Source organism: Desmodus rotundus, chromosome 1 (genome assembly GCF_022682495.2).
Source record: "Desmodus rotundus isolate HL8 chromosome 1, HLdesRot8A.1, whole genome shotgun sequence".
NCBI classification, from domain to species: Eukaryota; Metazoa; Chordata; class Mammalia; order Chiroptera; family Phyllostomidae; genus Desmodus; species Desmodus rotundus.
Window position 1 is genome coordinate 180079464 of NC_071387.1, and position 144179 is coordinate 180223642.

The window sequence follows — 144179 nt, forward strand, 5'->3', positions numbered from 1 at the left end:
ACTGTCAATGTATCTCTCCACTGCACACTGATGTTTCTCTCCTTCCCTTTCTTCCTTCTTGCCCTTCTCTCTAAAAATAAGTAAATAAAATCTTTTTAAAAACTGATAGAATTATATATTTATGTTTTATTTTGGGATTTGAAGGTGTTCTATGATGATAAAGATATTTTCCCTACTTCAAAAGCAATATTTATTATAAAAATAATCAAAGTACTTACAAAAACAATGTGAAATTACTACAATTTTCCTCTACATATCTATTTCCTTAAAATGGTATTATAAGAGTAATACATTTATAGTTTTTCATTAAACAAAGGGACATTTTCCTATGTTTAAATTATTTTAATGGCCTTAAGATTTATATCCTATACTTTAATAAATAATTAGCTTGTTTCTATTTTTTCTCTTTTATATAAACAACAAGGTGAATATATTTGTAGTCATAGCTTTGAACACATGCTTAACGGCCTCCTCAGAAACATTCCTGGAAAGAAAAATTGTTGGGACAACAGTATTTGTATTTTTTATTAAATCTGACATACATAGCCAGATTGTCCTCCATGAAGGGTGCCCTAAATTATACATCTAACCACAGAAAATAAGGGTTCCCCAATTTTCTTTCAACTTCATCAGTGATGGGAAATATACCCTCTACAAGCTCTGATGGTTTTATGGGAGAAACATAAAAATGAAGTGTCATTTTATTTAAAACATTAGCACATTTTTTTTTCATGAGGTAGTTAGCCGTTTGGATGTCATCGTTTAGTTGTGTGTTTATGTCATTTATCCCTTTCTTTTTAGTTATGGGTGATGACCAATGTAAGAAAATGTTTCATGTTACAGTGATTAACCATTTCTTTTTCTTCTGAATATCTCTGATGTATCCCTTCTAAGTGAATGCATGGACTTTTAGTGATACCCATGACAGAGAGGTTGACATTTTTCTGTGGCAATAAACAGCTACAATAACTTCATATAACAACTGTCAACAGTCATGGAATAGTAACCAATGCAGTGCTATATACTATTCGAGAAAAGTGAAATACAAAGTCGGACTCCACATTCAGTCTAGCTTTCTCCATGATGGCACCTTCCAAACTCTCAGTGTGAGCAGACAGAGCCCAAGCAGAGTGTGCCAGTGTCACATGACAGGGGACGTAGATGGGACATGCTAAGGGGACTGTGCTTTGTGGAGTCAGGCTCACAGAAATGACAAAATGGAGAAGGATTTCAAAAACTCTGTTTAAGAATTCTGCTTGGGTCTTTGGCTGAGTCAAAAACTTCACTGTACAGGTAAAATTTCAGAAGAGCTGGCAGAAGATAGCCGACGGGTGCCTGAGAGCTGAACAGTGATCTCAGCCCCCAAAATTCATTAGAATGTGCCTAGCCAGGGTAGAAACCTCATGTTGCTGACATTCAACAAAAGCAACGACTCAGGAGTTCAGCACCACGTTATAAGCAACTCTAAGTATTGTAGCATTCCTTCAGAGTAAAGAAAAGTTGGAAGAGGCCCACTATAATGAAGTCTGAAACGAAGTTTTGGTGGGATCAAGGTGACCTGCTGCTAGTCTAACTGAGGACAAAAACAAAATCATTTGGGGAAACAACAAACAAAATAAAGTTGGACATTTATACTACTCCATCCATGGATTTTTGCACACATGCAGAAATCATTAGTCAAAGGAGCAGAAAAAGCATTTGATCATAAAGAGGCAAAATAACCACTAGAAGCAGACCCAAGGTAAACCAGATATTTCAGTAAACAGATGAGGACTTCCAAACAACTATAATTAACAGATTACAATTATAGAGGAAATGTGGAAATGAATAAAAATATGAGAAGTATCAAAAGGAATTAAAATAAAATGAATCACATGGGCATTTTAGAATTGTCAAATACAGTATCTTAAATTAAAAGAAGCTCACTAGATAGGGTTAGCAGTATACTGAACACAGAGGAAAATAGAATTAATAAACTCAAAGATAGGTCAGCATTAAATATCCCAGATGAAACACTAAGAGATGAAAAAACAAAAATAAAACAGCATATGAGTGATAGACACCATAGGCAAATGGTTTACTATGCATATAAACAGATTATGTGTATATGGGATTTGAAGAGCTAATGCTAAAACTCACATGGAAATGAAAAGAAAAAGAATAATGCAGAAACTCTTAAAAATAAGAGAAAAATGTGCTCCACTGGATATCAGGAGTTATTCTGAGGGTATCATATTTCAGAGGGTGTGACACTGGTATGCCAGGACAGACAAAAGAAATGGAACAGATGGGAGCTTAGAAGCAGATGGATATATGCAGGCTCAGCTGATGTACAACAAAATGTCACTGTAGAATAATGGAGAAATTGGAATCTTTTATTAATAACACAAGAAGCCTTTGGGAAAAAATATCCAATGTTGTTTTCTCTTTTCCAGGCATCACAATTCTTGTTATCTCAACTATCATTGTTTCTGTCAGTTATTTACTTATGAGTATCTTTTTTGAAATATCTTTGAAAATATGGCATCTAGAACCTTCCAGGGTCAAAGTGGTGTAGAAGGTTTGCTTTTTTATCTTAAAAAGTATACTCTTTCATATTACAAACTTAGCTATGTGGGCCTCTTAGCATCTCCCTGGCCTGTGCTCATGGGCTTCTTTGTATGTCTGCAGGAGGGTGTTCCCCACAGACATCCCTCATTAGCAAACTAGTGACGGAAAATTTTCAAACTTGTTCCACATTTAATACCAGGCATAATTTCATTTAGCAAAGATGTCTCTTTGTATAAGACCAGATTAAATCTTCTCATTTCCTGTTTTCTGTTTCCCTGATTAACTGTTATTTTTCTTCCATTGACTCATTCAATGCTTTCCTTAGGTCTTACATCATACATATTTGTGCCTTTTATTACTGTGAACGAAATCCGTTTCTGAGTCAGCTTTTTTATAGCCTATTTCCTTAATATCCAACAATTGGGTCATATGTAATATATCATTTTTTATCAACTAGTCGTATTAAGTGTTTGCAATATGACAAGTATCGTGTGGTATTCAAAAAAAAGACTCCGCTCCACATTGATAGTTCATCTAGCAAGTCTTTTCCCAACAGTTCTGTGATATGCCACTTACACTGAATACATACTAGTTTTGCTGCAAACATCCAGCACACTTCTCATAATCAAATATCTGCCTTCCACTATGAGTAGTCTTTGTGAGAGGGTCATGAACAGAAAGGGGGCCGGGTGTGTTATTTCCCTATGTTGATGACAGTCACCAAGCTCGTGATGGTACTCACATGATCTGAGCTCAGCCAATTAGATCCCTTCCTGAGATTTTTCCCCATGAGCCAGCAATGCAAGAACTGAAGGAAGAGCTGGGAATTATTCATCAAATGAACAAAGATGGCCCAGCATTTCCTGCTATGAGGTTGTGGCTATGGTTTCTGCATTCCAGTCCCATGGAACAGTAATGAAATATCTGAGCTAACTTCCCAATATCTTCACTCTGTTTATTTTGGATAATCAATCTCTGCTGCTGGCAAACAAGAAACCTGAAGTGATCAATCCCAAGTGGCCCTCTTTGAGGCAGTCAGTCAGAAACCTATGATCTAGCGCTTACCTGCAGTCCACTCATTTATAGCCTGTCATCTTAGGGCAAGGGTATTCTGAGCTTACTTTCCAATAACTTCTTAAAAATCAATACTTACATGGCTTTTTTGTGAACTGTTGCAGATCACAGAAATTAGGTTTGTCTTAATTTATTTGGCATTGATTAACCAATTGACTGGTTGTATATATTAACAACATATAATTTAAGAAATATAGAGTAACTAATATATCATCGTACATAATTTTGCCACGTTTTCATTAAACTAGCCACTGTGTAATCTTAGTGTATATTATTATTCTTGTTTTGAAACTGGGCCAATATTTGGTGTCTCTACTGATCTAGTCCTTTTCCATTTTCCATACTTACACACATATTTCAGGAAAATCTATGATTGCAATTGTGCCTTTGAAACAAAGAAGAAATAATGCAAACAAACAAAAACTATGTACAGCTCATTTTCCTATAAATCATCTTGGAATTGCTAATAAATTCCATTTAATTTTTAAAGATTTTTTTTTGTTGTTCTGCCAGTTCTAACTTGAACACTGTAAGTTTTCCTTGAAAGAGCGGACTTTCGAGTGGAAGCGGGTTGTGTAGGAGTTCTCAGCTGCCTTCTGTTTGTCAGGCAGTGGCTCTCCTTTTCCTTTCTTTGTTCTGCTGATGACAAATACATGTTTTTTTCAGACTCCCTTCTGCTAATATTAGCATTTTCTGATGAAAGGACCTAATTCTCAGATTGTAACCACCCTTCAAACCAAGAAAACCTTTTAAAATACAAACTATTGCTAAAAACCTAGCAATGTGTTCCATACTCAGCATTGTTGTGCTGGGTTTATCATGTATGCCAATAGAATCCTTTGGATTAGGAACAGATCTTGCCTTCCTCAGTGAAAGAAAGGAAACGGAAACACAGGGCTGCGTCCCTGGCTGACCACACCTGCTCTTAGTCTTTTAAATGCTAGAATGGAAACAGGCTTGGAGATGTGTGTTGTTCTATTTTATTTTCCCACTAAATCAAATTGTATGAGTAAATGGTTTTCTTGCTCTGAATTTCATAGTTTAGCAATCTTTAGTACCACAATTATTTTTTAAGAGTGTCAACATACATGCTCTTATTTATTTGTTAAATAATAGAGGCAATTTTAGCTCATTAAAAAGTGTTATGTTTGGAAAGCCACAGTATTTCAATCTATTGGTATATTTCTGGTGCTCTGAATCAATAATTGGATAAATGTACATAGTAAGCCTACAAATGTTAAGTTTCCCAAATGGCTTTATTTTCAGAGAATTGTTACAGCAAGCCAGAATCCAACCCCAACATTTTGATTTCTTTTATCAACAACCAGTTAAATAATCCTTTCTGCCTTTGGATTTTACATCTAGTATCCTCCCCAGTGAAACTGAAAGAAATATTTACATCCCTTTGAGATTTTATGAGGTGTGACCTGTGCTGCAGAAAAGCTAACCTATAGCAGAATTGTCAGAAAAATTATCTTACCTACAGTCACAATGGTGATTGAAATATAGCTACATAGCCTTGACACTTGAAACACTTCAGTCCCAACTATATCTCAACAGTAATTTCCTCAGGCAGTGCTTTAAAATAAATCAAAATAAAAACATATAAGAGAGAAAGATACCTCTATACATAGGTAATGCTTTTATGTGGGGCTTTCTAGTAGCTGCTATCTTAAATATCTACAAAAGTGGAAAAAGATATCCCACTAGCCAAATCATTAAGTCGTCCTTAACAAGTAATTGAATTACATCTATGGAATTGAAAGGCCCTGGATTCCACAGGGATAATCTGTACCTCTCTTCCAATGACGAGTGCCATTTTTCTTTGGGGCCTTCTAACTTATGTGATTCTCACCTTCACCTTTTTTGAGACACCGTATTTTTTTGTTGCTTCTTTGGGTTTTTTTTTTTTTTTTGACAACTTTTGCTTTACTGAAGTTTTAAAATCTGGATCATGACATAACTGAGCAACATGTGACATTGTCATACCTCAGTGGGGTGGGAAGAAGACTGCTCCTATCTCACGGGAAGGACAGGTAAGCTGGAGACAGGGTCTGCAGTGGGGCCGGGGGGCAGTGTGACATCTACCTTTGTAGAGTTCACTCCACAGTTGCTACAATGCTTATTATAGGGGTTGCCTGACTTCCATAGAAGATGTATTCTCAAAAGTCCTGTAGAGAAGGTTGCAGTTAAGGGACAAATTTACAGAGGCACCGGCCATTCTGTCTGTACCTGGTAGGATCAAGCAGAAAGTGGAGAATACCTTGTCTTTTAGAATAAGCTCCAAGAGGAGGCATGAGGTGTGAGTGGGAGAAGGGAGTGGTGAACACAAAACACACAGGTGGAGTCAGAATGCTCATGGAATTAGAACCTTGAACAAAGGATAAAGAAAAAGTCTAGAGTTTTGTTCCCAAAATTCAACTTGTAGATGCATAATTTAAAGTGAGAATCATTGAATGATGTATTTTGAGATATCGGTATTCCTTTAAGTGCTGTCTAAAGTTATAACTGATGATAGCCCTCTCTGGTCCCCAGGTTGTGGCACAGTTTCCCTCTAAATCTTTGGCCATCGTTTTATCGACATCTATTTGAGGGCCCCCTTGATGTGAAAAAACAAAGAGGTAACAAGAGTAGAGAATAAATGGAGATTTGGAGTAGGGAGAAAAAGAGAAGAAAGGCAAGACGAGTACTGGAAGGGTTAGCTTCACTATAGGGGTCCAGGGCTCTACAAATAATCATTCACCCAGGTGGGGTGACCATTGGACTGACACGCTCCCCAGCTCCCACAAAGTAAAGTCCCTAAGCATGCAAATGCCTGGCAGGAGGTATGCTTTGGAGGGAACCATGGAAAGAAAGCTGGTGAAGCATTATGGGGCAGAGACAAAAGTGAAATAGAGGATTCATTAAGGTCAGAAACCACAAAAAATCTATACAAATTTTACGGCAGAAAATATATTTTCCATTAGACAGAGAATGGGGAGTTTGACTCAGTCAGATGGGACTCCCTGGGAAAAATGTTTTTTCTACTGATATTGGGATTAGAGAACTTTTATGGGAAAATTTTAATTTAGAATTAAAATGAAAGTGAAATATAAGAACATATAGACACAGATGATTGAGGAAAATATTTTATTATATAAAATTTAGTAAAATATTTGAACCCTTATGTAATCAAATGACTTGCAAGGTTTCTAAAAGTGATTGACAAATTATTTGGATAGTAAATATTCTATCTTATACTTACTGACAAACATTTTCATACCATTTAAGTACATTAAAGTTACTATGTTAACTCTTCAAAAAAAAATTCTGGAAAATAGTCAAACTTACTTCCAAATTTAAGATGAAAAAAGAAAACACAGTATATGTGATGATCAAAACCATATCTCAAATTTAATGTAGCAACAATAAAGAATTCTTTATTTCTTTAATATGTAATTAAATATATATCTACCAGACTCACTACCTTAGGTGAGAGACTGACATAGCCTGAAATCCCAATTATGCTTTAAAACACATTAGAGTCTCATTTATTCACCATGGTGGTGAAGAGTTTTTGTTCATCAAACATTCTGTTACTTAAATAGAGAGGCACCACATATGTTATGAAAGGACCAGTGATTTTTTTAAAAAAGAGTTATAGCACATGAAAACATACCTAATAAGAAAAACTGCATTTATAATAAATTCAGTTTCTAACTTTCCCTGTTACACAATTTATCTCCGCATCTTGATAAAATGACTTTGAAACTCCAATTTAGAATCATAAAATGTCATTGTAGATGAATAGAAGTAAGGGATTGTGTGCGTGTGTGTGTCTCTCTGTCTGGCTAGAGTGAAAACACAAATCTATCTCTAATTTTCAGAAGTCATTCAGCCGGGGAGATAATTAACAATGCCATATTCACTCTCCACATGCGATACAAAGCAGGAATCAATATACTGAAGAAACTTTCATAAGTTTCTTTATAAATATTTTTTTCACAGGTATCTTAAATAAATTGAGAAGCAGATTAAGAAAATTATATTACTTTGTACAACCTTTCTTGAGTTTAATAAGAAAATCAACCCGACATTTGCAGCAAGGTTTATTGATGCTTATAAAGTGATTTTGTATTTTTTCTACTACAAGGTGATTATTTTTATTAACCTCTTTTATAATCTCCCTATTTAGAGGAGTAAGATAGCAACCTGAGTTCTACAACTGATAGAGTCATACAATTCCTTTTAATCAGCTTTAATAGGGTCACCTGTAAGTTTTGTAAAAGTGCGATGAGATGCAGAATATAATGTAAAACAAGCACATAATGGCACACGGACTGAATTCATTTAAAGAGTACTTTGCGTATACCCATCAAACCTAGAGTTTCTGCTATATTGCAGGGAATTTTATTATTTCTAAGTGATATTTTAATGACATTTTCCATTTCTAAAGAAAATCAGAGGCGTTTGCTTCAAAATAAAAGTGAAAGTAAAACATGCTATTAGAACCAAATCTTTTAACCAAGTAAAATGGAAATAAATCCTTGGGTGAAAAAAATATCACAGAAAGGTGACATTTAGTTATCCCTGGATCTTGCAGTTTCGATGCTCAGGGTCACAGTAACACCGGTCCTCAGGCAGTGCCAATGCGTGTTTGCACACTGCCTTCCATCAAAGGTTCCATGTGCTGCTTACAAAATCCAACTCACGCCTCTGTGAGACAAGAGCCTGCTCTTACCATGACACCTCTCTTGCTGACAGTGGTGGGGCATGGAGGTTAAGTGCCTTTCCTGCGGCCGCTTTAGTGAGCCATGGTACTTAGGGGAGTGGCAGCAACCTTGTTTCTGGCACTGATGGTTAAGCATGTGGCCTGGTTCCCTGACCATCGTTTCTGACTGTTCTACCCATTAACTCACAGTCAGTTTGGTAGTGGGTGAATACATAAACAAAGGCTGCGTTCTCAAGTGACGTCTTTTAAAATATGTGAGAAGTTCACCACAGTTATGCACATGATTCTATGTGTGATTCTGTATGTTTTGATAGCATTTTACATAACTTATGTATTTTCAGAAAAATAAATGCAATTAACTATAATTAACACTCAAGCACTACGCAATTCACTAGTATTTCTGGTTTTGCAATGTTCTCAGATACTTGAGGACCCAGGAAGCAAAGCTGGCTCTCAGGGCTGGTTTATCCTTGAATGGTAGATGCCACCCCTGACAGACAACAGCCTGACCCTGACATTGAATCAGGCATGAAAACCACCTATTTGATTGGAGAATTATTCTATAACTCCTGAAAGACTAATTTGAAAATATTGTTCATTTGATATTCTTATTAATCATCAAAAATAATGGAATAAGTGAAATGGGTTCGACAGCAACTATCTATCACAATCATGGTTCCTGGTACAATTATGTGAATTCTGATTTATTTTAAATCTGTTTTAACTCACTGTGCATATGTTTTATGTAGAGAGTTTCAGTTATTTTTTGGAGCTGTATGTATGATACACAATGTAAATAAATAAGCATCCTGGAATTTAATTTATAAAAAATAAAATTAGAAAAAACATACTTAGTATATTACAACTATAAAGATTTGAACAACATGGTAGTAATGGTTACATAAATCAGTTTTATATTTGTACTGTGGAATGTTATATTGATACTACACAGGTATTGAAAGGAGAGCTTTACATAGTTTTAATATCATGGTAATAAGATCACAATATAATATTATATAAAATATATCTACATATATTGTGATTTAAAATCTATTTTTGAAAACATATTTTATGTAGAAAGAGATAGAGAAAAATATATCTTCAAATATTTGTACTTTCTGGGCAAGACTTAGGAAAAATAATATTTTTCTCATAATTATTATGTATTTCTAAATTTTCAACAATGAACATTTATAATAAAAAGAACTAATGTTCTAAGTTGAAGCCTGTGACATTAGTTTGATTTTTGTTTACTTGTAACTAATGGAACTACATGAGGGAGTTGTTGAGAGCTCCTTGCTTGCTACTGTGGCATCCTTCTAAACTCAGGTATTTTGTTGTTGTTTCTGGGGCTATTGTAAAATAGAGAGAAATTTCAGTATCTTTGCTGGGATAGTCACATGGTCCAACTGATTGGAGATTAATGATTTTTCTGGAGATTAATGCTTTTTCAGTTTAAAACAATATTTATATAACTTTTGTTAAGACCAATTATGCTTATAGAGCTTCTGGTACTCATGAGAATAAAATGTCCTTATTTAAACCTTTATTGAGATAAAATTGGCAAATAACATTGTGTAAGTTTAAGAGTACATGTGATGATTTTATACACATATATAGCTGTCTTTGTTAAATTCAGTCAATGATTTTGAAAATTATGAACATGTTATCACATCAAAAAGGGTTGCAATGGCTAGATCACTCACTTTGGGTAGAGGGATGGCTACAGTCACATAATTGATCACTGGCTGTAGAGAACATGCAGACACATTCTAATTCTGCAAATATTTATTGAGGAGATATAAAGGGGAGTATGGCACAGTATGCATATCTTTAATGAGGTTTTCCTGTGGTGGGTGTATTGTTGGTGTTTCAGGGAGAGGCGGATAGCACCCACAAGTTGAGTACATTGAGGACTGTTTAGCACATGACTGTGTGTGAAGCTGTGGGTGGTATTCAGGGAACCAGAGAAGATATGATGGTGGGAGAAGCATCAAAGAAGGAATCATTGCCTCTCAGAATAACCTGGTGAGAACAGTGTGAGGAAGGCCAGCTATTGGACATCTTCAGTGGAACATAGAGGCCAGCCCACAGGGCAGGAGCTGGGAATAGACACCCCGACTTGACTCTCCTAATTTCTCCCATGATCCTCCCACTGGCCTGATCCAACCAAAAGCCTGCAAGCAGGTAGAAAATGGGGCAGAGTGTATTGGAAAAGACAAATGAAGATATCCAGCCCAACAAGAATATGATTTAGGACAAGCTAACTTTGTCAAATAAATATCTCAGTCACTAATGCAAAAATGTTCCTTCCTCAAGATATAACCCAGGGAAGCTCAGCTGGAGGGAAAGTGAACAGTGGCTATTCCATATCTTATGGCTCCATTACTCTTAGGCCTTAAGGTCTTCATCCTCTGTATGTGTCCAGAAGAAAATGGAGAGAAGGTGGGAGATTCTGTGAGAGTTATGTGTGTGCTGAGCTGGCAGCAGTACACATCCCATCTACCCACATTCCGTGGATTGCTGTTCATGGTCACACCTTGCAGCTAGAAGAAGAGACATGAGCTTTGTGTCCAGAAAGCAGAAAACTAAGTTTCTAGACCATCTACCACAGTAGGGGTGGGGAAGACTGTGGCAAAGTCATAAATACCTATACTACAAACAGAGATATCATTGTATGCCGTATGAGGAGACTAAGCAAAGTCATAGAGCTGGAGCAATCACATTTTTTTTGGGGGGGATGGTTAGGAAAGGCATGAGAACTGAGATAAATCTTAATAGAATGTAAGAGAGTCATCAGGGAAAACAACAAAGCTCTGACTTAAACTAGTGCCCCTTAAATTCATTTGATCCCACACCTCCAATGGAAAAAACAAATATATATAAAGTGTTTGGAAAAGTGCCTTAATAGACAGGCTAAATGTGACATGAGGCAGCATGAGGACTATTCATGTGGCCGAGTAGGGTTGACAAGGTGGAGGAAGGCATGGTTCTGGCAATGGAGACTGGGATGTGGGAAGTGATGTCCATGTGATCGAGCCTCTGTTCTCACTGGGACTGATTGGGGTGGGTCTGAGGGAAGAGGGGAGAGGTCAAGGGCACTGACATTCATCTTGAGTGACTGCTGAGTAGTATAAATTTATCCAACATGGAGTCAAGGAGACCACTGCTAAACATGATAACATAGTTGGTTCTGGGCTCCATCATGTTCTATCAGGAGAAAGGATTTTCTGAATGCACTCCCTGTACTGAAGGCCAAATCCACATCCTCCTAAGACTGTTCCTCACAGGATGACTAATACCCTAGAGATCTACTTTGACTGGCCAAAGCAATGCTACTCTAAGTTTGCAGAACCTGGAAAAGTCAAGTGTGGTCCCATGGTGTGTGCATTCTTCAGAGCTGTGGAATCTAGTCTAAAATAATATTCATGTTTCCTGTCCATATCCCATTAGCTGAGTAAGGTTGAGTATAAGAAAGTTGGGGAGGGACACAACATACCCATTCTTGTTATATTTAAGCAAAATAAAAGGGCAGATATGCCTTTTCTAAAAAAGATTTTATTTATTTATTTTTAGACAGAGTTGGAGGGAGGGAGAAAGGGAGAGAAATATCAATGTGTGGTTGTCTCTCACACGCCCCCTATTGGGGACCTGGCCCGCAACCCAGGCATGTGCCCTGACTGGGAATCGAATCTGAAAAACTTTGGTTCACAGGCCAGCATTCCACCCACTGAGCCACACCAGCCAGGGCTCAGATATGTCTTTCTAATGAAACCATAGCAAATGCTGCAAAATCATCATTTGATTAATGTGTTGTTACAAAAGCAGAGCAGCTCCCCTAGGTAAGTAGAGAGCTGCACACACATCTGGGGAGCTTACCTCAACAATGGCCACATGAACTGCAGGAGAGGTAGTGATGTTACTTCCTTTCAGATGGTACAGAGCCCTATAAAATTGGGTTATAACAGTTTAAACTAAATGGTTTACTTCTTAGAGCCTCATGTGGGACCAAATTAGTATTCTGTGTTCATGTTGGGCATGGAGAAGATTTGAAGATTTTCATGTCTGAAACCTCACGATCAAGGGCAAAACCTTTTCTAGCATTGGAGTCTATATGGAAAAGAAGCTTCACATGGTTTCCTCACTGAGTTTTACTGTAATGCCATGGGAAAAAGATCTTAAGTCCTCTTTATTTCATTAAAGCACATTGACTTTTTGATACTTTTTAAAATTAAAATTAAAATGTCTTAAAATTCAAGCTGTCATTAGACTATATGTTTATTTGGATGAAATGATATCTTTCCAGTAGGACAAAAATTTTTCAAAATATTCACCCTCTTCATATATTGGATAAAGTTGTAGTCATCTTGGAATAATACACTTCACTCAAAATTAGCGTCTGGCATGTTTAGGTGAATGGAAGTCTGGACTACGACTATTAGCCAAGCTAAAGTCAAAAAGTTGTCCTAATCCTTCCTACATGGTTTTGTCCAAGAAAGCACCACACTAGGATCACTGTTATGTCTCTTCTGGGCTCTCCAGGGTTCAGATGTCTCCCAAGGGCCAACATCTAAAATGTGATGAACTTCATTCCAATAGTTTGTGGTGGAGAAGGCACTTTCCCCCCAACTGAAAGTTTGCTGTCCTAAGAGCAGACCTTCTGAAGGCTTTCTGGGCACACTTTTTGGGGTTGTCTTCAATGAACTGTGAATTTGAGGCCTCAATATCATGATTGAATCTTTACAAAGGTCTTTCCTCATGTGAAAACACTTAGCACAGAGCTGTGCATATATCTACAGTGACTTGAATCTGAATTTGAGCTGAACCAGTCTATATTTGAATTAAATGGAACAAATAGTATGTATTTGTTACCGACAGCATAAATATTACAGTATGAAATATTTCCTATTGTGTCTCTTTCCAAGCACTGGGAGGCAGCTGGGTTCTTGGAAGGACTTCAAAACTATGATGTACCAGAGATTACTGAGTAATTTAGCATTAAACAACATAACAAAATGCTTAACTAATTTATTTGAACTTTTCCCTTGCTGTTGAATATATAAGCATCATAAGTATGAACAAATATTTGTTAAAGATTCAAACTTTTTCCATTTGTTACTTTGACAGTAGCATAAAAGGTATTACTATCTTTTTCCAAGAAATTTTATTCTAATAAATTAGAGGAAAAAAAACTAAGTATTCAACAGAAGAAACACAGAACAACAAAGATAACTTTCCATAATTTGGGACTGAAGTGTCATCTGACTTTAAGTTATAACATGAATATTGGGGAGGAAGAAGGATCCACATTTTAGAGCTAAAAAGGTCCACTAATATACTTTTCTAGACTTAATAGTACAAAACTAAAAATACATAGTTTAAATAGTATTTCAATAGTTATTAATATTGTATATTTATAAATTATAACAAAATTAAAATATGTAAAATCTAGATAATCTGCCAAAACATAATTTTAGTGCTCCTGTCATAGAACTGAGGTCTTATGATAATAAAGTAACCCAAAGTCTAAGGGAAGAACAGTGCTTCTGCAAATATATTTTATCTGAATAAAAGAGGAACAAAAAATTAGATTTGTATTTTAGAAAGAGCATTGGTGTGTCCAGGTCACTGGCCTGGATTAAGGTTGGGGCAGATCTATGCAAATGAATGTAGAACAGTGTCCCTAGTTCAGGTTAAGCTTAGAATAGGTAGTGAGATGGTACTTTTGGGGTCCATGTTTTGGAATTGGGGGGAAGGAAGCTGTACTGGGTAGGGAGAGAGGCTGAGTTGCTATGTAGTCAGTAAAAATTTGTGGGGACTCTGAAGATGGAACAGTCTTTAAAATTTTTTCCTTGTTAAGGGTAGAAAGCCAGGTTTTCATGACCAAGGCAACCCCAAGTGGAACTGCCCTTCCAGCTGGGTTGGGACATTTCTCCTCCTTACACACTTTCCGGATATGCTGACCCAAAGTTACTTCTATGAACTAAATGTGTGTATCCCTCTAAATTCATGTTAAATCCTAACCCTCATGTGATGGTGTTTTGGAGGTGGAGCTTTGGGGGTGATTAGATCATGAGGGCATAGCCCTCATGAATGAGATTCATGTCATCATAAAAGAGACCCCAGAGCACTCTCTTCCTCCTTCTGCTATACAAGGACACAGCCAGAAGACAGTGTCTATGAACCAGGAAGTGGATCCTCACCAGACAATGGAATCTGTTGGCACCTCAGTCTTGGATTTTTAGCCTCCAGAATTGTGAGAAATAAATTTTTGTTGTTTATAAGCCACCTTGTGTCTGATTTTTTTGATTCTGAACCCTGAATGGACTAAGACAGTTACATGTGGTCTGAGAGAGGCTCTTGTTCAGGAAGGAAATGATGCTCTGGTAAAACACACTCTTAGTCTAAAACGAAGCATTTGCTACATTAGAGCCATACCGAGATGCACAAGTGTATTATGAGCTTGACTGATGCTCTTGTGATATCAGAGAAGGACGTGTCGAGTATTGGCCTCTCGTGTATGTTATTGACCCCTTTGAATTTTACTACTTACACTAAACCAACAAAGTTTCTTTCTCAGGGTGATTTGCATAACCCCAGTTGTCTGTCATCTTTCTCAGGTGACATTTCTACCTCATCAGGGAACTGAACCTGGAGGTGGCACAGGAACTTCCAAGCCCTTGCCATCTGAGAAAGAAAAGTGAGCAAGAAAGACAACGTGTAATTCTTTTAAAACAATTTCAGACATACAAAAGTTATTTCTGGCTGGAAATGGTCCACTCACATTGCTCAATGGACCAGCTTTGAATTTAGAGAGAAGAATCTTCTCTTTTTTCCTGGTTTGTACTTTTCTGAATGGCTTGTTTGTGTATTAAAAGTGATTTTAAAATCATAAAATTGTGAGAAAGAATCGAGCTTATGATAATTCAAAAGTCCACCACAGTGTGTTTCTGGAGATGTCACACGTGTAACACCTGCAACCTCGGTGAATTATTCCATCTTTCAAAAGTTGCTGGTCATCAGCTGCTATGTGTACCAGCTCAAACAAACCCACAGGGCCTGAGAGCACACAGGCTTTCCTGATGGGCTGAAAGTCAGTTCCAGATTTGGGGCAAACAGGAGGGAAAAGTGAATTTCACACCTTACTTGTTATCCTTGTGTACGTTTTTAGAATGAAATAATCCGTAGGAGTGGTTTTGTCTTCAGCTTGGTCAGGGAACATGATTAACTGAGCAGCTATTTTGTGTCAGACACTGTTTTCAACCTTGGAGGCCCTGAGCAAGTCATCAGGATAATACAAAATAGAAGTGGGGGAGACAGTTAGAGAAAGGAGGCAGCAATTAAAGGAAACTGAACCATTTCAGTTGATTCTTGTCATTCATGGCAGTTTGCACTATCAAGTTGCTGTGAACCCTGAATTGGTGAGTGCTGAGCTGCTGCTCCCAGGAAACACAGGGTTGGGTTCCTGAGAGCCTCTGGCAACAACATTGTTGTCAACCAGTCAATACATAGCCTTGTTTTATGTGTGTTTCTGCTTGAAGGTACCTCACTTGATATATCTTGTTGGTTCACTCACACAAAAATGTTAATCACTCTGCACTAAACAGAAAGCAGAAATGAGACTCGTTTGCAGCACAAGAGCTGACTCAAGAGGGCAGAGTATCACCTCCATCCACCTTGGCTGGAAACAGGCATGTTGGGAAGATCAGGGTTTCCCTGCTCAGCTCAAGTCTGCAAATGGCCACCTGATGTGGCAGACACTGATGTGGGAGAATCTGCGCATAAATGAGGATGGGCCATGTTATGGGAATCCAGAACAGGCTGTGCGGCAACCAAGATCCATTCTCTGATGACTGCTTTGGAGTCATTGGAGACCACGGTAAAACACTGGCAACATCCACTTCATTTGTCTTGAAGTTTGGGTTATTTTTTGTCACTTTGGTTTTTTTTCTTTTTTGTATTTTTTTTATTGTTGTTCAAGTACAGTTGTCTCCATTTTCTTGCCACCACTTTTCCCCAGCCCACCAACCCCCACCTCCTACCCTCAATCCTTCCCCTCCTTGACTTTGTCCATGAGTCCTTTATACATGATCTTGATGACCCCCTTTCCCCTGTTTTTGCTCTCTGCCCTCCCCTCTAATTACTGTCAGTTTTTTCTTTATTTCAATGTCTTTATATTTTGCTTGTTTGTTTTATTAATTAGGTTCCACTTATAGGTGAAATCATATGGTATCTGTCTTTCAACACCTGGCTTATTTCACTTAGCACAATGCTCTCCAGATCCATCCATGCTCTCAGGAAGGGTAGGAGCTCCTTATTTCTTTCTGCTGCATAGTATTCCATTGTGTAAATGTACCATAGTATTTTGATTTATACCTAAACCAAAATTTCAACCTAAGTGTCCATCAGTAAATGAAATTTTGGTTTAAATCAAACATTCTGTGTGTGGTTGTACTGGGAAGCCTGTGCCACCATTTTATGGGGAGTTTGTCACATGGTGGCTATGTAAATAGTCAGGACCTAGATCAGAAAGGAAGGGAGGGCTGCTGGGCTGGCCCAGGTGGCTCCTGTTCTGAGCCCAAGCAACGCCCAAGGGAAGACCCTGCAGTTGCTGAAACAAGAAGCATTAGAACTGCAAGAAGCTTCGGACTTTGTCTCTCTCACCTCTCGAGTTTCTAAAGAAAAACACTGAGGGTAAAGAGAAGATGCACTGGTTTTCAGAGCCGGGAACAGAACTGTTGGTCAGGTGGGCTAGAGTTTTTATAGCAAAGGGCTGTAGTGAGGGCAGGCTGACCGGGTCTTTCAGTGTTGTCTCATGCATCTCATCATTCATGCTTCACTTACGATAATGTCCCAATTCATGTTTGTTATTTAAACAATATTTATAATTCCAAGAGTCCCCAAAGCAGTGTATTCTTTTCTGAATTCATCTACATAGGATTTATTAGATATAAACTTTATTTTTACATTCCATCAGAAGAAAACCAATGAGATTTCTTCCCTATCCATTAACTCATCATTTTTTTTTTTGGTTTCAATTGAATTTTATATCTTATCTTTTCAAACCAAAGTAATTGTAAAATTACCACCCTTTAAATTGGTTAATAGAAATGGTTACATTGTGTAACTTCATGAAACGTTGACAGTAATTACTTTGACAATATCAAACATGAACTGAGCATTAAAAATTCTTCTTTAATTTTTTCCATATTAAACTAAAATTCACATCATGGAAAAACTGTGCCAAAAGAAACATTGCAGCAAACTCAGAATTAGTTTCCATTTTTTTTTAATTTTTACACAGGCAGAGTTATGCAATAATTATGAGGACAGGAAAACATAGAAAACCTGCATTTAAAAATGTATGAATATATTTGACAAATACTCATTAAGCACTTAGCACCTTTGATGATATATGATGTGTTAACCATTTTTTTCTGAATATTCACACCCTAAATGAAGAAAGACTTGTAAACCATATGTCTACCCAATACAATTAACCAATAAAATTGTATTTTAACCAGCATATGTTTTAATGAAAAGAAAAATAATTATTATGGGAACACCAACAAGATCAACTGTACATTGTGATAGTGGAAAGTTTGTTACTTTAATTTTGGCTGAGGGCATAGACTCTTCTATGAATTTCGTGTTGTTAAAAGTGTCCATCACCCATAACCACGTATGGGAAAAGGACCCAGGAAGAGGCACTAGCAGAACCACCATCACGTTGGTGTTGAGGTCTTCTTTTTCTAACGGCAGGCACAGCTTGCCTGCTGCCTTCTCCACCATGGCTGCACGTGCAGAAGAATGACCTTCCTGAATGCAGGGTCCAGAAAGATGCTGAGACAGGATAGTGGGAACCCCAGTGTGACTGAGGAAGAGAAGGAATAATGGGAGCAGCTCCGAAGATTTGGGAGAATGGCCCCACTCCTGTCCCTCTATCCCAGCACTGTTTGTTCTCGGAGTCATGCAGCAGGTCCCTCCTGTCCCCAGGTACCATGCATATAACCTCTGAAAGTACTCCATACCTCCAGCTGCAAGGCACCTGGAGGTGCCATGGTGGAACCTCACAGGTGGCTGCTGGTGTCTACAGCAGGGGGACAGAGTGGGGCGTGCAGGGAGGTGCAGAATGTGGGCTTGCCTTCAATAAGGTTAGGCTACAGAATCTCTTTTTCTTTCCAGAACTCTCCAAAGTGAGTCCAAGGAGAGGTGGGGGACTAAATTTCATGATCTCATGATTATGTGAAAATAGTGGCTATAGTGATGGATAATTTTTCCTTCCAAGTATTACTTCACAGGCAGACATTTATATTCTTAACAACTGAACTGTGTCCCCTCAAAAGATACGCTGAAGATATAACCCCTTGCACTTGTGAACATGACCTTATTTGGAAACAGTAGATGTAATCAAGTTAAAATAAGGCTATTAGAAGGGGACCTAATCCAACATGAGTGGTGTCCTTATAAGAAGAGGGAATTCTGGACACGGGGATACATGCAGAGAGAGGGTGGTGTGCTAACAGAAACAGAGAATGGGTGCTGCAGCCACAAACCAGGAACACCTGGTGCCACCAGAAGCTGGAAGAGGCAAAGTAAGGTCCTTCTTTAGAGACTTTCTAGGGAGTGTGGCCCTGCTAATAGCTTTATTTCAACCTTCTAACCTCTCAAACTGTGAAAGAATAAATTTCTGTTGTTTTAAGCCATTCATTTTGTGATTATTTGTAAGGGCAGCCCTAGGAATCTTAAACACCCACCATCCTTTACATGGGAGAAATTAGATTTGTGCAAAGGCAAGTAACATTCTGAGGGGAGAGACCTGAAATATGCTGTGACAGCCACTTACCATGAGTTTCAGCCCATGTGGGATGGTTTCCTGTGGGTCTCTTTTCCAACAGCCGCACTAAAAGCACTCAATTTGTGACAATGTGTACTCCAGATGCACCCAGAAAAATGATTTTAGTAGTAATGAATTGGTTGTTTTTAAAGTGGGAAACAGTGAGATTATTTAGTTTTATGATATTAATTGATAGAAATTAGGTGTTACTGGATTTGGTTCTTTGAAACTTATGTGTACTGAAGTCTTTCTCTTTGGCTGTATACACCATTCACAATTTCTCATGCTTGTATTCATTTCCACCATTGGGATGGATTAACAGGCCTTACTCCCACTGAGTACCTCATTTTTCAAACATTTTCCTTTATACTCAGACAGAATTGCTTACACGTCAGTTCTTTGGACTTTGCAACGTGTATGGAAACAATCTCAGTAGACTGGGAACTTGGATTATGGCAGACACATAAAATGACACAGATTGGAACAAGCCACCTTGGTCCCTATTGAAATTCCCCTGAAGGAATGCTCCCTGGGAATCCGTTTCCTCGGCTACTCAGTCATCTGTGCTGTAAGACTCTCAGCTCTTTAGGAACCTGAGCAGACATTGTAGCTGAGATGACGGCTCGCTGTTCCTGCATTGTCTCCTGTGCTGGGATGTGGAGCACTTTCCCAAGCAAAGTGTGAGGCAATGCCAAGTATTTGCGTCCCCTGCAGCTTCTGACAATGGGGACAGTGGCGGCTTGCTCATAGAAATGGAGGGCTCTTCCTAGTTAGTGCACCACACAATGTATCCAAAAGGAGGGCTTTAGGATAATAAATGGTTGGTGGCTCGCACTCCCAGTGCATTTGCTGGGGCACTGGCTGTACATAGATCACCCTGTCGGAGCCCGACCGTGAGCTCCGTGAGAGTCTGGCCTGGCAGAAACCCCTCCATGAACATGAACCTATGAAGGTCCCTTTGTAAATCAGAACAACTTGCTTCGGGAATTTCAAATGGACAGGGAGCATTTAACTAGTGTGTTTGGTGTCTTGATATGCAGAAGAGAGGAAAACTTCAAAAGGAGGTGCATTTTTCCCCTGTCATCCCTGAAACAGAACTTTGAACTTGTGGACCTATGTGTGATATGACCATAATGGCTTTTGATGGTGGTGTTGAGGTAAAGCATAAAATGAATGCTTTCACAAAATTCATTTGATACATTCACATCAAATGAATGCAAAAATTCTAAGGAATGATTCTGAATTAAGAAATGTTTCAAGTTGCATGCCCCAAATGGGTTAATTCCTATCTAATTAATATCTGAAGTTCCTATCTAGCTGAGTTTTTAGATAGGGTAATGTTTAATGGGTTTCCATGCAAGTTCAATGAAAGCCAGTCTTCATTTTTCTATCTCTCTCTGCCAGAACCAAGTGCCTTCAAACCCAGAGCACAAATGAAGCGGCAAGGGGAAGCTGGCACTTCCAATGAAGGAGATGATGAACCCAATCTGGGACACATTGTGCTTCAGAGGAGCTGAGCAACCCAGTGAATGACTTTCTCCAGGGAATGCAAGGTCCACTCCCAAGCAAGAGCCGGAGTCTGCACTTAATTCAGGCCAATAGAAAGCACAGGGAAATGCAATTAAGATGAAATCACTGACTCCGTCCATCTCTGTGATTTCCCATATTAGCTGATTGTGTTCACATTGAAAGGTTTCTCTCCATTCACATCAGTAATTCTCCTCCCTTCCTAAATCATTCAGTGTCCTTAGGATTTTTTTGTTCTTAAAGGCCTTCATTGCTATTTTTTACTTTTGCAACACAGCATTAAGAGCAAGCTTCAAAGTGACAGTGTGTCTTCTTTACTACCTGTTCCATGAACTTTCACATCTTCAACAGTGCTGGTTTGGGGTGAAGTTTTATTCCAAAGGGAAAGCTTAAATGATGAACATCATTGTTTCCCTCCATAGCCTTAGTTTTTTGTTTGTTTGTTTTTTCTGGCATCCTGGGAGAAAGGCAAAGTGATGTGTCATGTTCAGCCTGGATCTTAGGTATATTTACCAAGACTTGTTTGGGATCCACAAGACAGCAATCCCAATCCCCCCTGCCTATCCTTTAAAACACACAGCTCTTTTGAGGAAAACAAAAAGACATGGCCATCTCTCTTACTGATTTTTTTTATTCAATAATTTAAAATTATCCCATTTGATGAGAATGGAGAGAAAACAGCAGTATATTCCTACTTGTATCATTCATTTTATAGGTCTATCTACTAAATGTGAATGTGAAGGCATAAGAAACCCATAGGAATGTGAAATCATTTTACAGTTGGTGGCCAAACGATGCCGTCTGTGCTACTGAGATTTAATTAAATGGTGGAAAGAATTGAGGGTTGATCTTGGGGCAAACATCATCATGTCCTCTGGAGGCCATACATCAGTGAGGGTCCTGTGAGGAGGTGGGGACCACATAGAGATTTGAACAGGGAAAGTTTAGCATCAAGAATTATTAGTTATGCTAGAGTATTGGCATCTTGAGGGATTGGCTAGAAATGTGGTCAATTTTGTAACGAAAGGTGGATATGAACAATAATTAATGTGTCTTACCTCTGTGCTTTGTGCCAGGCACTGGGTTAACATGCAAATAGATTGTCAGTGCTCATTAATAAAGCATGGACTCCCTTGTCACACCCATGAAGCACCCACAGACACACCTTAAACTGCTGAATTGAAGTGGTTGGGGTTTTTAGCTGCTGAGAGATGACGCTGGGATTCTGTCACAAGGGGATGGCTCTGAAGACAGAATGATGAGCACTGTGCCCTCTTCCTTGTTACTGTGTGAATGTCAAGTAATGCCAGTGGTGATTCTCAAATGATTCTGAAATGACCTTTTCTAGAGTGAATACAAGTAGATTACTTCCTTTACTCATGAAAATTTACAAATGATAAAATGTATAGTTTTCAACAGTCTTCCTCAAAGTGTTGTCTATGGAGTATCTGCATCAAAATTACTTAAGAACCCTGTTAAAAATCCAATATTTAGGGCTTCATGTATTGAATCAGACTCTCAGGAGTGGGAACTAATGTTTTAACAGATATTGTGTCCCTCTTATCACACTGAAGTTTTATGGTCACTGCCTTAAGTAAAGAAATTGCAAAGAAAATATGGTTTAAAATGCAAAGTAATGTCTTTATATAGAACCATAATCCTTTTTATGGGCTCTTTCATTATGCAGTTAAAACAATTAAATTAGCTTAATGTTGTTTTTGCTACTCAACATCAAATAGTACATAAATATTGAAGTCAATTCAGCATTCATAGAGGTGAGTTGAAATTACGGCAACTGAACACTTCTGGAATGAAATAATTTCATGAAACTTCCCAAACATTAAGCACCTTTAAGGGCCAGGTTCCAAAGGACAGAATTTGGTGTATTATCAGAGCTATAGGTGTTAGAATGACATAATGTAGTTTGCAAGGGGGCTTTGCCACACTCAGCTTTTCCTGGACTAATTAGTAAACCTGCACACCTGCATGTACATTCCACCTCCTCTAACAAGGGCTGGCACCAACTCTTACCAGCCGGGCTGTGCTGGTGTTGGTTCTACTTCTTTCTGGGGGTCCCACCTGGTCCTATTTGACTGACCTTGAAAGGCACACAGTTACTCACCTGGGCCGAGGACGATTAGTGGGTTTTGTGTATTTCCTAAGGACCTAAATTTATAGTTACTAGCTGTGGGACTAATTCTATACAGGTTATTTATTATAGATTACTGTTTAGAAAAGATCAAGTTCTATGATTGTCTTATTAGCTCTGCATATATTAGCTCCTGATAATCAGTTTACATGGATGTTGGCCATTGCCATCAATCAAACCACTTCTGACCCTAAACGTGCAATAGATTTATATCATGAGAAAGTAACTGTGCAACTTTGACCCCAACTTAGCCTTGGGCCACACCTCCTGGTAACTCTCCCAGGAGAACTTTCAGTAAATTGATTAGCATGTATGTATGGAGTCAGCCTGGTGAATGACAGTGAAAACTATATCAGAAAGTCTCCACGGTCATACAGTTGCTTTCTTTTATGTAATCAGTTCACATAATTAAATAACACATTTAATAAAATATTTACTCAGAGTTTGACCTCACAACTCCATGGAAGCATAAGAACCCCTTTCATTCTTCCGTGTGATCCAAGTTTAACAAATAAACAAATTTTTTCTTTTCTGTGTTCTATCTATAAACCTATCTTTCAATTATATGTCAACTTTCCAAAAGTCAATTTCATTTCAGTTGATACACATATATTTTTACATTTCAAGTTGTTTTCACTACCTATCCCTGGCCTTGGCATTTGTAAGTCTAGTTAATGTTTTCCAACAGAGATGGAGAACCACACAATTCATGAGCAAAAAAAGAAAAAAAGTCAACCAACTCTTGATCTCTGCGGGTTCCAAAATTGATTGCCATAAATCAGTGTCATTTGACAACTGTAAAAGTCATGAAAAGGAAGTGTTTTCAGGGTAGAAATAATAACCTTTGACCTTTCTTCTCTGAGTAGTTTAATAATGAAAGGTTAAGGGGTGGAAAGATTGAGCAAAAAGGAATAAGGACTCACGGGCATGGACAATGGTGTGGTGACTGCAGGGGGCAGAGAGGTATAAGGGGGAATACACGGTAATTGAAAAATACACTAAAAAATAAATAAAAAGTCTAAAGAGTTAAGTTAGGTTCCACAGCAAAATTATGAGAATGGCACTTATTGTTTACGACAATAGTATCATCATTTACTTAGTATTCTTCAAGGAATTTTAGGAGCAGTTACTGAATTTTTAAAATATAATCATTGTTTCTGATTTAATTCAGAAGCACTGAAGCCATTCGTCTGTGGTTTAGATTTATTTTCTCAACAAACCACGCTTTGACTTTATCCTTGATATTAGAAATGTGAGTCACTGCCACGTACCTGAAAATTCTTGACTTTCTGTTTCTGTAGAACACGCAGTTGATGGACTTGTTATTGTTAAGCTTTGGGTGTCTCTGGAGCTAGACGACATCTGAATTTTGGATCTAGGTTTGAAGTATATCCAAAGCCTTTTTAGTTACATCAGATAAAATTCACCTGTACAATTTCAAACCTCACCATCCTTCAAGGGACTGAACATAATGTTATGTTTCTTTACAGTGGTTTATGCTTATTAAATATTAAAACCAAACATTACCACTATAAAAAGACTTTTATAGCCATGGGCATTTTTCCTGGTAATAAAATTTTACTTAGTTTTATTATTCCTTCTGTAGGGCATATCTGGGATCTCAGAGAAACTACTGAACTAGAAACATAAGTAATATGCAATGGCTAGAAAGGGACCAAGCTGTACAAGACTAATAAAGAAAAACTAAGAGCAGTATGAAATTTGATTTGAGCATGAATTACCTATGGAAAAAATCTTCATGTAAATACAGGTTCAATGCCATGTGTTATTTCAAAAAGACCACCATGTGCTCAGTCACCAATGTGTTAAACCTCATCCAAATGTCTCTATTATGAAATAGAAGGCAATAGCCCAAGCTTCCTACTGAGTGAAGGTACATGCAACACTTCCCTCCCCCGCCACGGGTCATAATATAACTTTATGGCTTTAGATATTTGGCATCCATTTTATCTGGGATCTTATAAGCATGACGATGTTCTTTGGAAAGGTGTATTCATGATCAAAGATTACATTTTGAACAATGAGAACTCTAGTACGCTATGGTGGTTGGAAGTGGTTGACAGAGATGACAAAGCAGGGGACTGCCTGTAAGAACCTATAAATCCTACATAGAATTGACACAACTTCAATATTCCCGAGGCCTCTGGAAGAGTGTCATGGCCACAGAAACGTCTCAGCAAAGCATTTGAATTCCAAGTGGCATGCATTATTAAATATCAACTGCCAAGTAAACTTAACTTTTACCTGTACTTAGTGAGAGGAGAGGCTGTGGGAAAGTTCAGTCATGTGGGTAAAATGCTTTTCCTCCAACTGAAAGGTAGGATGGCTCTGGTGGGTGGGGGTGAACCAGGCAGCACAACTCAAATGTAGTACGATTTTCATTTGAGAGTGTTTCTGAGGTGTGCAGCTGGAGAGGGATGGATGTCTGTCATCCACTGGCACAGAGAGTTCAGGGCCACACTCAGGGCTTTGTCACTCCCTTGGGGAGGAGGTGCCCAGGCAGGGGTAGGGAGTGTGCATGGATAAGAGGATTGCAGGACATAACACTGGTTTAAAAACTTTGTGAAGATGGTTTTAGAGAAGGGTTCAGCGAGGAAGAAGGACAGGAAAGTTGTGGATGCTGAAAGAAGCCATTCGATGTGAATTTCAGAAGTGTGTCCTGGTCCAGCTGCCAATGAAATGATGTCTGGGTGGGCGGCAGCCACGATAACAAAATGAAACTGCTGTGTCTTTCAATAAAAGCATGTGGAAGCAGAAGGTTCACCACCTCTGGATGAAATGACGATTAGTTCTTTGATGGCTGAAGAGCTGCCCTGTGTAAGTGGGTTTTATTCATGAGAACTATTCCTTAGGAGTCAGCTAGCTGACCAGCAGTGCTGAGCTAATGCAAGTCATATGTTTACCTGAAGTAGACCAGACTCAGAAATTCCCAGATTTTACCAACAACTTTGTAGACATTTCCCCCCTTGCAGATATGTTATTGGGTTGGAGAGCATAACAGGCAACAAAACATTAGAGTGACGTGGGAAGGCAGCTTGGCCAGTGTAGTGGGCTGAATGGTAGTCCCCAAAAGGATATACATATATTAGGATATATATATATGTCCTAATGCCAGGTACCTGTACATTTACCTATTTAAAACAAGGGTCTTTGCAGATGAAATTTATTTAAAGATCTTTGATGAGGGAAGGCATCCTTGGTTATTTTGTGGGCACTAACTCCAATGACCAGTATCCTTAAAGAAGAGAAGACAGAGAGGAGGAGACTATGTGAAAATGGAGGCAGAGATCAGAGTGAAGCAGCCACAGGCCAAAAAAATGACAGGAGCCCCAGGATGGGAGAGGCAAGGAAGGATCTTCCCCAAAACTCTGGAGAGAATGCAGCCCAGGCAACACCTTGATTTTAGCCTCGTGGCCTTCAGAAGTGCAAGAGAATACATATCTGTTGTCAGAAACCAGCGGTGTATGGCAATTTGTTCACAGATGCCACAGGAAACTGACTCACCCAGAATCACCAAACTGATGGAAGAACTCTGCGTGTGGACTAGCAGGAAGGCAGCCAGGGAAGGGACCATCTGAGGAGGCCTCTGCCCAGGGCGTTGCCTGAGTGTACTCTCTTTCCTCCTATCTTCACCAATTCACAGTCAAAGAGATGCTGAAGCAGGTATCAGAACAGCTATAATCAATCAAAACTTCTTCTTTTTTAAATATAGATTGCATGTTTGATTAAATAATTGATCTTCAATATATTAATTTGTTTCCTATTTTGCAAGTTTCATAATGTGACATAAGTTGTATTTGAACCCTTCAAAGAAAAATTGTTTTTAATTCAGGTAATTATCCAATTTCCAGTAACTAAAAATCAATTTAAAAAGATAGAATTTTTCTTCGTTATCTAACTTATGGCTATAAGATTCATAATACAAAAAATGAAAAATAGCCCTAATACTTAAACTTTAAAAGAAAGATATCTTTGTTGTTATCAGGAGATAATTGCCAAGAACCTGGCTCAGTGACGAAAAGCACACAGAGGTATTTATTGAATGAATGAGTGAGTGAGTGAACACACAATGGTATATTTGAAATTTTAATATTGTCTTTACTACTGGGTAACTGAACAGCATTTCTCTAAGACCCACATTTTCATGGTGTCAAAAGTGATAGCTTTTTATTTTAAAATTACATCATTAAAATGAATTTCTTCACTATCAGATAAGCCACAATTTTTTTTTTTCTGGAAACCTGTCCATTTGTCACTGTTCTATTGGGTGACTTTGTTCATATACTTACAGGTTCTCTTCTGCTCCCTCCTCCTCACCTACTCACTGACAGAAATGTGATCGGAAATTCTTTTCCAGAGTGTCTTTTCACTTTCTCATTTGGTATTATTTGCTTTTCAATTTGAATGTTTCTACTGTAATCACAGAGTATTTTAATAGTTATTTCCAATTAAAAATCAGTATTTCACAGAATTTACAATACTGACAGATGACATTGAACTACCTTATTTCTGAATTTATGATGCTTTGTGCTGACTCTATTCATGAGTGAACTAAAGGAGCCTTTATACGCAGACATATGCACACCCACGAAGCATTGGAATGAGCCTCTTGGTAGTGTCAGCCTGTCTGGGCTGAAAGAAAGTCTGGGGCCAGCTCTGTATTCACAGAGCAGACCTGCTACCGGGAGCCTGGGTGATGCCAACAGGACAGGGCAAGGATGCAGGAGCCCAGCTTAGAAAGCTGAAACAGAGGAAAGCCAGTGGAGTTTTCTTTATGCAAAGTGCTCAGGGCCAGCAGAAAGAAACCCAGCAGGCCCATGATGCTCCGAGTTGCCTGAGTGCCAGGAAAAGCTCCTTTCTCAGTCCCTACAATTGTTCCGGTTCAGCATGGCAGCCCTAGCCAGACATAATTAGGCTTTTTCTTGACAAATTGTTCATGCCAAAGCTTGACAGGTTGGGAACCAAAATGGCACTGTGGCATTTTTTAGAGTCTGAACCAGACAAGATGTTTTGGAAAATCAAAGTGAATACAATAGAACACTCAAAGTGAGATCAAAGTTCACATCATGTTTGGCCAAAGAAATTAAATACATTTTTTCGGTCATTGCATCACAGATGTACTATAATTTTCAGTATACTACATGGAAAATATCCGTAGAAGAATTGTGGAGTCTCAGTTTATACAACCTAAAAACAATTTAATGTGAAGAAGAGATCTCAATCAGGAGAGGGCTTCAGACACACTATGCTACACACCTTGTTTCCAACGTTGACCACACATCTCCAAAGATCATCTTCATGGGCTTATAGCTACTCAGTATGCTGTCTAGGATCTGTATCCTGAGGCCGTTATGTAACTTTTTATCCTAGAAATTGGGGTGAGGGTTGGAAGACTTGTCAAAGGCTCAGAATGGAACATGAAGGAAAAAAAATCCCACAGAGAATGATGCTGAAGTTCATTTTTGAGGGAATGTCGGGGCCATTCCATGTGATGGAAATGCTTGAAGGCAGGGACAAGTTGGAGGTGGGCAATAGGATCCTGAAAATCCACTGGAAAGGCACTGCGAAGCCTAGGGTCATCAAACCTCAATTACTTGCTGCATGTTGCTTATTTTCTATTAGTTTCCTTGTATGTGTTACTTATGCAGTTACATGAAAATATATATAGTTAGTATGTCAGGCTTTAGTGAAGAGCATAAAATATAAGGATCTGTGTCTTTCCTGTCTCTCCCACAGCTTACTGCTCTAGCTTCCTAGCCTTGCCTTCTAGCCCAACCTCTTATATCAGAAAACTGGGGAAGCAAAAAGAAACCTTTTCACACTACAGACAATGAGGGCTATTTTGTCATATCATGTAATATTATATAATATGAGAGACTGAACTTCTACTCATTTTGAGTCACAAATGCAAAATACTAATCCACTTCTTAAATTTTGAAAAATTGATACCATGTTGCATCCGCCATAACACAAATCTTCTGAGAAGATAGCAGTGAGCTGTGGTTACTCAGACCTGTACCAAATGACCACTGAGCCTCTTCCTTTCTGGGGAACTATGTCTCTGCTAGTTAGTTTCTCTGGACCTTGGTTTCCTCCACTGTAACACATCTATATTTCAATACAAAAAAATGCCTTAGGAAGAAATGTGCTTTCCTATGATTTATACCATTAAGAATAAAAGAATCTTGCATAAATGACTGCAGTGGCTAATTATAACAGAGAGAATGGGTTTGCTTCCTACATAATTATTTCTAAACCTGGGTTGACTTTTCTCCTTGTGTTTTTATACAGATTTGATTTCGCTATATATTTATTTTGGAAATTATTTTACTGCTAAATTGTAGATTTAGAAATTTTGAAAAATGCGGATAAGTACTAGCATCTTTGGAGTTTGATAAAATTGTGCTAAAAGTAAAAAGCCTGACAATAAATGTGCTCTGTTGGCTTATAATGCCTGTTCCCTCTTAATCTCAGCCTATGTGACTAAATCCTTTCCCTTCTTTGTGTAAAGCTCTCATATGATGTGACACTATAGTCTGCATTAGGTACCAAGGCAGGACAGATCCCAGTACATACAGCTTGTTGTGACATTTTTAAAGGGATCCATCCGTAAGCATATTCATGGGGAGCTTTGGTTCTTGACTACTGGTCCTAGAGGATATGCCTGGGCAAACCAGGATCTATTGCAGCAGCACTCCACAGAGGAGTCAGGCCACCGGACCCTCCCCCCAGGCACTGAACAGGCAGCCTGATACTCTTGGGACAGCCCAGGTAAACCTTCTATGGAAGCCTGCTGTTGGGACGCCTGGGAGCAGCCTGACTGGTCCCGAATGGACTTATCTTTCAGAGGGCCTGTGGCTGGGACAGGACTGTCCAACCCCACCCCCTGTCAGCTTGCTGATGTTCTTTGCTTCTGTCAAAGTACATTTACGGCTGTGAGTAAGAACCCCAAATCCTAGTAGTTTCTCACATCCCAGGACAGGGTGTTGGGGTAGAGGAGGCCCTGTTTTTCAGGGGACATACATGCATGGCTCCTCCACCTTCTTGCCTACATGCCACACCACCCGAATCATCACTTTATAGGCTAATTCATACTATAAAGTCCCAAGTGGTGAGTTTCTTCATTACCTTCTACATATATCCATAGGTGAGTTTATTTAACCCACATAAGCCATGGATGAGTGAAAATGAACACTAGTTACACGGGAAGCTCCTCTATAAATATCTTCATGGGGAAATTTGTATCTCTCACACTTTGGCTGAAATGACAACAGTTAAACTCTTTTGTTGTTGTTGTTGTTGTTTATTTATAGTATGTATCTCAGTCAGAGGAGAGAACCTATCTGATCCAAAATGAGCTGGTGTCCCTAGCTTTAAATGAAATGTGTCCAAATAAAGATCAGCTGCATTACTGGCTTGTACTCAAGACCGAATAAAAGAAAACAAGCTCTAAATGAGGTTGTTTCATTGATTTCACACGTGTTAATTACATTAATACTGTATATTATAATAGAATAGAGTTTCATCTTCAATGATTCTATTAATAAGATAAATACAACAAAACATCATATCCTTTTGTTTTTGTTAGCCTTTTTTTTTCCAGGTAGAAAAACGTGGTCTGATATGCATGAAGGTTTATTTTGTTAACAAACACCTGTGAGGACCCCTCAGGATGCCCAGAGAACTTGGTCTCTGCGTTGACAACACTTTTTGAAGTTCCCCCCTGAGGAGTGTGCTGCCCACGCCCCTTCCCGGTGGCTGGTGAGAGCTGCTTTTAGATGCAGGAAATGATGGGAGCCAGAAAGCAGCCCAGCCGTGTGTCCTGTGGGCCTCCTCGCTCACAGCCTGGGGGCAAGCAACTTTCCTACCTTGAGAAAGCAAGTTTTGCTGTCAGCGCTTTTCAGAGAAAATGCATTTCTGTTTTAAGTTGCAAAGAGGGAAATCTGTAAGAAAGAAGAAAGCAGGAGCTGGAGATGTGCCTGTGTAAGAGTTTGTGAGCACAGCTCTGAAAGAGTCATTAGATCTCCAGCTTTAGAGTCCGTGACAAACATCACCGATTTAAAACAGGTGACACTGCATGCCTTCCAATGATGGGCAATGCTTTGCTCAATGGTGTTATCCTTCCCTTTCCTAAATGGCTGTGAACACATTTTAAGATGCTCCTCTTTCTGTTGACTTTTGGCCAGGGGAAGCCTCGAAGCTCTGAGAGAAAAGGTAGGAATGAGAGGTCAATTCCTGGGACCCAATGGAGAAAAAAAGTAAATAAATAAAAAGATAAGCCAAACTCTATTTGTGGAGATTATAAAAAGGACAGTATGCTTCTTTTTAAAAGGCAACTCAGACGAGTGAAAAAGACATGCAGGGAAAGGAAACAGCACTCACTTGGTAGACAGGACCGACAGGGGGTCTGACTGGAAACGGTAGCCTTGCTGCACTCTTCGGAAGAGACACAATCACTGCCAATGGCAGGCTGTGCTCCAAGCTTCAGTTTTCCACTACAGCTCTCCAAGTTTATCTTGCATGCACTAGGGAGATTTTAATTCGGCATCATAACTCAGAGAGCTAAGGCTACCTGGGAAAGATTAGACAGGAAAAGCCTCTTCCTTCTGATTATAGCCATTTCCCTGCCCTATTGCTGAGCCTTTTCACTTAGGAGTTAACCATTCCTTCTGTTATGGCCTTTCATGTTTCCTCATCTCAGTATTTTGCAGAACTTTACTGGCACTGGCCTTCCTAGTAGGGTAGGCTGCCTAGAATACGAACTTTATATTTCTTTCCTTCCCTTTCATTCACTAGGTTAACTTGTTAAACTCAGCACAAAGGTGTAGCCTGCATCTAAAGTACTGCTCCTTGGACAAAGTGTGTATGTTCAAACAGGGTCTCTGGTGCCTTTATCAGAGGGTGTGGGTAGTTGGAACCTCTAACCTGTGGTTGGTCTGTGTGAGTTGTTCTTGTGGATGTCTTAATATCACATAGTCGATTCCTCTCCTGCTCTGGCCATTGAGGAAAAGGGAATAGGGAATTTGTGCTGGTTAGTTGTCCTGGGGGTTGAACATATTTGAGACCTGATACTACGAGGGGGTGAGACTCTTCAGCTATGGTCGTCAGTAATGAAAGATCCATTTAAAAGATACCTGTGATCCCTGAAGTGAGGTGACCACTGAAGGCAAGGACTAAGACACCAACTGGCCATATCAAAGAATAACATGACAGGCATGAAGACATGGGAAGTGGGCTGACTATGTAGGTTGAGCTGGGAGCTTAAAAAAGAAGTCCTGAGGACCCAAAATTCTCTATCTGTGCATATGGTTCACATGTTCTCATGCTGCTTCAAGGCTGAGTAATCCAAAAGCTCAAAGTTTGAACCTGTGTGTTGACAAATAATAAGGCTAGTTGAAGTCACAGCCTCATCCAGGGATCTGGTATGGAAGTTGGGACTTTGACCAAATAGGAAGGGGGACCCTGAGCATTGGAGTGGGAACATATGAGAAGATTCAGTGACTGAGATTATGATTAATCCTAAACCTCTGGTTCAGTTTCTACCCTGCAAATTATAATTAATTGTAAGTATCAGAACCCACTGCAGCCATCTTAATCAGAAAACAACATTTATTTATTACTTTTAGGTATCGTACAGATTCTGGGGAGCCTAGCATGCTCACTGGCTCTGCAAAAAATTTGCAGAAACAATGCTGGCCATCAGGCCCTGGACCCCCCCCAACCCCCAGTGCTACTCTCTAAAGGGTTAACATCCATCCCTGCCTCCTCCCCAGGGGTAGGTGTCTCTGGGTCTACTCCCTCATAGGACTCCCTTCCAAACTGTAGCCCCTGTGGGACATCTAACTGGAAATCCTCTGTCATAAGCAGCATCCCAGTTACAGCAGAGTTTGGGAAAGCTAGCTCTCACCTGAACTTGGGGAGGTGAATGCATAATGTAAGAAAATCCCCAAATTTAAGATGCTTGCTCAACAACTACTGGGAAGCCATTAAAAAAGGCAGATGTCCACCAGAGCAGTGCTTTTGCCATTTTGGTTAGCTGCACCTACCTGACTAGGTTTGGCTTGATTTAGGAAGACCTGACTTTCATCCTTCATAATCAGTATCAGTGACTCAGTAGACAGATGTGTGAGGTGCATCTTAGTGTCCAGAGGGATGGTCTGGACTGGTGCTCAACTAAAGACTTGATGTTCCCAAAGGATGCACACAGCATGGGCATGGAGACAGGTTACTAGGAACCTGGTGATGGAGAAAGTGTGTCCCAGGCAGGAAGGCTGAACTGCAGTGAGAGATGCTGGCATTGGTGACTTGTGCTTCATTTCCATTCAAACACTGTAACTGTCTTGTGAAGTAAGCAGAGCCAGACATTTCAGAGTCCCCTTCCAAAACCCTCCTCAGCACCCTGCATGGCTCTGAACATGATGTGATCACTCCTAGTGGGACCAGGGATCACTAGGATGTAGGCTCAGGAGACAAATAACTTTCCCCATTAAAGTGAGCCTGAGAAGTAGGGATGTTTAACTTGCCAGTAAATCATGGCTGTCATCACACCCTAAGCCTTGTAAAGCGAGCCACACGAGTTATGCCTGCTCCCAAATAAACACTCATGTTGACCCACACCTGGTATATACACATTTCATTGAAATGCACTGTTACTTAGAACTGAGTAGACTAAAACTTAGTGTAAATAGGTCACTGGATAAAAACTTCATGTCCACGAAATCATGAAGACTAACACACATTAAAATATAGACTTCTACATAAATTCAGTTTTGTAATATGTGTCTTCATGACAAGTATGCCATTTTGAATGGATTATATTTTTCTTTTTTGCTGATGATCTTCAGAATATGGACACAATTATTTTGAGTTTTTGAAAAAATACTATATAAAGAAGATACAGGAACAGATATTTTTGAACTTCTACCATGTAACATTTAAGAATGTTGCATGAATACTAATAGAACCCATTCTATTTCCACAATATTTTGAAAGAACTATGATTAGGGACTGCTAAAACATTCATTTTTCTTTGTAGAAGGTAGCCAGTTCCTATTTTTGATGGGCGTATCTTTCTTTCCTCCTTCCTTCCCTCCCTTTCTTCCATGTGCGATACTTACTCTGGCAAAGCAGAGTATAACACGTATTGAGTATGTATAAGATTGTGAATAAGTTCTACTCTCTGTCTCCAAGGAACATGTTCTAATTGGAGAGAAAGATAATGTGATGAGAACTGTGGTAGCTGTAAAATAAACTGTTGGACAGTCAATAGCCATGACTCAATAACCCACTAGAATCTTATTAAACCATGGTGAGGCTGGGGTAGGGGAAGCGGTGAGTGTGTGGCTGGAAACCTGGTTTCCCAATTGCCCTATGAAGTTCCTGCAGGAGTAGCTTTGGTTTCCCCCCACTCTCTCTCTCCCTCACACACACACACACACACACACCACCACCACCACCACCACCACAACCACCACCACCATCACACCATCACAGCAGCAGGCCTGCAGCCCAGTTCCATCTTGCTGGGCAGGGCTTCCTGTCTGAGACCTGGGCCAGCAGCTCACTTTCAGTGCATGTGCATTCTTTACAGTCACTGCTGAAATCTTTACCACCTACAGTCCACTTCCTTGTTGACTTTCTGTGAAATTTTTTGTAACAAATTATTTTCATACCTAAAAGTCATTTTTTTCCCCAGAGCATCTTCTCAACCTGCAGGCAGATGGTTGGAAGGAAAGAAAGGGAGATACAGACTTTGACTTTGGCTCCTAGAAATCTGTGATCTCTGTGCTTCTCAGTGGAAATTCTTTTGGAAAGTGGATTGGGGACACCAGCACAATAACAGGAACCTGAAGATAGATCGACCTTAGCAATGGCACCTCCCAGCCGTGTCCCACACACAAGGGCAGTCTAGATGTTGTACTTCCCAAAGGAAGTTCTCTGGCACATGTATGGAGGCACCCCTTTGACTGAGTCCCGACTGGGCAGAAGGACAACCACCCTTTCATTTTGAACATTTTATAACGAACTGGGTCAACTACATGTGTATGCTTTTTTACTTTGATCACATCAAGGAATGGTAAAACCTCACTTTATCATGTCAAGTGATAAAGCACTTCAAAGTGAAGAGTAAAAGTGACTGAACCAATTGTGGGCCCATAGCTCCAAGGCCGTAGATTTTAATTCTGATTTGGTCATGGGACAATTTATGCTTAAATTTGGACTTTAGTCTAAATACAACTCAGTAGTCACTATAAGATTAACATTTAAAGTGTTGGGATAGCCTCTTTCAGCTATTAATATTGTTTGTAGATACACATATATTGAAAAAAAATATCCTTCAACAATAGAAAGAAACAAAGAAAATCTCTTAAAAGTTTAGAACTACTTAAAAAGATCCAGCAACTTAATTTACAACCTCATAGGGTATAAACATAATTAGTATAGCTAATTGAACAGTCAGTAATGCATATTTTATAAATAAGACTTTTTTTCATGCACTTACTCTTCAGCACTCAGATAATCAAAGAAACATTTTGAATAACCACTTCAATATTCAAGGCACCTCTGCTATTTTGCTAAGAATCCTCTTTCCTCTCAGAAAGGAGGTAACCTGCCTGCCGCCCCCCTAAGCAGGGTCAGCACGCATCACCAGAATCGCCAAGCTCTGTGAGCACAGCCACTGTGAACGGCAGTGGATGCAAACAGACTTGAGGGGATGCCATGATTATTTGCTGGCACCTGGAAAGAAAGCACTTCATCTGGATACATTTTTCATATACATAGTGCTTATTTTGTATCATATTTAATGAAATAGTATGCCCTTGTATGACTTCTTAAGCTGAATATACAGAGTACAGTTTTATATTTCCTCATAATACCACTAAACTACTTACATGTCAGTTATCTCAGTGATTTGAGACCCTGTCTAGATTCCAGACACAGACAGAGCATGATCAACTCATATCAATGACCCGCCCCCTTGGGTTTTTTTGTTTGTTTGGCTTGTTTTGCTTATTCTTATGCTGCCTTCTTACCTTTTCTGCCTTCTCCATCACTCTTGGCAGGGATTCTGCAGCTTCACCATGCCTTTTTGGTGCTGCTTTTAATGTGCTCTTTCTGACCTCCGGTTCACTGGAAACGAGCTCGTCGAGTTTGTTTAAATTGCGTATATAAACCTTACATAGATGCAGCCACTTGGAAAAACAGTCTGACAATTTCGCAAAAGTTAAGCATTAGGGTTTCCATATGACCCAACACTTTCACCCCTAGGTATCCACCCAAGAGACATGAAAAAGTACGTCCATGCAGAAACTTGTATGGGAAGGATCATAGCAGCACTATCTGTGATAGCAAAATTTGGAAACAAACCAAATGCCCATCACCTGGTGGACGGATAAATAAAATGCATGTGGTATAGCCTTACAACAGAGAAGTGTTCAGCCGCAATAAGGAATGAAGGTCTGATGCACACTACAACAGGGATGAACCTGGAAAACACTAAACTAGGTGAAAGAGGCCAGTCACAAGTGACCACATACTGTCTGATTCAATGTATATACCATGTCTGGAATGGGGAGAGCCAGAGACAGAAAGAAGACTAGTGGTGGCAGGGGTAATGGCAGGGTAGGTGAGTGAGAAACACGACACTGTTTCTTTTGTGCAGTGGTAGCAATGTTCTAAAACTGGCCCCAATGATGACTACAAAGCCCTGTGAATGCTCTAGGAGCCGTTACATTGTATACTTTAAAAGAATGGGGTGTGTGTCATGTGAATTATATCTCAAACTGTTTCCCAAACAAAAGAGTGGGCGCGCGTGGGCCAGGGCCTGGGTACTGCTGCTGTGGAGGGAGTGGCCCGGACTGCTTCTCCACGGACTTTCTTACTTTAATTTCTGGATCCTGCACATTTTCTGGAGAGTAAGTTCTGCCACTTCTGAAGGTTACTGATTTTTATGCAAAGAGTTCTTCAGTGTTTGGGGACTCATATGTTAGCTTAGTCAATGGGACATCTTGACACTAATGAATAAAGTAGTGTCAAGATTACAAGTCAAGGGGGAATGTGTTTGAAGGGACAAGAAAAAGGAATATTTTGGGGGGCAGCTGAGACTGATGGGGGAGGGGGAAGTTTTGTGGGACTGGGGTGAGGAGGCTTCAGGGGTGTGGAGGGGAAGGTGAGGGGAAAGAGGGCAGTGGCCAAGGAGATTCCTGACCAGCGTTGCCCGTGTGTCACGGCCCTGCTTTTACATGGCTGCCCCAAGAGCTCATCATGACCCTCACTGTTCCAGAGTGGGGACAGTGCTCCCGCTTCCTGCCCTCAACTTTCCCATGCCCTCAGGGGCATATGGCAGGCAGGTGGGGGTGCTTGGAGTGTCTGAGACTGAAGGATTGAGGCCTGGAGTCATGCTGCGTGGTTTCAAACCTGAGTTCTCATAAAACAAGGAAAACTGGTTACATGTTCTGCTAATCCCACTGAGATGCATTTAACTACTAAAGAAAGACATATTTCACTGAACATAAAAGCAATCCCCTGGCTGGTGAACCCAGTCACAGGGAAGGGCAGATGTCCTGGTCACTGGTGGCCGGTGGTCCCAGCACCGCACATGGAGGTGCTGAAATCAGTTATGAAACCTGTGTCTCAGGATGACTCTGGCCTCTGCTCACATGAGTGGGATCCTGGAACTTTGGCCCAACATTAACTGAGAACAGACACAGCCAGACTAATGGGAGGTCAGAAACAGAAAGTGTTCAAGTTCACGTACTTTTCCTTCTGGCTCTGAGAGGAAGCAGATTGCAAACTACATAAAAAGCAAGTTGAAAAAATGATAAATGTCTTATGCAATCAACTGGCTCACTACATTTGTCACTTTTTTGAGATAAACAGCAAGGTTATTGAGTTAAAATGTCCAGAAGTACATCTGCTCTTGTCCAAGGGGCCTGGCCATTCCCTCATCATGCAGCCCCATGGTGGTGCACATGCCCTGGAGCCTGGGACCAGGCTCTGTCATTTGTCCTATAATTTTTTTTAAAGATTTTATTTATTTATTTTTAGACAGAGGGGAAGGGAGGGAGAAAGAGAGGGAGAAAAACATCAATGTGTGGTTGCCTCTTATGCGTCCCGCACTGGCGAACCTGGCCTGCAACCCAGGCATGTGCGTTGACTGGGAATTGAACCAGTGACTCTTTGGTTTGCAGGCCAGCACTCAATCCACGGAGCCACATCAGCCAGAGCAGTCCTATAATTTTTACATGACGATGAGTTTACAGCCAGCAGGTGTTCACTTAAAGCAGCAGTACCAGGCAGCAAAATAAAGCCTCTGTGGCTTTCCTTCCAGAGAAGGAGAATTGAAATTTTAAAAAGTTTCTCTATAAATGTGAAGATAGAGATGGAGATGAAGATGGGAATGAAGATGGAGACCAATGTGACAGAAGAGGAGAAGGAGGCAGAGTAGGAGGTGGTAGAGGAGGAGGGAGAGGAGAGAAGAGGCACCATGACGAAGAGAATCCTAACAGTATGATGATGTTAAAACACAATCAACATTTAAAAAACCAAAACAAGAGGCAGCATCTCCAGGTATGTAAGTGCAGTACTGGGACCGCTTGGCTCCTTTCCTGCCTCCTTTGGCAGTTTCTTAGCCTGCTGTAGATTGAAGAAAATAGGAATAAGCATCTTTCGACCACAAACAGATGTGCTTGATAAAGAAAATGTCAGCAAAAATACTAAAGCAATGTGTCACAGCAGCTTTCTGACAGATAGAGGGAAAAGGTAAAAAATGTTCTATCATGTCCGACAAGGTGTTCTTTTTGAGATTTAAAGATCACTGTGCAACTTTAAACATGTTTGTCACTTTGGCTCTGACTGGAGCTATCTGGGGCTTCAGAAGAACTTTATCAGCTGGCGGAGGGGGGGGAAAGAAGGCAGCCCATTCCCATTTATCTCAGCTCGGTTCCCTTCAAAGCCAACAAATAAATTACAGTGTACATTTGATACAAATTGATTTCTTAACTCAAATAACAATGTTGTCCTCCCGGTCGGGCCATGTGTCACTCATTCGCGAGCCTGAGTGAAAGCCTCAATCTGTCTGTGTGACAGAAATAGGCCTGACGCTGCGCACCCAGGAATACTAATCACCCGGGCAGGCCGCCTTTGTGGGCCAGCCCTGATAAGGGGAATCAGCCCTCCCTGTCACCCGCGCCAGGGCCCCATCCACATTGGTCCCAGCAGGCTCCATGGGCCTTGGAGTTGCCATCCTATTTCAGGTAGGAAAATAAGATCTGGCCACTATGGCTTTGGCGCTGCTGGCAGGGATGAGGAGCCAGAGCTGAAGTGAAAAGAAGCCCATTGAATATCTCCAGCTGATCTTATCAGCTGCGGGGGAAATGAGATATTGGCAGGGACTGTGGAGATTCTCAAAGCTGAGCAGGTTCATAAGGTTGGGAGTTAGGCCACAAGCTAATTGGATTTGCCCCGGCTTGATAAACAGTGGCGGGCCCACTGCCGGCAAAAGAGATACAGGGTGGCTTTTGCTTTGTTTAAATTGAAGTCGGGGGCGGGGGTGAAATACACCGACCCTTTTGAGTCTTCCTGAAATGTCATCCCACCGAGCCTGGAGTCACCCTCTGCTACAGAAGTGGCTGGCTTCTGATTTTCATCAAGGAGTGTTTAACCTTGCTGCCCCGGCAGTAGACGCACATCGCCATTGCAGAGCCCAGAGATGTAGCTGGAGCTGGGGTGACTGCATCTTCAGTCCCTGCGTCTCAGCAGATCTTCTGACCTGACCCTTCTGTGGTGTTCTCCTAGTGGGCACTAGGAAGACCTGCTTCCTTTTTACCAGCAAAGAGACAAGCATCCACATGCCACGTGCGTATCCTCACAGATAACACAGGGAGCATTTTTAAATTCATTTTCACATTCACAGAACAGTTCTCAGCTTTAGAGCTATATGAGACTGTAATGGAATTTCACCCCTCTCCCCATAATCTCTGTGTCCTGAGGACACTTATGGTTTTTAATAGTGACCTATATTTAGCATTGACCTGGGGCTAGAAAATGTAGAGACCTTAGAATGTTGAGATGACAGTTGGTATAATCACTGATAATGTTATCCAAGATATATTATTTCAATTGAGTTTAACATATTGAAATTTCAAGGTGAGTTTTGATTAAATATAAATGAAAAAAACTTCGCATTGCATTCTATAACCTTTTGAGATTCTTTTGCAACCACTGAACAAGGTCAGATTGGTCCTTTCCTGTTTCTAACAAGACCAGAAACCAAATTTTACCCCACTCATGAGTAGCACTTGTGAATGCCTAACTTCCCCCTCCCACCCCACCCTCCCCAGATCCAAAGCACTGGGGACTGGACCTGGCCTGTACCTGAGGCTGGAACCCATTCCGAAATGAAGGGTTCGCTGTCCAGGAAGACTCAGTGCTGAAACCTTTAAAAACCTTATTCATACCCTGGATTGGGAAGACACATTTGAGCCTTGCCTCCTGTCTTCTTGTTGGCTGACCTCGCAATGAAAGCTTTTCCTTTTCTCAACAGTCAGTGATTCAAAATCTTTAATCTAACAATTCAGCTCATTCAGTTTTTCGTGTGATAATGCACTGTTCCCAGGAGAGAAGCAGCACATTATCAAATACCCAGGAGACAACTGTATGATTTTTTCCAATAACTTTTGCTGGGTTGTTTGAAAATACTTGCATTATAGATGTTCAACTCTTAGCCAATTAATACAAAAATTAACAAAGTTATATAAGATTTTCCCAGTGGGTACATCAGAGAACATTTATGATTAAAATCATATTTAGTGGGTTTTTATTTTTTCCTTCAGCAAAATTTACCAAGGGACAGTTGAAATCAGAGTGCTGGATTGGAGTTTTGGAGGAGAAAAAAAAGTAGTGAATATTTGCCATGAAAGGGCATGCAATTTAACTTATTTCTATGTATAATATTGGGGACCAGTAGAGCCTAATGCCACACTCTTCCTTCTCATGGATGATACCACATCAATTAAATACTTATGAGAATTAGTCCTTAAAATAGCTGCTCTGCTTATCGAAAAGTGGACTTGGAGGATGCTGTCCCAACTCCAAGGTGCAGTGAACCATGTATCTCCTCCCCTGCACCCACAAGGTCCCTGTCAGGGTAGCAAAAGAGTGGCTGCCTTCTCCTGGCCCCACTGGGAGGCAGCTGGCTGTGGAGTAGGGGGTGACATCAAGCCAGTTCCCAAATGAGTCATGGGTCATGAATAAACAGGGACAATAATCAATTTCTTCCCCAAATAAGTCAGTCCAATCTCTAGGGAAAGGGCCAAGAGCTTGGAGGGCAGGAAAGTCTGTGTGGCCCCTCTGGATGGAAGGGGGAGGGGGGTCATGGGTGAGGGACCTGAGTCTGTCCAACGCATACTGATGTCGAAAGATTCCTACATAGTGATGAATGTTCCCGTTTCCAGAAACCTGACTAAATTTCCCAAAGTTAAGTGAGTTATACTTCTTTTTCCCTTTTGAGATATTAACTACCTCAATTTATTTATCCCAAAATATGTATTGTGTGCCTAGCATGTGCCTTGGGATACATCAATGAACAAAAAAAAAGAGAGACCTGAGGTTCATGGAGCTTGCCTCATTGACAAGGGACACAATAGACATCAACTATAAACTGAATTTAAATGTAAATAAAACAATGTGCTTGCAGGCAACAAGTACCAATTGTTAAAATAATTAGAACAGAGTCAGGAACATGTGAAGTCTGGGATGGATCCTGTTGTTTTCAGTAGTGTGGTCGGGTTGGGGACCATGGAGAAGGTGCCACTGGAGTGGAGACTCAGAGGAACGTGCTGGCAGTGCTCACACCGAGAGAAGTGCTCCAGGAGAGGATACAGCTCAGGGGCCTGAGAGCCTGGAGTGCTAAAGAACAAGCAAGGAGGCCCATGTGGCCAGAGCTGAGTGAATGAGGCTGAAGCAGGAGACAGAGAGACATAGCAGGGAGTCCTGGAGGATCTGGCAGAACAGCCAGGACCTTTTCTAGGAACTTTCTCTCATAGCAATATAGAAGCCATGGATCTAAATCATTTCTCTTGCTCATGGATCAAAGACTGATAATTCCTAAAACCCTGAGGAGAAACCCATGTTGCCACAGCACACATGTTGCTAGAAGCACCTGATGCATATTAATTCATTTGATCATGATGGCCGTATGAGGGAGGATGAATCTCATTTTCCAGATGTGGAAACAAAACAGAGACTCAGAGAGGTTAAGAGAGTTGCCCAAGGTCACACAGCAACAAGTGGTGTGGCTGGAATTTAAATGCTGGCAGAGACTGCATGGCCACCACTGCTTCCTGCTTCAGGTGGTCCTGAAGACCCTGCGCAGACCTACTCAGAGGAGGCTTCCTCCTACTGGTTGTGCTGCATTTATGCACAAGGATGGATTGAACACTAGAGCATTGCTTTAAGGTTTAGTGGGTTTTATACACAAAAACAGATCTTGGTGGAAAACTGGTGTGTGTGTGTGTGTGTGTGTGTGCACATGCATGCATGCTCACGTCTTTAAGGGCATTTGTCTAATTGCCTACTAGAGACTTTTTGTCCCCAAAGTAATCACAGTGCCCAATGTTCTGCTTACTCCGGGTGTCTGCTGCAGAAATGGAAAATATTAAATCAAGTCTTGCTCTCTGGAAAAAAAAAAAAAGAATGTCTGCTGAATAAAATGCAATTTTATAAAAAGTGTTCTGAAGCAGAAAAGACCACATTCTCTCAGGATAAATAAAGAAAAGAAAACAATTTTAAACCAAACTTTGCTTCAAATTAAAATGCAGGTTTATTTTTAAAGAAAGAAAAATCACCCCTCACCGTAACTGTGTGTCTGGGACACAAACCTCTGATATAAAATTGACTCTGCCTTAAAATATTTTATGTACAATGATTTTTTCCTTTAACGTTTTGAGAGTTTTATTATCTTTGGATGCATATCAACACATTGTAGATGCAAAAGGGAGCAGCCTGGGGATACCAGAGAGAAATTTCAATAACATAATTACAGTGTCAGAGCGAATCAACTGGTCCTTCCTCTTGAATTACACTCAGTTGCAAAGAGACTTTCTAAGAATTTAGTGAAATCTGTCTTAGTCTGCTCAGGTTGCCATACAAAATACTTCAGACTGGGGGCTGAGACAACAGAAATCTGTTTCCTCATAATTCTGGAGGCTGGAAGTCTGAAATCAAGATCCAGCAGTTTTGTTTCCTGGTGAGAACTCTCTTCCTGGCTTGTAGAGGGCTGACTTCTCACTGTGTCTATATGGGGGAGAGGTGGGGGGAGAGAGAGAGAGAGAGAGAGGGAGGGAGGAGATTGAGAGGTTTGGTTTCTTTACTTATCAGGACCCTAATCCTATCCAATCAGGGGCCTATCTCAACAACCTCATTTAACTTTAATTATTTTCTTACTACAAATAGAGTAACATTGTATTTGTAGGACTTTAATGGATAACTTCCTTGGGGACACACTTCAATCCATACTAGTGTACATGGCATTGGTACTGGGTGCATTTATCCATCATGAAGGCTGGGACCATTTCCAGAGAGGGTGTTGTTTCTGGGGAAGGCATTTGGAAAAGTACAATCTGCACTCTATTTCACAATGGGATTTAAATCATTCAGAACAATAGGACATGGCCATGAGACTTTGGGAAACCTCCATGAAGGCCATTATAAAGAAAGAGTGCTCAACTTTGAGATCATTCACTTTAAGAGCTTTATCACCCCTCAGTCCACCAACCAATTGAGTAAACACACTTAAAATCCCACTTTGGGAGTGCAGACTGGTGCAGCCACTGTGGAAAACAGTATGGAATTTCCTCAGAAAACTAAAAATGGAACTGCCTTTTGATCCAGCAATTCTACTTCTGGGATTATATCCTAAGAACCCTGAAACACCAATCCAAAAGAACCTAGGCACCCCAATGTTCATAGTAGCACAATTTACAATAGCCAAGTGCTGGAAGCAACCTAAGTGCCCATCAGTAAATGAGAGGATCAAAAAACTATGGTACATTTACACAATGGAATACTGTGCAGCAGAGAGAAAGAAGGAGCTCCTACCCTTTGTGGCATCATGGATAGAACTGGATAGCATTATGCTAAGTGAAATTAGCTAGGCAGTGAGGGACAAATTCCATATGATCTCACCTTTAACTGCAACCTAAACAACAAAATAACAAAACAAAGAAAATATAACCAGAGACATTGAAATTAAGAACAATCTAACAATAACCAGAGGGGAGGAGAGAGGGAACAATGGAGGGAAGGGTTTTCAGGAACAACTATAAAGGACACGTGGACTAAACCAAGGAGGAGGGTGGAATCAGGGGAGGGAGGTGGGTTGAGGGAGTGGTGGAGAAAAATGCAGACAACTGTAATTGAACAACAATTAAATAAATAAATAAATAAATAAATAATAAATAAAATAAAATAAAATCCCACTTTGGAATCTGCCAAGATGGGCTTGGGCCACCCAACCTTCCCCTGACCATGGAAAGCTCATCTCACTGAGGTTTTAATTTCCTTTGAGTAATCCATTAACCATTATTGGACTCTTTAAAAGATTTTCCTTACAGTATTGGTTTGTTTCTTCCTTATATTTTATGTTGTTATTTGAATTTAACCTATTTCAGCAATATTGCAACCAAATATCCATAATAGCATCTGTAATAGATTTTTTAGATGTAAGAATATACTAACCACAGAACCATGTGCTCTTTAAAAGCCCTTTGCCTCCATGTGCAGTCCTCACTTAACCCCCATGAGGTCAGGGTCCTCGCTGTCATTTACTAGTGGGGTCACTAAGATAGATACCTTGGAAGCTAGTGACTGGAATGAAGCCACTCACAAGTCGGGGTGGGGCTGGCGTTGGGTGTTTGAGATCTAATTTAGTAATAAACTGATATCGGGATGAAATACAGCATTTTATTCCCAGGTGGCACTGGAGATCAAATTCTAGCAGCTCGTGTTTTCAATATATGTACAAAATGACTGTGTTCTTAAGAAAAAATGTAAAGAATATGGTATTTTTACTCTTTAAAAAATCACTGTCATTAATGGTGTTCTATGAATGCAACATGTCCTCCAAGTCGTGAAAAAGATGTTTTCCACCCGTAGAAGATATTTCTCAAAGATTGATTTGTGGTCATATTACCTTGGTGCTTAGAATGAAGCAATATATAACTTGTCAATCAACACACTAAGGTTTATCCTGTGTGAAATAACATTTATGTCCCCCCTTGAAAAAGAGACACACAAGCTATAACAATGTTTCAAGTTAAATAATTAAAATAATTTGTTTTAAAATGTATAAAGGATCAGAGGTCTAGCCAGATATTATTCTGATAATACAGCCAAATCTTATCTGTGTAAGTAGAATAAAGTAATTGGGCTGATGACAGAGTCGCTTCCTACTAGCTATCCAATTGCTGAGGAGTGTCAATCAATAGGAAAGTCGGCCCCCATTCCATCTTGGCTGGACAGGAGCTGGAAATAGAGAAGCACGGTAAGAGCTAAACACAGTCATGTTCTGCTTTTCAGGATCTGTTTTAGACACCCCTGGATCCCTCTTATCAATCCCTGTGATGGGCAAAGCATCTGAGAATAGAGCTGGCTGTCTAGTCCTAGATCAAGAGTGGTGAGCAGCATCCTCTCCCTCAGAACAAAGATGGACTTCACAGGACATCCAGTCTGAGGCCTGGTCAGGTATCCACAAGAAGGACGCCGACCTCTGGTGTTTCCCACACACAATCATGCACAGACCCCCCCCCCCCCCCCGCATCTCCTCGGGCAGGAGTTAGTAACGCAAGGTGCAAGTCCCATGGCTGTGTCCTGCAGTGCAGTTTACAGAGGATATTCATGACACCTGCCACTGCAGCTCTGGATGTGCCAAGACTTCTTTGGGAAATGAGGATCATTCCTAAGTTATTGGCCCAGATACCACCTTCAATGCTTGTTTTTGTCACCATAGCAGCCTGCTCCATCTTGGGCAGTCTCCTGAGCACAGAAGTCTTAGATCTGTGTGTAGAGGTGTGGGGCTTGGCTTGTCCATCAATGCTTCTCAACAAGAAGAGATTGGAAGACATAGAACACTATGTTTGTGATAGTCAACAATATGGAACATCTGCTCATAAAGACCAACTGGTTCTAATCAACATACTGACACTTATAGAAAGACTCAGAAGTAATGTCAGCTTCTGAGACAGGACCAGGGGGAGGGCTTCCAGGAGGAACCCGCTATGAGAAGAGCTTCAGTGGTAAGGTGGGTTTTCCATTACTCTAGGATCAAGTCCCAGCGTGGCAACCTGGCCCCCATTCTTTATGGTCCTTACCTTTGTACCCTCCTTTCTGGTTAATGTCCTGCTGACTCTGTACTTTGGACATAACGTTTTGGTAATTCAACAAATATTTCTTGAACACCAGCTATGTGCCAGGCACTGCTCTCAGCTGTCTGGTCACTGTGCTTTCTCTCTCTCCCTCTTATGCTGCTGTTCCCCCTGTCTGATTGCTCTCTTCCCCTTTCTAGCTTATCCTTCCAAAACTTACTAGCTAACAAAACAATTTATTGCTTTTCAACTGGGTGGTTTTTTGGATTCAAAACATGCTGGCATGGGTCATTTATGAAGTTCCTTCAGCTGGGACCTGGGCAGCACCTGGCACATCAAGTTAGTCCATCATTTTCTGTTGCCTCCTTCTCCATGGCCTCTAATATCTCATTAGTTTACCCTGGACATCTTCACAAACTCCACAGTGTCACCTATGCCACATGATCTTGGGCAAAGGAAGTCACAAGATAAGGCCACAGTAGGGAAGTTTCTTTCACTTTTAATGTGAGGGGTTGGTGGCTCTTGTATTCAGAGATGGAAGGTTGGTGGGTGTTTGAAGGCAGATCATAGAATTCATTTTTATCTCACTTAGGATTGTGTTCTTAACAGCTACAGAAGACTTATTCACACAGCAAGTGCTTAATTAATATTAACTAACTAAATAATAAAACTTGTACAAGACTTGTCCCTGGAGGGGCTTTAGGGAGCACTGCATGGCCACATGGCAGTTGTGTTTCAGGAGTGCAATGACTTGAATATTTGTCTCCTCTGAAATTAATATGTTGAAATTCTAAACCCGAATGTTATAGTATGAGGAGGTGGGGCCTTTGAGAAGTGATCAAGTCATGAGGATGGAGCTCTCATTAATTGTATTCATGCCCTTACAGAAGGAGACAAAAGAGATGGCCCATCCTCTTTTTGCCACATGAGGACACACGATAAGGCAACATTGAAGAGGCCTTTACCATAAACAGGCCATGCTGTCACCTGTACCTTGGACTTCAGCCTTCAGAACTCTGAGGAAATAAATGTATATTGTTTATAAGCCTCCTTTCCTGCCCAGTGTGTGGTAATTTGTCACAGCAGCCCAAACAGAATAAAACAAGGATGACCCTGCCTTGGGAGGGAAGTCCATAGGGAACCCGCAGATTTCTTCACATTCTAATATTCCAACATTCACTGAGGTTTTGATGTCATCACAACAGCCATTGAATGCAAATACGGAGGGAGACATTTTCTGAGTCCATTGTTAGTCTATGTTGAACTTCACTTTGAAGAATATTTCCTTCCAGTAAAATCCAGGATATCTCACCATCTTAAAGTCAGCAAATTGGCAACTTTAATTTCACCTATGACTTTAATTTTTCTGTGTCATGTTACCTAACATTCATATTTTTTAATAAGGGTATAATGGACGTATTTTACCTACCACATGTGGTTTGTCAAAAATTGCTGCTGCCTCTTGACTTGTCTGTGTCTCTGTGTAGATGTGCTGTATCCAGTACAGTAGCCACCAATGCAGTAGCCATTAGTCACCAATTTAAATTACTTAAAATATAATAGAATCAAAAATTCAGTTTCTCCATTGCACCAGGAAGATTACAAGTGCTCAGTGGCCACCTGGTTGGTGGCCACCATGTTGGACAACGTGGGGATATAGCATTTGGATGATCACATACACTTCTGTTGGACAACACTGGAGACTGTTTACCCCTGAACACAGGGCAGTGTGTGGTTGACCTGTAGGTGCTTAATGCTCAGAATGCACCAGCATCAAACTGGCAACCAGTCAATATGTACTGAATGAATGGGTGAATGAATGAATGATTCCTGAAATACTAAAGCAGAAGGGAGTGTGTAAACTTTGGCCTCTCCTTTCCAGTCAACAAGCAAATATACAGTCATTTGCAATGAACTGAATGCAATAACTTAATGTATAGGGGGAAAGGGAATGAGAATTCATTGGTAAATTATTTTAACTCGGAGACAACTGCCTTTAGCTACAGACTGAAGAAGGCGGTTAATGATCCAAATGTCCAAAGCAGCTAGAGATAGGCAAGAATTTCCATTTGTCAATTGCTAATGGGCTATTAGTTGACTTATTATTTTTTTCTGAAAATTAGATTTTATTCTACATCTAAATAAAGTTTTTTCTCTCTTGTATGCTGGAAACTGTGCCATGTCTCTCCTTCACAGCACTTGGAGACATGTGTGTGCCTTCTGTGTGTGTTGGTGGTAGGGGAAGGTGAGACAGGTAAACTTAAGCCTAAAGGACTTAAGAAGTCCACTCTTCCAGGCATAGTAAATGTGTCTGCCCCAAAATGAGTTTCATCATCGGGAACCTGACCTCATGCTAACTCATGGTACATGGGTGACTTCAGACAGGCACCTGAAGCCCCACTGGTGGCACTTAGCTAGGCAGCCAGGCCAGCCCCCAGCTTCAGCTGCTTGTGAGGAAACAGAACAGAGTGGCACAGGAAGTGAGAGGAGACGCTGCAGACAGGAGAGCTGTGGGGCAGGGGGTGACCTGGAAGGCTGTTGTGTGCAGGCAGAGGGAGGGTTTGGGCACGTGGGAGCAAACTGGGATGCCTTATTCCCAAGATAACCACCTTCTATATCAATATAGCACCTCTTGCCCTTCTATCTAATTCTGAGAATAGAAGAAATATATATTTGGTCTTTTCTCCCTGTCCCAGGCACAGAGCTCCTAAAACTTTTGTAAATTTGTAAGTGATAGTACTAGGGACATCCTTTTTAATTTTTTCTTGTTCCCTAATAAACTGGCTCTAGTTGGGCTGCTTGATGGGAGCTGGTCACCAGAAGGACAAATCTAACATTAGAAGGTTGGAATTTTAATCCCCACCCCCCACTTCTCTAGAGAAGGGAGATGGCTGGAAATAGAATTAATAATTGATTATGACTATGTAAGAAATCCTCCATATTATTCCAGTAATAATAATTATTCCAGTAACAGCCTCCTTTTTATTCCAGCACATTTGGCCTTTCTCTTGTTTTCAGAGAATGTGAATTAGGGTAAATACCTTATATGTCCAAAAATGCAAACATTCAGGCATTGTTTTAACCATTAGTTTCTCAGTACATAATATTTTGTTATAGTCTTCAGAAAGTATTATATCCTTTTGCTGAAAATTTTTCTTTTATCAACTTTTGAGAAGAAAAAGTCAAGTGTGCACAGGCAGATTATCCCCATTTGTTCAGGCAAAACAAACCACGTGTTTTCTCACCGACAAGGAGGGTGTTTGCAGCTGCCTTAGCAAACACTATGGCCAAGAGAAACAAAGCAGGGTCTCGTAGGGAATAAAATTAATTATTTCTGTTTGCTACATATACAATATTTTATGCATTAAGTACACCATTAATATATACAAACACTCAATGTTGTACGGTATCTTATTAAATTCACTTATCTTGCCCTTTCCCTGTATTATTACATTACAGAATAAAAAGCACTACTAACTTATCTTGTGTCAGATAATTGCATTTCTTTTTTTGTTTTTTTCTCTTTCTCTGCTTAGAAGTGTAGTACACTCACAGAATATCAAAGAATATAATTCATATTCCTATTCAACTAAAATTAATAGAGTACATATAATGTACCAGACATGGCATCGGGAGCCTTCATATATATTACCTCATCTAGAAGGAAAGTACTATAAAACTCCAGTTTTGCACCAAAGCATGGAGATGTGAGACAGCTGCCTTCATGTGACACAGAGAAAAGGACTGAAACCCATGTTCCACAGAATTCCTGACCACAGCATGAAGATGTTGTCCTACACCTAATACATCTCCTTCAGAGATGGGAATTTAAAAACAATACAGAAAATGTTATTCCTTACAACTTGACAACAACAAACAATTCAGTTAAAAAATAGCCAAAAGACGTGATCTGACATGTCTCCAGAGAAGCCATACAAATGGCCAATAAGGACATGAAAAGATACTCGACATCACTAATCATTAGGGGCTGCAAGTCAGAACCACAATAAGATATCACTCCATGTCCATTAGAATGGCTATGATTAAAATAAACAAATAAATAAATAACAAGTGTTGGTGAGGATGTGAAGAAATTAGAACCCTTGTACATTGCTCATGGGCACGTGAAATAGTGAATGAAGCTGCTGTGGGAACGTTATAGTATTTCCTAAAGTACTAAACATAGAATTACCATGTAATCTAGTAATTTTACTCCTGGTCAAGGAGTAGATATCAGTGATAGGAACAGACACTTGCACACCGTGTGTATAGTGGGGTTATTCACAATCACCAGAATGTGGAAACAACACAGGTGTCCGTCAACAGATGAATGGATAAACACAATGTGATATAGACATATAAACAGAATAGCATTCAGCCTTGTAAAGGGAAGGAATTGTAATACAGCTACTACATGGATGAATCTTGAAAACTGTGCTAAGAGAAGTAAGTTGGTCACAAAAGGACATAGGTGTGATTCCACTTATATAAGACACCTTGAGCAGTCATAAAGATAGAAAGCAGAATGGTGTTTCCCAGGTGCTGGGGGAGGGGATGGGGAGTGGTTTAATGCGTAGTGTTTCAGTTGGGGAACTCTGGAGGTGCACGGTGGTGAATGTATTTAGTGCCACAAAATGTACACTTAAAGATGGTTAAAATGGCTAATTGTACATTATGTATATTTACAGCAATAAAAAACACTTATGTAAAAAATACCACTGGCAAAGTTTAGGGGGAAAATCTGGATTAGAAAGAGCATAATATAATAAAAAATGATGGAAAACATCTTTCAGACTTACAGATCTCCTGCAAACCAATGTAAAAAATAAAACTGTGAATTATTTAGCGGTGTATTTAAATGACAGCTTAAAGAGTGTGAGTAAATATCAATGCTATGTATAAAGATTTTAATGGCAGCAACTGCTAATCCATCCCTTGGGACAGAACTTGCACCATCTCCGTGATCATAACCATGTAATGGGCTGCCTCTCCTGGGGGATGCCTTCCTGAGTTTTCTCTATTGGGAGACATTATCTATCTCAGATTCTGAGTACACTTTCAGTTTACTTTTCTCCTCTTCACTCTCCAGGCTCTTGATTAATTCTTTCCTTCATGCCGTGAGCCACCAGGTTTGAGAGCCTGAAATGTGGCAGGCCTGCACAGGTTCATCTTCTCCACCCTAGACTAGAGTTATGGGTCTGTGACACCAAGAAGACAAATGACGATTTCTCCCTTTCCTGCTGATCTAAACATGGCCTCCATACATAAAGGCCCTACCAAACAGAGCGGAGAGCAAGAGTCATAGAATGCTTAGAAGAACAGGATGGCCCAAAATGCTGAATTGTTGGCCCAAACACATTTTCCCTTCATTGCATTCAATCTGGATGGAGTCAGCGATGATACTCACAGGCAAGTCATAGCTGAAGTCACTGTACTGCAACTGAGAGACACACAGACTTTAAGGTGAAGTTATTCCCTTAAGAGTACATCTCCATTGACTAATTTTTAAATGAAAATAAGCACCTTTGTAACTTGAATTTTGTTCCCTTCTCAAATGTCTATTTTTATTATTAAAATTATTTATTTATTTTTAGAGAGAGAAGAAAGGAAAGGAGGGGGAAAGAGAGAGGTTGGGAGAGAATGAGAAACACTGATTTGTTGTTCCACTTATTTACACATTCATTGACTGATTCTAGTATGTGCCCTGACTGGAGATTAAACCCATTAACCTTGGCATATTGGGATGATGCTCTAACCAACTGAGCTACCTGTCCAAGGCCTCAAATGTGGTGTCAATACCTCAAATGTGGTATTTAGTATGATGTCAACAGAGACATAGACATTGACTAAAAAGAAAGACTTATGCTGTTAGTTTTAAAGATATAAAGTAAATGAGGCATACCCCAGGTGGTATTTCTGAAATTGTGGTGAAAAATGTCAACCAATGGGCCAAGATTAAGGCTGAAGCAAATCACATGGCAAGGGCAAGAAAAAGCTATATTCTCACTGGTCCATGTCAAGACCTTGTTTGAAAAATTTGGACATTTGACTCAGTGCTATTTATTAAAAGGAATTTCACTTACCTACTGGTGTATGCACACTCTTGTTTATAAATTATTAGGAAATTTTAGATGTTTTTGTTGCAGATGGTATGCAAATTCAGAGGCTAACTGTTGATATCATTGGCCTTTTCCTTAGCATTTCTCTGAGCATGAACATGTACTATTATTTTTTGGGAGAGAATCTGACCTGCACTGCCATATCTTTATCCTTCAGTTCTGGTTATCAGAAGAGAGAGCCACCATCCTTCTGCATGGTATCTGTCAGTCACCAGTCTTGCCAGTATCCCTTCAGTCTTGTTTGAGTTGGGCTTAGATTTCATCTCCAAGCATTAGAAATGCACATCTTTTATTTACTATCACAAGCTATCAGCTCTGTAATCTCACATTAAAAGTAAGAGAAGATGGGAGAGTAGATTATGCCCAGAAATGGTGAAGTAGGGGTATTTGGCGATCTTTCAAATACCTGTGGCAGGGACCTGTGAGAGGCAAGGTGAGCTTGGGAATGGTATGACAGCCAGTTCTGGAGTGCTGATGAGCAGATGGCAGCCAGGTATGAAAGGATGGGAAACAAGCAAAAAGTATAAAACAGAGGATGGAGAAGGAATGCACATATATGTGGGATTGGTCTCGACTTTAAACCTGGTCCCTCTCTAATTGAGGGGATCTGGAGGGTGAGCAGAAAGCACACAGGTGTCTTTCACTCAAGTTGATTCTTCTTCAATAAGAAATAAGCATTTTTTAAATCTTTTTGTTAATGTTCCAACAAGAAAGAACAAACATGGGGATGCAGGGAAGGGAAAGGGATCGATCCAACTTAACTTTCCATTTTGCCCACATCTACACATAGAAAACAATTTAAGAGCCAATAAAGAATATTTGTTAGCTATCATATATTTGATAATTCCAGTAAAATACTATTTTAGAGAATACAGAATTATTGGATCAATTTAAACTCATAGTATAATATTTTTTTCCCCAGAATTTTCCAAACAAGTGCACCTTACTTTGGGCTGAATTGATGTAAAACAGAAAACTCTGTGCATAGGAGCAAAATATAGCAAGTCTAATTCACACTTGAGAATTTGACATTTTGCTGGTTATTTTCTTCCATCTCTTTGGGCATAAAAAGAGCTGTATGTTTAGTGATGAGTAAAATAATGAAGTAAGTTGGGAGCCCATAGTTCTTTTTAACAACAATTTCAGTCTAGGAAATGGGTTGAGGTATCTTAAAATGGTCCAGTGGTGTCCCCTGAAGGGTTGTTCTTGATGACTCCAGTTAGCAGAGCCTGCAGTACAGGAATATCTGGAGTCTGCTCTAGTTCATCCTCATCCAAAATAATTTAGAGAACACAGGATCTGTTCACATTAGATATCCACATTGACATACCCATTAGGATGGCCAAACTCTGGAATCCTGACAACATCAAATTCAGGCACAGATGTGGAGCAACAGGAACTCTTGTTCATTGCTGGTGAGAATGGAAAGTGATACAGCCACTTTGGAAGACAGTTGGCAAATTAAACATATTTTTAGATATGATTCAGCAACTGTGTTTCTTGGTTTTACCCAAATTCATCGAAAAATTATGTCCACACGAAACCTTGAGTATGTTTATAGCAGTTTAATTTATATTTGCCCAAACTTAAAACAACTGGTATAAACTTTAATAGATAAATAACTTGGTACATTCAGGCAATAGAATATTATTCTGCGCTATAAAGAAATGAGCTATCAGACCATGAAAAGACATGGAGGAACCTTAAATACATATTACTAAGTGGAAGAAGCCATTTTTAAAAGGCTACATACTGTATATTGCCAACTATGTGACATCCTGCAGAAGGAGAAACTATGGAGAGAGCAAAACTCAGTTGTTGCCAGGGGTTGAGGTGGAGAGGAATAAACAGGAGGAGCACAGAAGATTTTTAGGAAGTGATACTGCCCTGTATGGCACCATAATGGTGGACCAATTTTCCCAAATTCATAGAAACTACAACACCAAGAGTGAACCTTAATATAAAGCCTAGACTTTGGTTGATGATGATGAGTCAACACAAGTTCACTGATTGCAACAAATGTACCACCTGCTGGGGCTGTTGATAGAGGGGGAGGCAGAGTATGTAAGGAAACTCTGTACTTTACACTTGGTTTTTCTGTGTGCATAAAATTGCTCTTAAAAAATAGAAGATTTGTACATCATACACAAAAATAAAATTAAGGTGAATGGAAGATTTAAATATAAGTCATGACACCATAAAAGTCCTAGAGGACAACATGACCATAGGCAGGAAAATCTTAGATATTCCACGCAGCAATATTTTCACCAATATGTCCCCTAGAGCAAGGAACATAAAGGAAAGAATAAACAAATGGGATTTCATCATAAATAAAAAGCTTCTGCATAGCTAAAGAAAACAGCATTAAAATGAAAAGTGAACCTACCATATGAGAAAAAATATTTGCCAATGATACCTTAGACAAGGGTTTGTTTTTCAAAATATATAAAGAACTCACATGACTCCCCTCCAGGAAGACAAACAACCCAATTAAAAAATGGGCAAAGGACTTGAACAGACACTTCTCCAAGGAGGATATACAGAGGGCCCAGGAACATATGAAAAGATCACCATCACTAGCCATCAGAGAGATGCAAATTAAAACCACAATGAGGTGCCATCTCATACCGGTGAGAATGGCCATCATAAACAAATCAACAGCAAGTGTTGGAGAGGATGTGGAGAAAAGGGAACCCTAGTACATTGTTGGTGGGAATGCAGACTGGTGAGATCACTGTGGAAAACAGTATGGAATTCCCTCAGAAAACTAAAAATGGAACTGCCATTTGACCCAGCAATTCCACTGCTGGGATTATATCCTAAGAACCCTGAAACACCAATCCAAAAGAACCTGTGCACCCCAATGTTCATAGCAGCACAATTTACAATAGCCAAGTGCTAGAAGCAGCCTAAATTCCTGTCAGTAAATAAGTGGATTAAAAAACTATGGTATATTTACACGGTAAATGTGTAGATGGTATACTATGCAGCAGAGAGAAAGAAGGAGCTCCTACCCTTTGCGACAGCATGGATGGAACTGGAGAACATTACGCTAAGTGAAATAAGCCTGGTGGTGAAAGACAAATGGCATGTGATCTCACCTATAAGTGGAACCTAATCAACAAAATGAAACAAACAAACAAGCAAAATATAACCAGAGACATTGAAATTAAGAACAAATTGACAGTAACCAGAGGAGAGGTCAGAAGGGACAATGAGGGGAAAAAAAGGAAGGGTTTTCAGGAACAACTATAAAGGTCATGTGGACAAAACCAAGGGCGGTTGGGATAAGTGAGGGAGATGGGGATGAGGGGGTGGGGGGAGTAGTGGGGAGAAAATGGAGACAACTGTACTTGAACAACAATAAAAAAACTAGAATATTTGAATAGACACTTTAGCAAAATAAATAAGAATGGCTAATAAGCCCATAAAGTGCTCAACATTATTAGTCATGAAAACATAAGTTAAACTACAATGAGATACCTCTACCCATCTATTAAAATGTCTAAAAACGTGGAGAAAAATGGACAGTAGCAAGTGCTAGCAAACACATAAATCAACTGTGACTCTCATAGGCTCCTGGTGGAAATGTAAGATGGGGTAATCAGCTTGGGAAACAGTTGGACAGTTTACTAAAAAGTTAAACATACACTTACTATGCAACCCAGTCATTCCTCTCCTAGATATTTACCAAGAGAATTGAAACATACATCCACACAAACACTTGGACACAAATGTTTGTAGCAGCTTTATTCATAAGAGCCAAAATGTGCAAACAATCCTAATGTCCATGAACTGGGGAACAGATAAACAGAGCTTGTTCTGTGCATACAGTGTAATAGCACTCAGCTAGGAAAAGAAGCAGGAAAGCTGTGGTTATACACACAGACACACAATATGGTAAATCTCAAAAGCATGATGCTAAGTGAAAGAAACCAGACACAAAATGCTACCGAGTGTGTAATTCCCTATGTGACATTCTGGAAAAGGCAAACCTGTAGAGACACAAATCAGATCAGTGGCTGCCAGGAGCTGGGGATGGGGGCAGGAATGCCTATACAGGGAATAAGGGGACACTTGGGGTTTGATGGAAATGTTTTGTGTCGTGATTGTGCTGGCAATTGCCTAGCTGTCAACATTTGTCAAAACTCAGGGAACTCACTCTTCAAGAGGTGATTTTTACTGTATATAAATTATAATTCAATAAATCTTATTTAAACATTCATACCAAATTAAAAGAAAATTCTCCCCTAATTAGGTTTTATTTTTACCACTTCTTTCTGGCATAAGACAAAATACCATTTGTTGTGTAGAGCTAAGGGAAGAAGGGGGACAGACCTGTGTCAGGGACTGCAGCAGGTATTCCCCGACTGGAACGCTGTCCAGGTGAGGCAGCTGACGATTTGGTGATGGTCTCCAGCTGGCAACAAGACTCAGGCTATTGGTCTGTTAACGCCATTTATGGGGGGCCCACAGAGAAGAGCCAAGAGGAAATGAAAATTAAGAAAACTGTTATCTCTGAGAACTGAACTGCCAACTGACATAACAAGAGATACCTTGCGAAGGGCATGGGCTCTGTGTGAGTGCTGAGTTGGCTACTCAAATTGACAAATACACATTGTTGTGCCGATCAGAGCCTGGTGTGGGGCTAGCCTACAGGTGTGTGTCACATGGAAACTTCTCGTTTTGTTCAAGTCAAAAGCCATTCCTTACCCACTCCAGTTCTTCCCATGGCCCTTGTGTGTGCCTTAAGTGGAAAGTTGATTTGTTAATAAAAATTAGTTTCCATTTGGAATATTGCAAGTTATTTTAATACAGAATGGTTAAGTGACATTCAGTTCAATTTTCCTGTACATATTCTTGACAAATGGCTCTTCACTTATATTTGACTTTTGAAAATATGGTACTGGAAGAGATGGTAGAAGTATGTTTAATTTAACACTGAAATGTCAAAATGGCTGCATATTGCCTATTTTGTTTTTAAAATTCTAAAACCTAGATATGTTTCAGTACTTTCTACTTGTGTGAGATGAAGAATTCTAATCCAGTGTAAAATAACACCCTAAGTTTTTCATTTGATGAAGACTTCACTTTCTCCTTCTTGAAGTCCTCTGTGGCCCTATGTACCACATCCCCTTCCACGTACATGTGTGTGCAGGTGCACACCCCCCAATTCTTCATTATTGTACATATATTGTCTTTTTTAGACCCTCAAATTTCTAATACTGTCGTCTATGGTAATATTAGACTATAGTTACTACTTAGACCATAGTTTCGAGTTACTACTGAAGCCCGTTCAAGGAAACGTCAGAGTCTGTTACCCATTATCAATCAATAAAATGAGTTATTTGGCTCACACTATAAAAATCTCGTGAAGGCAAGAGAAAACATTGTGGCATTTGCGGCGGAGCCCATGTGGCGGCACTGCACCCCATCACGCAGAAACGCAGAAACAGCATTTATGAGCCCACTCGTGTGAAGCTGCAGTAGGCAGATTCATGAAATTCACCAAGATTTGGATTAAATTCAAACCATTCTATACAGCTCTACTTTTGATTAAGGCTGTGTGTGCAGTGAAAACCTCCCATTTGAATAGAGCCTGGGTCTTTAAGAACTTTGAATGCACAAATCTAAATTGAGCTCTGAGCTTGATCCGGAAATGTACAGTGGGCCAATTTACATTCAGTATTAAAGGTGGGGGTAAGGGAGATAAAACTCCATCCTTTTAGAATTATAGCTTTGGATCAGAGTTTATTAATATTGGGATCAACACAGAGACGACTCACTCCATTTGCACTTATTAAATTACGAGACTTAAAGTCCTTAAACGGAGTACGTCAGCAAAACAACTGAAACCAGCAAAGGAGGAAAATTTTTTCATGTTTATACACTCACATACTATCTCTGAAAAGAAAAAGCTTACCAGGTGACACAGAGTGGCCTTTCGGAGTACCAGAAATGAATGTTTCTCGTTTTTAAAAAAGAGTACCCAAGGACACATTTTATCATAATGCTTTTAAAATGAAACTATTTTTGATCTGACTGTGCTAACCTAGTCTTTTTCCTTTACATAAAATTCTACATTTCTGTCTGCCACTGTTCTCTTTTTTCTTGATTATCAGCAGATGTAGAGGGAACATCCTAAGCCTTGGAGGTTATTTGAATATCGTTACAAGATTCTCACCTTATTCTCCAGGAGTCACAGGATGAGGCTATACAGTCCACAGTGAAGCACAGGCAACATTCAGGGGCTGAGCAATTTATGCAACAAACCACCTCAAGGAGCTTGGTTGTCAGTCCCACTTGCTGCCAAGTCCGCACACACCATGCTGGCTTGGAAGTCCTATGGAGGACCTGGGCTGCATGGTGTCCCTGAAAAAGGGCCTGGCTCCAGGTTGATAATTATATGGACAATGAGGACAGACAGGTAGATAGGACGTTTTACTATCAAAAGTTGGCAAAACATTACAATTTATAACTCTTTTCTGTGAAGACATGTTCAATTAAACTGTAACAAGATTCTGCACTCCTGAGCCACTGTGAGAGATCTCCAGGGCATATGTATCTGCCTCTTTCTAAGTTTCCAGGTGTGAGGCCTTGTCTCCTGCCTGAATCCCACTACCTGCCTCAAGGTGAGAAGACAGGGAGTCCCCATATGTAGCTGGATTACATGTAGATCCAGGCAAGTCCACAGAAATGTAGGAACTTGGAGAACTAGAGACTGCTAAACTCAACCCCAAAATACAGTAAAGAGTTAAGTGAAATAAGTTAGACACCATATGATTTCACTTACACATGGAATCACAAAATAAAATAAGTGAACAACCAAAACAGAAACACAATTATATATAGAACAAAGAGATGGTCACTGATGGGAAGGGCATTGGGGAGACGGGTGAAAGAGGAACTAAGAGGTACGAACCATGAGTTATAAAACCAGTCATAGCATGTAAAGTACAGCATAGGGCATACAGCCAGCAGTGTTGTAGTAACACTGTAGGATGCAAGTGTATACTAGACCGATAGGGGGATCACTTTATGAGTTACATAAAAGTCTAACCACCATGTTGTACATCTGAAACTGATATGATGTTGAATGTCAACTGTAATTGAAAAATAAAATTAAAAAATACAGTTAAAGCAAAGCAACTGATTCATTAAAAAGCAATTATTTGGTGATAGAATATTGTTTTATAATTGTGACCTGGAAACTTCAGAATAACCAGCAGGCCCTTATAAGTTTAATCATTAGTGGACAATTTTTTTTCAGGCTTATTACCTTATGCATAACGCACAATGTTAAAACAATTTTCTTACCATCCACAAAAATATGTATTCAGAATACACTGGTGGGAGACAGTCCATATCTGGAATTTGTAGCATGGCTGGAGACAGAGATTCCATTGGACCCTATTTTGTGAGGAGTGGAGTCATGGTAAGTAGTGATTTCTGCCAGTACTTGAATCCCCACAAAGGACTTATTTTTCTCCTTTTTTATAGATGCTGTTGATAATGCTCAGAGAGGTCAATGTACCCCCTGGGTGGCTGAGTTAGAAAACCATCAGCTCTTGACCCTGCACATCCAGGGACAGTTATTATAGATACAAATGTAAACGTAGCTCACTAACACATCACCTGTGAGTCAGCACAGAAGCCAGGGACTTAGCACACAATCCAAGAGAAAATGGAGATCAGCCCTTAGGCCAGTCTATGAAATTCCTTGGAACCTATGTTGTAAGCAGACTACATGGACTACTTCTAAAATCCACTAAATGGAAGAAGAATTTCTGAATTACAAAGATTTATGAAAAGAAAGTAGCTTGAAAAGCAGAGTGCTATAATGGGTTTTCCCATCTGAGAGCTGGCTTCTTCAGCTAATCATGTGATTTTGATTATTACGTAAATTTGCTTACACATCGGTTTCCCCATTTGACAACTGAGCAGACTTTACTCAAAAATTCTGAGCACCCTTGAAAATTTGTTTTCCTGGTAAGTCACCATATTCCAACACTCAGCTCTCTCCAAGTGACATGATCATGATGGTTTATTGCAGTTGTGATACCTCAACTTCATGTCTCCACACATTGTTTTTGTCCATTTTCACAACAATGTCCACAGTCCTGTAAAGACATTAATTGCTTATTCATGTTCTCATGAGCGAATGGGGCGCTTTCCAGAGGCCACAGGACAGGGATAGCCTAGCTGATGCAATACCAAAGCAGAGTAATAATCTAGCTGTCTTCTTTTAGACCAGATATGAAGATTTGCAAAAATATAAAACCAGGCTACTCACTACATTTTTTGTTTGGAAAATACAGGTGTTTTCAGAAAAATAGTTTGTATGTAAATATGCCGTAGTTTTGTTTTAAAATTAATGAATAGATAATAATTTTTTCAATTTTAATTTTAATATGATAACATAAATTAAGCCCACATAAACAAGAGCTATTTGATATGGTCAAGAACTTTAAAAAATATAAAGGGTTCCTGAGACCAAAAATTAAAATTAAAAATAATTAATTATTTTATTAAAAATAAAACAATGAATCCACATCATTTTATTATTAACCTAACCGAAATGAACATGGGATGAAGCAAATCAAATGAAATAAGTAACATGACATACCTTATTGATGTCTAATCCTTGGATTGTCCATTGTGAAGATTTTATATTGTTGAATACATTAGGTGTTTGTTTTGGGTAAGTATGCATTTGTTATTTGTGCATTATAGCTAGATATTTTTACAATTGAATAACTAAACTATCCAGTAGTCATTTTAATTGGTTAATATATGACTACATATCAAAATGTTCTTTTTTGATGTATAAATATGTGAATTTTAAACTTCACTAAGAAAGGATGATAAATCAAATTTGATTAAAAGGTGAGAATGTTTAGGGTAAAATGAAACAAAGAACAAAACTTTAGAAATGTCTCATTTCCTTAAAAAGAAGAACCAGTGCATAGAGGGAGTGTGACGGCGAGGAAGAGAGTGGAACAGAAATGCAGATAGCCATGACAGGAGAACTGTCTGAGTAAGGGAGGAGGGCAGAGTGACAAAGAGAGACTCATAAGGAACCAAGACCAAGGCTCTGGAGTCCCAGTCCAGCTATCCCTCTGTGACCAGCTCTGGATGGCGCCTCTGTGCATTTCCAATACATTTCAGTCCTAACCTACATAATTTCTTTTAAGAGCATAAGAGTCTCAGACCAAGAACTATGATGCCTGCTGTGTTCTCATAATTTACACAGTGTCTTTAGTGCACACCTGAATATAAAGTTGTTGACTTGAGAAAAAAAGAAGAAAAGGAGGCATAGGGAAAAGAAAAAAAAAAGGAGGAGGTAGAGAGAAGGAAGGAGGAGAGGCAAGGAGGCAAGAGGAAGGGAAGGAGGGGATTTTGGAAATGAAAAGGAAAGAACAAATGCCCTGACTTGCTAACAGACCTGGGATGAGAATTCTGCCCTTACAGAATGAAAAGGTAAGAAGAGAAAATAGGACACTAGATCAACTTCTTGACAGTTGGATATTTTTTAGCCCATTTGTATTTAGACTACAAGTAATTTTACGCCAGGTAGTTTTCACGAATATTTTCCTAACAAAAGCAGTTCTTAGAATGCTTGGTGGAAGCTTCACAATTGTTCAAGAGTTGACTCTATAGTTGGTAGAAAAGACTGGCCATTCTCTGCTCCTTTTTGTCTTGTGGTTTGAAGACTTCCCCATGTCACTGCCAAAAGGCCAGGAAGCCTCTCAAGTGTGGTCATACCTTCTTTTGGGGGCCAGGAATGCCACCCCTGTTGTGAAGTGCCATAGGGGAACTGTCTTAAGTGTGATATGATTAAAAGTAGTGTGGGCCTTGGGGTAGCTTCTTTAAGAGACAGGTTTTGTGGAAATTCTCTGGTTGCAGGTGAATGGTACAGATCCCCAGTGGGGTTGCATTTAGATAGGAGAGGCCCAAAGGAGAAGGAGCTGTCCTCTGAGGGTTGTGGAGTCCAGGTGAATAAAGGATACAGGGGAGAAAAGCCTGATGTCTGCTCACCCTTTATCCCCAGACCACTTACACTCTCACCTGGTTCCTACCTGAACCTCACTCTCCCTTCATGCAGACCTTGTCTGGACTCTTTTCTCACTCTTTCCTCAATTCCCCTGCCCTTGTTCATCCCAGTGTTTATAGGGCATTTGATCTATAAGAGATCTCTGCCACTACAGTGTGGGAGACATAGACAAGGCCCTGGCCCACCCTCAATTTAATCCTCAGCCTGAGGATTAAACACCATGGTCCCCTTCTCTAACCCTGACACATATCTGGATCAAAGATACCTGTGGGCCCCAAGACCAGAAAAGCCCAGGATTGAGACTCAGGACAGTAGGGAGACTGTAATAGTCTAGAGTGCTCTGGTTCTCCAGGACCTGGCTGGTGGAGAGCCTCAGAAACGTGGGTAATTAATTGTCAGGAATGGATTATTAAGGTCTCTGTGGAGCTGCTGGTACCTCTATGACTCTTACCTGCTCGAGCTCTACTTGTTCACCTTGCAAGTGACCACCCACCAGCCTGGACACCCTCCTAGCATGGGCATGGTCTTCCTTGGGCTGCATGATCCCCAGGATTGACACCAGCAGAAAGTGACAGAGAAGAGTCATGGAATCGGAAAAATTGAAAGGAATGAGATAAGGAACAATGAAGCACCCCTCTCCAGAGATTGTGCCAAGTGCATAGGGGACATCCATGGAGAGGTTAGATTGAGAATTGAGACTAAAAGGAAAGGAGTGCTAGGAGGAAAATGGGAAAAAGAGAAATAATTAGATCAAATGGGCAGAGAAATGCCCAATGGAGAACAAGAGATAGGCAGGTAGCTGGAGGTCCAGGTGTCATTGTGAAGAACTGTTCTGGCTTGGGGCCAAAGCCTGGGTCTGGACATTACAAAGAGCCACCAAGTGTCCCTGTGGAAGCAGACAGCACACAAAACATTAGCAGCAGAACTTTGTGGGTACAAGCCAGGAGACACTGACATTTGAACCTGGGCTTTGTATACACCATCCGGCTTCCTGATCACAGACTGCAGCCTGAGGTTCTCTCACTGTAGAGGTTAGTCTTTCATTTAAACAGCTGTGGGGGTTCTGACTGATGATGGTCCACCATGGAAGGTCCAGAGGGCCCCAGACATAGGGGAGAGAAGTATGAAGCCAGGATGAGTGTCCAGATCTCAGGTGAAGAGCTGCACCCCTGTAGACCTCAGGCGAAACTGATCGGTGGGGATAGAAGAAGACTTCTCTCAAAGTTTGTCTGTGTGGGTGAGAATGTTTGAATGTGAGTGAGCTACTGTGAATTCATGTATGTGAGTGCACGGGTACGGATTATGTGAGTGCATTTGTGGAAACATAAACATGTGTGGGTGCATGAGTGTGCATGTACATGTATTGTGTGTGAGAATGTGGAAGAGTGTGAATGAGCAGGTGTGTATCTTCAGGTCCCTCTTGCTCTTTTCCACAGCTCTCTCTTAGTTGTACTTGAAGGGGTCTGAAATCAGTAGGTTACTATAATTACATACCCTGACTATTTCTCATTAAGTTTTGATGAATACTTGTCACATTCAGGATATTTTGTCTAAAATTGCTTACATTTGGACCCCAAGTGGTCTCTGGACATTTAATTTAAAATAACTAGGCAGTATCCCTTTATTAAACATTTGACATAGGCAAGGAAGGGGAAATACCAAGCTCTGACCACTCCAGCTTGTCACAGATGGGGCTGGTTGCTTCTTGGGTCTGTGGTCAAGAAGGCTGGCACCTGGGTGGAGTCCCATCCATGTGGCACTTGGAGTTGGTGGTGACCCTCAGCTGGGGACATACAGGCTTAAGCAGCTCAAGGGCTGTAGTTCAGCATGCGGCTGCCTCTGTACACATCCTCATCTCTACTGGATCAACAGCTTCAGGAGTTTTGTGTAAAATAAGCTGATGGCTTGTGGCTAGTGTTCTCCATTTGGGTTAATGTGGTTCCTCAAAACGTTGACCCAATAGAGCACAAAACCACAGTGTACAAAACATTGTTTGTGGAGACCCAAGTCCAGCCCAGAAGCTGATGTTCTGTGTTGGGAGAGCTGGTGGTGGTGATGGAGAATGCTAACCATCTGGTGGGAGCAATTTCATTGCCAAAAATTAACATCTGTTTCTTGAACATGAACATATAGTGACGAGAAATGTAATAAGATTCATGTTTTTTAAGTAGATTAATTTTGTAATATTTGCTTTACACCCCCCTGCATTTAATATTCAGATTTAGACTTGAGAATTGTCTTATAAAATAAATCATACAACTCTGCCTATCATTGCTAGGTGACATGTTGCCTGGCCAAAAACCCATATATTCACTCCAGCATTCTGAAGTCAATCATCCCATTGTAGAAGCATTGTGTTCCCCATTTGCCATGCTTAAGGTTGTGTGTTGCCCTCCAATATCTGCCTTGAGGTTGGTACTCTCAGTTAGGACAAGCATCTTTTACTGTGGATTGTGGATTCAAGGTTTCTATTAAAATATCTTTAAGGTGAAGAACAGGTAGCTGAAATTATTGTATTTATTGGTAACTCTAAAAATTGTAAAATTATTCACCCTTTGTATTATTCTGCTAGGGCAGTTATAAAAAAAATACCACAGAGTTTGTGGTTTAAACAACAGGCAACTTATTTTTTTCACAGCTCCAGATGCTGGAAATTCAAGATCAAGGGGTTTGTAGGGTTGGTTTCCCCTGAGGCCTCTTTTCTTGGCTTGTAGTTGGCCACCTTCTCCCTGTGATCTCACATGATCTCTTCTCTGGGTGTTGTTTTGTCCTAATATCCTCTTCTTATGAGGACATCAGTCATATTGAATTACGGCTTGCTCTAGAGACCTCATTTTACCTAAATCACCTTTTTAAACATTGTATCTCCAAACTCAGTAACATTAAAAGGTCCCGTGGGTTCAGACATCAACATATGAATTAGGTGACACAATTCAGCCCACAACATCTTCCTGGAAGAGTAAAACAGAGATTCTGATCTCGGGAGGACTACTACAGAAGGTGTTCCTGGGTACTTACACTTGACTGACTTTTAGTTCTACTGAAAGCCATCTGCCAGGGTTAGTGGAACAAATCATACTGTCATATCAACTTGACATCCCCATGTATAACTTATTTAATAGTGCTGGCCTAGTAATCACAATAGAATACTGTAAAGACATTCGCTGTACTTTTTTTTTTTCCATAGGACACCCAATATAGGTGGAAGACAATAGTTGCAACCGTATTATTAACATATAAGCTGTCATTTTAATAACATCATTTTGAAACTTTCTTCCTGTGTTTCAGTTTTCAGCCTAGTAACAGCTACTAATGAAGCTTGGATCAAATTGAATACTGGGAATTAATGAGTTCTAAATCAAACAACTCAACAGGCATTAACTTGATATCCTGCTTTTTCAAAGTTTGTAGTTAAAGCATCTTTTGTGTTTGGTAGCAAAGATGTCCCTAAAAACATGTGTATCCATATCTATGACTTCAACTGGCATCTGTCTGATGGGTCGGTCGGACGAAGGGCAGGTCCATGAGAATGAGCATTGTAAAGGCTTTTGTGTGGCCCTTCTTTACTAAAAATAGCAATTTCACCGTAAGGACTTTCATTTCAAGGTTTCTTAAAATGAAAAGTAGTTATGCTCTTTTCTCAGTTTCTGTGGAGGGGAGACAGACAAATAAAGAAAATATGTTTCCAAAGGACAACTGGTCAAGTTTAAATGTTAAACTCTGGATTTTATGTGTTTTTGGTAAAAAATGAGGCCACATGTGAGATCTCACTAATTAAGGCTTAGGAGTTTCATAATAAAATGAAATGCTGTGTCTTTGCAGATCAGACACAGGGAGACCTTTTGGAAAGTGTGCAGCATGGACCAGAGGCCCCCGCCGCCAGGGCTGCCATCTTTGTTCATCCCCTCAAAATCTATGGAAGAATAAACATGACTCCAAATTCTTTTTTTAATAATTGTTCCCACGTGACAAACACAAATAACATAAATATTCTAATGTGAATACATTTGGCTTGGGTCTTCTTTTTATTTGTTTGGCCTGCAAATGAAAGCCTGCTTTTCTGTGGAATGGAAACAGCTCATTGCCTTAGGCAAGGAGTGCTTGTGGAGTACAGTTGTCTGGTAGCAAAATGTGGGAGAGGCATTTGCTTCCCTCAAACACGCATGCTATAAGCTGAGCTTATAAATTAAACTACAAAGCTGAAATGTATTCAGTGCTGAAGGTGTATTATAAATGCGGTCCATTTGTTACTGATTTTTGTCCCTTCTGCTCCTCAAATGTTTGGTTTTATCATCAGCAAGTCCTGGCATTATACAACTCGGAGCTGTGGGTGGGAAGCTAATTGTCATCTTCTCACGTCTCATCCCCATTTTCACCTTCACCCTCCCATCCTTAAATGCATGTAAATGGATTCCATATATTTTTTAAAAGGATGCTGTACAAATGAAAGGAACTAGAAAAAAATTTTTAAATAGCCCTGTAGTAGTCATTTGAGGTATTTACAGTTGGAGAGAAGGCTGCTTCCTGTCACCGTCTGAATGTATAAACTTAACTTGATCACCTTTGAAGAATTTATGAATCATGCTTAATAATCAGCTTTAGGCACTTCTGAGGGAAGAATCACATTTTGAAGCTACAAAGGTCCCCTAAATAGCTCATGGGAAATGACCCTGCATCCCATTAAATGTAAAAATTCACCACCGTAGGACTGGATGTCAGAGCTAAACCACTTCAGCCTCCACTCACTTCAAAATGTCAGGGAGCCCTTGACTTAAACACTCCATTAATCTGCAAGAACCAGACCAGACAGCTCCTTCTCAGCAAAGGAACAAATAATGTGTTTTATAAAAAACTTTTTCTTTGCACTTAAAAAAAAAGATTCGCTTTTTTCCCTCTTTCCCACATATTCATTATTTTCTGTCTTTAAAAAGGCTTTTATCTGACTTTGATCTCTTCCATATGCCTGTGGCAAACCCCAGCATCTCCTTTCCATTTTACAAATCGGCCCAGGTACAGGCTTTATCTGACTCACGCCAGCTTACTATTTTCCTATTTAAATGGTTGATGCAGAATCAAAGTCAAATGTGAAGGTCAGGAAAATGGTTTTTGGAGCATCGTGATCTAAGACACAAAGAGGGCTTATTTGATGGAAGAAACAGCAGTGCAGGAGGTCTGGGCAGATAGGAACCCCTGTACCCCAACAAATAAGGAGTCAAGCCTATTGTCAACATTCACAACCTGAGTTTGGAGTGATCTTATCCTTGGCTCTCGTTGACTTTAAGTATTATAAATAGTAATACATAATTATTCTATTTATAATATATTATGTACAATTCTTATTGATAATACTATGAATGTATTTGCTACTTATTATTATTAAGTTCTAATAATCATTCAAGTAATTTGAAAATGAACCTGGTCCCACAGAGTCTACAAAATATGTATCTTATTTGGAAAGCACTATAGAATCTCTGCAGTTCCCATAGCTATAACTGCCACTTTATAATCTTATTTCCACAGAAAACATTTATTACTTTGTTCTGAGGATTTCATTGTTCAAAATTTAGGTAAAATGAAAATGAGGCAAGTGTCAAAATGGTATTTATTACTCAGTTGGGGTGTTTATATTTTACATTTACCAAAACTATGCATCTCAAAACTCAGGAGTGTCAGGTGTATCTTTGATGCCGAGTTTGCATTTGAAAATTTCCCATAAAGTTCTCAGTTCTTCTCAAACTTTCTGTCATAATGAGTCTATGCCATCTTCCTCAGGTGCAGGTGGAGTTTTTGCTGTCTTGGGAACCACTCATACTTTCAGAGCTGCTGGTCCATTCCAAAAGTTCCTTTTCCAAAAGTTCCTTTCAGAATTTGCTAAGAGGGTAGATGTTTGGATAAGCATTCTTACCACTACCACCATTACCACAACCACAAAAAATTAAAACAAACAGCAACAAGCAAACAAGGGGCATAGAAAACTTGGGGGACAAGGGGCATAGAAAACTTGGGGACGTGATGGAGATATATTTCCCCCATGGAGATGGTGTCCAGGTACATGGATGTGTCTAAACTCATCAACTGATACACATGAAATGTGTGCAATTCTCTTTCTATCAATGATTCCATGATTAAGCTGTTAAAAAAGAGAGATTAGCTTTGAGGGACCATAGTGCAGGCAGCCAGGGTATATTATTGGGGAGAGATGTCTGGTGAGGACTCTGGGCTGGGTGGGTGTTGGGGATTTTGTAAGCCCATCACACAAGAGAAACCTGATCAAGTGCTTTCAGCAAAGGGCTTTGTCTAACCAGCAACCTCTCATCTATCTCTCTACAGATGCTGTAAAAATCCATCTTCAATGAAGCTACCCTCAGCAAACTAGCTAGGTCCTGGGTTGTGTTGTTGGGGTAGCCATCAGCTACCAGAGGCTGGCAGCCATGGAGATGCAGGATCCATTCAGGGTCCCAGCGCCAGCTGCTCGGAGTGGTTGGCCTCAGATAGAGTCCCTTATGTGAGGAGCAGAGAGAAAGCAGACCCACATGGGGATGGTCTCCAGGTTCTCCAGGCTTTCTCACTGACCCACACATGGGATTTCTATGACCCCCAAAGAAAGGATGGCCTCTCTCTGTGAGCACCACTGCCTTGTTAGCTCTCTTGCATTTCGAGGAGCAGTGATCTTTGCCTAAATCAGACATGTATGAAAGGAGGCTGCTGGTCTGCCCACTTGATGTTGAGGGTCCTGAGGCCAGTGCTGGGCCACAGAAGATCTGGAGATAAGGCCACCTGTCATCTGAGCATTGTCTTTCCTGCCACCTCCTCTCTCCACACAGACATGATTGGGAGGGTGGGGTTGGACACCTACACAGGAGCTGCAGGTATCAGAAGTTGTGTTTTCATTAGACAGCGAGTCAAACACAACCATGCAAAGGCTTTTAAAGCAGATGGTGTGTGGGGCTAAGGGGTGGAGGGATTGGACAAAAAGTAAACAGGACTCATGGACATGGACAGCAGTGTGGTGATGGCTTGGGTGAGGAAGGTACAAGGGGACTAAATGATAATGGAAAAAACACAATAAAAATGAAAAAATTTAAATCTATCTCTGTTTTTTAAATTTATTTTTATTAAATTTATTGGAGTGATATTAGTTAAGATTATACAGGTTTCAAATGTACATTTCTATAATACATGATCTATATATTGCTTTGCATGGCCACCACCCACATTCATATCATCTTCTGTCTCCATCTTCTGTCTGTAATTGGCCCTTTTACCTTTTACTATCCCCTTCCTTTCCCTCTGGTAACTACCATACTATTGTCTGTGTCTATCAGTTTCCATTTTATATCCCACATATGAATGAAATCATGTGGTTCTTAGCTTTTTCTAACTGACTTATTTCACTTAGCATAATATTCTCAAGGTCCATCCATGTTGTTGCCAATAGCTGTATTTCATCTTTTCTTATGGCTGAGAAGTGTTCCATTGTATATATGCACCACATCTTCTTTATCCAATCATCTATCAAAGTGCACTGGTTGGTTGCATGTCTTGGCTATTGTGAATAATGCTGCAATAAGCATAGAGGTACATGTATCTTTATGAATAAATGTTTCCAATTTTTTCATGTAGATACCAGAAATAGAGATTGCTGGGTTATGGTAACTCTATTCATAACTTTTTGTGGAAACTCCATACTGTTTTCCATAGTGGCTATACCCGTTTACATTCCCACCAGCAGTGAATGAGAATTCCTTTTCTTGCCACAACCTCTCCAACACTTTTATTACCTATCTAGTTGATAATAATCATTCTAACAGGTATGAGGTGGTATCTCATTATAATTTTGATTTGCATTTCTTTAAAATCTAGTGAAGTTAAGCATCTTGAAAATCTGAAAATGTATCATAGACAAGAGGAGCTTAAGGAGACATGATAACTAAATATAATGTGGTGTTCTGGATGTGATTCTGGAGCAGAAAAATTAATAGTAGGGAAAAACTAAGGATATCTGTATAAACTCTGGACTTCAGTTAGTAATAATTTATCAATATTGGTTCTTTAATTGTAGTAAATGTAGCATGCTAAGGTAAGATGTTAAATATAGAAGAAGGTAGTTGTAGACATATGGGAGCTACCTATACTATCTTTGCAATTTCTCTGCAAATTAAAAGAGTTTTGAAATAAAATATGTATTTTAAAAAGTCCACCTGTTGAACCAAATTTTCTAAAAATGTTACTGAAAGCATCTTCCTTTTGAAAACATGCAATGATGATAACCATGGGTGGGACTAAGGAAATAGATTGCCTTTCAGCCACCTACCTCCCAGAAGCCTTAATCTGATAGGCATTCTTATTCGGTTAGGATTAACACTTGCAAATTCACAGAGATCAATTTCCCTTGATGCTGATAAAGTCCCTCAGACCCTCTGTAAGTTGCCAGGGTTTATGGTACTGTGTCTATGTAGCTACACCAAATAAAAATAAGTAGGAACTGGGCCTCAAGATAATACCATTTATGAGTTTGGAGCAGAGTCATAACAGAAAAAGATAAATTAACAAGAACAGTCAACTAATAGCTGGAGTATGAGAGTCCCCAGGGCTAGCTTAAATGTTCTCAGAGGGGCTGTGCCCTTCCCAATTACATGAAGAACCCGTGTAAAATAGCAACGTGTGCCAACTGAACTATTCACCTCCAAAGCACCAGTTTATTTAAACTCAATTACTTATATGACCAGGGCCAATGCTTTCTAAAAAGGAGACTCTCATGGACTGTGATAAGTGTTATGCCAAAACTCAGCATGAATTTTGTTTTCTTTAAAAACTACCATTTCCATATAATTGGATTAACCCAGCGTGTGACTATGGCCAGATGTCGAAGCTTCCTCTATTGGGTAAGTCCCTCATCTGACTTTTCTCAGGCTTCTCTTTCAATATTACGGGAGTTACAATTGAGCCATTGGCTAGAAGCAACCTTTAACTGTCCTTAAGAAGTTATAACTGTCGGTCAGAAGAAAAACTACCAAGGGCTCAATAAAGGTATCAGACATTCAAGTAACCATGGTCAGAGACCAAGAAAGAATTTGTTTATTAATTGTTTGAGACAACCTTTTCTTTTGTAAGATAGATAAAAGGAAAAGAAATTCAAGTAACTTAAATTTACAAAACATCTCATTGTTTTAGCTCTAAAGTCTCCTTTTAAAAATATTTCCACTACTAATAATCCACCTTGTTTCTTTCTCCAGCATCTTCCACCTGCATCCTCTAAAGACTCTGGACTTCTACTAAGCAAAGATCTGTCCGTTCCTACTATGTGCTGCCAATGGGGGTGGCGGTTATGGAAGTGTCTGCCCTCAGAAAACTCACTCTAGTATAGGAAATTTGACAGCACACAAGAAACATAATGTTCAGAGGACAAGGATGAAGCTCTGTGAAATGAGGTGTTGTTTTAGTTGGGGGAAGGGGTTTCATGGAATATTTCATGGAAGAAATGACATTCAAATTGTATTTGACTTTCAAACCTGAAGGGATCTCTTCATTTTGGAAGGGCTGGCCACCTTTGCCTTTACAGTACTGGTGAGCCTCTGTGTGGCTAAGTAATTTTAAGTCTCTCTTGGGACTTTCGGAACTAAAATACTCTCTGAATTTCTGTTGAAAGATGAAATTATCATCTTCTTAGGATTTTCTTGGGATATCACATCCTAATGGAGAGAAACAAAGTTCACAGATGTAAATTTCTTGGGGCACCTGTAAGATCACTAACGACCTTTTTTCCAGGAAGTGATACCTTCTTTTCTTAAATGTTCAAAACATAGGTTTGCATCATAAGGCATTTGGAACTATTCCCTGGACCTCCAGGTTGGGGCTTCCAATGTTGATGCCCCCAAGGACCCCACACACAGTTGGAAGACCTTTCCTGTGAGGGAACTCTTGGATGACTTACTCTCTGGAGAATAATTCCAGGTGACTGTCCAACAGCTCTAATGCTTACCTATATTTTATTTAAATTGAAATCTTTCGAAGAGCCCAAGGAAAATCAAGTTTGGTCCATTTGGTCAGCTGCCTTTTTTCATGAGGCCAACTTCAAGCCTGTGATTTTTGCAGGGAGGGGCATGTCATTCAGAATTCCTTGATTTCTTCTCTAGAGCTGACCTCTGTCCTATCTTCTTTACTCAAAAAATGTTCTAGGTATGCTGTTGAGACCAAGCTTCTCTGCTTAGTCACCATGTGATCTTGAACAGCTTATTTTATTCTCTAAAACTCAATTTCTTCTTCTGTATTTTGGAATCAATGGTAGCTCTTAACTCACAGGATTACAATGGAAATCCAGTGAGATCACTCTGTTTTGTGAAATGCACTTTGTAAAAAACCAAAATGTCATGTTGGCTTCAGTTGCAACTACATGTATGTCCACGTTGGGCCACTGTGTTAACTTTGAAGGTGCCGTTCATGGTGTGGTTCAGGTGATTGCCTCTTCAAAATTTGCCTTCCAATCTCTGGATTTCTGGAGTTTTCTGAAGGTCATATCTGATTCTGGACTTATGCTTCAGTGCAAGTATCTCTTTTCTACGTATCTCTCCTGAGCTGAAATTCAGCTCCTTCCCTCAGATGGGGGAACACACACATACACACACTCAAAAATATGTCCATGTAGTGGGCATTCAAGACTTGCAGGGAGGTTATAGGGAAAAGCAACAAGTTTCTATGTTAACAACACTATAAATCAAGACTGGAAGTGGACTGGTAAGGCCCATCCTTTGGGCAGCCCAGTAGTGATGAAGTCCCAATGATGTCAGCTCTTGGCTTCACTCTGGCTTATGCCATCTCCTCTTCCTCTCCTCTTTCTTCAATTTCTGCCTTCACTCACTAACTGTGCTGTGGCTCAGTAATCCACTGAGTCACACACCTGACCACACACCCTAACCACTGAGTTCCTCTGACCACTGAGTTCCTCCAACCTTAAGAGGTTGTTCAAATGTTTCTCCAGTCTCTCCATCCCCAAAAAGATATAGGGTCAGCAATTTAAAATAATCTCACCTTCTAACATATTGGAAAAAAAAAAACAAGCACAAATTCTTCACTGTTTTGCTCTCTACGTGAGAACACTTCTGACACCAGGTGTGTTTTCTGTTTTTTGTTTTCTCATACCAAGCACTTCTTCAACTTTCCAGACACCAAGTGGGAGTCCTACAATTAAGTAAAATTCTGGCACTAACTGCCTAGAGTCAGCTCAGGTCACATGTTAACAGCACAGTCTCCTAAGACTGTCCCCCACCTCAGACTCAATAACAGCTCTAGCTGTCTCTGGTGCTTCTGACCAACTCTCTATGAACCCTCGGTTTGATAATTGGCTAGAATGGCTCATAGAACTCAGAAAAGCACTTCACTTACTATTACTAATATTTATTAAAGGAGTAGCCCAAGAGCAGGTAGATAGCATAGATGCATATGGAGGAGGGCCAAGTACTGAGCTGCCAAGTACCCCCAGGAGCAACCCCTCCCCTACACCTACATTTCTTCACTCCCTGGGAACTTCTTGAATTACTTCAGTTGAGGCTTTTGTGGAGGCCTCATTGCATAGCTATGGCTTATTAAATGATTGACCATCGGTGACTAACTCAACATCTAACCCTCTCCTCTTGCCCTGGGGCTGGGGGTGGGCTAGAAGTTACAACCCTCTAATCATGTTTGGTTTCTCTGGCAACTGGCACCCATCCTGTGGTTAATAGAGGCTTTCCCAAAATTACCTCATTACATAAAATCAGGAATACTTGAAAAAGGCTTGTTATAAATAACAAAATCATTCTTCTTTCATTTTTATGGCTCATATCATTAAGGAATTTCCAAGGGTTTCAGGAGTTCCATACCAAAAAGGATAACTAAGAACAGACATATACATACATATGTATATGATCTGTCCAGAAAGTATCTAGCTATGTACTATGAAAATAGAGACATTTATTGAAGAAGATACAAGATATAAGAAACATTGTACATAGGACAAGACTCCTCAGTTCCCTTCAAAGTAGGTGTCTGGGGACCTCACACAGTTTTCCCAATCACCATCAGCTGCCCCATCATATTTTCCTGAATCTCTTCACAGTCTGAAATTTCTTCCCTTTCAAAGTTGGTTTTAATTTTGGGAAAAGCCAGAAGTCACAAGGCACCAAATCTGTCTGTAGCATGGCTAAGTCACCTAGACAATTTGATGTTTTGCCAAAAAACTGCACTAGCCATGATGCAGGAGTGGGTGTATTGTTGTGATGAAGCTGCTCATCACCTGTTGCACATAGCTATGGTCTTCTGAATCATCTGAATAGTTTCCCTGGGGGAATGTTCGAGCTTCACACAAAATTTGAGGCAGACTTGTTGCTCTACTTGCGCAGTCATTTTAAATGTGACAGCCACACAGTACAGATGCTCACTTAACAGCATCTATCACCCCCACTGACTAGTACAGTGAAGTCATCATTGTCCACACATTAGCATTCTAGTCCACTTTCCTTGGCTGCCAGTCTACATGAGTGTTGCACAAACCATTCTCATTATATTAACAATGGCTGGACTTTTTCCGGACAGACCTCATATATGTATATACATATGTATGTATTTATATATATTTCTTATTTTAAGTCACAACACACACACAGATACATATGTACTCAATTTTTATTTTTATTTTTAGCATTTTGTAAACACATGTTCTTAATATTAAGCTCCCATCCCCACTACTTTTCTGACCCCTAGGTCCTTCTGTGATTCCTCTTAAGATCTGCTTTGCCACTAATTCTCTTCATTTTACAAGTCTAAGTTTTTGTTGATTTTTAAATTTATCTTGCTTGAGATTGGTTATGCCTGAATTTTAGGAGTCCTATGCTCCTTAACTATAGAAAGTGTACAGGCATCACCTCTCTGAATATTGCTACTCCCTCATTCTCTCTCCCTTTCATCCTGAAACTCCAATTATACTGTTAGATCTTATTCTGCCTACCATTCTTCTCATTCACATTTTCCATTTCTTGCTTTCTCTGTTAGGAATTTTGGGTAATTTACTGCTATACCTTCAATTATGAATCCCCCTTTAAGTTGTTTATATTCTGCTGTTTAACCCACTCCACCCATTGAGTTTTACTTTCATTAAGTAGATTTTTAATTTCTAAAATTCGTATTTGCTTTATTTTCAAATATCCTTATTTATTGTGATAGAATTTAGTTAACTTTTCAAATCTATAATTCAATTTTTAAATATTCTGATTCATTTTTAAAACAGCTATTTTACAGATTAAATATGATATTTAGATTACCTGATAATTTTTGTGGCTAATTATGGTTAAAAAAAAACAAGACAATAGATTTAAAATGGTGTCAGTTATGCTAAGCCCCATGTTACCAAACTGAGACTTAATTACAATGTTTTAAGGCAGTGTAACTATAGAAGGGGCCAAGAGAGATGATATAGTCATCTAGTTGAAGAGAGCAATTTGAGGTTATATTTCCCACTTCTGCCAGTAGGGCCTGACCCCAGGGACCACAGAGGATGAAAGCTGGGCAGGGTTCCACTCTCTACAGCCTAGCTAGACTCACCTCTGTTGTCTTCCAAAGTCAGCAACAAAGGTTGTGCACCTCCTCTATTGCCTCAGTTGTCTCACAAAATCAGCCATGTGGTCCTTCTTCTTAGAGAGCCATAGAGGTCCAGTCCTTGTGTTTCTTAGGATTACTGTATGTAGCAGGGAAAAGGCTGACTAGCTGTGTCACTGAGGATGTATTGGGCTTAGGGCTGGGCTACAGCAGCAAACAGAACAAGGGGGCTGGTAATGCCTGATGAAGACAACTTACCAATTCTTTGAAGCACATGGCTAATGCCCGCTGCTACATTCAAAATTACATACATTCAATCATTGTGTGGAATTACCATTCAATCATTGTGTGGAATTCAAATTCTAAGTCTAAGGCCCATAGGCTTCTAGAGCACTGATAGGCTGAACAATGAAGGTGTCCCTGCAAAGCAGTCATTGCTGGTCAGGTCTTGACTTGGGTCATCATTTGTCTTAGACTTCCTTGAGTATTTTCTAGGAAAGAACACGGTCTTTCGTGCAGTCGTTTATGTGTGCACAATGATTCGTTAGTCTTCTCTTCCTTCTTTGGATTTCTAAAGCCCACTGTTCATACTCCCTAAAAACACTTTTTAACATTATATGATAAGTATTTTAAAATGCTTACTACCCCAGCCATAAGGGACTATGTAAATTATGATGTCTTCACCCTTAAGCCCAAGACCGGGCTCACAGACCGAAGCTTTGTTCAATGCTTGAATACATGTGATGGGCCCACTTACATCTTCACTCCCCAAAACAGTATAAAATACTTCCACTTCTGGTGAATGCATTAATACACTCTGCAGAATCTGTTTGAGGCATTAAATATTATTACTGTTTAATTGAAAGCATATTATGGCTTTAATTAATTTATATACACTGGCGTATTGAAATGGTAATAAAATAATCATCATAAGAGGAGATTTGTAGATGTGTTTATAATAACATTATTGATTGTTAATCTACGTCTAAAAGTAGCTAAAGATCTGGGTGAAAATTAATTTTACAAGCTAGAGTTTAACATACGCAAAATTTGAGCAAAGAAGAAACAAATTCCCTAACATGGGATAACGGTTCAGTAGCTAGTCAAAATTGAGTCGAGTGAGAGAGAAAGAGAAGACTGTCATCAATATTTCAGTTGATGAGTGGGATAGTTCAAATAGAACTTATAGTCTTTTTATTTCCTTAGTTAGGAAATAGAAACAATCTACATGTCCTTTAAAAGATGATTGGATAAAGAAGAGGTAGTGTATATACAAATAATTAAATACTACTCAGACACAGAAAAGATAAAACATTGTCATTTGCAACAACAAAGATGGATCTTAGCAGTATATTGCTAAATGAAATAAGTCAGTTGGAAAAGAACAAGTATCACATGATTTCACTCTTATGTGGGATGTAAAACAGGAAGGACCAAATGAACAAACAAACTTCCAGATACAGACAACAGAATGGTGGCTGTCAGGGGTAAAAGGGGCAGGGGGAGGACAAAGAGGGTAAAGGGGGTCAGATGTATGGTGACAGAAAAAGACTAAACTTTAGGTGGTAAGCACACAATGGAGTACTAGATATTGAATTATAAAGTTGTGCACCTAAAATTTATATAGTGGTAATAACTTACATTACCCTAATTAATTTAATTCCAAAAAGTCTGGACATGGCTAGTCTGATGCTATTTGGGAACTGCTATGACTTGTGGAAAATACAGATTAAATTCCTTTCGTGCTTTTCTTTCTTTCTTTCTTTTTTTTTTTTTTTTTGAAAGAAAAGCTTTAACAAGGCCAATACCTTGGGCGTGTGGCATTTTAATTACCTATCTATTGATTAGACTAAAAACAATAAAAACTGAAGAAGGGCAAAATTTTCTTGGGATAATTTAGAATGGATTTCAGCAATTTCAGCTGAAAACAACAACAAAAAAATACTTATAGGATCCCAGGCTGTTCTAGATGTAATTATTTGGAAGAAGAAACAAAGGAAGGATGGGAGGAAGGAAGGAAGGAATGAAGGAAGGAGGGAAGGAAGGAAGGAGAAGAAAGAAAAGGAAAAAAAAAAGAAAAGAAAAGAAAGAAAGAGAAGGAAGAAAGAAAAGAAAAAAGAAAGAAAAGAAAGAAAGAAAAAAGCAGTTGCTACTGGCCAGTTAGTCCTGTTACACTACTAATTGAAAGGCTGATCAAACAGTTAGTTTCAATGCAATAAAGTGGTAGGAAGTCTGGCAGGAGTGGAGTAGTTAAGAATGGCTAAGGCCCTGCAGCTGAAACCCATCTAAACAGGAAGGGGCAGAAGAGGTCAGTGCTGGCAAAAGCCAAGGGAAGACTGGAGTGGCCAGTAAGTAGAAGCTTTCAACAGGGTAAATAAACAATCTGGTGAGGAGACAGATTAAGAAGGGCCTATCCAAATAACCGTAAGAGAGGTAGCAGGATAATTAGAGGAGTGGGGTTTGAAAAGTGGGGGATTTCAGAACTATTTCCACTTAGAACTGTTTAATTCGGAAGATGAAGCCAGTGCAGCCAACGGTGCTCACACTAGGAATGAAGGAGGAACAAGCGGGAGGGTGAGGAATGGCCTGGAGCTTCCTGCAGGGCTCAGGGGAGAATGGAGGGAGTGCCCTGAGGCTGGAGTAGTCTTCCCCAAAACAATGGGGTAAATCAGTTAAATTGAGGAATACCTGGATATGGCAAAATGAACTTACTGTAAATGGAGAAAAAGTAAAAAAAAAAATATTGTGATGAAAGGCCACCTAAAAATTGGTACTCCAATAGGATTCAACGCTGGGAAAGTTATCCATCTTATTTAGACCTCAGTGTTTTCATTTGTAAAAAGAGAGCTGGATATCTCTCTGGCCTTAAAGCATATTAAAGTTAAGCTGAGATTAAGGGGACCTCACTTTAATCATTAAACAGAAGAAAACGTCACAATGTTGGAAATTACTGTAGAAAATACATTTTTCCAAACCAACGTGTCCTTGAGAAGCAAAAGCTTCACATTCACGGCCTCTCCGAGTTTTCTGTTCTCTTGATCCCACCACTATTTCACTTATTAAAAAAATTTTAAAGTTTGGGCCAAAGTAAAACCAGCAAGATTTAAAATAGTCAATTCACCTAAATAAAACTCAATGTGGGTATTCTTGAAAGGCTATGTGCACATTTTTGTGAATCAAAATTTATTTCCTCATTAGCCTATTTTATCCTTTCAGTAATGCCTTTTCCTCCCTGTGATTGATCTTCCATGGACAGGGGTTTTGACAGTTCAGGTTATGTGACCCCTGTCCCTGGGCCAACTGGTTCATTATCTGCAATTCTGGCAGCTCTAAGGAACCTGGAGTGACTTCATCAGGAGAAGGTCCTTTACATTGTGTGTAATCACCAACTAAATTCTTGTTCTCTCATTTAGAGCCCCCAGAACTATTTCTCTTTAAGTAAACATGTTCTACTTAGGCACACAGACTAAGACTTCTGTGAACTAATTAACAACAAATTTCTCTTATAACACTTAGTGGCAATATATGCCACAATAACACTTGATAATTAACAAGAGATACTCAGAGTCTCTTGGGGGAAGAAGGAAATGTTAAGGGAAACCACTGATCAAGTAAGCAGATAGTAAATAAATGGGACAGAGTAGAAGAAGAAACCCAGCCTTACTAAGGCATACCCTGCTTTAAGAGCAACAACAGAAGTTAACACTCAGGTGGGTGTCAGATGATGCTTCCATGGCATTGGATGCATTACTTAACCCTTAACTTTGTGTAACAACCCTCTGGAGGCATACAGTGAATAAATACTTCTTCCAACAAATACTTCTTCCACTTTACAGGTAAAGAAACAGGTATGGAGAGGCCAGGCTTCATCCAAGGTCGCACATAAGAGGTGGAAACTAGAATGGTGTTTACCAGGGCCTGGGGGTGGGAACCCTGGTCAAGGGGTACACACTTCCAGTTACAAGATAAATAAGTTCTGGGGACCTAATACACAGCATGGTGACTAGAGTTGATAATAATGCATTACATACTTAGAATTTGCTAAGAGAGTAGATCTTTGCTATTCTCACAACCAAAAAAGAAGTGGTAATTATGTGATATGTTGGAGATGTTAGCTCATGCTATGGTGGTAATTATATTGCAACATATATTATATTGCAATAATACAAATGTACACAATGCTATATGTCAATCATATCTTAATAAACCTGAAAAAAAGTTGAGACACTTCTTCAATTAAAAGAATTCTTGCTCTAGGCCACTGCAAAGTACCATTTTCTCTCATCAGTTCACTCTGTGATAAACCTGCCCAGGACATATTGGGCTGAATTTGTCACTCTTCTGATATGTATATTACCTATCACCTGCACTTAGGTTTTCTAACCTGGCTCTCCAGCTGCAGTAAAAACCAGGAGGGTAGGCAAGGCTCTCCATCTTACCCCATTCTGCCCCAGCACTCGAGGAACGCCCACCTGTAAAAGAAGTAAACTGATGATTCCAGGACTGAATACGCGTGAGGATTATGATGTTATCAGGATTGATTTGCTACTCTAAAATCAAAGCCTCTCTGAGCTTCGTTTCCCACCTACTCGTCTGCCCCAGTCCTGCCCTGCCAACACTGGTGAGGAAACCAGCACCTTCTAGAAGCAAAGATTGCACACGCTGACTGCCTGTGGAAAACAACCATTACTGGCACATCTGGCATCTTCTGAGCTGACTCTTCTTTCCCTGAAATTTTTAGTTGAGCTGAGCAATATTCAGATTCTAGTCGAGACACCCACGGGCCAGCCCCATTCATCTTCACATGACATCTGTTGAGAATTTTTCAATAACGTAATAGGTGTGGAGCATATGGTTGGGGGGAGGTGATGGAGGCATTATGACATAAAAATGCTAAAGCCGCATGGGGAAACTGCTGCACATAAAGTTTTGATTTGGTAATTCAGACTAACGCAGTTTGTGGTCCTCCAGGGAGAGGCCAATAAAGGTATAGGGTATGCTCCTCCAGCCTGATGCAGAATGCCAGTGCCCTGGGAGTCTGCCGTTGCGGGAAGGCAGGACCAGGGAGCAGGGGCAGGCCCTGGCTGTCTGTCCCAGAGGTGGTGGGTAAAGGTAGCATTTACTGCTTGTGCTAAGGGACATTTGCCTAGAGGTGAGGGGTAACAAGAGGGCATTTATTTTGTTTCATTGTTTGTCCTCGCCAGCACTATTTATGACTCAGTATTTCTGGTTTTTAAATTCATAGATACAGAGAAGAGACTCACAGCTATCAGAGGGGAGAGGGGTTGGGGGACTGAGTGAAAAGGGTGAAGGGATTAAGCAAAAAAAAAAACCCTCATACACACAGGCAATAGTATAAATAATGATTGTCAGAGGGAAAGGGGCTGGGGGGGAGGAAACAGGGTAAAGGGGGATAAGTGGTGATGGAAGGAAACTTGACTTGGGGAGTGAACATGCAATACAATCGACAGACGATGTGTTGTAGAATCGTGCACCTGAAACCTATATAATTTTATTAACCGATGTCACCCCAGTAAATTCAATAAATTATTTTAACAAGAGAAAAATTATTTTTCAATTATAGTTGGTATACAAAATTATATTAGTTTCAGGTGTACAACATGGTTATTGGACACTTACATAACTTAGGAAGCAATCACCCTAATATGTCTAGTACCCATCCAACAGCTTATGTCATCACAATATTATTGATTCACAGTGCTTTTACCTTGGAAAACCTTTCCAAATTTCTAGTTCCCAAAGAACTCACTGAGGTATCAAAACAAACAAGGGTTTTTTTACATTCCTTAAAATATCTAATCTGGCACTCTCTGTCTACGACAACGTTGAACTTCACAATGGCTACTGGCCGGCAGACTCTCTCCCCGACCAGCCTTGGTCAGGCTCCTCTGATCCCTCTTCCCCACCAGGTTTCCACCTTGGCCCTGTCCTTCTCAGGCCCACATAGCCCAGTGGTCACAAGGATCTGCCTAAGTCCGGTTTCTTCTAGTCATGGATCTTCCTAGTAATTTTGCATCCACTGACCTTCATTCTATTATCTTAAATCACCAGCTTCAGGTGGTATTTGATACTCCACATTTTTTAGAAACTTAGAATTAGTAACATAAAGTAAAAATTCTTTATCTTATATCCAAAGGTAGAGAGTCAAAGCATTTATTGAAATAATAACTAGTTAAAATATCGAGGGAGGATGTATAGCTCTTGTGAAGATTGTAGCTGAATTCCTTGTTAAATTCACCTAAAAAGCACTTAAATAAAGATTGTTAATTTATCATTGGCAATTCTGATTCAATAGGATCTGCATTTTAAAAAATTGCATTCCTTAATGATTCTGATGATTGAACAAATCTGATAGCCAATGAACTGTATGGGGTCATGACATGACCATGAATTCATATCCACACTCATGAATAGGTCATTGCAATTCTGTTTTTAATAAACTTGAATGAACATGTGAATTATCAAACGTCTGGCATTTATAGATTTTGGATATCTCAACCACTTGAAAATGATACAGACCAGTGGTTACCAAACTATGCCTTACTACAAAGAACAGGACGATGAAAAAGGCATATAAAGGTGAAAAAAAGCAATAATCCCCTCAAATAGAGAGTGTCCTCATACTCATTTTAATAGCATTCTTCTTCCTAGATTTCCTTTAAATAACAAGCTTCTCTGCTTTTAGAAATGCTTGAGAGCAATTATAACCTTGACTAGTGTTTCTTAAGCTATGTTAAAAGACAGGCTCTGGTTCATGGATCCCAGGTAGGGTAGATGTACCACATTTCTCACAAGCTCCCAGGTAATGTTGCTGGTGATGCAGGAACCAGAGTCTGAGTAATTAAGATCTAAACCAATGCAACTGAATAAAAATACAATGTAAGTCACATCTGCAATTTTAAACATTTTAGTAGCCCCATTTAAAAATGTAAAAAATATAAATGGTGAAGTTATTTTAGTAGACATTATACAATCCAATATGGGTAACAAACTAGAAAACAAGTAATCATTGTAAAAACTATACCAATGAGATATTTTAATTGTTTTGTGTTTGTCCCAAGTCTTTGTAATTTGGTAACTATTTTACACTTCAGGTATATCTCAGTTTGGACTAATGAGTTTCATGTACCTAATGGCCACATGTTGTGCCATATTGGAAAGTGCAGAGCTAGATCAAGTATTGAGCCAACCATCAAGTGCTTTTCAACATTTCATCAAGGTATCCTCAGTCACTTCCCAAATATCTCCAAATAATGCCAAAATCTACTGCCTTCCAGAGATGTCACTTTATAATGTTAGCTTTCTTAATTTTTCCCCCTATTTAGGCCAAAATTCCTCTCTGTAGCTTTCTCTTTTTCCCTTTAAAATTTTTATTTCATTGGTTGATTCTTGTATGTACCCTCACTGGGGAATCAAACCAGCAACATTGGTGTATTGGGATAATGCTCTAACCAATTTAGCTCCCTGTCCAAGGCTCCCCTCTCTAATAGTCTCTGTTTATTCATTGCCTCCAATTCTAACTCTTGGAGCTGCAGAGAATTAAGGTAATTTACTTTTGACACAAAATACTTTCAAATATTGAGGGTTGTTTTTTTGTTTTTTCAGAGCTTCACCAGCTATTTTCTTCTCTTAAACTGCAGAGGCCTAATTTCTTTAATATGACTTGTTTTTGAGTTATTTTTCCCAATTCTTTTTCCTCTGGGCATAATTCATCTTTGTCCCTTTTAAATTCAGAGTACAGGAGCAAGCACTCCCTTCTCGCTATGATCTGACCAGTGCAAGGGCCTTGCTTTAGCAGCTATTCTGTTAATGGAGCCTGTGGGGGTGCTCAACACTTCCTCAGAAATGAGCCCCTGGGAGGAGCCCTCATCCCAGAGTGGAGAGGTGCCCTGAGGACTACCGCCAGTGGGCCTTTGGGACTGTGGGACTTCATCTCCTCCTGGCAAATGCCATTGTCTCATATTCAGCTCATTGCTAAAGCTGAGAAGATGTTTTGGATGCTAGTTCTATCATCCAGGGAAATTATTATTACTTCAAGCTATATGTCATGCAAAAATATTGGGCAGCTTGACCTCAATGCCCACATCCAAGTGATGGCAATTTCCGCCTTGGCCTGGAGCCAGTGAACCACATCCTTGGGGAACTGTCTTTGAACTAGTGAGGGATCTAAATTGCATTACTGTGCCGACTGTGCTTTTCCATCGTGTCCAGAAGCAAAGAGCATGATATTTGCAACTGCTTTCCTGACATCTGCACTCAGCTATTGTCTATGTTAGTTTCTCATCTAGAAATACAGTAATCTTATCCTAAAAACAGATGAAGTTTGTCTGACCTAGGTGTGTGGTGAGCCTGTGTTGACTTCAGGGAAGCTGCTGCTTTTCTACCTCTCCTGGGCCATCCCTGTTCACCTCTTCTCCAGCATTGATGTCCAGCTCTCTGCACTACAGTTGCTTCTTATGTAGAATTGTGACTACCTGCTTCTCTGACATCCCCCCATAACCTTGGTGCTACCTTGTGGTTGCTCAAGATCTTTTGCCACATATCTGTGCTGCCCTTCCCAACTTGGCTCACTACCCCTGGATGTAATTAGTCCAGGCCCAGAGGTGAGAACTCATTTACAGCTCAAAAGGTATCCTCTTTCATTCTATTTATCTAGACTTCAATCCCCTCTTCCAATATTCCTTTGATTTATGTCTCCTCCTAGTCCCAAATACCTTTGATGTCAACTAAGAGTGTGGGAGCAGTTTAGAAGCTCGGGATACCTTTCATTATCTCTACAAAGAGTGTCATCAGCACCACTGGTGAGTGGAGGTTCTTTTCTTTTCACTCCTTTCTTGGTCTTTCTTGATATCCCATGGATTCAATCAGAAAATTCTTTAGTGAGTGGCTTCTATGGGTAAGGAACGGGTCTAGGCACTGTGGACTACATAAACAAAACCAGCAGAGTCCCTGGTCCCAAGAACTTAGATTCCAGTGTAGGGTCAGCCCCTTAGAAACCAGAGTCAGACTCCTGAGGGTGTCAGGTTCTCCTGGAAGAATCTAGGTATTGTTGGATGATTACTGCAGAAGTTGAGAGACTTCTCCATTAATGGGAGTCATGTGTGGAAGGAAAACATCGTTATCCATGTTTCATTTTTTTCTTTTGGTTTAGTGAGATACAGTCCCTTTAGATCTAGAACATGGACCGCATGAAATTATCAGTTATATGAATCTAGTCTTTAACCCTTGCAGCCAGTATGATGACCTTAATCATGGTTTGCTTTTGAGGTTTGCAGGTGGTTATTGTGTTGGTTTTGCAGACGTTATAAGAATGAAATCATATTTTATGAATTTATTTTTAAATCACTTTGGAGATCCACAAAAATTTTGGTATAAAGTCCAAAATGATGCAATATCTATCTGAACCTCTTTTAACAGTATGAGGTTTTTCTTCCTGGTGGTTTATTTAGCACTTATAGAATACACATTCTAAAATAGGGTATGTGGAAAGCATATAATTTTATTTTTTTAATTATTTTATTGTTGTTCAATTATAGTTGTCTGCATTTTCTCCCTACCCATCAAAAGCATATAATTTTCAAATGTCAAAAATGACTAGTGGTGCTAGTTTTTACTTATTAAAACATTAATATTTCCTGAAAATTTTGTGACTCCATGAATTCATGTTATGTACCAGTTTGTAGTTTTATTAATTCAATGTCAAAGATCTATTCTTTGAACTCATATGTGAGACTATTCTGGATTATAATTTTATTAAGCATAATGTTATATAATTTAAGAGATTACAAAATCACTCAGTTAATGATAATATGCCAGCATCAATCACAAAACAGTAACACTTGTTGTGTCTTCCCTTGCTTTGTACATGAGAAAATATGAGGTATATTAACATTATTCTTTTGAGTATTAGGTCATGTGAAATAAATAAAAGAGAAGGGAAAAGAATGATAATTCTCTTTACAATAGTTCTCTTACACATTCTGAAATTATGAAATGTTTTATTGTTAATGAAAAATTTTGCCTTTCATAAATGTGGAATGTTGTATATCATGTTTCTAACATAGAGAAAAAGCATCGCATAGCCTGTATACAAATATTTAAATATTCAGTTTATATATAGTGCTGTGATCCAAAACCAAACTCAATTGCATTGTTTATTGGAAAGCTACATCCACACAGGTTTAGGGAAGAGTGGTGGGCTTCCCCTGTCTGGTAGAGCCACCAGGAATCCAGCCCAAGGGGGCGATGACCAAACCCAGATGAGGCGCATGCTGAGGAAATTGTCATCTGTCCACTTTTATGATAAGGGGCCAGCAGTGTCTCCTCCTTGTGGCTGCAGAAAGTAAGCAAGAGAATGAGGTGGAGAAAGTGTAAAGACAAAATACCCAAATGCAGAATGTAAGCAAATTTAGAAAAACTCATCCGCCCATGCTTAATGAATATAAATGAGATTTTCATATAAACCTGATTTCTACATAATCTGTGAATGCTTTAAATTGTGTGTGTGCACACATGTGTTTGTGCATGTGGGTGGTGGCATTGAAGCTGTAGATGACATATCATTTCCTTGTGTCCAGTGTGCTTTAACATGCTTGTTTGCTATGAGAAGCTTGATATAAAACATGTCATTCTCTCCAGAAACCAGTGTTTGTGTGGCCTGAAATAACGAATACCACGTCTGCAGGAAACAATTCAGCTGCTTGTCTGCCTGACTTTATATTCTGCAAGTGCCTGTTGCATCAGTGTGAAAATATGCCCAAACGCAATGTTACTTCTCTCAGAAAGAGAGAGAGAATGATGGGGAGGTGGGGAGGGAGTTACTTTTCACAGTTTATAGTATAGATATTTAACTTCAATACTCCTTGATTTCATGAAGGATAAGAACGTAAGTACACAGAACAGATTGCTCATGCTAATTGTCCGAAACCCAGTTTGGCTGGAGTCCTTCCTGGGAGGTGGGGCATCAGCCTCCTGTAGGGCCCTGGCAGAGGTGGCAGGTGGTGTGCGGGGCATGTGTGGAGGTGCTCGGCTCCGAAAGGTCCATTTTCACCAAATGAATCATGGAGAGGCCTGAGTAGTGTGTGTTTCTGAGCACAGTTATAAATATTCTTTTGAATTTGTGGAACACGTTCAAAGGCATTTTTAATATTGCTTTCATTTAATTCTGGCACAGAGAACTGTGTCTGCAAAATAGTTTCCCCTAAACCCATGTTAGTAGCTTCTTACAAACAAGGGGTGGAGACAGAAGAAAATGTCAGTTATGCCTTTCATATTCCAAAAGGAGAGCAAGTATAGATTTGGAAAGCAACGTGAAAGAGGTTTACAGACAAAGACACACGTACCACACGCATCAGGGATCAGAGGGGCATAATCTGATGCACAATTAAATCAAATGTGTCAAGATATAATGATTGTATTTTGTTGTTCCTTTCTCCTGGCCCCCACCTGCTGATTGGCAGGAGCCTGGTCAACTAAATAGTCAATAATGTTTTGAGGTGAGGCTGATTTGATGGCACCAACAACCCCGTCACTACAAAGCTCAGGCCCTGGGGAGCCAGCCCACCTGCTTTGATCCATCAGACATGGCTAACTTGGGGTGGTGGGTGAATTGTTGTCCCCAGGGAGCATGAGGAACCGTGAACTCCGGTCCCAGCTCAGCTCTTGGTCTTCGCAGTTGTTCACCCTGCTGCATTTGAGCCCTGGGCTGTGTAACTCCTGACCAGGTCTCCCTGTCTCTCATAAGAGCCGAGCCCAGTGTACGTTCCCCTCCACTATGCCCCTGTGGGGGACCCTCCATGGGCTGCTGCAAAACACTGGGTCTGTCAGGGGCAGCAGTCTGCCCTCCACTCCGGGCTTTTCCTGCACCAGCAACCCCTCCCTCCAACTCCCTAGCAAGCTTTTTGACTTGAGGCCCTGTCCACACCCTGAAGAAGGTTCAGGGGGTCTCAGCCAGAAGCATCCCTTCAGTTTGGTAGAGGGGCAGTGCCAGGTGAGTGGTGGCCTGGAGCAGCCTCATCACAGAGTCCCCAGGGGAAGGGCGGGGTTTCCTTTTTCTCTGGGGTTCCTTTCACTTAAGGTTTAGGATTTCCACTCTGGGCCAAAGATCTGAGAGAGGAATCTGGGAGGAGTCTTCCTGGGCCTGGGGGATGAGCTCACCACCCCCCCTCCCTGGGACCTGACCTGAGGCTCTATCAGAGTTGGTTTCAATGGGTGGGAGAGGGGGTTACTGATGAAGGACTTGAGGCCATCCTCTCTTCAGACAATAGTTTGACTTGCTGAGCTAACTTTGGCTGCCAGAATCTCTTTTGCAACATCAATGGTTGTCTATTCACAGGAACTTTTGTCTGTGTTTCTTCTGTGACAAACAACAACACCTCCCTGGGCACAACCATGTCTCTAGGGAAGGCACATGAAGGTCATGTGCTCACAATGGCCAAAAAGAAAAGCACATTCCCAATCTGAAATATGAGTCTATACACATGCACAGAAATACAACCGTATCATGTCAGCAAATGTTTCTGGAGAGGCTGCCATGGGATAAGGCTGTTAGACGCATATAAAGTTTGAAGCTAATGAGAGTAGTGGATTGTTTTGAATTAATAATAATATCCACAGAGGAACATATAAACATCTCCCCCAATTTCAACTAATGAATGTGCAGTAAAAACAGCCCTTATTTGCTATGATGCATGATGGCTACAAATGTTAAATGAAAATTTTCTAAACTTCAAAGCCAGTGAAAAACATCATACTGAAGGAAGTAACAGTCCAGTGATGAGAGTATATGAAAGGGTGGATACTGAGAAATGGACTAAACTCTTTTATCCATGGAAGCTTTAGATTTAATTTAAAATAAGAAGTGAAACCAGCCCTGGTTGGATGGCTCAGTTGGTTGGAGCATTGTCCCATATACTGAAAGGTTGTGGGTTTAATCCATGGTCAGGGCAGATAACTAGGTTTCTGGGTTGATCCCTGATTAGGGTGCATACTGGAGGCAACCAATAGATGTTTCTCTCTCACATAGATGTTTCTCTCTCTCTTTCTCCTTTTAATGAATAAATATATCCTTGTGTGAAGGTTAAAAAATAAAAGCAAATGAGTGGATCAAAAAATTATGGTACATTTACACAATGGAATTCTACGCAGCAGAGAGAAAGAAGGAGCTTATACCCTTTGCAATGGCATGGATGGAACTGGAGAGCATTATGCTAAGTGAAATAAGCCAGGCGGTGAGGGACAAATACCATATGATCTCACCTTTAACTGGAACATAATCAATAAAAGAAAAAAGCAAACAAAATATAACCAGAGACATTGAAATTAAGAACAATCTAACAATAGCCAGAGGGGAGTTGGGAGGGGATAGTGGGGAGAGGGGCTTACAGAAACTACTATAAAGGACACATGGACAAAAATCAAGGGGGGTTGTGGAGGTGGGGGAGGGAGGTAGGTTTGCCTGGGGTGAGGTGGAGGAATGGGGAGAAAATGCAGACAACTGTAACTGAATAACAATAAAAAATAAAATAAAATAAAAAGTAGTGAAACAAAAGGCAAAAACTTTGGGGGAAAATCATTGCTGTGGGTCCAGAAACAGTCCCAGCATGGACCCATGCCTCTTATTTGCAGTGGCCTGGACTTGAAAGTCATGTCCACTTTCCCTCTCAGTGATGTGGGGTAAACAAGCTAGAGAGGTTCCCATCCTTTGAAGTGATGCATCTCAAGTCCTTACCAATACATAAGTGTGTGTGTGTGTGTGTGTGTGTGTGTGCTTGCAGAGTGGGGTGGGGGCAGCAGGGATCATTTCCTGAATTCTTAGTCATTCCAGCCAGCTATTGTTGATAATAAATCAATAGTCCCTAAGAAATCATTTGTGACCAGTGGCTCCTTCGTGCTTGCTGTCTGCAGAGAACCCTGGCCCCCTGGAGCCTTGAAACCAACCGAGCTGAGCACGCAATGGCTCTGGAAAGCCCTCTGGCCACCCCACAACATCTTCTGTCTCTTCGAATGGCACAGCACGGAGACACAGCACGAAGTGAAGGTTGTGGTGAAAGCACTGTGATGGAAAACTATTCCCCTTCCCTGAGTCAGGAGGCAGGGCTGTGGCTATCAAGTTCATAATTAAGCAATAATCCCCAGAAATGCAGTCATTACCAGCAGTTAATGACGACTTTGTTGGTTAACAGCTCGACCTGAAGCTGAAGATCGTTAACACTCCATCAAACTCCTTGTTAAGTGGGCTGAGTTTTATGGAAACACACTTGGATGGCAGCTGGAGAGCGGTGCGGGCATCGGGCATCCCCCAGTGGCTAATGACCAGGCTTTTTCCATCAGTCAGAACACCGGGCACATTCCATTATGTTTATATAATAGTTGTTAACGGCCGCGGACTGGTGCCACCGCGTTTGGGGACTTGACGTGACACTGGGTTCAACTTTTTTCCCTCCCCTTGTGTCAAAGGCCTGTTTTGTTGTTGTTACTGTTCTTTGTTATTGATGTTGCCAATGTTCCAACCTCTGCAATTTATCTAAGGCTTACTTCACTCCTAAAATTGCTCAAGAAAGCCTAGGCACTTCCAGGTGGTACTGGACATTTCACCCAACTGAGGAGGGGGTCCCTCATGTTCCCCATTTATAATTTTGGCCACTTTTGGAACTTCAGGGCTTTTGTTTGAGGGTAGTTGGCAATCTAAGTGATTATAGTCAGAAACACAGTTTGTGGTTAATTAATTAAGAATAAAACTCACCTTCAGGATGCTGGCATCACTGGACCTTATCCTCCAGAGCCACTGTGGATGCCTTTCTTGTCCCTGCCAACAGAGTGAGAAGTGTGTGTTTGAGAATATCAAACTGTCCTTTGTGAAGCCACAGACCCGTGCAAGAGAACTGGCGAAGTGACTAAGGTGTAAGGAGGTTGTTGTATTCAGATGTGTGGTCATACATTGGACTTCTCCACGATCTACACACAACCAAGGGCTTCTTATTTCTTTATCATGCCTTGATGAAAAAGGTCAAGTAACAGGATCCACTTGGAGATGCTCAGGCTGGTCACTTCTGTCTACACTGAGTCAACGACACTCTGTGTCCCTGACCTGCTAAGTTGCTATCCCAAGAACCCATCCCTTTGTTGTGTGTGTCAGAGACATCCAGCATTCATTATCATACTAATGTCAGAGGGCTCCTCTGGACCTCTGAGTTTTGTCTGTGCGGGGGCTTCCTGGGGCGCTGGAGGAGGAGCGCAGCCTTTGGAACAGGCGGCATTCAGAGCATCCGTGCAGATGGGCCGGGGCCCTTTGTTCCGCTCGCCCGGGAGGCTGTTATGGGAAGCAGCCAACCTGCCTCTGTCACGGCGAACATGGTCGCGCCATTGTGCGCTTTTAATTGTTACTATGTCCATGGAATCTGAGAGGTCGCTCTGGGTATTGAGAACAAGTGCACAGAGCCCTTGGCCAGACCAAACAGATGTCCTGTGGCGTTCCCACATTCAGCCCCAGTCACCTTTTGCTCAAGGAAGGATCTTTCTGACAGAGCAATTAAAAAGTATGATTTATTTACAAAACAGTCTATAAAGAAGCCCCAGAATGATCTGTCTCTGGCACTTTCCCATGTGGCTGTCTTAACAGGTTCTTCTACAATGAAGCAATTATTTCTGCCCCTGTGATATTAAGGGGGATGGACCACTAATTAAAAAACTGACCAGTGCACAACATGAACAGAGAGAGCAAGGCCACATTGCAAGTCCTGTGTTTAAGTGTCATTTCCCTGCAACGTGTGTAAGCATATGTGTCACCACCACCACATGCTGTATCCAAGGCAGGGGCACTTTTGTGATGACACCCACGCTGGTGAGAGTCAAGGAGTCTGTATGTGCTAGTCAATTTTTGTGACCTTATTGACTACGTGCATTATTTGTTAAGTTTAGACAGAGGTACACTTTTACTTTGGTTTATGGTTTATTTTTTTTTAAAGAGTGAGTTTAAATTAAATGTTTTAAAAGTCAACAAGGATCAAAGACCCACCCTGGGCCCGTCCTTCACATCTGCCTAACAGCTACTTTCCCTTCCACGGTCTATTAGCGTTGCTCTTATGCGTTTACCTTGCCCACATCCCAGAAAAACCCCAAAGTAAATTCTTTGTCATTCATACCTGAGGGCCTCCTAGACAGCTGAGATTTGACCCACATGAAAGAGCCCATCTGACTCATCACAATGCCTCCAACTCTTCCCTTCATGGCAGGCTTCTTCATTCTTGGAGGCTGGGAGTGTCGTAGCACTAAGAATTTGCCTTGCTACCTGGGTTGCCTCATGGAAATGTAACTTTCCATCCTTTTAAGAAAGGATTCAGTGAAAGGAGGAACATCTTCCCATCTCTGCTGTCCCCACAGTGTAGACCCACCATCCACACACATCTCCACAGCCAGCCATGAGTGAATGTCCAGCACACCTTTCCTCAGCCAGCTTGGGCTTTAGCTGGAATTCCTTTGCTTCTGAAACCCTTAGGCCTGAAATCTCTCTCTTTAGACATAACCTCATGTTGTAATGTCTCCTTTGCAAAACATCATGAACAAAAGAACATAGAAATATGTTCTCCACTTTCCAGATGTGGTCTATTGACTGTCAGACAAGAGAATGTATTTGAAATGTTCTTAGAATCCAACCTGTTTTAGGACTTTATATTTTGTTTTCACTTCATTTTTCTTTTTTATTTTTTAATTAATTAATTTATTTTTATTCAGTTACAATTGTCTGCATTTTCTCCCCTTCCCTCCACCCCACCCCAGCCAGTCCCACCTCCCTCCCCTACCTCTACCCTTCCCCTTGATCAGCAAATGAGTGGATCAAAAAATTATGGTACATTTACACAATGGAATTCTACGCAGCAGAGAGAAAGAAGGAGCTTATACCCTTTGCAATGGCATGGATGGACCTGGAGAGCATTATGCTAAGTGAAATAAGCCAGGCGGTGAGGGACAAATACCATATGAACTCACCTTTAACTGGAACATAATCAACAAAACAAACAAGCAAACAAAATATAACCAGAGACATTGAAATTAAGAACATTGTAACAATAGCCAGAGGGGAGTGGGGAGGGAATAGTGGGGAGAGGGGTCTATAGGAGCTACTATAAAGGTCACTTCATTTTTCTTTGAAACTGTGTCCTACTACAGCAGTCCCCTGATGGGTCTCTGAAGTCATGATCCTCAGAGAGCTCACTTTCCAGCAGGAGAAACGAATTGCTGCAACCATAATTGCTGGTTACTTGGAGGAATATCTGACCTTGCTACAGGTAGAGCCAAACCCACCCACCCACACTTTTGGTTCCCTTCCCCCACTCCTCCTGCATCATCCAATTTCCTCTTCTCCCTGACTACATCTACAACATGGCCTCCTCTCCTCTGCAACCTCTGGGAAAGAATAATGAATTTCTTGGTGTTCTTTACTTGCTAGGCATCTAAAAGTACCCCTAGTTGGTATCCCTGTGGTTGGCTTCTGTTCTTATTCTTCACCAAGCCTCTTGCTTAGAGCATCCCCAGTGTGAAAATCTATGGCCCTCCTCTCAGAGGTTGTCTTCCTCATCTTCTAGTCCAAGGTTTTGAAATGGACTGACCAGGATGCCCAACCTCCCACTATGTTTTCAAAATAGGGGTGTTCACCAACAAGCATTTTTTTGTTTCTACACATTGCTTGATAGTGGGAAGACAGCCCTGTCTATCCCTGTGAAAGGATCCCTTCCATCCTCACTTGTCCTGACTCTGAGGCACCTCTCTCCATCCCTGGACACCTTCTTCCTTCCCATCCAAGTCAATTCTTGTTTCGACTCTCTTCTCTCTCCCCATTGTGTCACTTGGGATCTCAGCCTCCCCTACCTTCTGCCACCACTTCTATGTGAAGGACTTCAAAGTGACTGATTCTTCTCCCAAGCCACAAGCACAGATTCCCAAGTTTCCTGGGAAAAGACTTGATGATTCAAAATGCAAATGTATCCAACCAGAATTGAATAATCTATTAATTATACATTGATATTATGCACACATAGGTTATTGCCATACATGCTGGTCACACTATTAAACCATCATTATCCTCTCTAGTTTTTCAATTTTCAGGTGACAATGTCTCCCATCTATCCAGCCTTTCAATGGAAGAGGAAGCCATGCATGCACACCCATTATAATTATATATTACTGACGTCCTTTCCACTCCTTGATTTTGTGCTCATTTGTCCAGCCTCAATGAATTGAGATACCTCAATACCTGCTTGAAGCTGAGAGAGAATGCCACTCTGGAGAGAGTTTAAAGAAACAGGGTGATAATCACAAGGTTTGGAACAGGATGATAGTGACTGCCACCTTCTGTCCATGGATGCTTCATTGGGTAGAGCCTGGCCAGGCTCCATAGTTTCAGATATTTCTAGTGGTTCATTTTCTGTAGATTCAAGAACAAGTCATAATGAGTTGAAAAGATCAGGTCCAATTCAGACACAATGAACCACATAGTCAGAGCCAGAAAACATAAATGGTGCCATTGCCTGGGGACAATCCAGTTGACCTATTTTTCGTAGTTTCCCTTTGTTTCAACACTTGCCTGGAGGCATTTCAACAGACAGTCCTTCCAGTATACCAGTGGCCCTGAAAGAAAGAAATGGCTCTAGAGACCTGCCCAGGGTGTTTCTGGGTACTGTGATGGAGAAACTTTTATTTTATTTTATTTTATTTTATTATTTCTATTACAGTTGTCCCAGTCCCCCCCTACAACACTTCCCCCCAAACCAGTTGCTCTCCACCTCGATGTCCACCCCTCCGACAATGCCCACCCTGTTGTCCATGTCCATGGATCATTTATACATGTTCCTTGACTAGACCCTCCCCTTCTTCCTCCCCTTCTCCCCCCGGTCACTGTCAGGCTGTTTCTCATTTCCGTGACTCTGGTTCTATTTTGCTAATTTATTTGTTTCATTCATTAGGTTCCACTTATAGGTGAGACCATGCAGTATTTGTCTTTCACTGCCTGTTTATTTCACTTAGGATAATACTCTCCACTTCTATCCATGCTGTCTCAAAAGATAGGAGTTCTTTCTTTTCTTTCTGCTCATAGTTTTTAATTGTGTAAATGTATCACAGTTTTTTTGATCCAGTTCATTTACTGATGGGCACTTAGTCTGTTTTCAACACTTGGCAATTGTAAATAACACTGCTATGAACATAAGGGCATATGAGTTCTTTTGAAATGGTGTTTCAAGATTCTTAGAATATAATCCCAGCAGTGGAATTTCTGGATCAAAATGAAGTTCCATTTTCATTTTTTTAAGGAAATTTCATACTGTTTTCCACAGTTGCTGCACCAGTCTGCATTCCCACCAATAGAGCAGTAGGGTACCCTTTTCTCCACATCCTCTTCAGCTTTTGTTGTTTGGTGATCTGTTAATGATTGCCATTCTGAGCATTGTGAGGTAGTATCTCATTGTGGTTTTAAATTGCATCTCTCTGATGGCTAGTGATGCTGAGCACCCTTTCATATGCCATGGGCCCTCTGTATGTCCTCCTTGGAGAAGTGTCTGTTCAGGTTCTTTTCCCATTTTTTAATTGGATTGTTTGTCTTCTTCCTGGTGTTGAGTTATATGTGTTCTTTATATATATTGAAGATTAAACCCTTGTCTGAGGTATCATTGGCAAAAATATTTTCCCATAGGTTGGTTCCCTTTGCATTTAGATGATTTTTTTTAGCTGTGCAGAGCTTTTTAGTCTGCTATAGTCCCAATTGTTTATTCTTTCCTTTATTTCCCTTGCCCTTGGAAATATATTGGCAAAAATATTGCTGTGTGGGATATCTGAAGTTTTACTGTGTACATTTTCCTCTAGGACTTTCATGGTATCATGGTTTATATTCAAGTCTTTTATCTACCTTGAGTTTATTTTTGTGTATGGTGTAAGTTAGTAGTCTAGTTTCATTTTTTTGCATGTACCGGTCTAGATCTCCCAAAACCATTTATTGAAGAGGCTATTTTTACTCCATTTTATGCTGCTGCCCCCTTTGTCAAATATTAATTGACAGTGGAGACCTGGGTTTATTTCTGCGCTGTCTATTCTGTTCTACTCATCTATCTGTCTGTTCTTATGCCAGCACCAGGCTCGTTTGATTATCGTAGCCTTGTAATACAGTTTGATATAAGGTATTGTGATCCTTCCTACTTTGTTCTTTCTCAAGATTGCTGCAGCAATTTGGGATGGTTTTTTGGTTCTATATAATTTTTTGAAATATTTGTTGTAAATCTGTGATATATGTCATTGTTTTTTTAATAGGGATTGTGTTTAATCTAGAGATCGGTTTGGGTAGTATAGACATTATAATGATGTTAATTCTTTCAATCCATGAAGAATTACACTTCCATTTATTTGTATCTTCCTTAATTTCTTTCTTCAGCATTCTGCAGTTTTCCCAGTACAGGTCTTTTACCTCCTTGGCTAAGTTTATCCCTAGGTGCTTTATTTTTCTTGTTGCTATAGTCCATGGAATTATATTTCCTTGTTTCTGTTTCTGATATTTCATAGTTAGTGTAGAAAAATGCCTTGAATTTCTGAATATTGACCTTGTATCCCACTACTTTGCCAAATTCACTTATTAGGTGGAGTACTTTTTGGTGGAACCTGTAGGGTTTCATGTTATCTGCAAATAATGACAGTTTTACATTCCTCCTTTCCAATTTGGTCATATTTTATTTCTTTTTCTTGTCTGATTGCTGTGACTCGAACTTCCAATACTATGCTGAATAAAAGTAGTGAAAGTAGACACCCTTGTCTTGTTCCCGATCCTAGGAGGAAAACTTTTAGTTTTTCCTTGTTGAGTATGATGTTGGCTGTAAGTTTCTCATATATAGCCTTTATTATGTTGAAGTATGCTCCCTCCACTCCAACTTTGCTGAGGGTTTTTATCATAAATGGGTGCTATACTTCATCAAATGCTTTTTTAGCATGTACTGATATGATCATGTAATTTTTATCTTTCATTTTGTTTATGTGATGTATTACGTTTATTGATTTGTGAATATTGTACCATCCTTGCATTCCTTAGAGGAATCCTACTTAAATGTGGTGCATGATCTTTTTAATGTATTGCTGGATCCAGATCACCAATATATTTTTGAGAATTTTAGCATCTATCTTCATGAGCGATATTGGCCTGTTATTTTCTTTCTTTGTTATGTCTTCACCTGGTTTTGGAATTAGGATACTACTGTCGTCATCAAAAGAGTTTGGGAGTCTTCCTTCTTCTTGAATTTTTTGAAATAGTTTGAGGAGGATAAGAGTTAGCTCTTCCCTGATTGGTAAATTCACCTGTGACACCGTCCAGTCCAAGGCTTCTGTGTGCCCAGAATTTTTTTTATTGCTGCTTCAATTTCACTAATTGTTATTGGCCTATTAAGACTTTGTGCTTCTTCTCAATTCAGTTTTGGAAGATTATATGTTTCTAGAAACTTTTCCATTTCACTCATGTTGTCAAATTTCTTGGCACATAGTTGTTTGTAGTAATTTCTTACAATCCTTTGTATTTCTGTAGTAATGGTTGTAATTCCTCCTCTTTCATTTATGATTTTATTTATCTGTGTCCTCTTTATTCTTTTCTTGATGAGTCTGGTTAAAGGCTTGCCAATTTTGTTTATCTTTTCAAAAAACTAGTTCCTGAATTTATTGATCCTTTGAATTGTTATTTTAGTCTCTATGCCACTTAATTTTCCTCTGATCTTGATTATTTCCTTCTTTCTACTTGCTGTAGCCTTTGTTTGTTGTCATTCCTCTAGTTCTTGTAGATGTAGGGTTAGATTGTTTATTTGAGATTTTTCTATCTTTTTTTAGCGAGACCTGTATTGCTATGAACTTCCATCTCAGGACTTTCTTCACTGTGTCCCATAGGGTTTGGGCTGTTGTGTGTTCATTTTCATTTGTTTCTAGAAACTTTTTGATTTCTTCCTTGATCTCATTGTTAACCCATTCATTATTCCATAGCATGTTATTCAGTCTCCGTGTATTTGAATGTTTTGGGTTTTTTTCCTTGTGGTTAGTTTTCAGTTTCAAGCTGTTTAATTTGAGAAGAAGCTTCACATGATTTCCATTTTTCTTGAATTTGTTGAGGCTTGTTTTGTATCATACCATGTGGTCTATCTTTGAAAATGTTCCATGGGTATTTGAAAAGAATGTATATTTAGTGTCTTTGGGATGAATTGTTCTGTATATATCAATTGAGTCCATTCAATCTAGAGTATCCTTCAGTGCCATAATATCCTTATTGATTCTTTGCTTGGAAGATCTATTCATTGTTGACAATGGCGTGTTAAGATCACCTGCCATGTCTGTGTTGCTGTCAATATCTCATAGGGGAGGGCAATATGTTTGACTTTGTATATCAATTCCAATATTAATCTTGTCTTGAAGTATTATCACAGAAATACCCAGAACAACAATTTCCTAATGACTGGGTATGTGTGGCCTAGTTAAGTTGATACATTATATCCACCTGTCACAGAAGGCAAAGCCAGGTGTAAGAGAGGTCATGCAAGAACTTGTTGCTGGAAATGTTCTCCACTGCTATACATATGCAGGCCAGCCAGTGAGGTTTTTGTAAAGGTATGAGAGGGAGAAGGGAGGACTCTCCCTTGCTGCTGCTGCAGACGTCCATGTCTGAGAAAGAATGAATGAATGGTCTGGAAATCCATAGGTGAAGACATAGGCCATTTTGTGGCTGAGAGCCTTAATCTGAGGAATTAAATATTTTTCTCTAAGAATTAAATTTTTAAAAATCTCTCTTGATGAAGTGATATGTGTTCCCTTCTTTCAGAAAATGGGAAGTCATATTGTATTTCCCTTTTTGCCAGTGTTGGCAGAAGATGTAGAATTAAATTCATTGTAACTAAATTACAACATATATTTTTAACAATAATTTTCCTTTTCTTTCTGTAATTTAAAGTAATTTTTAATTTTCACTAAACCATTTTACTATGCATTCCTCTCTCTCTTTTTTATAGATACCATCACATTTTTGAAGAAAATGGGGATATGGACTATAAAACTCAATATTTTTATGTAGATCTGCGTGAAACCTGTGTTCTTCTTTTTATGTTTATCCGTGTCTTCAGGAGACAACTTGGAAAGGCGTGAGTCAGAGCTGGGGTTTCCTCTGGGGTTACGTTCTTCCTACTTGAGCTGCAGTTTCTTCATGTGTGAGATCATGGATATGAAATTATCAGAACTTAGAGGATCTTTAATAAAGGAGTCAAACATCAGGCACTGTTCTCACCATCACGTTTTTTTTTATTAAGCATAAATGTATTTTACATGTTTTTCATATGTTCTGGTAAAATTTCCCAAGCTCTCCATTTGCTTCCTTCTGAGCAACCCAGTGACATTATATCTTCTTTTGCAGAACAAAGGCATTGATGAGGCTCACAGGGTTCAGAGCATATTCAACATTGTGCTGGACAGCTGGAGTACTGGAGGTCACTGGAGCCAGTGCCTGCAAGAGGAGACTGCACTGTGCAGGGAGGCCTGGGTCCTCAAGCTTGTCTGCATTGACCCTCAGTCCTATGAGCTTGGGCAGGTCTCCTGACATTGTGACATCTGTGTGGCCTCATCTGTAAGTAAAGGGTTTGGAGTAAATCCTCCTTCTGAGCTCTTTACACCTTTAACATAATTTAAAATTAATGACATTTGAGCCAAGTAGGAACAAACTGAAAATCAGGAAACTTCATGGCAAAAGAAATTTATGTAGAGATTCTGATTTAAGAAATCCACTCAATATTGGTGGCAAAAGCTGTAAAACCAAAGCAAGTATCATTTTTGGCAGGCATACCCATCTGCCAGGCTCACCCATCTGCAGTTAAAGCCCCTGTGCCTGGAGACACCAGGGTGCCCATGGAACAGAACGTTCCCCTCTTCCACCACTCAGCTTTGGCTTGTCATCGGAAGAGCACCTTTGCTTAAAATTCTGACAGCTCTCAAAATGCAAATATCCCAGGGGTAAGATTGTGGCATCTTAGCAAAAATGAGCAATCTATCAAATATAATAAAGACCAGTGTGAAGGTGAGGATGGATGTGGAAGGTGGGCATAAGGGCCCTATCTCTGACAAAGGAGAGTGATAAGAGTGGGATTGGGGCTTATAAGGGAGTAAATCCCACCTCTTCCACCCACTGCAATGTGTTACAAGGGAAAAACACTGCCCACCATTAGATCTTAGTTCTTGCTAGTCTCACAGGAACAAAGCAGCAGTTTTAAAATAAATTATGTTTTTCCTCAACAAATGTGTGATCTTTACATGCCTACATATTTGTCAACTCATTTGGCAACAAATGGTTGCATATTGAGCCAATTTGTTCCTCTTCTTGAAAACAAATTCTGGATTCAGACCAGTAGAGCTGCTCTTGAGAGAATATGATAATTGAGGTTTCTCCTAGTGGAAAAAAAAAACAAACAAACTCTTCTACTAAGCATCGATACATGAATTGTAGAAAACACTGCCTTATTTTCATACCTGATGCCTTGTATTCATATTCATGTTTTTCTGTGCAAGTGTTTTTTACTTTAAAAAGTGATAAAAGAAGAGCTCCAGTATTCATATCATTCCTTCCTTGGTATGAAGAAGCAGACATATGAAAAGCAAACTAAAAACAAGGGAATCATATGATTATTCCAAATTATAGAGATTTAAAGACGAAAGTGCAATATTCTTCAATGGAGCTTTCTAAGAATGGGAATTCATTTTTTTATCTTAAGGTATATTTGTGTTTTTTGAAAACCTTAGTTTTTTTAAAGAAGTTTTATCTTTTTTTGTACTCTTATCGTAAATATTTATTATTAGTTAATCCTTGACTCAGGATCATAAGGTGGGATGCACCCAGGTCCCTCTTCACCTCCCTGGGAAGAAGGGTGGTGGACAGAAGAAAGACTGGGTGCAGTGAGTTCAGATATTCCCAGAGAATGTGCCTTCTGCCCAGTGGTCATCCCAATCCGACACCCAGGATATGGGGCACAGGGACTTGTACACGTGCTGGTACTATTTGCACATGGGGACATCATCAACTTTAGTGATCATTGCCTTATCGCAGCAGTGGAAGTCCAGGTAATCCTGCCAACAATTCCTGGTCTGCTTCTGTTTGAGGAAGCCACTACCAAAAGGGGCAAACTGGCAGTTCTTGATTTTGGTCTTGATATCTTCTGCAACACTGCTGACTCTTAAAGACACTCCTAAACCTTCTCGCAGCTCAATGTGACCCTTGGCAAAGACCTAAACAGGTTTTATCTTGATTTGAAATTTTCAAGGACACTTTAGCCACAGGATGCATACACATCTAAGTAGATAATTTTACCTAAGAATTAAGCAAGAGATGGTTTTTCCCAGTCTGTGTCCCTTGTGTGTGCCTGCCTGTATTTGTGTGTGGTTTAGTATCACAGTTATGTCTAACTCCCTGCACCAAGATCAAAGATAGAGACCTACTACATGCTCTTTGAGAAGCATCCAAAGAGACATGTACTACACATTTTCTTCAGGTAAGTCCCTAATGTGATGGGGGAAAAATGGCGTGCTTGGGAACCTGTCGAAGTAGGTTGTCATTACAGAGCAGTGACTTATTAGCTATAGGAAGTCATGAAATTATGTCATTCCTCCTCACCCACTGTCTTAACATATAGCATGATGGCCCCTAACAGAGAACATGGAAAGGTTAATGATTCCATCCTACAGCAGAAGTTTGGTATCAGTCAGGACAACCTAAATCCCATTGGGCAGTCAGTCTCCTAGAGGGCTTTGAAGAGATGGGGGAAAAGACAGTCCATTTTAAAAAATGTATTTATTGAATTTATTGGGGTGACGTTGGTTAATAAAATTATATAGGTTTCAGGTATATAATTCCATAATACATCATCTGTACATTGTACAGTATGTTCACCACCCCAGGTCAAGTTTCCTTTTAGCACCATTTATCCACTCTTTACCCTCATCTAACTTTGAGACAGTACATTTTTTTTAGCTCCTAGCTTGATAGCTGGATCTACCTGCTCCAAACAGGAGGAGAAAGAAGATAAGAGCCACCTGGAGCCAAAAGGGGAAACAATACTGAAGACCACCTCTCACTCCTGCAGACAGGTGAGATGCCAAACAAGGCCTGATGTTCAGACAGAGTCGTATTATCACATGACATTTTGGTTCAGAGTTACATTTTAGAAACAGGACACTGAATTGTTAAAACTTTTGATATAATATAAATCTAGGTTCAAACATTGACCAAATGTCTTAAGCTCAATATCTTCTTTCTTAAAATGAGTGTGATGTTATATTTCTTTAAAGGTTTTTATAGGAATTAATTAAAACTATGAATGTATGTAAAAACATCCAGTACATATTATGTTATTAATAAATGATAATTATCATGGCACTGGAGATAAGGAACTGGTTATCTAGGGTATAAAAAACATCTCCATACTCAGGGACATTAAACATAATAGTTTATTTCTGTTCAGATGCCCATGGGCCGACTGGCCTGATTCATGCCTCTGTGATCAACTATGGGTTGGCTAGGGGGTAGCCAGTCCAGGTGGTCTTACCCAGAGTGCTGGGATTGAGGGCTTCTCTCCAGGTACCTATCACCTCTAGCAAGTTAGTCTGGGCTTGCTCTTATGTCAGTGCTCTCCAGCTCCAAGCAAGAGAGAAAGTGCTCATAGCTGTTTGAAGCTCAGAACTACCATAACATCATATCCCCCACTCCCTGTTGGCTAAAGCAAGTCAGCCTGATTCAAAGGGACGGGAAATAGATACCACCTTTTAATTCGAGGGCAGCCAAGTCACGTGACAGAGGTGATGGGCACAGAATGGGGAGAATGGAACCAATTTGAAGTCAGAGCACCCCAGTCATTGATCATAATGCTCAAATCTCCTGAAATTTCACTTGCTAATAAGTAAATGCCCTCACCTGGTGTTTATGAAAGAGCAGTTCTGGAATTTTGAATGTGCTGCTTGTTATCAGCTCAAAATTGAGGTGTCTCTCACTTTTGAATATGACATGGATGTACATATACAATAATAGCATTAACTGATGTTTTACAGTGCCTTCCAAGCAAAAGTCAATGATACTAAAAAACATGTCACACAAAGCATGAAGATTTTCCCATAAAAATTACTTTATCACAAACCACACTTACATACAAGTGTGCCGATTTGCTTTTTAAATATTATATGATTATTTTCTGTTGTTTAGAGTGGCTATTTAGATGGGAAGAGAAAAATACAATAGAGTACCATGATTTAGGTCTGAGTGGTAGTTTCTTCAAAGGTATATATGATATCTTTTTATTAAATTTTCTGCATTTTCCAGTTCAGTAAAGTTCAAATAACTATTGGAAACAATCCCACAATCAGTCCTGACACAAAGTAAAAGATGATTTTACAGGACCAATGCTCCTGCCTTTGCAGTGGTGTGGATGTAACTTAACTGGCTACTTGGGAAGAGATGGTGTGGATGATGTGGTTGCTGCTGGAACCACCATGGAGTGTGTGGTGTTGGCTCTGCTCTGGGCATCTAGCGCTGCTCTCAGTAGCTCTCCCTCAGCTTGGAGCCTGCACTGAACTATTCTCACAATACATTTAAAACTAGGCTTTGTTTTTCAAGCTCTTAAAATGTGGAGATGATATTTTGATGAGGTTTTGGCGATCGGATTCTGAAATTTCAGAACCTGTAGACGATAGAGCATACTCAGAGGTCTCAAATATCTTTAGAAATACCTTTCCTCTCTTGTCAGTGCTGACTGACAGCTCTAATCAATTCCTCCATTTTAAGCAGACTTACATTTCACATGCACTTGCTTTCCTCTCCCGAGCAGAGTGGAACATCTATTGTCAAATGCATAAAATAACATTAGAAATGCAAACTTGATGTAGCCAATGGTAATGTGTTATTTAAAACTTATGAACCCAAATGAGGACTTATTTTGTCCAAATTGAAATTTATAGTTTCATTTTAGAAGGCTAACCTGAATATTGATGGGACTTAGGCATGCTATTATAAAATGGCAATGGCAAACAAAGCAGGTAAGCGCCGGGCACCAAGGAGCGATTATGGAAATGCACGGGCCTTCTATGAAAAATCGGATCTTGTTACCTGCACTGATGGCTACAAACTTAGAGCAGATTTTGAGCAAGAGGTATACAGTCCAGGGTTTGTTAGTGTTTCATTTGCCTTTACACCGTGTGACTCAAATGCCAAACAGACAGACAGACAAAAAGGAAATTATTGGTCACTGTCCTTCACATCTTCCAGATCATTCAAGAAATGATGAAAACTAGAAGTGCAAGTTTTGAAATTTGATCTCTCCTTCTATTGGATCAGCATGGGATTGATAGCTTTGTCTGTCACCTCGGCCAAGTTGTTGTAGTTTTATACTTTACTGCAGTTGAAATTCAAGTTAATTCAGCTACAGAACATTAAACTTCAGAGATGCACATCAAGGTGAATGAGATGTCTTCAAGGGGTATGTACTCCAGGCTGGGATGTGGCTTTATGTATACTTTTAAGTGTCATAGTGTAACATATGACAATTTGTGTAAACAAAACAATATAAATAAAATAAAAATATAAAACAAAAATACATAATAAAAATGAAAAATAAAAAAGTATAATCAATGAAACAATAAATTATATGGTTGCAATCTGAAAAAGGTAAGAAACATAAAAATATAATTAAATTAAATTTGATAGAATAATAATTTAAGAATACTTGCGTGTTTCAAAAATCTTAACTCTTATTCTCTATAGAAGCAGCCTCCCCATCGCATTCCCTGCCACCTGTTCACCTGTAGTGTGTGAAAGAAATCCTTGACATTACTTTTTGGGTGAGACACCATTTGTGATCTCCATTCTGCTTCTGAGCTTGTTCTGGAAGGTGTGGTAACTCCTGGGTCAGTGTTTGCTTTGTGTGGTTTCTCATGCTTCTCAGGTTGACTTGGATCTTATCCTGCTCTTGGCTTTGGTCAAGGGAATGGTAGATGATGCATCTCATTCTGGGATCAGTGACTCCCTGATCCTTCCCTCCCGCTGTCATGCTGTCATTATGTGCAGGCCCAGTGAGCTGCAATATGATTCCATGCTGGGAAGAGTAGCAGGATGCGATGTCAGACAGGAATGAAGAGAGGAAAGAACCTGATGGCAAGCTAGCTATGACTCTGGGAATGCATTCTTTCCAAGTGATGGTAGCAGATTACCAGAACCAGAAGGGAAAGGGCAAACCCCAACCTCAGGTTTCTTGAATGGAACAGCACAAGGTCAGAGATACAGCTTCGCAGCATCCGGCTAGTTTCTACTGTTGGGTATGGTGGATACAGCTGTTTTCATGTCCCAACCCTGACACATGGGAAGCTTCCTGAATCCCTCCTGAGAGAAATGATTCTCATCAAGATGAAGTAAAACAATAAAAGTGCAACCAGGTAGTCCTGTCCTATAATCCTGTCCTATCACGTGGGTTCCTTGTGTCTGCCTGACAGAGTATCAGAGACTAATTTTCTCTGTAGTGTTATGTCCGAGTTACAGAAAACATGCAAATGCAGTCATCAATGGTCTTTGCTTAAGACTACAGCCAAACTGCCACAAAGATGTAAGACAACTGACACATGCTTATTAAAAATCAAGACACTTGTCTGTGATGCAGGGGAGACACCATGGGGGCCTTGGTGATGTGTTGACCAGCTGGACTGGTCCCCCATTCACTCTCTTCTTCCTGGGGTGTTGGGTGGCCAGACCAGTCCCTCGCCCCAATGGCTTCTTTCTTCTCCCGTCAATTCATGTTCTTTGCTTTTCTCTGCTGAACCAAACCCCACTGCTGCATGATGTAATAGCATGTGATTATCTCAGTACAGATTGCATTATGTGAGGGGCCCAGAGTAGTTCAGGAGCCACTAGGTCTCCCAGCTAGCCAGTGTCAGCCCTGAGATCTGTGTTTGGTCTGACCCTCCTTCACCACCTGAGGAACACAAGACATCAAATAACCATGGCACTGGATTCTGCTTCCTTCTGTCTCTACGTGTAACAGTATACACAGGGAGATTTTTGTTTTCAAGGTCTTCCTTTCTTCTCCACCGTTTTATGGCACTTTTCTTTAGGCCAATTAATGTTTCCATGTGTGAAGATAAACCTTGGGAATTTACAAATGTGATACAAGTTAGAACCCTCTGCACTCATTATAGCAAAATAAACACTATTTAAAAATAGAGTTAAACACACACACAAACACACATGCACATGCACACAAACATACACACAGTTTAATCCCCAAAGTTTGCCGTAATAGATCACTAACAGCTGTGTAATTTCAGTAAGTTTCTTAACTTTGACATGCCATGATTTTCTAAGGCACAAAGTAGTGATAAAAATAGCATTTGCTGCATTGGCTGTGCTGCATACCGAATAAAGACATGGCATGGGCACGCAGCCGATTTTGCGCTTGAAAACTGTTGGATATGATTATTAAAAGTGTAAATATTTATATTAGTATTTTGTGAAATTTCCAAAACAAGTCACTAAACAATGAAAAACTTATGCATCACAAGATTTCACTTATATGTGGAATCTAATGAACAAAATAAATGACAAACAAAATAGAAACAGCGTCACAGGTACAGAGAATAGACTGACAGCTGTCAGAGGAGAGGGGTTAAGGGGGCTGGGTGAAAAAGGTGAAGGGATTAAGAGAAAAACAGACACAGACAATAGTATGGTGATCACCAGCGAGAAAGAGGGGTTCATGGAGGTAGAAGAGGGTAAAGGGGGATAAATGGTGACAGGAGGCTTGATTTTAGGTGGTGAATGCACAGTACAATATACAGATAATGTATTAGAGAATTGTACACTTGAAACCTGTATAACTTTTTTAACCAATGTCACCCCAATAAATTCAATAAAAATTAAAAAGCACATTTTATTTAATGCAATAAACATTTTAGCCAGAATTTCAGCTTATTTTTAAATTGGGAGTCATATAACTTCTTGGTCTTAGAGTTTTTAAGAGTGGATATAATGCTTTCCTTTGGGTCACTATCCCCCTACATCCCCTTTCTATTAAAAAATTACAGTTTCAACATCAAATACAAAAAAATTCATTAGAACAAAAGAATTAAAATAATTCCAGTAAGTTCTGTATTCTTAATTGTTCCATTATAACTATAGGTTCTGTTACAAATTCTTGCTCATCACTTTTATACTTGCACGAGTCATAAGAAATACTATTTTTATTGGACTATAAAATTACCTTTATGTCAACAGTGGTCAAATATTGACAATTTCATGTAAGTTAACCTCTTTAATTTGTAAAGTTAATCACAGATCACCTTTCTAAAAAAGTTTGATCATCTAAATGTCCAAAATTCACATTTTGCAGAGTTTAAAAGTTAGTATGATCTGAATGAACTGCAAACAATCCCACCATATTTGCATCATCATGGAGTAGCTGCCTTGTTTAGAGCCGAATGAAATATTTATGGTGGACCAAATGAAGAAGCAATGTGATGGCAAATTCCTATATCTGGGGACATCACTGCCACTGTGGACCCCAGTGAAATAGCTCTGGCCTAATTTCATCTGACTTTGGATGTGTGCAAATAACAGAGAAATGTGAACTGACTACAGACTGAGAAAATCAGCAAAGACAGAAAATCATTGCAAATCAGAACCTTATCAATATTTCACTAGGCCAAGATTAAACATCTTATTCCTTCAGAAACAGAGAGCTCTTTTCTGAAATCCTTGACACTGGGATTAAAAAGTTCATCACAACACTGTTAAATACCAAAGATTTAATTAAGACCTCAGAATCCACTGTTTGTATTTCACATGTAATTCACGTGAAATTAAAATAGGCATGCCTAAAGTCAGTGTCCTGGAGTAACAACCATATTTTTAGGATTGACTTCAATTGGGAAACCATGCAGTCCTTGCACTTACCCTTGCCTGTAATATGCTAACAGAGATAAATCGGACCCCATTCTTATTCTTTCTTAGTTGGGTGACCGTGACCTAGAACCCACCCAACAATGCCCTGATACCTTTCTTATCTTTTCTGATATCAGGAGGGAAACTTTTTTCCTGGCCTACTTCTATGTTCTTTCTAACATCATTGCCGTGACAACTTGAAAGTTCGGGATTTTTAAAAGATGTATTATTCACTTAAAAACAAAACACAAAATCAGAAAGAGGACTTTAAATTCCCAAATGTAAATCAAGACCCTAAACAGAGTGAATTCCCAATTTGATCAGCTTGTGGTTTTCACCAAGAAATATATTCGACTACATAAAGCTTTGGAGGTATCATTCTTTGTTCTGTGATAAATTTCCCTTGGATGGAGGCAAATAAACCAAGAAAAATAAACCAAACACACCAATTAAGGTTCAACTTAATACTTCACATAAACTGAGTGTACGTTGATAAATTTAGCCATTCACTGCATTTGGAAGGCTTATGTTTTGCTTTGTCATTTGAGTTTTTGCCTTAAGGAAGAAAAAAAAACTGCCAATGTTTATGAAAGGAGGAAAATGTCTGAGAAAAGTCAGAAGTTTGTTAAAATGAAAATGTTCTGGGCAGAAAAGGGTGGTCAACTTAGAGCACTTAAAATGTAAAAAAAAAAAAATCGTAATTACCTATGAGACTGGATCTCTTACACACACACACACACACACACACACACACAGATGGCTTCTTTCTCTCAGTCTCAGAGCACACTAAAATGTCCCCCAGTCTAAAAATATACCTATTGTCTCAAATGCTACCTACTGGCCAATTGTTCCCTTGTGACCTCTTCTTACTTAAGCCCTTCCTTCTATGTATTCAGGGTCCCTGTCTCCCCTTCCTGAATTCCACTGAGCCCACCACTCAACTGGAATGGCTCAACCAGAGGGTACTATCTTCTCTTTCTCAAATTTAAAGGTTCCAGTTGGTTTTTATGTCACTAACCACCCCACCTGTATGTCATGCCTTTTCTCATCCTCTCCTTTCTGAATTGCTCAACCCCACAGCCTGCACGTGCCCACAGTTCTTACCCTCTGCACACCATATGTCTGGTACCTGTGGGCTTTCTGACTTCCATCTGCATGTGTCCTCACACCTTTTGTTTTCCCCATTGCACACACTCCACAACCCATGTTCATGGTTCCTCTCATCACATATAGGCTCGTGATTTACCAGTATGTGTCTTTACCCCATCTGCTCTCTGTGGAATCTGAGTTGTATATCTAGATATGTAATGGTCAGCATAGTAGACATTGATTTAATTAGCAAAATATTTCCAAGTTTTTGCACCCATCCCTGTGCCCAAGACCTGTTAAAACTTGCAGAGTTCCAAATAAAAATACATGACACCTTGTTAAAAATATTAAGAATTTCAAGGTGGTAATAATGGGATTCTGAGCATGTGCCGAGGTCAGACACAGTTTCTGGCCTTTGTGCTGGAGCATCCTTTGACTTGGATCCAAGCAGCTGAAGAAGCAGCTAAGCCCTCCCTGGTAGAGGTCCACATATAGTGCCTATTACTGAATATGCAAATCTTATACTCTTCTAGTGCTTGAAAGAAATACAGAGGCTACTACCATACAAAATAATACCCAGCTCCCTCAAAACCTATACTCTGCTCTCCTCTTTACAGATCAGTAACAAGGGCTGAGTCAACATATCCTGGCCTGGGAACTGCTTGGCCTGGGGACTGCTTGGCCTGCAAAGGAGCTGCAGGACCCAGAGACTGTGTACCAGCAGGATCCAGTCAAGTAGGTATGGCACTGAGTCTTCAGGGTCTTGGATCATAGAAAATGTACAGTTTTTATGCATAAGAATAATTTTATTACAAAGGACTTAACACTCTGGCTAAGGCCCTGAGAGGTGGGGCTAGGGCAATGCTATGCTGACTTTTGGGAGAAAGCAGCAGCTTATGTGTTAGCAAAGTAGAACCGCTAGAGTTGCCACGGAGAATGGTGCAGTTGTAGAGAGAAAGCACGAAGCTCTGAGAAGGGGGCTGGCTATAACTGCGTGCCATGGAGAGTGTGCAGTGGATTCCGTCACTGAAAAGTGAAGGAATAAACCTATGAGAAAGGCGTTGTTAATATTATAAGGATGGGTGGTGTCTGTGGATTGAAGTTTAGATAAGACCATAGGAGATGTTGTCATAGAATTGGACCTCCTGCTGTGGTGTGGTTGGGAGAATCTTGAAATGAGAAGCCAGATGACAACATCTGATCAACCAAAGCAAGGAGGGTATATTTATTGTAGTAAGTGCCAGTCTAGGACCTGCATCAAAGAAACTTAACCCATAAAGTGTGATTGAGATGGTTATTGGAATGGAAATTTCAGGAGCAAAGAAGATGGGCAGTCAACAAAGATAATGCTCAATCTCTCTAACCAAAAGAAATGAAGATCGAAGATGAAGGAGCCATGCCACTTCAACCAAGAGCAATGATACCTAGACCTGTCTTCAGAAGTAAGCCAGCTTCATAGCTCCACCCCATTGGCTGAGGAAAAGGCCAGGTTCCCGTGAGGAGGAACAAAACATTGAGTCTGTGAGCCTGGGGAATCAAAGACTGAAATCAGAATGGCTCCACTTACTGTTACTCTTCAGGACTCAACTCACAGTTGGTTCTCCTCCCTGTCTTCCATCCATTGAAGTTCTATAGGTATAGAGGCCATAGTTCCCAAAGGTGAACACCTCTCACCAGGCACACAGAAAGATTTCCATGGGATCTTAGGCAATGGCTGCCTCTTCCATCACTTCAGATTCCCCATGCTGATGAGCCAGCAGGAAAAAGAAGGCCCACTATTCTACCAGGCAGAAGAGATGCTCTTTTATAATGGGGACTAGGAAAAAGGTGTGGCACAAATATGACCCACTGGTATATCTGTTCATGCTCTCTGGCTATCTTATTGTTAAGTGGACAAGTATAACAACCATGGCCTAAGATGGGCAGGTGTCCAGCAGAGGGATTGTTAAAGGTGAGGGAAATCTAGAATAAATAGTCCAGGGGCAGTGATGCAGACCACCTACAGCCTTGAGGCCAGCGGCAGTAGTAGAGGCTGTAGTCACCCTGACTAACCTTCCTCTTCTAAGTTTCCCCAGGATGCATGACCAGCCAGAATCATGGAGCTACCATGTCCAATGGGATGAACTCACTATAAAAGCAAGTGGATACAAGTACTGCAAAGAGTGGACTATAGTGGATGCCAGGGTCTAATGCCCAAAATTCTCAACAGGACCAAAACTTCTGTCCCCTCAAGATTGTTGTTGCTCAGTGATAACTCAGCTGATTCCCTCTCCAGGAACTGCACTCAGCCAAGAGATGCTGCCCAGACAAAGTTTTTATTCCTCCCCGGTACAGTGTACAAATTGACAGGTCATAAGGACATTGAAAGTCCCGGCCCTCTTCCCCAACTGGGACAACTCTGAAGACCCATCCCAGTGTCAGCACTCCCCTAGAATCCATCAAGGCCTCTACTGAATTTGTTTTGTATTTTAACTTCTCAGCTCAATTCTGCGTTCCTCACCCAACACACTTGCTGTTCTCCAGAGCATTCCCAAGTACACAGACTAAGTTCGCATCTTAGAAATTGTCTTAGAAATTCTCAGTCTTAGAAATTGTTTCCCCTGAGCCTGACCTTTGACATTCATTTTTATTTTTTCTACCAAAATTCACATTCATGTCCCAGCACAGGTAATTATGGGTCCTGCTCTGGAAGGACATAGGTTACTAACCAAAAGATTTTCTCTAATTTATTTGAGCAATACATGGGAGGTCCTGCAAAGATGGATGGTGAGAGTATTAGGTGAAGGTGGTCAGAATGTAAATCTAGGCGGTGTAGGGTTTACTGACATGGGCACAGTCCTTGTTACTAAGGGTTTAAAAATCTTGACTAAGATATTGAGAAGAATCTTAATTTATGTGCAGTCTGTATATATCTATCTTCTTAGAGCCTGGGTACCTAAATGAGCTGGAATGAATGAAGCAGAGAAGCTGAAACTGCCCTGACAGACTGATGAGCCAAGGGACTGAATGCTCAGGGATGTGTGACCAGGAGATGGGTTTACTGTATGGGAGCAAACACAGGACACAAGCCTGAGGGCTCCTCTTATGTAGATAATGCCTGTGTTTGAGAAGCTCCATGGAGGCTTTTATACATAGTTCTTGGTTACCCATAGGAGATGCTGATACAGAATGGGGATCTTGAGTACCAATGAGAAGGATACTATTCTCCAAGAGCAGAATTTAACCATCACTGACAAGGTAGACATCATTCTGAAATAGACAGCAAGGCATGGTGGCAGCAAAATGCCTTGACCTAGAAGTGTCAGGAAAGATGCTAATAAAATATAGGAGAAAAGAGGATTTCGAGTGGTGGGAAGTATGGACAACAAACTGGGGTATTACCTGAATTGTACGAGAGAGAGAGGGGGAGAGAGAGAGAGATTGAGCACTGGTGAACAGAAGGCCTGTGTCAGCCCTACATTAAGCGCATTCAGAAATGGCCCAATGGATCCAGGGATCCACTCTGTTCTCCTTCTCCGGTGTTCAATGTACTTGGGCCAGAGCTCCATTATTCTCCTGGATCCTACCTACTTCACCATAACTGAGTATTCATGATGGCATTTTGGTTATCCTGGCATGAAGGAGCACCTACGGTGTTACCAGTGCTTGACTTGTATTATACCACTTAATAAAATCCTCATCATAGCCTTCTGAAAAAGACATGATTATCTTTGTACAAATGGCATGTGACATCCAAGGTCAGCATTGTTAAATGGAAGACCTGGCAGTTCTTACACATGACTCTGAATTGAGATTTTCAGTCAATGCGGGTTTCTACTGGGTTAAAATGGATTTTTAAGACTACACTTCGCTTGTTTGTTTTAGATTCATTGTTCTATTTGCAAATACTTAAAAATTACAGCACCTTTTTAGCAAATGTAATGACATGTATGTTCCATCTTCAATTTTCCCTGTATGTTATATGTATATTATGTCACATTTCCCCTACAGAAAAAGGATTCTAATCTTTTCCACTTACTTTTAAATTTTCCCAAAGAAATACACTGAAATATATTTTCTTTAAAATTGTAATTAATGATATTTCATTTTTACCTGCTGTTAACTAATAGAATTAAAAATGGAAGCTCGGTGGATAAAGCATTTCAGCTGAAAGTTTAGCAGAGGAAATGTTCCCTAAATAATGCCTTGTTAGAGACATTTCCATCTTTTGTCCAGCTTATTCTTCTGAACTGCCCCATACAAAACGTGCTGTCAAAGGTTAGAAATGCCCTCTTTGAAAAAAAAACAAACCTGCGTCCGCAGGTAATAGGAAGCAACCATATCTGCGTTTCCTCAGCGACTCATTCTGTTACTTCCTAAATCTCTGCTCCCTTTGGAGCCCTCTCAGTGTTCCATGCTAATTCGTTCAGCTCATCATGCCTTCATTCCCTCATAAAAACAGCTCTCAGATGGGCGCTCTTAATAACACCCTTGAAAGTTGTATATCCCGCATTGGTGAGAAGTGGACCCGAATCTGGGTGCAAAACTTTAGAGTGGTGTACCTCGAGACTGAGGGGGCTGATTGTGAGCACGACTATTTCTGGGTTATCTTTCAAAGCTTTCTTTTTACAAAATGAATATATAAATAAAACAGGCAAATAAAATCTGCCAGCAGGCAAAGGGGGAGAAAACCATAGTGGTGTTGACTTCTGTAATCACAGCAGGGCCACTCGGGTCCGTGGCTAATGCAAGGGTTATGGCATAGCATAATCCCTTCACTGAACGCCTTTGCTGCAGCCATGATGACTAAATTTCTAGTGTCTTATCACACTGTCACAGGCTGGAGCCAGGAGAAGGGGCTCTGAAGAAAACACAGCATGAAAACGAGAAAGACGATGATCAGATTACCAGCCCCTGGATCTGGGAGCCATCCCAATCTGACCAGAGCAGGCCTGATTCCAGACCCACGGGGGCCTTAAGCCCCCAACCTCACCCCTTCATCCCAGTGTACCACTAATTTTAAAGAATCCTGACCTCTTTCCAATCAAAATAATGTTTTCTTTTTTTTTCTCCTTGTCTATCCATTATAATTCCTGTAGCAAGAGTGCAACATCTCTGGAACTTCTTGAGTGGGGAAATCTGATGGATTGATGGATGGCAGGTTAGAAACCCTTCCTAGAAGACTGAATATTCAGAGAGATGGAAACGTGGAAACCAAAACTCTACACCCCTCCAAGAAATATGTCTCACACAGGCTATATATATATATATATATATATATATATATATATATATATATATATATACACATACACACACATGTACACACACACATACACACACAGATTCTTGAGACACAGAATCTTAAGACACAGACCATCCTCTCATTGTTTCCAAGAGCCCAAATCATCACAGTCACCCGAAGATGAGATCCAAGTATGTGCTCAATCTCTGCTTCTCAGAGTGCTTGCATGTTTTACATTTTGAAGGAGAAGGATTTATTTGGCTTATTGAAGTGGGAAAAAAGTTGCCTGATGCCTGGTTCTCATTGTACTTATTATACCAACAATAGTTGCATTTATTTCCAATAAGATCTATGCATCTGCATTACTCTTTATGATCTATGGCAGTGCCAGGGCACTGGAGGGCACAATCTGTTCTTGAGGTGTTACAGGCACCAGCTTTCAGGGTCACGGATAACCAAGATAACGTACTTCCTACTTACCTTGTCCCTAACTCAGGTACTGTCGCACTAAGCTTGGGGAAGGTGCAATATGTATCAGGTGGGAAGCACCTGTTCCCTGGTCATCTAGCTTATACCACAGGATAGATCTATCTAAAACAGGTTAATTAAAAAAACGTAAGCATCTACAAGGGCTAGAAAAGCAGGTCTCTGAGGGAAAAATCATGGACAAGCAAGTTAGCTGAGCTGCAGGAAGAAATAAGAATTGAAAATTTTTGGTGGAGAACCTTGAAGAAGGAGCAAAAATGATGAAAATTCATCTCAAAAATTGTCACCCCCCTGTCTGTGTAAGAAAATGATGGATGGAAATGAGAATGATGTTGTCATACAAGGCTTGGAGATAGTATTGCAGTGAAAGGGGGGTCTATGAGGAAGCCAAGAGGAGACTCTCCTTCAGTGAGAGACAAAAATGAGGGATGCCAATGGGAAGCATGAGGCTTTGGCCCTGTAAACCACACAACAAGGACACACCTGTGCAGGTGAAGAGGATAAACCTGAATTTGGGCCAATGCTTGCTTCTTGAGAATCAGTTTTACCCTGTTGTGTTTTCAAGGTGAGATGAGGAAACCACCGAGAACTGAACAACTTTCTAAAATTTATAGGAAAATTTGCAAGAGAGAAATGGAGTGGGTGCTTGATGAGTAAAAATGAGAAATCAAAAAAAGGTAACAGGTATATTTTGAAGTTTTCAGGACAAGATCATATAGATGATGATGATTTTATTTAGAAACTTCCTGATTTGTCTTAAAGGAAGGAGAACTTAATCTAAAGGAAAGTGATTCTTCCAGGAAAATCTGACTTGTAGGTGAAACTATGATAATTTTAGTAACATATCCAAATAATATATATTAAACATTACATTAAATTTGCAGGGAATGATTTTCATTTACTCTATTGATCACAAACATAGTCCTTTAAATAATGTACAGATTAGCCCTGCATAAAAAATAGTTTACCTGTTCAAGTGTAAATCATTAGTACCTGGTAAAAAGGCAAATATTATATATCTGGTAGTTGCCAAACTGACCTAGAGAAACTTTGGAAAATGTCATATTGTGAAACACTTTTCAAAAATATTACCTTGACAGAAAATTAAAAAAAAAAAAGAATAAGGTGTCAGATTTGCAAACCCAGGGAAAAGCTACAGAGCTAGGAGAAAGAAAATAAAAGAACATATATGCATAAAAACAATGTTGGTAAATAATACAAAACTATGCTAAGTTCTGTTGCAAAATATAAAGTAGACTAAGTAAAAATAAATTTTAGGTTATAATAAAATGCAAAATATATTGCCTTTGAACAATTACTTAAATAACCCATGGTATAGGATTCATTGGGTACCATTAATAACGATGGATTGTGTGTGTATTAAGGAAAACTTTGTGGGACACAATAACTGCTCTTCCTTTGTAGCTGTCTTTCCTTGTGCCACAGATTTGAAGGGTTGTGTCAGAAGTATTTACATGCTGTTGGTTTGTTAAGACAAAATGGTTCTTTCAGTGTGTTTCCATTTGCACAGCTAGGTTTCTCAACCTCAGCACTCCTGACATTTGGGACCAGCACTTTTTTTGTGAGGGCTGTCTTGTGCATTGGAAGATGTTTAGTAGCATCCCTGGCCTCTGCCCTATGCCCAACCTCAGTGTTGACAATCAAAGACATCTCCAGATATTACCAGGTGTTCCCGGTGGGGTACACTGGCATAGATCCTTAGACAAATAGTGGAAGCTGAGGACACAGCGTTTTAATACTTCACTGTCCAGTACTTAACCGTAAGCATACAAACAGGTTGGTTTGGAGAACAATCACATTACTCTGTGTCCCCAGCAGAAAGGATCTTGTAGGGCAGATACAGCATGATGGGCATTTTGGGCCCTTACCTATCTTCATGCACCAAAGGTAGATGGGGGGATGCATAGTAGCATCCAGTGAGCTGGTGTCAGGAGCTAACCTTCTGTCTTGAGGTGAAACAAATACATAACTGGACTGTCTTCAAGGGCTCCAATCACTGCATCCACCTTTTTTTTCTTCAGCAACTCAAAGATTGTAAAATAGGGTATTTCTAAAAAGAGAGATGGTGTGTTCTCTCAGTAAAGGGTAGGCCAGACGTGAGGAAGTAGAAGAGGAGGCACATTCTTATTGGGGTGCTGTGACATCTGTTTTCATTCATCATTTTGTGATGTGAGTCTCTTAGCTGGTCCCTGGAGATACCATGCTGGAAGTGGCACCAAGCCTTCAATAAAACTGGTCACTGTCCCTGAATTATGCACATACTTCAGGACCAAGTGCTTTGGAATACTGAATAAAATTTATGTTAGTTTGATTTCCATCTCCTGTGAGCAAACGTTCTTTAAACCCTTTCATTCTCATTGATGTTTGTGGATTGCTCCACAAAACATATTTTAGTGCACAACACAGTCTGCTGTGTGACACGCTTAAGATGGTTAGAACCTTACAGTTGAGAAATTTCCTGCACTGGCTTCAAATTTTTTTAAAGATTTTTAAAATTTATTTTTATAGAGAGGTGAAGGAAAGGAGAAAGAGAGGGAGAGAAACACCAATGTGCTGTTGCCTATCCCATGCCCCCTGCCTGGGACCTGGCCCACAACCCAGGAGTGTGCCCTGACTGGGAATCAAACTGGGGACCCTTTGGTTTGCACTCCCGCACTCAATCCACTGAGCCACACCAGCCAGGGCTGGCTTCAAAATTTTAAAATCTTTTTTTACATGTTAGGTTTTATGCACAATACAAATTATACTATAAAGCGATTTACTTTCAAATTAATCTTTTAAAAAAGCTAAATGGCAAAGAAAAACCTCACTGAGTTTGGTAAAGTTTTCTCTAATGAACTAGTCAAATACTTATGTTAATATTTTCATTCTTATCATAGTAAAGATGAAAATGTAAACCTGTTCTGTATTATATTCCCAGTAACAGAACAAAATGAGGAAGAGGCAATTCAGAAGATTTTAAAAAACAGTGGATTCAGTTAATAATGAAGACGCCAAAGCATTCAATTAAATGATTTAAGAGAAAATGTTTACTTCTCAATGATCTCAGAATTTAGAAAAAAGAAGGAAATGTTGCATATTCAGAGAAATGTATTTTTCATTTGAAAAATTTGGTATCCGAATTTCTAAGCAATATCTGTTAAAAAAATAATTTCTTAAAGAAAAACTTCCTGGACACTCTGTGCATTTGCTAATGAATACGATAGAAACATTTTATACTCTTTTTATGTTAATAGGCTTTACTGTACTGCATAATCCTGTTTATAATTTTGCCTTACAACTAATTTCTAAATTGATTATAAAATGACTCATTTTGTTGTAAACTTGAAAAAGACCAATTTTACTGGTTAGTTTATTACTTTTTTACGCATTTTTCAATTTGTTTCTTTAATAATAAAAAGAGCTAATGTTTAAAGAGTGTTTGGAACACCTTGTGTATTAAATTCTTTCCTTACATTATCTCATTTAATATATGCACTGATTCTCTGAGGTAGGCAATATCGATGAACTAACACAGGAATGTATGTTTCCACATACTTATTAATATTCATATAATATATGTACAGATTTATACCTTGAATTTTAACTTGATGTTAGATGCAGACTATTTTAAATGTATTTACTTTATACTATTTTATTTATAATTTTATTTATTTGTGTTATTCTAATATTTAGATGGAACTTCTTTAGCTACTCTTTACCACTGGTTGTTTATATTATTACCAGGTTTCTGAAATACATAATAAGACACTGGATGGGCTTACCAGAACATCAAAGCTTACATAAGATATGGTCATAAATTTGAATATAGGTTCACAGAAATTTTCCTAATCTGAAGACTAGAGAAAAATATTGAAAGGAAATGAACAGACCCTCAGTGACCTGTGAAAAATATATTTTTCTATATGTAATTTTGAAATATATTTTATTAATTATTCTACTACAGTTGTCCCAATTTTCCCCCTTTGCCACCCTCCACCCAGTTTCCCCCTTCCCTCCTGCAATCTGCCCCCTTAGTTCATGTCCATGGGTTGTACATGTTAAGTTCTTTGGCTTCTCCATTGCCTATACTATTCTTCACACCTCCCTGTCTGTTCTATACCTACCCAATTATGCTTCTAAATCCCTATATCTTTTCCCCCATCCTCCCCCTTTCCCCTCCCAGCTGATAACCCTCCAAATGATTATAATATAAGTATTTTTTTATCCAGAAGGAGAGAAAACAGAAATCAGAACAAAATCAATAAAAAAATAATAACCAAATTTTTTTCCAAATTTGGAAGAAAATAGCAACCTGGACAACCAAGAAATATATGCACCCCAAGAAGGATAAACATAAATGAAACTGAACTTAGGCACAAAATATTCAAGCTGCAACTGTGTACCAAAGATAAAATGACCAGTTAAAGCTGAGCCAGAGGAAAGAAAATAGATTTTCTTCAGTGGAATAGTAAAACTAATGATGGGTGACTTGTCATCAAAAGCAGTTGACATCAGAATTATACAATAAATATTTAAAGTACTGGAAAAGCAAATCTAGTCAAAATCTCATTCATAAGTAGAGGGAAAAGAAAAGATAATCACATAAGCAATAGCTGAGAGATTATGTCACCAACAGATTGCTAGATTGCCAACGGAAATGCTTCATGCTAAAGGAGAATGAAAACAGATGGAAGAGAGCACCATAAATGATCATCTTATGAGTGAACATAAAAGACTATCTTTTAAAAATATTTAAAGACAATTTTTTATTAAAGCGTAGTTGACATACAGTGATATATTAGTTTCAGGTGTACGACATAGCGATTCTACATGTATACACCTTACAATGTGATCACCAGGGTATGTCTAGTAACCATCTGTCACAGAACACAGTTGTCATTATTGACTATATTCCCTGTGCTGTTCATTACATCCCTGTGACTCATTTATTTTATAATTGGAGGCTTGTGTCTCTTATTCCCATTCACCTTTTCACCCGTTCCTCACCTCTTTGCCCTCTAGCAATCATCAGTTTGTTTTCTGTATTTATGAGTCTATTTCTGTTTTGTTTTGTCTGTTTGTCTTATTTTTTTTGTTTAGATCCCACATATAGGTGAAATTATACAGTTTTTGTTTTTGTCTGAGTTATTTTATTTAGCATAACACCCTCTAATTCCTCTGATTTCATCCATATTGGTATAAGCTGCAAGATTTTATGATTTTTATTGAATAATAATATTCCTATATATGTATATATGTAACATCTTCTTTATCCATTCATCTATTGCTAAACATCTAGGTTGCTTTTATATACTGGCTACTGTAAATAACGCCTCAGTGGACAAAGGAGCGCATATATATTTTCGAATTAGTGGTTTTGTTTTCTTTGGATAAATGCCCCGAAGTAGCATTGCTGGGTTACATGGTAGTTCTATTTTTAATATTTTGAGGAACCTCCACTCCCATGAATAGTACATGAGTGTTCCTATTTCTCCACATGCTCCTCAACAATTTTCATTGTTTACTTTTTTGATAATAGCCATTCTGATAGGTATGAGATGATATCTCATTGTGGTTTTGGTTTGCATTTCCCTGATGATGAGTAATGTTGAACAGCTTTTCATATGTCTGTTGACCATCTATATGTCTTCTTTGGAGAAATGTCTATTCAGATCATTGTTCTATTTTTGAATCAGATTTTCTTTTTGATGTTGAGTTGTATGAGTTTTTTATGTATGTTGGATATCAACTCTTAACAGATATATTATTTGGAAATATCTTCTCCAATTCAGTATGTTGTCTTTTCATTTTGTTAATTGTTCTCTTAACTCTGCAAAAGCTTTTGAGGTTGATATAATTCCATTTGCTTATTTACAATTTTGTTGTCCTTGCCCAGGGGAACAGAAAAAATGTATTAATAAAGCTCTGGCTGGTGTGTCTCAGTGGATTGAGTGTCAGCCTGCAAACCAAAAGGTCTCCAGTTCGATTCACAGTCAGGGTGCATGCCTGGGTTGTGGGCCAGGTCCCCAGTAGGGGGTACAGGAGAGACAACCACACATTAATGCTTCTCTCCTCCCTTCCCTCTCTCTAAAAATAAATAAATAAAATATTTTAAAAATTATATTGGTAAGACCTATATCAAAATAGCCTGCATCGATTGCCTGCATTTTCTTCTAGTGGTTTTATGGTTTCAGGTTTTATATTTAAATATTTCATCCATTTTTAGTTTATTTCTGTGTATGGTTTAAGAAAGTGGTCCAGATTAAATGTTTTTCATGTATGCATTCAGGTTTTTCAAGATTATTTTTTGAAGGAAGTGCCTTTCCCATTGTATAATATTGCTTCTATTTTTATGTATTTACTAACCACATAAACATAAGTTTATATCAAGGAACTATTGTATTCCATTGATGTATCTGTTGTGATAGCAGCTGTCTGTTTTGATTTATATAGCTTTGTAGTACTGTTTGAAAGAAGAGAGTGTAATATTTCCAACTTTGATCTTTCTCAAGATTACTTTGGCAATTTGGGGTCTTTTGTGCTTTTATATAAATTTTAGAATTGTTTGTTCCAGTTTTATTAAAAATGTCATAGGCATTTTTATATGAATTGCATTAAATCTATACATTGATTTGGGTTATATGGACATTTTAACAATATTAGTTCTTCCAATTCAGAAACATGGCACAGCCTTCCATTTATTTGCACTGTCTTTAATTTCTTTTATCAATGTCATATAATTTTCAGAGTATAGATCTTTTGCTTCCTTGGTTAAATTTATTACTAGGTGTTTTATTATTTTTGATGCAATTGTTTTTTAAATTAATATATTTATTAATTATGCTATTATGGTTGTCCCATTTCCTCCCCTGCACTCCATTCCATCCTGCCCACCCCCTCCCTCTCACATTCCCCCCCTATAGTTCATGTCCATGGGTCATACATATAAGTTCTTTGGCTTCTACATTTCCTATACTATTATTATTCTCCCCATGTCTATTTTCCACCTATCATTTATGCTACTTATTCTCTGTACCTTTCCCTGCTCTATCCCTGTCCCACTCCCCTGTTGATAACCCTCCATATGATCTCCATTTCTATGGTTCTGTTCCTGTTCTAGTTGTTTGTTTAGTTTGCTTTTGTTTTTGTTTTAGGTGTGGTTGTTAATAACTGTGAGTTCGCTGTCATTTTTACTGTACATATTTTTTATCTTCTTTTTCTAAGATAAATCCCTTTAACATTTCATATCATAAAGGCTTGGTGATGATGAACTCCTTTAACTTGACCTTATCTGAGAAGCACTTTATCTGCCCTTCCATTCTAAATGATAGCTTTGCTGGATACAGTAATCTTGGATGTAGGTCCTTGCCTTTCATGACTTCAAATACTTCTTTCTAGCCCCTTCTTGCCTGTAAGGTCTCTTTTGAGAAATCAGTTGACAGTCTTATGGGAAGTCCTTTGCAGGTAACTATGTCCTTTTCTCTTGCTGCTTCTAAGATTCTCTCTTTCTGTTTAATCTTGGCTAATGTAATTATGATGTGCCTTGGTGTGTTCCTCCTTGGGTCCAGCTTCTTTGGGACTCTCTGAGCTTCCTGGACTTTCTGAAAGTCTATTTCCTTTGCCAGAGTAGGGAAGTTCTCCTTCATTATTTGTTCAAATAAGTTCTCAATTTTTTGTTCTTCCTATTCTCCTTCTGGTACACATATAATTCCGATGTTGGAACATTTAAAGATGTCCTGGAAGTTCCTAAGCCTCTCCTCATTTTTTTGAATTCTTCTTTCTTCATTCTTTTCTGGTTGGATGTTTCTTTCTTCCTTCTGGTCCACACCATTGATTTGAGTCCAGTTCCCTTCCCATCACTATTGGTTCCCTGTACATTTTCCTTTGTTTCTCTTAGCATAACCTTCATTTTCTCATCTAATTTTTGACCAAATTCAACTAATTCTGTGAGCTTCCTGATTACCAGTGTTTTGAATTGTGCATCTGAGAGGTTGGCTATCTGTTCGCTGCTTAGTTGTATTTTTTCTGGAGCTTTGATCTGTTCTTTCATTTGGGCCTTTTTTTTTTTTTTGTCTCGTTGCCCCTGTTACGTAGTAAGGGGTGGAGCCTTAGGTGTCCACCAGGGCGGGGTAACGCTGGTTGCTGCGCTGTGACTCTGTACATGGGAGAGGGGCAGAGAGGGAGCAATGACACTTGCTCCACTGTCTGTCAGAATTCAGTCACTCCTTCTGCTACCCACAATCAAACTGGGCCCCTCTAGTGCTGATTCCCAAGTGGGTGGGCTTGTGCCGGCTCTAGCACAAGAGCCTTGTGGGTTTCTCCAACAAACTCTCCTGTGAGGCTGGGAGTCTCTCCCGCCGCCACCTCAACCCCCACAGGTGTTTTCAATCAGAGGTTTGAGGCTTTATTTCCCCATGCTGGAGCCCTAGGTTGTGGGGTCTGCTTCACTTGCCCTCTGTTACTCCTGGTTTATCTATGCACGAATGTGGGGCTACAGGGTCCGCCAGCCACCACCTTGTGGGGTCTGCTAGCTGCAGCATGGCCTGCCCCAGTCCACAATCCACCACCTGGCTGCTAGTCCTCTCCGCCTGGCTGCCTGTCTCCACCCCTCCTACCGGTTTGGATGAATGTTTCTTCTTTATCCCCTTGGTTGTCGGACTTCCATACAGTTCGATTTTCTGTCAGTTCTCATTGTTTTTTGTTTTTAAATTGTTGTTGTCCTTCTTTTCGTTGTGCAAGGAGGCATAGTGTGTCTACCTATGCCTCCATCTTGGCTGGAAGCCACAATTGTTTTCTTAATTTCTCATTTTGATTGTTCAGTAATAATGTATAGAAATTCAACAGACTTATGAATGTTAATTTTCTATCCTGCAACTCTACTGAATTTACTTATTGATTCTAAACATCTTTTCTTTAGTGAATTGTTAGAGTTTTCTATAAATAGTACCATATCATTTAAAAATAATGACAGTTTTACTTCTTCCTTTCCCATTTGGATACTTTTTTCCCCTTGTTTGTAGTTAGGATTTCTAATATTATGTATAATAATAGCAATTCGAATGGGCATACTTGTATTTTTTTCTGATTTTAGAAGAAAAGATTTCAGCTTTTCACAATTGACTATGCTGTTAGCTATGGTTTGTCATATGTTGCCTTTATCATATTGAGGTATGTTCCTTCTATAACCACAAGGTTAAGTTTTAATTTTGCATGGATTTTGGATTTTGTCAAATGCTTTTTCTGCATCACTGAGATAATCATATGATTTTTAGCCTTGTTTTTTTCAATGTGGTGTATCACATAGCTTGATTTACCTATACAAAGCATCCTTGCATTCCTGAAATAAATCCCACTTGATCATGGTGTGTGATCCTTTTGATGTATTGTGGAATTCAATTTGGTAATATTTAAATCAGAATTTTTGCATCTGTATTCATCAGGGATATTGTCCTCTAATTTTTATTTTATGTAGTGTCTGTCTGCTTCTAGGTTTAGAGAACAAGTTTGGAAGCATTCATCCTCTTGAATTTTTGTAATAGTTTGAGAAACATAGGTATTAATTGTCCTTTCAATGTATGGTAGAATTCACTTGTGATATCTATTAATACTGGAGTTATAATTGTTGAGTGTCTTAAATTATTGATTTAATTTCTTTACTAGTAATTGGTTTGCTCATATTTTCTGTTTGTCCTTGGCTCAGTCGTGGAAGGTAGTATGTTTCTAGGAACTTTATCTATTTCTTCTAGATTGTCTAATTCATTGGAGTATAATTGTTCATAGTATTTTTTATAATTTTTCTATTTCTGTGCTATCAATTGCAACTTCTCTTAATTTTTATTAATTTGGATGCTCTCTCTTTTTTGTTTTGTTTTTTTTTCCTTCTGTGTTGTTTTTTGAGAGTGTGGCTCAAGGTTTATATTCCCTATTTATTTTATTAAAGAACCATTTCTTAGTTTCATTGACCTTATTCATTGTTTTTGTGCCTGTATTTTGTTTATTTTCACATGAATATTTTTTTTTTACTTCTATTGATGCTGGTTTTGTTTGATTTTTTTTGATCCTTTATATGTACAGCTGAGTTGTTTATTTGGGATTTTTTTTGTTTGTTTCTTGATGTAAGCCTGTATCTCTATGAACTTCTCTCTTAGAACTGCTTTTGCTAAATCCCATAGATTTTGGAGAGTTGTGTTTTTATTTTCTTTTGCTTCAAATATAACCAGAGACATTGAAACTAAGAACAGACTGACAGTAACCAGAGGGGAGGTGGGAGGGAATAATAGGGGGAAAGGAGGAGGGTCTTCAGGAACAAGTACAAAAGACACATGGACAAAACTAAGGGGGAGTGGATCAGGGGTAGGAGGTGGGGATGGCTGGGCTGGAGGGGGAAATGAAGACAACTGTACTTGAACAACAATAAAAAAATTTAATCATTAAAATATATTTTTATGTTCTTTATAATTTCTACTTTGACCCATCGGTTGTTTAGTAACTTGTTTAGTTGCCACATGTTTGAATTGTTTTCTGTTTTTTTCTTGGAATTGATTAATAGTTTCATCCCATTACAATGGGAAAATATAGCTGATGATGTGTTAATCTTCATGAATTTATTGATACTTGTTTCTGTGGCCTAACATAATCTATCCTAAAAAAATCCCATATGCACTTGAAAAGAATGTGCAATCAACAATCTTTGAAGAAATATTCTATAAATATCTATTAAATCTGTCTTTTAATATATTAAGGACAGTATTTCCTTATTGATTTTCTATCTGGATTTTCTGTCGTACATCTATCCATTCATGTAATTTGGGAATTAATGTTTCCTACTATTCATGTATTTCTGTCAATTTCTCCCTTTATATTTGCTAATATTAGGTTAATACATTTAGATGTTCCTGTGTTGTATGTATAAATATTTATAAATGTTATAGCTTCTTCTTGGATTGGTCTCTTTATTATTTTTAAATGCCCCCCTTTGTCTTTTTTTAAAGTCTTGTTTTAAAATCTATTTTTGCTGATCTGAGTATTGCCACCCCAGCTTTCTTTATATTTCTATTTGCATAGACATATTTTTTCTTTTTTTTTACTTTTAATAACTCTGTATTTTTCAGTCTGAAGCAAATCTTAATATGTCTTCTTTTTAAATTAAGCCCATTTCTGCTTTTTCCTGGATCATTTAGTTCATTTATATTTAAAGTAATTGTTGATAAGTATGTACCTACCAAGAGGTACTTATAGCTATTTTGTTACATTTTTTGTAGTTCTCCCCAGTTTCTTTCTATTTCTCTTGGTTTCTTTCATTGTGGTTTGCTGGACTTTTTAGTTTTATGTTTGGGTTTCTTTTTCCTTATTTTTTGTGTATCTTTTGTAGGTTCTTGGTTTGTTTTAATATTTATATGCCAATAGGCATTTAAGTTTAAATGCATTCTAAAATATTACATTTTGTCTCTCCTCCACACTTTATGTTTTTGATGTCATGTTTTACGCCATTTTTCTTTAGTGTTTCTCTGAATTATTTCTTTGTTTGTATTTGATTTGCTACTTTTATCTTTTGACCTTCATAGTAGCTTTTTAAGTGGCTGATTAGTGGCCTTTACTGTATTTTCCTTTACCCATGCAATCTTTTCTTTCATATATATTTTTAAAATTCTGTTTATGGTCTTATTTTCTAACTTAAAGAAAATCCCTAAACATTTCTTGTAACAAAGTCAGTTCAGTGGTGGTGAACTCCTTTTTGTTTGCCTGGGAAACTCCCTCTCCTTTAATTCTGAATAATAACCTTGTTAGGTAGAGTATTGTGAGTTGTAGATTCCTCCCTTTAAGCACTTTCAATTTATCACGTCGCTCATTTCTGGCCTGTAAAATTTCTGCTGAGAAATCATCTGACAGACTTATAGGGTTTTCCTTTTATGTGACTAGTTGTTTTCCTCTTTTTGCCTTCATGTATATAATCTCTAAACAATAATAATAATAACCAAAACTTTAAAAAAGGAAAACTACAACTGGAGGACTTAGACTATTTAATTTTATGACTAAATATAAAACTATTCTAATCAAGTTTTATTGGTGTGAGTTTAGATACTTAAGTTAATGATACAGAAAAAGTAGCCCAGAAGTCACCATATACACATATGGTAAAATTGGATTTTGTCAAATGTGCCAAGATATTTTAATGAAGAAAAGATTACCTTTTCAACAAATGATGCTGGAAAAACTGTATTCTACACACATGAACAATCACAGACACAGAAAGAACATTATTTTTTTTACCTAACATATCCATAAAACCTTTCCTCAAAAGGTTTTGAGGATTATACAAATGTGTAACCTAAGTTTCTAAATTTTCTGGTAGGACAAACACAAAAACTGAATAAATATATACATCAAAATTATAATTTTGGCCCTGGCTGGACCAAAATTTTGCAGGTTCAATTCCCAGTCAGGGCACATGCCTGGGCTGCAAGCCAGGTCCCCTGTGGGGGCTTGTGAGAGGAACCACACATTAACATTTCTCTCCCTCTCTTTCTCCTTCCCTTCCCCTCTCTATAAAAAATTTTAAAAATTATATAACTCTGTCCTTATCTTACAGCATACACATTTAAACATTTATATATATATATATATATATATATATATATATATATATATATATATATATATATCCCCACCAAAACTTGCTCAAATGTGTTTATTTTGTCTTTATACATAGTAATCACTAACAGGAAACAACTCAAATGGCTATCAAGAAGAGAATGGATAACAAAGTACCTATATTTATGCAATACTTAGACTACTTAATAATAAAAAGAATAAACTTCTAATCTATATGTCAATTTGAATAAATCTCATAAACTTTATGTTGTGTAACATAGGCCAGACATAAAAGAGTAATATTATCTCATTCATATAATGTTTAAGAAAGCACAGAGAAAATGCATGTTGACAGAAATAAAAATAGTGGTTTCTATGTGGGTTGTGTGGCAAGCATGAGAGCGATTTTTAAGGTCATGAAAGTGGTCTAACGCTTGATTAGGACAGAGGTTACACAGACATATACATTTGTAAAACATTTAATTATACACCTTCACACTTTTTATTGTGCTCAGTGCAAATTTAACCTCAGTAAATAAGTGAATTTAATTACTTTTATTCTTTCTGTAAGCTAGAGCTGTGTGTATATCACATTATCTATTTTTATATGGATAAAATAATTGATATATGAAATTGTACTTTTATTATGCTTCAAGCTGTTTTTCTTTGTGCCTTTTTAATGTCAGCTATCTGTAGTTTTGGTGAAAAGTTGATCACTGTTTACATAAACATTTAATCAATACAAACTATATTATTTTTATATTATTTAGATTTTTAAAATTTGAATTCTACTTTATCTGGCATTGATGTTGCTGTTCTGTTTGTTAATATATTTATTAATTCTTATTTTTAACTCTTTATATTTAGTTTTAAGCTTTTCTCTTATAAATTGGTTTCAGTTGAACATAATTTATTCTAAATGTGCTTGTTTAATTATTTTTCATTCATTTGCATAACTGATCATTTGAATTATCGCTTTCTTTTAGGGTTTATTTTTTAGGCTATACTGTCTTTGCTATTTGGCTGCTGGTGATTTCAAAAGTAAAATCTCAACTGTTAAACTAAAGAATGTCTAAAGCTTACTTTATTTATTTATTTGTTTTACCATCTACATGAAGATTATAATATCATCTACTGCAAAGTCAGGGCACTGTCCTTTGTTGACTCTCCCTCTTCTCTCTTCTTCACTTTTTAATTGTCATTGATTAAATATTAGAATGTGTTATTTTAATCAGCATATTATTTTTATATTTTTATTATTCTTTTCAAGCCTTTATTTAATGTCTGTGGATTATACTTTGAGTAGACTACCCTTCTGTTGTTTGAGATCTTGAAATCTAAGCCTGTCTCTCCTAACTTCTCTACATATAAAAGTGATTAAATTGGTAATGTAGATGCTGTCAATCCCACAGATTAAACATGTAGGGAATTAACTTTATTGCTTAAATTTTGTTAAATGACTTGAATAGTAGTTAAGGAATTAAAATTGTATGTTTGTTTAATTTTAGGAAAAAATGTGCTTACAGAAGTCATCTGTTTCTAAAAAATAAATAATTGCTATCCAGAAATTAGGCTATCTATTTACCATGTAGCCAAATGAAAGCACAGAAAAAGAGGCTGGTGAGAAGAGTGTGATCTCCTCTCAATTATGCCTGCACTCCCAGACACACAGCAATCCTATTACCATCACCCTGTTTACTGCACAATCTCCAACTATTACTGCTACCTGCACTTCTGAAAGAAACATCTTCTATCAATATGTAGAAGTAGTATGACATTACATAAAACATTCATATGAGAGAGGAGAGGTAGAATATTGCACACAAAAATTAGTAGTGACAGAAATATCCCCCAAATTTATGGTACTTCAAAGATGAATTTGAGAATTAATATTTTCTCTGCTTGCTTGTGTTAATGGCTTCTTGGGAGCCACTAATAGCTTTTTTTAGGGGGTCTTAATATTGTTTGTTTTAATTTCATGTAGATGTTCTTGTGGTTGGGTGGTTGGTTACACCAGAATATGGTTTTGTTTTCTTGTACTTTTTGTACAGAGAAAAAATCTGGCTGTGTCCTGGTTTTTGTGCCCTCTTTTTTTCTCTGGTGAGATAGAAGCAAGGAGGAGAGGTGGTTCTGGGTTTTCTAGAAAAGGAATTACACATAAATTACATGTTTGTTAACAGAGCTAATATACTTAATGTATTCTTGTTTATAAATCAAATAAATTACTAAGTATATAACATTAATAAAGGCATATGAAACCTTTCACATTATGTCAAATTATTGGAATTAAGAAGCTTGAGAGAGGGAGAGCAAACCAATAAAACTTAAATATGCTAAACGAACATTAGAGCTGGGTGTGATAATTGAAATTTGCTTTGCAGTAATATCATTAAAAATTCATAACTATGCTGGCCTTTCCCCTCTCTCCCTGTGCTATTGAGGAGGTTTAAACCATGTCAGTAAATGATGCTTAGGATGTGCACATTCTGTGAACAACATGCAGAGAATAGGAAACAAGTGACAGATGGAAAAGAAAGATGTAATGTATACTAGCTAAAATGCTTTCTGTGATAGGAGTTTTGGTATTTTTCCTAGGACTATGTAGGTCCCTACCATTTAGTTTTAAATTCCCAGAGAAGGCATTTTTTAAAATTTATAATTTCATAATGCCTTATCTAGTATTTTGCAATCTTGAACACTTGGTAATTATCCTGAAAAGATTAATGTTACAAACTATTTAATACTTTAGGATGATATACTCCATCATCTATTAAATAATTATTTTTAAAAATTCTATATTGGAGACAAATAATTGCCACTAATGTCTTCTCTTAAAAACTGTCCCTGAGAATTTGAGAAATAGACATCCTACCTATAAACACCCACTATATGTCAAAAGATACAAGAGGTGTTAAAGAATATTCTTTTAGAAAATTGTCTGATGTCATCTGATGTTCATCATGGATTCATAAATACATTTTCTGAAGCTTTGGGTTTTGTGTATGAAAAATTAGCTATCATTTGAATTTTTCACAATTCTAAACTTTGTTTTAGGAGGGGTCTGTCAAATTTAAAATGCATTTTGCTGAATCCATTTTTCTTTTAAAAAGTTCTGTGACTTTTGAGAACAATTTGGCCATGTGTTTTTAATCCATTTAAGAATAGCTCACTAAAATGTTTATTTATAAGATCTCCTTAGAAGTTCATGGAACCTTAAGTATTTGATTTACCAACCATTTAAAGTGTTTATCTTAAAAAAGCATATCTCTATTTGGTAAGAGCAAACCAATTAGCATCTCTCATGGCTAGGTTTTTCATAAATCTTGAATTTCAAAATGTTTTGATACATTCTAAAAAGTTGAGTATTTGTGGTCATTCTCATTCTAAGGCTTTAAAAGCTAGATTCTAGATTTCATAATTGTATAATATACTAGGTACTAATCTATTCAAACCATCCAACATAGCTGCACTAATGACACTGATGCATTAAGGGAACAACATCACGGCCATCTATCATGGAGGGCCTAGTTGCACTCATTTACAAATTCCTTAAATGGTATTTGAAATGTTAAAGTCTAGCATTTGCCAGGTTGATGCTATTTGTAAAATATCAGCTCATACCTCTGATTACCCTATACAGCAAAAACTAAACAATAATTTATTTGGTCCAAATGTATATTTTTCTAATTTGCTTTTGGCTTAACAATAAGTACTGACACAAAGTGTTTCTATATTATTTGATATTAAAGGGGCATATTAAATAAAAGGTGAGTAGGTATATTAAGTTTTGCTAGTGATTTTGCTTTCTAAACAAACATTAATATATAATCAAACTATCTTAGAAAATTTCAATAAATTGGAGCAAAAAATATTTAGTACTCACTAAGCAAGAAGTTAACATGGATGCCTAACATTGCTTATTTGGGTTATTTTATTTTTCAGTATCTACATATTTCTGGGAAACATACAGAATCCTGTTGGGAACACATCATTTTAAGGGATAGGTCCTTCAGGGGCATCATGCAATGAGCTGGAAATGAATCATATTACTCTCAAACAGCTGTAGTTAATGTAATTTTATAAGGCCAAAAAAATAGTCTTCAATGCAAAGTATGGACTCGGTTGATTTTCATGCAGTCATTCTTATAATTCTCCCCACTCATGGAAGACTTAGGTTCCTGGGTGGCAGTTTTCTGCAGTCACTATCCTTGTCCCTGTTTTCCTCGATCCCCTCATTCTGAGAACCATTATTTTCACTTCTTTTTTCTCACCCAGTCATGAGGAGGTCATTCAAGACCATGGGTGTAATCTATGCTGAACTTTTTGTTGTTGTTTCTGTTGTTCACAGAATTTGTCTAACAACCCCTCAACCAAGAACAATGCTCCATCTGCACATTGACTGTGGCCGCCTCAGGCCCCTGAGTGCTGATCCCTATTTCAGAGTGTCCTTACATATTATGTATCACTTTCTCTTTCTCAGAAATATTTCAAATTCAAAGCACTTTGTTTCCTAATTGGGATGTGTGAGAGCATCTAGAAGGAAATATTTGTCGGTCTCTGTTCCCATCCCACTACTTTTCTACCTCTGCACTTTTGCTTCCAGAAATAAGCTTCCTTACCACCTTGGTAAGCTACATGTGTTAGTCAGGCTTTCCTTCCGAGAATCCTTTATGACCCTGCTTTTGTGTGCTCCCCTGATAGGCTCATCTGCATGCCTCCACCAGAGCACTGATACTTTGTGCTAAAAGTATCATCAGTACATAGATCTCTCCTCAATGCATACCCCCTAAAAAAGAATGTAGGCCCCTCAATAATGAGGAGAATTTCTTACTCATCTTTGTATTCCATCAGTGTCAACCAATGATAGATCCAATGTTTATTTATTATACATTATGAGAGCAGAACTTGGTGTTGTTGAATGAATGAAGCTTGGGGTGGTCTTCTTGAAGTCAAGGGAAGGTTGACACCTTTTTAGTGGTTATTTAACCTAGCATAGTGTTTAAACCTCAAATCAGATTATTCAACATTGATTACTATATTTTCAGAGTTAATAATGTCATTCTTTTACCAAATCCATAGTTATGTATTAAGAGCTATGCACAAATCACCTCTCTCCTGGTCGTGTGCTCCAAGTCTGATAACTGACTCTCAGAATCCTGGGATGGTTCCCTTGTACCTCTTCGACAAATATACTCCTCAACTTTCCAGGACTTTTTTGTTCTCTCTAGAGTTTTGTTGGTTCCCCGTCCTCCCTTGCTGTCTGATTTAACCTCTTGATCGATTCTTTGCAGTTATCTGAAAATCATACCCCTGGTTTAAATTTCTTCCTTGATCATTTTCCTGCTAAATGCCTAGGTAAACAGAAAACCTCAAACTTTCAATCTATCTAAACATAATGTATGATTTTTGTTGTAAAATCATGCTACCCTTCCTGGTTTTCTCTCTTGGTTAGTAACATCCAACCAATGAAGAAACCCTATCTTGCTTCTTCATTATATTCTACAAAAAGTAACTAAATCCTTTTGAGCCTGCCTTTCAGAACTCATATATTTTTATAACTACTCTTGTTGGATTAACTCAGGACTGGGGATACAAACTCCTCCATGACCTGAACATTGCACTCTACCCCAAGTTCCTTGGCTGTATCCCATTAGCATGTGCTTGTTCTCTGTTCTTGCTTCTCCATCTACCTTAAACTCTTTTTTCATCTTCTCTTTACCTAATTTTCCTTCAGTACTCAGATCAAAGGCCACGTCATCCAAAGAGTCTCTGACAGCCTCAACACACATGCACACAAACACATACTCTCTCTATTGTAAGAATATTTCACTAGCCTTTCCTTTCATATTCCTCTTACAATCGACTAAGGTGACTTTTCATCTTCTTGGCTCAGCTATGGGGCCTTCAGTGATAATCCCTGTAAAGCATGGGGAAAACCATGAGGGCAAGGCACTCTATAATTAACTAATTACTTTACCTATTAAAAGCTAAAATATTAAACAGATGTTTGTCTTCATTGAACTTGTTATTATTGGGCACTGAATTAATGTCACAAAGTGGAATTATTGTTTTAATCCATTGCTAATATCTTTTAAGTAAAACTATGCCATCTGTGGTATTTAATATTATTTTAATGTTTTAGTGTCTAAAAGAACCAATATGCACTGAGAATATTTCATTTGGCTTTCCATTTTTTATTCAGTTTTGTTCATATTTAGCAAATCTACAGCAATTTCCAAGTTTCCTTCTTCCCCCTGGTCAAGAGAGTCTAGAATTTAGGCTTTCTTACAGTCAATAGTTCACCAAAATTTGCTCACAATTTTTTTGAGACACATTAAATCATTTCCATGGGAGTAGATTAATTTTGTGGAAAAGTTTCAAGTAGTAATTGAAATAAACAAACACACACAAAATTGTGTGTATCTATCAATTATCTCCACCATAAGTCACCTCAAAATTATCCCTTGGGAGTAGCTGAAGAAGACCCCAGGAAAAGGCCGTGTGTGTCCTGGTGGTTAAGGACACAAGGCATGGGGTGATGGAGACTTGTGCTGAGTCCTCGGGATCTGAGTGAGCTTGACAATGTCTCTAAATCTGTTATCTCATATAAAAATGTGGGGAATAATGTCTATCCTATGCAAACATGCTGTGAGAGTTAAAGCTCATGACTGCATGGATAACTGTTAGGATCCCTGCTTCCAGGACAAATAAGTAAGTTTTGGCTATTATTAATAAGCAATTTCATGATCTGTTTTCTGATTTTCCTTACAGCTGATAGATATAAAATGTCCTAGAAGAGGTTATTTGAATGTTTCCAGTACAAAATATTATATATTTGGATTGTTTTTCAGTTTGGACAGATATAACTTGTAACTTTATATTCATTAAAAACACCACTGTATTTTATCAAATCTATGGATTAATCATTTTGAAATTATACATCTATCTTTTAGCTTTTACTATATCCTATCCAAATGTACTGACTTCATTTCTTATTTACTTACAAATTTTAGTAAAAATTATATATATTTAAAATACATAACATGGTGATTTGAGATATATATCTCAAACACAGAGATTTTAGAAAGTGCTTGCCTGGGTAATTCTTAATTAATATCTTACAAGTCCAACAATTCTTTTTCTAATAGTAAAAAAAGAGCATTCCATGTTAAAGTTGAAAATGATTGAAGTTTATTTTGTAAGTCAGAATTTAAAGACTGATGGGGTTCTAATTGTGACATAACTGATTCTTTGTTTCAAGGTCTTGGGTGATTGAATAGATGATAAAGCCGACCTCTGGAACTTCATGTTAGATAAAGCCACAAGCTTTGAAATGAAAATTGAGCTACTCAGAGCTCTCCAGGCTCATTTTCCACTCACATATAAATGCTTGGTTTTCTAAATTGTTTACACACGTTTTAAAGGTCAGTACTTTCTGTTGGTGTCACTTGGCCCCTATTTTCATTGGTATTGTTCTTGAAATTTGCTTTTATTTTTTCCTTCATCTTTAAATTATTTTGCTTCATTTTATAACTGACTTGCTTTCTTTTTCTGCAAAGGGAGAATAATATTTTTGAGTAATTGTTTGGGAATTTTGTGGTGCATGAGTCACAGAAAGGAGGCCCTTCATGTGAGCTACTGATGCAAAACCACCTCAATGGTAATGTGCAGCAAAATGAAAGGAAATAGGTATCCTTACTGCTAAATGTGAAAGAAAGAACCCCTTTTCAAGTAGTTGCATGTTTTTTTCACTTAAATTTTTTTAAATTAATTTATTTTTATTCAGTTACAATTGTCTGCATTTTCTCCCCTTCCCTCCACCCCACCCCAGCCAGTCCCACCTCCCTCCCCCACCTCTACCCTCCCCCTTGATTTTGTCCTTGTGTCCTTTATAGTAGCTCCTATAGACCCCTCTCCCCACTATCCCCTCCCCACTCCCCTCTGGATATTGTTACAATGTTCTTAATTTCAATGTCTCTGGTTATATTTTGTTTGCTTTTTTCTTTTCTTGATTATGTTCCAGTTAAAGGTGAGATCATATGGTATTTGTCCCTCACCACATGGCTTATTTCACTTAGCATAGACATACAGAGGGCCCAGAGACATATGAAAAGATGCTCAGCATCACTAGCCATCAGAGAGATGCAAATTAAAACCACAATAAGGTACCATCTCACACCGGTTAGAGTGGCCAACATAAACAAATCAACAAACAAATGTTGGAGAGGATGTGGAGAAAAGGGAACCCTAGTGCACTGTTGGTGGGAATGCAGACTGGTGAGGCCACTGTGGAAAACACTATGGAATTTCCTCAGAAAACTAAAAATGGAACTGCCCTTTGACCCAGCAATTCCACTGCTGGGATTATACCCTAAGAACGCTGAAACACCCATCCAAAAGAACCTATGCACCCCAATGTTCATAGCAGCACAATTTACAATAGCCAAGTACTGGAAGCAACCTAAGTGCCCATCAGCAAATGAGTGGATCAAAAAATTATGGTACATTTACACAATGGAATTCTATGCAGCAGAGAGAAAGTAGTTGCATTTTATGGTACTAAATCAATACGTAGGGGCATCTGGCATAAGTACTGTCAACTCTTACTCCCTAATGGGTAGGCTGAGTGTGAGGCAGGGGTTTACCTATGTGGGGCTCTGGAATAGGCAAAGAGAGAGAGTCCAGGAGCAGAGAAAGGATAGAGGTAAAGAGAGGAATTGTAGAAATAAGAACAAAATTTCTTGACAAAATATACTAATTTAAGTTATGTAAAGTCTAGAGATGTTCATAGTTTATTACTTAAGGTCATGTATATCAAGAACAATAATTAATTAAAATTAAACACAAAAGTAATATATATTGATGAAAACTGAATAGGGATGTAAATATTGATAAGAAACCAAAACCTGGGAAGATGACACCAGCACACAGACTCACCTTGGAAGCAGATCTTAGATGCGGAAGCAGGCGTGAATGCAAGCTTCAGGATGGAAAGATCAACAGGTGTCATTTAGGTGATTGAGAAGAGGAATTTGAAGAAGCATTTGTTGCTCAAGGCAGGTGATCTTTACCATTGCACTTACCTCACAGAACAACAATGAAAAAATTACCCCTTTTTGGTCAATGGAAACATCCCCCCCCTTCCATGGGATAGCTATGGCTTCACTCTCAGGTGGGGTCCCTTGTTCTTCTGGTGTTTTCTATATGGAATGTGTTTCTGGCTATACATAAGTTATGTCATACCTACAGGAAGAGAAAGTTATGGTTCTTTCAGAGTGTCCATTTTGCATGGAACTACAAGTAGTAGATTCCATGTATGTGATATCACACACATTTCTACAAAATCATAACTGTATCTGGCATGAATGTCCTCTATCCCAGTACTTCTACACATGTGACACCTGTCTACACAGTCCAGGTACTTTTGAGTACATTCTGTGTCTTACTGAATGAAACATGTAAGCTACTGAGTAAAACAAGGTTCCTGTTCTAGATGTGCTCGGGTAGATGCTGATAGTAGGGACATAATTGCATGTTGGCAAAGGAGAGGAAGTGCATCTAATTCAAAACACTTGATTCTACTCTGCTGAGTATTTTAATCTTTCTCTCTCCTGCCCTCTCCTTGTCTGTTTCCCTTCCCACCTCCTTCTCCCTCTCCTTCTCATGTCCTCTTTCTCTCTCCCTCTCTCTCTCTCCACTTGTGAAAACCAACACTGTCCTCCAGGGGTTCTGCGTGGCATCAATTGTAATAAAAGCATGGTCTTGGAGCAGTGGGTGCACTTGGTCATTTCACCCTGACTCACATCTTTCACAGGAGGACCAATGAGGCCTTGGGCAAAACTTTTGTCCTTATTGGTTCTTTGATTTATGGAGCCTCTTTTTGTTTGTCTCTTTGATTTTTTGTTTAGTTTTTAATTTGTCTCATTGGCGAATATAAGAAAATTTTAAAAATTCCTCCTTCCGAGGATCCTATGAAAATGAAATGACAGGTGGCAGTGAAAACACTTAGGAGGCAGATGTGGGATGGGGAGTCCAAGTGAACAAGGGATTGGGGCTGATCTACTGTCTACCTTGAACTTCACACTGGGGCATTTGAACTCTACATGATAACACCTACCTCAAAAAGTTGTGAGGATTAATTTAGATCATATTATTTAAGAATGTATTACTGTTCCTGGCACCAACCTCCTCCCCTGAATAATTGTAACTCTTACTATTTTCTTTGTCTTGCCCGTGCAGTGTTCTTATTATCAAATACTCTAATACAATTATTGTCTGTAACATAGCTGCTAGAAAAGGGAATCAGCTGTGATCATATTTGAAAAAACAAGACATAAAAACAGGATTTCAGTAGGCAATTGCTTTTTTCTTAAATTTAATCAAATGTTGTTTTGTAATATTAAATGTCCCTTTAAGAGATTAAAAAGTTGTTTATGCTTAAAATATGTTTTACTATGGGAAATATTTTTCAAACCTGACACTTGTTTTTTTTCCTACTGAAAACCTCCTTTTTAATTCTACGCAGCAGAGAGAAAGAAGGAGCTTATACCCTTTGCAACAGCATGGATGAAACTGGAGAGCATTATGCTAAGTGAAATAAGCCAGGCGGTGAGGGACAAATATCATATGATCTCACCTTAACTGGAACATAATCAACAAAAGAAAAAAGCAAACAAAATACAACCAGAGACATTGAGGAGGGGAACAGTCTAGCAGTGGCCAGGGGGGAGTGGGGTGGGGACAGTGGGAAGAGGGGATTGCAGGAACTACTATAAAGGACACATGGACAAAATTGGGGGGGGATGGTGGGGGTGGGGGAAGGAGGTGGCTTCAGCTGGGGTGGGGGGGAGGGAAGAGGAGAAAAGGCATACAAGTGTAATTGAATAACAATAAAAAAAAGCTAAAAAAAAAAACCCTCCTTTTTTCCCCTTATTATACATAGTTATTAAGTATCTTGTAAAATAATAATGTAATGTCCACTATTTCAACTGTACTGTGTTGATGCAACCATTTTCTTATTTTTCTTATGTTTATATTTTTTCAAATATTCTATTAAAATAATGATACAATAAATGATCAAATATGAATATTTTATTGATTATTTCCATTGGATATATTTCTAAAAGTAAATTTACTAATTTTACTTAGTAGCTACACATTTTAATATGTATACTATTTTGATGCATCACACTAAATTGTTTTTATGAAATAGTGTAATAATTTTTACTCACACAGGCAATTTCTAAAAGAGGCTAAATTGCCCAAGTCTTATAATATTCAGTATTATAATGTCTATGCTTTATAAACTTGATATGTTGAAAGATATTTTATGGTTTTTATTTTACTAGCTATATAAATAGTGATATTAAACTATTTTAATGGTTATTACCAATTTTCACTTTCTCTTTTATAAAATTGAAATTAATTTTATTTTTTCCACTTTATATTCAGAGTGTTCGTGATAATCATAGGGATATCTAGTATGTTAAGGATGTGTCTTATTGTCAGATGTCTCCGTGGTTAGTTTTTCTATTTTAATTTTATTGTCGCTGTATAAGTGTCTCAGAAATGGTCTTTTCATTTTCTGAGACATATTACTGGTTTTCTTCTTCAGAGAATATTTTCTTCTCAAGAGACCGGATAATTATTTGACTCTGTCCAATTAGCTTGTGTGATTTACTTTTTACATGTGTTTTTATAATTTAACTGAAATTTCCTTGGGTTTTCATAAGAGACCAAGATCTATTTTATTTAAAAAGAAATTAAAAATCCAACAAATAACGCCCTATGTTTTTGGCGTCTCACTCAAGTGGAAGGGTCAGCATCACTCTTTTCAAGTTACAACTGCTTCCACGTGATGCTCTGTTCTCTGCCTAGCTAACTCTAAATTGGGTTTCATAAGTTGTTATTCATTGAAGGCCTCCATAACCTTTTGAAAATCAACATGTTAGGTTGTTTCCTCAAGGTTCTAATGCATCTGCTATGAAAGTGCCCCTAAGTTAAAATACATTAATTACGACTGGGCCCCAACGCACCTCTCTCCCTGGTCTGAGGGCTGTTTCCTGTGGTCTGGAATGTGCACTCAGACGTGGCCTCAGCACAAAGTATGCCCTCTCAGCATGAGCAGTCTGGTCAATGAGTAAACGGCAAGGGTTGATGAGAAAGATATGGAAGAGATCTTAACTGAAGAAGCCACTGCTGATACAAATTATGTTTCAGGTGTAGTGACAGTAAAGGGCATGCTGGTGGACAGAGATGAGCAGGAACCAGTGGTTAGTCACTCCATCAGGTCCCAAGTCCCTCCAACCTCTCCTGGTGTTTGTTCCCAAACAGATAAGGGGATCTAAAGAGATCAGCATGAGCTCAGGCCCACCTCTCCAATACACTCATGATTTTGCCCCCATTTTTTTTTTTACCTGTTCTAGTGTTGGTCAATGACTAAAATTCTCACTTGTTTTTAAAACTTAGATATTTCTTTGGACTTTCTAACCTATGAAATAGACAAATAATAAAATAAATCTACAATACAACTTGCACAAAATTTTATTTCTGTTATTATTATGTGATAATGGCTTTACTAATGAGCCAAAGAAATGTGTCATTAAGAAGCAACCCCATGAACCTTCACTATGTACGTGAGAGCTGGCTTAAAGCTGCACCTGCACATCCAAATGAGAATTGCTGCATGCATCTCGTAGAAAAGAAGATTTGAAATTTGGCAGAGTATAAAAAATTAGGGAGTGAGGATGGAATAGAGGGGCCATGGGAGAGAGTAGGAGCACAGAATGGGGAATGAGAGAGGGGATGGAAGAGAAATGAGTGGGAACAGAAAGCCCACTGTCCTCTGGCAGTACTCTAAGCCATCTCAAGTCCCTAGCCAGGGTCCCCAAGTGATTTACTCTGACATGTGATTTAAAGAGACATCCATCTGTGATGTCAGCAGTTTCCAGCATCCAGCTCCTGGGCCTTCAAAGATCAATATGCAGACTTACCCATTATAATGTCAGAAAACCTACTCCTTCCTCTAACAGTTTCTGCAGGCCAGAAGGAGCAGCTGATGGTAAATAACCCATTTCTAACCCCCATTCAGAGAGGCACAGATGCTACAGTGAAAAAGGTATTTCTCTTCTCCTTGGGCCGTTAATTATGGGGAAAGACGCTATTTCTGAAGAAGCTGGAGAGAAATCAGCAGAGCAGCTCTGTGGCAGCCATGCCATTTCTTCCACCTATGTCCATGTGAGGGTGTGGACGAAGTCAGGAGCGTCCCTACCCAGGTGATGTTGTCATATGGGGCTGTGTAGGGATGACAGCTGGGGCTTTTTCAGCCACTGTGCAGTACCACTATTGCTCAGGCAAGGAAGTTAGAAAGTCTCCAAATATTTAACAAAATAGCTTATAGCAAAGTCACAGTAATTTAGAAGATGCTAATTAGAATATACTTCTGATTATTAATTAAATCTTATAACCTTAGAGGTGGGACAGTAGCAGCAATTTATGATTTATTTGTGTGACAGTAGGCTGTATTAAATGTGCATAATTAAATACCTCATCACTGGTTATTCCTGAATTTCTAAGTGGCCCCTGTGGTAGCATTATTTTAAGAGCGTGATCTGCCCCCTGTCCCTCGGTGCCCTCACAGACTGCTCAGGAGGGAATGGAGACGTGACACTGTACTTTTATTTCACTTTCTCTTCTTCCTCAAGAAATTGAAGGGAAATGAATCTGAGTTTAGAAGAATAGTAAGTTTCTGACATATTTTGTTGTTAATTCAAATATGGACTAAAGTTTATTTTTTATTTGATAGCAAAATAGAAGGACCACTGGAGATTCTCTCCATATCTTTCTCATTCCATTTTGTGCTATTAGTTTATATCGAGAATGAAAAACCGAGTGTAGACACGTGCTGACCTCTGTTTGAAAATCCACCTCGCACCAGAGCACGTCTCCACGTAGACTTAGAATTGGAGGGTAAACTTTGCTTGCCTGATATGCTGAAAGGAGAAGATTATGTTCCTAAGGAAAAATATACTTTTAACACACATATATAATATACATTATGTGATATGCTCAGTGGGTCTTTTCTTTTGAGTACCAACATTTAGATCCAAGTCATGTACGAAGCTTATCAGCACCCAACTCAGCAAGAAGAGCCAGCTGTTTGCAATCTATGATATGATATAACCCAGCACATGAAAATTCAGTCTAAAGCCATTGCCAGATGACAGTTATGTGTGCCTGAACTTGGCATGCACACTTAAATATTATCTTACCTGAAATCTATCAGCAAGAGGAGTTGGTTAACTATTTGAAAATGAAGGTTTGGGACCCATTCGGTCAATTCATGTCTCTTTATTACTCCATTGCTTTCCATTACAGAAAATCACTCTTTCTCCAAAATGGCATTCGAGTACATGAGTAACAAAGTTCTAAGGTGAATATGTAAATTCTGACCTGTTAGGCTTAGAAGTGAGTCAGGGGAAAGAGTTTGATAAATATGTTAGGTCTCCCTATGCGATATTACTCCAATAATTCATGGGGCTCGAAGGTCACTACATCTGAACACTCACTTTCCTCTCCACAGCTCTTCTTCCTCAACTCAGCCGGTAATGACCTGAGAAGTTAATTGAATCCCTTGACCCAAGTATAGACGTGCTCAACACAGGCATGGTGATGAATGCAGATGCACCTCCGTATTAATCCACTGACCACTGACACCCCCAACCCAGATGGAGGAGGCCGCAAAGAACACAAAGTATTTGGGGGTTAAACTGCTTAAAAATGCCAACCTCTCTCTGATGTCAAACTCATGTCCAGACTTTAAGTTTAGAAATGGCACATCATGGGTCAATGTTGCCAGCTAGAGGAGGTGGCTCTCAGTACATAACATTGTTTCCATTGCTTTCAGTTTTCATAGCATCTAAGTAAAAGGAAACATTAGCAGAACTGTTCATTGATCCTTAGGAACATGTCATTTCTATGTGTTTCAGCCTGTGAGGAAGGCAGGGTGGGATTATATCTTGTACGAAGGCTCCACTAGTCCTGGGTGGTTTAAGGGACCACAAGAAACTGCATATATTTTAATTTTTGTCAAATTACAACAGTTGTGGGGCAAGCTTAGCTGCTACTGTGTGGATCATGTCAGCCAAAAATAGCTGATCAGGGAGGTTTCTAGAGTCCAAAGCAGCTGAGTCCCTGGACAGGGAACCCCAAACCCTGTTCTTATTTTTGGTTCTGCCATAGACGTGGAATGTGGAGTTGAGCAAATCATTTAATTCCTCAGAACCCAGGAAACCCACCATGTAAAATGCAAATAATGGTAATAATCACTATCAGCGTATTCCATAAAGAAAATGCATTTACTCTTATATTAGTGTGGAATTAATAGCTCTAATTTATGTGTGTATATGCATAAATATACATTTCAGGTCAAGCCCTTCATAAGAAACATATCATTTAAATGCAAATTGCTATTACAGTTTTGTAAATAATTTGAAACTGAATAATGGCAGTCATAAGAATAATAGGTATATCTTCTTTATTCATTTTGTAACTTGCCGTAATTAAGGTGCATACATAATTTGTGTTTATGTTGAATGATTCTGTTTCTTATGATTTCTCTTATGATATGCAAACTGTAATTTGGATTGGGTTAATTGAATGATAAGTTATTGCAGACCAATTGGGTCCTAAAAATACTGCTAAAAGACCAGCAGCAGGTTGTAGAAGAAACAATGATTAAGTAGTAAGGCTGCACAAGTGTGTGTAGAATTGCCTATAATTTACTTCCCATGTCAGAGAGGCTATTTGTTAGAAAAAGTAATGGGTATTTTTTCTAAAACTCAACTTTTTGAAGCTGTCCTGCTGGGGCGACTTCTCTGTGGTGTTGTGTTCAACGTGGGAGCATTCCAGTTTGGTGGTCGGATCTGTCTCCATTACTGCAGGGCAGAAATACATGCCAGGATCAATCAATTGATCATCAATCAATAAACAAAGAAACACAATAAGAACTTGCCATTAACTGCATTTATGTAAGGCCACATAACTAGGTTGACTACCTACGGCAAAAATAAATAAATAAAGTAGAATTCATGCTAAAGTGGCTGTATTTTCAGGGTAGCTTAACTCATAAAAACTTCACTGAAAACCTAAGTAGGTAAGTAAAAGAATTGGTCCCTATTAATCACTTCTCTCTCAATGGCAGCTTGATGGACTATAGTACACTCTGATTTCATAGATGAGAGGGAAGGCCATCACCATGTTCCTCTGTACAATGACATGTATTTTGAAACCTTGTTCTTCTTTCCATAAGACTGTCCCCCTGGGCAGAGTTCTCAGGGACAAATCCATTTTTAGGGGGAGTGCCGGCATCTCTGGAGGACAAAAGGATTGTTCTCCAGTGACTCACACACATCTCAGAGACTCAGAGATACCCTCAGGATACTCCAGGCCATCCATGACGGCCATGGCCTCCCAAACACCCATTTGCTGCAGTGATCATCCTGTGTGTGGGAGCCTCAACCTCAATACCTAGGGGTTCACACAACACTAAGCAAGTGGGCCTGGATCTTGGCCTCCTGGACATGAGACAGGAACACAGGCTTTGGAAGTCATTATGTGGTGTGAGGACTGAGAGGTTTCTGAGGCAGCAAGCTTCAAGTATCAACTCAGATGCAACATAGCCTGAACTCCAAAGCCAACAGATGCTTTGAACCAAGAGGACACACCTCTTAGACATGGATCAGGCTCTGGTTATATAGCCAGCCACATGCAGATGGTTGGAGTTTTATTTAAAAACAAAACAATACATGCTTCAGGAGAACACTGCTCTTCTTTTCAT